The sequence below is a fragment of the Tripterygium wilfordii genome, chromosome 20 (assembly GCF_013401445.1).
Source record: "Tripterygium wilfordii isolate XIE 37 chromosome 20, ASM1340144v1, whole genome shotgun sequence".
Taxonomy (NCBI): domain Eukaryota; kingdom Viridiplantae; phylum Streptophyta; class Magnoliopsida; order Celastrales; family Celastraceae; genus Tripterygium; species Tripterygium wilfordii.
In genome coordinates this window covers 3,385,908-3,500,007 of record NC_052251.1, presented here as the reverse complement: position 1 = coordinate 3,500,007, position 114,100 = coordinate 3,385,908, and the positions used below count along the sequence as shown (strand labels likewise).

The 114,100-nt window shown below is 36.3% G+C and overlaps 11 protein-coding genes and 1 long non-coding RNA gene across 16 annotated transcripts; 3 read left to right on the top strand and 9 right to left on the bottom strand.

Annotated features, from left to right (window-relative positions):
- Positions 1 to 20,685: 20,685 nt before the first annotated feature.
- LOC119987220 (AT-hook motif nuclear-localized protein 5-like) lies at positions 20,686 to 26,760 on the top strand. 2 transcript variants are annotated; one of them, XM_038832071.1, is made up of 5 exons: positions 20,687 to 21,896; positions 22,554 to 22,621; positions 23,468 to 23,599; positions 25,639 to 25,797; positions 26,165 to 26,760. In XM_038832071.1, the coding sequence occupies exons 1-5, from the start codon at positions 21,467 to 21,469 to the stop codon at positions 26,402 to 26,404; spliced, it is 1,029 nt and encodes a 342-aa protein (XP_038687999.1). In that variant the 5' UTR covers positions 20,687 to 21,466; the 3' UTR covers positions 26,405 to 26,760. The 2 variants fall into 2 exon arrangements, with proteins under 2 accessions (XP_038688000.1, XP_038687999.1); XM_038832072.1 differs by lacking the exon at positions 23,468 to 23,599 and having other exon boundaries at positions 20,686 to 21,896.
- Positions 26,761 to 27,403: 643 nt separating this feature from the next.
- LOC119987221 (probable glutathione peroxidase 8) lies at positions 27,404 to 30,232 on the bottom strand. The gene is made up of 6 exons (XM_038832073.1): positions 30,080 to 30,232; positions 29,147 to 29,223; positions 28,969 to 29,030; positions 28,347 to 28,465; positions 27,831 to 27,998; positions 27,404 to 27,698 (listed from the first exon to the last, which is right to left on the bottom strand). The coding sequence occupies exons 1-6, from the start codon at positions 30,131 to 30,133 to the stop codon at positions 27,666 to 27,668; spliced, it is 513 nt and encodes a 170-aa protein (XP_038688001.1). The 5' UTR covers positions 30,134 to 30,232; the 3' UTR covers positions 27,404 to 27,665.
- A 10,467-nt stretch (positions 30,233 to 40,699) lies between these two features.
- Positions 40,700 to 43,738, bottom strand: LOC119986618 (probable phospholipid hydroperoxide glutathione peroxidase). Its single transcript, XM_038831253.1, has 6 exons — positions 43,442 to 43,738; positions 43,129 to 43,205; positions 42,669 to 42,730; positions 42,372 to 42,490; positions 40,973 to 41,140; positions 40,700 to 40,858 (listed from the first exon to the last, which is right to left on the bottom strand). The coding sequence occupies exons 1-6, from the start codon at positions 43,697 to 43,699 to the stop codon at positions 40,826 to 40,828; spliced, it is 717 nt and encodes a 238-aa protein (XP_038687181.1). The 5' UTR covers positions 43,700 to 43,738; the 3' UTR covers positions 40,700 to 40,825.
- Positions 43,739 to 47,640: 3,902 nt separating this feature from the next.
- LOC119986485 lies at positions 47,641 to 50,689 on the bottom strand. The gene is made up of 5 exons (XR_005465276.1): positions 50,329 to 50,689; positions 49,961 to 50,023; positions 49,811 to 49,876; positions 48,336 to 48,428; positions 47,641 to 47,723 (listed from the first exon to the last, which is right to left on the bottom strand). It is a non-coding gene; the product is annotated as an uncharacterized LOC119986485 (long non-coding RNA).
- A 9,250-nt stretch (positions 50,690 to 59,939) lies between these two features.
- LOC119986416 (xyloglucan-specific galacturonosyltransferase 1) lies at positions 59,940 to 61,763 on the bottom strand. The gene has a single exon (XM_038830974.1). The coding sequence runs from the start codon at positions 61,674 to 61,676 to the stop codon at positions 59,940 to 59,942; it is 1,737 nt and encodes a 578-aa protein (XP_038686902.1). The 5' UTR covers positions 61,677 to 61,763.
- A 1,632-nt stretch (positions 61,764 to 63,395) lies between these two features.
- Positions 63,396 to 66,307, bottom strand: LOC119986636 (probable phospholipid hydroperoxide glutathione peroxidase). The gene is made up of 6 exons (XM_038831277.1): positions 66,074 to 66,307; positions 65,770 to 65,846; positions 65,320 to 65,381; positions 64,875 to 64,993; positions 63,742 to 63,909; positions 63,396 to 63,621 (listed from the first exon to the last, which is right to left on the bottom strand). Exons 1-6 carry the CDS (start codon positions 66,119 to 66,121, stop codon positions 63,589 to 63,591), a joined length of 507 nt encoding a protein of 168 aa, XP_038687205.1. The 5' UTR covers positions 66,122 to 66,307; the 3' UTR covers positions 63,396 to 63,588.
- A 3,945-nt stretch (positions 66,308 to 70,252) lies between these two features.
- LOC119986862 lies at positions 70,253 to 75,096 on the top strand. Its single transcript, XM_038831555.1, has 5 exons — positions 70,253 to 70,741; positions 71,035 to 71,878; positions 71,960 to 73,773; positions 73,888 to 74,352; positions 74,482 to 75,096. Exons 1-5 carry the CDS (start codon positions 70,253 to 70,255, stop codon positions 75,094 to 75,096), a joined length of 4,227 nt encoding a protein of 1,408 aa, XP_038687483.1.
- An 8,109-nt stretch (positions 75,097 to 83,205) lies between these two features.
- Positions 83,206 to 85,192, bottom strand: LOC119986861 (ATP-dependent DNA helicase pif1-like). Its single transcript, XM_038831554.1, has 6 exons — positions 84,755 to 85,192; positions 83,787 to 84,598; positions 83,610 to 83,665; positions 83,504 to 83,526; positions 83,334 to 83,386; positions 83,206 to 83,227 (listed from the first exon to the last, which is right to left on the bottom strand). The coding sequence occupies exons 1-6, from the start codon at positions 85,190 to 85,192 to the stop codon at positions 83,206 to 83,208; spliced, it is 1,404 nt and encodes a 467-aa protein (XP_038687482.1).
- Positions 85,193 to 85,324: 132 nt separating this feature from the next.
- On the bottom strand, positions 85,325 to 87,382 carry LOC119986860. The gene is made up of 4 exons (XM_038831553.1): positions 87,310 to 87,382; positions 86,820 to 87,161; positions 85,958 to 86,673; positions 85,325 to 85,846 (listed from the first exon to the last, which is right to left on the bottom strand). Exons 1-4 carry the CDS (start codon positions 87,380 to 87,382, stop codon positions 85,325 to 85,327), a joined length of 1,653 nt encoding a protein of 550 aa, XP_038687481.1.
- An 8,981-nt stretch (positions 87,383 to 96,363) lies between these two features.
- On the bottom strand, positions 96,364 to 101,103 carry LOC119987210. Of its 4 annotated transcripts, none has more exons than XM_038832043.1 (4): positions 100,703 to 101,103; positions 100,256 to 100,309; positions 98,550 to 100,041; positions 96,364 to 97,610 (listed from the first exon to the last, which is right to left on the bottom strand). In XM_038832043.1, the coding sequence occupies exons 3-4, from the start codon at positions 99,933 to 99,935 to the stop codon at positions 96,588 to 96,590; spliced, it is 2,409 nt and encodes an 802-aa protein (XP_038687971.1). In that variant the 5' UTR covers positions 99,936 to 100,041; positions 100,256 to 100,309; positions 100,703 to 101,103; the 3' UTR covers positions 96,364 to 96,587. The 4 variants fall into 4 exon arrangements, with proteins under 4 accessions (XP_038687971.1, XP_038687972.1, XP_038687970.1 ...); XM_038832044.1 differs by having other exon boundaries at positions 100,827 to 101,103; XM_038832042.1 differs by lacking the exon at positions 100,256 to 100,309.
- Positions 101,104 to 101,240: 137 nt separating this feature from the next.
- On the top strand, positions 101,241 to 105,642 carry LOC119987366 (FT-interacting protein 3-like). The gene is made up of 2 exons (XM_038832253.1): positions 101,241 to 101,473; positions 102,930 to 105,642. The coding sequence occupies exon 2, from the start codon at positions 103,075 to 103,077 to the stop codon at positions 105,448 to 105,450; it is 2,376 nt and encodes a 791-aa protein (XP_038688181.1). The 5' UTR covers positions 101,241 to 101,473; positions 102,930 to 103,074; the 3' UTR covers positions 105,451 to 105,642.
- Positions 105,643 to 106,810: 1,168 nt separating this feature from the next.
- Positions 106,811 to 111,644, bottom strand: LOC119986736 (FT-interacting protein 3). Its single transcript, XM_038831416.1, has 2 exons — positions 111,244 to 111,644; positions 106,811 to 110,093 (listed from the first exon to the last, which is right to left on the bottom strand). The coding sequence occupies exon 2, from the start codon at positions 110,020 to 110,022 to the stop codon at positions 107,002 to 107,004; it is 3,021 nt and encodes a 1,006-aa protein (XP_038687344.1). The 5' UTR covers positions 110,023 to 110,093; positions 111,244 to 111,644; the 3' UTR covers positions 106,811 to 107,001.
- Between the last annotated feature and the right edge of the window lie 2,456 nt (positions 111,645 to 114,100).

Genomic DNA, 114,100 nt, shown 5'->3' with positions numbered 1-114,100 from the left:
AAAGATGAGTAAATTATCGTTTCCACTAGGGATGTGTTGGCAAAAGAAATCAATGTCAAACAAGCTACAATTATGTAAATTGGAGAAAATGATTAGCGATTGGTTTTTGATTTTTACTAAACTAATTAAAAAGAACAAAAACAAATCAAACACAAATATGAGATCAAGGATGGAAAGCACTAGGGTACTTAACTTCACCTCACCTATCCAATTCAATTCCCTTGATTCCTTAATCCCTAATTCATCTCTCAATAATGACAATCGATTTCCCAACCTATTCAATGTTCTATTCCTAGATACATCAAACGTATTTTCAATATAAATCCCTGTTATTCCTAACAATCGGATTAATATATCAAAAACCCATTACGAACTATGGAAATCATTTAGCGATTGCATAAGTCACAAACCTATATTCCTATGGTTCATGCATCCTATGTCATCTATGGCTTGAGGCAAACCCTAGATATCTCCTTCCGGTCTCAATCTAGGCAGCAAATCAATTGAATGATGGCCAAACACTCAAAAGCATTAATCACACCCATAGACAATCAAGAGAGAAAGAGAAATCAAGAAATAAGGAAATCAAGTTTATTGAATCTTCAAGGTTTGGTTACATTAAGACCCTAGTAGGAAATCTAGCCACTCATGGAAGCAAAATACATCATTAAACAAAGGAAATCAACCATAGAAACTAGGATAGAAAAGGAGAGAGGAAACCCCCTAGTAGATCCTCTTCTTCTCCAAGCTCCAAGGTGGCCTCCAAGCTCTCCAATGGAGGTAGCACGAAATCCAGCTCCCCAGCCTCCAATATTTTTTCCAAAACCCTATCTTATGTCCTTTTATACTTCTCCAAACTCTTATGTCGTTTCCAAAACAAGTTGGGGTCGTTTTGGCTTAGAAACACGTGAATTCGGGTCTTTTTCACGAAACTGCGCAGTGCTGTGAATTGTACTCCGATCGATCGGGAATAGTCCGATCGATCGGAAATACAATCTGTCTCGATGATATTTTTAGATGTTTTGGCAGGTCCGATCGATCGGGAATATGGCCGATCGATCGGAAATCAGTACTAGGCTCCAAATCTTCATTTTGCACTCTTTTCCTCCCTTTCTTGCCTTGACTCCTATAATATGCAAATATAGCTTTCTTAGGCAATATTAACTCTTAATCAACTCAAAATGCAATGAACTTATGTGTAAAGGATGCACAAATGTATGTATATATTTGACACATCAAGTAGCTCAAACTCTAATCCACAATGGATTACAGAATCTAGTAATCCCAAACTTAAAGGGAAAACAATTCATTTTCCGATGGCTTTTGTTGGACTTCACTCTTCTACGGGCATGCAGGGTCATCTTAAATTTCACATCAACAGTGCAATGACTGGCCATTTTGCTATCCTCAGTGTTAATCGATTTCAAGGTTTGGATATGTCTTTGATTAGCAGATCCAAGGAATTGGCATCCACGGATGCCCGTCGTCCTGGCCTACCTTACTTGTGTAATGCACCACATCATAATGAGGATGACTTCATCCCACAACCTTTAATTGCCGAGAATATTGGGAACAAATTTATTAGATGGGGGACATCTTTGAACCCCAGAAGAGAGATTTCATATCTTAATGGATTTTGGGAGTGGTCTAGACGGGTTGCTGGACTCCTTAAGGATAGAGGCTTGGAGGATTTATCATTAGCAGTCGAAGCAGCAACAATGGAATATCATCGCCCCCTTCAGCATATCGGACTTTATGTGAGGTATGGTGCCCTGAAACCAATACCTTTGTGACAAGGCATGGAGAAATTGGCGTTTCTCTTTGGAAAATGCGAGATATTTCTGGATTGTCTATACTTGGTGATTATTATGAAGAGGTCATTTCGAGTTTTAGGCAACTCACTTATGGAAAATCTCTTCCGGATTCTTGTCTTCATCTCTTTAAGGCTTTTCAGCATATAGCCGGAGAAAATGATATTGATCGAATCAAGCATGCAGACTGGATCAATGTTTGGCTTAATAGGGTTTCCCGAAAACCCAATCCTCGAGGAGACTCAAAATATAAGAAATTATCAAACTTGGGAAAGTATGAATTTCTAAAAAGTGGAACAACAACAAAAGTGTGGAGGTCCATAGTCATTCCGAACCAAAGTGTGTCTTTTGAAAACGTCAGAGATCTAAAATATTTACAGGAGTTAGATCTTGAATTATCTACCACCAAGATTAATGAGTTGGAGATAGCTGTATATCTCTCTATTTGGCTTTGTCGATTTGTTCTCCCATGAGGCGATGACCACTTAAGACCTGCAACTTTTAAGGTTGCTTCCCGGATGACTGCGGGTATAAGATCCAATTTGGTTCCACCTATTTTAGCGAGTATTTATAAAGGTCTTACACAAACCTTTTCTTCTGATAGAAAAGATCTTGGAAGAATTACTCAATCATTTCTAGGGCATTTTCTTTATGGCTGGGTAGCATTGCATTTCCCTCGCGGTATATTTGATATCATTGACACATCTTTTGGGTGTCCTACACTTAAAAGATATTCTGAAGTTTTAAATGTCTATCAGTTTTGGGAGCCTAACATGATAGACTGCAGGAAACTTCTTCGTGGAGACATGGACTCAAAAAACTTTAAGTGCGTTGCGAGTCAGCCTCCGAAACAAGTTGGTGACCAAACAGATGTTGGAGACCTGTCAGAAGAGATTCAAGAATTTATGATGAGTATTCGACCTGGCTATTTACCATGTCGTCAGGGGTCGTCGTACACCTTGGAAGCGTATAGTCCACACCGGTTTTCGAGACAGCATGGATTCAAACAAATCAATTCTGGGTCTCCGAATATACATTCTTTTGAATTGAATCCGAATACTCTTTACAGTTGTTGGTTATCTCTGACGAGGGTAGGGAGTAAGGCGAAATTTCATATTCTGGGGCCTTGTACTAATATATGCGATCAAATTGATCGAAAGTATGAGAATTGGTGGGACACCACAGTGGCTCCCATATTGCTTAGCGTTTCTACTACTGTTTTGGAGAGTAGTGAATGTGTTGATTTTAAACTTGTTGAGAATATTGCATCTACACTTTCTCGGAGGAAAAGAAAAGCTAGAGAGGATGACTCCATCCCATTGCCATCGAAAGAGAAACCTCCCATTGTGGATTTAGACATTCCAGAGGAACGTGCTTTAAAGAAATCTAAAGCTGGACCTTCAACGGCCAAGACAAAGAAAACTTCAGTTGATTAAATAGTGCCAAAGGTAAACTCTACAATTGTTGTAGTTGCACTTGAAGGAGCACATACTGACTTTGAGTCTACCTTTGACTCTAACGACATACCACTAGTTAGGAGACCTACTCGTTTATGTTTCAGAAAACAAATTGATATCAAAACTAATACCAAGGACATCCATGCGGAAGCAAAGAGTGATATGAATCTCTCTCCATGTTCTTGGAATAAAGGTATTCCTTTATTTTCTTTATCTTGTTATCTATTATTTGCCCATTTATTGTTTGAAAATAAACTCTCTTTTTTTTGTAGATTTTTTTTATTTGGATTTAACTGAGCTTGGAAATAAAAAACAAAGTATTTTTTTTAATTTGGATTTAACTAAACTTGGAAATAAAAGACAAAGTCTTTTTTTTTTAATTTGGATTTAACTGAACTTGGAAATAAAAACAAAGTTTTTTTTTTTATTTGGACTTAACTCAACTTGGAAATAAAAGACAAAACCTTTTTTTTATTTGGATTTAACTGAATTTGGAAATAAAAGACAAGGTCTTTTATTTTTATTTGGATTTGACTAAAATTGGAAATAAAAGACAAAGTCTTTTTTTTTATTTGGATTTGACTGAACTTGGAAATTCCCAAGCTGCCTACATACTCCTTTTGAGGAGATCAAGTCAAACGTAGTTCCATGCAAATTTTTTTTTTAACTATAATTTTTGCCTAGACCGCCCTTTCGGGTTTTCAATCTAGCGAGGTTTTTTTTTTTTCAATACCATTCATAATTTATACTCATATGGGCAAGGAGTATTACAATTTAATTTTAAGCGTAAAAACGCTTCAAAAATTTTCTATTGATAGGTCCGATCCATAGACAATCTTATAAGCACCATTTGTGTAGACTTTCATGACTACATACGGTCCCCAGTTCGTCGAGTGATCACAATCGGTCTCCTTATAGCTAAGACCAAGTCTCCTATTTGAAATGATCGAGGACGTACCTTTTTATTGAAAGCTCTGGACATACGAGTTGATAACATTCTAGTCGCTTTTGAGCTTCCAACCTTCTTTCGTCTAAGGACTCAAGTTCTTTCCAACCTTAATTGAGCACTTTGCTCTGTTATAAGGCCTTCTTGGATAGCAATCTTGAGAGACGGAATTTGACATTCCAATAGTACTACTGCTTCAATGCCATAAACCAAAGAATATGGTGTGGCTTGTGTTGGTGTTCGATTAGTTATTCGGTAGGCCCACAAAGCTTCTCCTACCCTTTCATGCCAATCCCTCTTTGACTTGGAGACAACTGTCTTTAGCAAAGTGCAGAGAGTTTTGTTAAAGGCTTCTGTAAGTCCATTTGCCGCTGCATTGTACATGGAGGAATTATGTTGGACAAAATGAAACTTTTGACAAATTTTGTCCATTAGACTGTTATAGAATGGTTTCCCATTATCAGTAATGATATATCGAGGAACTCCGTATCTATAAATGATTTGACCTTGGATGAAATTGACAACGGTCTCTTTTTTAACTTCTTTTAATGGAAGTACTTCCGCCCATCTTGAGAAATAATATGTGGCTGCCAAGATATACAAATGGCCAACAGACAATTTTGGAGTTATGGGTCCTACAACATCCAAACCCCAGGCATCAAAAGGCAATGAAGCAACAGTCGAGTGTAAGGGTTCCGGTGGTTGGTGTATAAAGTTCGTATGAACTTGACAAGCTTCATATCTTTTAGCATGTTCCATGGAATCTTTCACCATGGTTGACCAATAATATCCCATCCTTTTTATTCGAAAGTGAAGTTTTGGTCCAGACTGATGAGCACCACATATCCTGGAGTGGGGCTCTTCCAGTACTTGATCCACTTCTTCTTTACTTAGGCAACGAAGAAACAAGCCATCAAAAGAACGCCGATAAAGCGTATCTTTATAGTAGATAAATCTAGAGGCACATCGCCGAATTTCAGTTTTATGGCGATGATTATTTGGTACTTTCCATATTTAAGAAAGTCAATGATTGATTGTCTCCAATCCTCATTTTCAGTTGTATCAATTGAGATACTATTAACTTCTGTTTCATCTTCAAGTGTCCATAATCAAATTATCCATTTTTTAGAAATGGACATAACCGCGATATCCTTATCAGAGTTAGCCAATACAATAGCTAAGTTAGCCAATGCATCTGCTTGTCGATTTTCATCCTTGGGACATGAATAATATTAACTATGTCAAATTTTTTCAAGAGCTTTGCCGCATGCTTTTGGTGAGGAATTAAATTGATCTTTCGGACTTCATATTTTGATAAAATCTGATTAATAACCAACTTAGAATCTCCAAAAACTTCAAGCTGTCCGAACTGCATCTCTAAAGCCATTTCCAAGCCAATTATCAGGGCTTGGTATTCCGCCATAATGTTGGAACACATCTTCATCAATGTGAAAGAGAAAGACATGACTTCATTTTGAGGGGTAACAAAAACTACCCCAGCTCATGCACCATATTTTCGTGCAGCACCATCAAAGAACAATCTCCATGATGGTATTACATCAGTGAAAAAGACTTATTTACCCGGAAACTCTTTTGGAAGCTCCCACTCTGCTAGGATCGGATGGTCCGCTAGGAAATCTGCTAAAGCTTGTCCCTTTATAGCCTTTTGAGGTACAAAAGTAATATCAAATTCCGATAGAAGAAGTGCCCACTTTGTTAATCTTTTAGATAAGACTGGTCTTGACATGATGAATTTAAGTGGATCCGCCTTTGAGATCAAATGAATAACATGTGCCAGCATATAATGTCTTAGCTTCTTTGTTGCGAAGACTAATGCTAGGCACACTTTTTCAATTGGCGAATAATTTAACTTTGCGCCTACCAATGTACGACTCACGTAGTATGAGGCGCTTTATTTCCTCTCGTCATTCACTTGTCCAGGAAGTGCTCATAATGATCGCTCTTGGGCAGCAATGTATAGGATTAATGGCTTGCCTGGAATTGGTGCCTTTAGTACAGACGGATGTAGGAGGTACTCCTTGATACTATTAAAGGCATTCCGAAAAGTATCGTCCCATTTAAAAGAAGTCTCATTTTTCATCTACTTATTGAATGGGTGGCATCGTCCAGCAAGGTTTGAAATAAACCTTCTCGTGAGCTTCCCTTGCAAGCTTTTTAGCTCATGTAAGTTAGTCGTATCTGGCATTTTTAAAATGACATCGATTTTTGTTCAATCGATTTCAATACCTCGATGCCTTACGATGAAGCCAAGAAATTTTCCTGAAGTGACACCAAATGCACACTTGAGAGGATTCATCTTTAATTGAAATCGACGAAGTCTTTCAAAGATAACCCGTAAATCATCTAAATGATCTTTTCGATTTATTGTCTTTGCGACTAAGTCATCCACATAACATTCTACCATTTTATGGAACATATCATCAAAGATCTTCTACATGGCACGTTGATACGTGGCTCCGGCATTCTTCAATCTGAAAGGCATAACTTTGTAACAATATATTCCTTTTGGAGTACGGAATGCAGTGAATTCCTCATCCTTTGGGTTCATCCGAATTTGGTTGTATCCAGAAGAGTCATCCATGAAGGATAACACTTCGTGTCCAGTAGTTGCATCCACCATTAGCTCCGTGATGGGCAATGAAAAATCATCCTTTGGACATGCTTTATTTAAATCTCGGAAGTCAACACAGGCCCGTAGTTGCTCATTTTTCTTCATCACTGGGACAATATTGGCAATCCATGTCGGGTATTTAACTTCTCGAATGAATCCAGCTTCAATAAGTTTATTGACTTCATTCTCAATTTTCGGGACTAATTCCGATCGGAATCGTCTTTGAGCTTGTTTTATGGGGTGTACTCCATGTTTGACAGACAAGTGATAGACAACAATCTTTGAATCTAGTCCTGACATTTCTTTGTAAGTCCATGCAAACACATCCATATATTCTTGTAAAAGCTAGATGTATGTTGTTTCTTCTTCTGGACTTAGAAGTGCGTTTATAAATGTTGGCCTTGGATCAGCTTCAGTTCCTAGATTGATCTCCTTGAGATCATCAACCGTAGCTTGCCCCCCATCTTCAAAGGTAGATGGTGCTGATATAGGTTCTTCATCAGAAGATGATTCAAAATTGAATTCCTTCTCAACCACTTCCTCAATTGTGACGTGGTTGACAAAAACAATCACCTTGTTTTTACCTTTACCTTTAGCTAGAGCATTACATCTACGACGTCTTTGTCTCCTTCGTTTTTTCAGATCCTCTTTCTGGACTTTTTGCCCAAGCCTAAAAAATACATAGAATTTTTGTACAGATTCTATTTGGTTTGATGTTGACGGATTATCACCCATCCGTTCAAATATTGAAATTCGAGTAATTTGTTCTTGTATTTGGCTCCAACCAAGTGGTTCTACGGGTTTTTCATCATTATACTCAAAAATCTGTATCATGATTGGATTGGCCGATGCTTTCTTTGCTCTAATTCGGATAGGGTGTGAGTCGCGAGACTCATGTCTCAATCCGTGTTTTGGTTGCGAAATAGATATTCTTTGTTTATTTATCACCGGAGCTTTTCCACTAGAAAGAACGGAATCAAGGTCACCAAGTTCGCGAGGCTTCCCTTTTCCGTATCCAACATTCTCTATGAGCTTCTTTACACACAGATCAAACCACAATTTGAATGGTCTCCCAGAGCTTTAGGAAGCTCAGCTTTCTTGACATTTTCTTGTGTAGAATTAAAGTTCACAACTTTCCCAATAGAAGGAATCGAAAGGATTAGGTCTTCCTTGAGAATGTCAATATCACTCTTAGACAACTCAATTTTTGATGATTCCTTCACAAAGGTTCTCGATAAGATGTTCTCAATTGAGTAATCTTTTACGTCATTTTTTAATTCTGAAATCAACATTGGAAGGGCTTCTTAGGGCATATCTTCTTTTTGGTAAAATTTTGCAACCGCAAAATGAGATTCTTCGCTTGTGAACGGTTTTGATTCGGCTACAATGCATTGGTGCCATGTTAAGGGAATAACTCCATTCTCATGTAACCAGACACGTCCCAAGAGTAATTCATATGACGTCTTGGAGTCAATTACATGAAATAAAGCTGTTGATATCAAGTCATTCATCTCAATCTTTAACCGGACTATGCCAATGGCATGTTGTCCTTTTTGATTGAAACCTTGGATTGTAAGTTTGCTTTTAGAAAGCTCATTCACCGAGATTCCAATCTTTCTCATTGTGTGAGTCGACATAATATTTACAGCAGATCCACAGTCAATAAGGATTCGAGATGTTGTGTGTTCTCGAATAAGTCCACTAACATAAAGTGGCGTGTTATGAAGTCTCCTCCCAAGTTGTAAGTCATTGCCCGTAAAAGCAATTGTTGTCATACAATCAACGGGACTAACTTTTCTTATTTGGGAAAATATTTTCCCTTTGTATTCTTCCGAATTGAGCAGTGTTTGAACTGACGCCAAATGAGTATCTATTGGGAGTTCAAAGATGTTTATGTCAGAGGGAATTTCTTGGAGTGAAGTAACAACTCCTTTCTTCTTAATGCTTAAGGCTTCCCTCTTAGAACCATCTCTTTCTTCATGTGACTCTTTAGAGTCTATTGCATTGATCACATATGATGTCATATGTTCATCTAGAAAGTAATCTTTTGGAAAGCATTCCTTAATAGTTACTTCTTTTCGGGGAGTTGAATGAGTGCTTTCATTCTCAACATCAACATGTGTCTTTCTTCGATTTCTTCTTAATCAATTCTTAGGCCAAGATTTCTTATTTTCTCTCCTTCCAAACTCTTTATTCGGTAAAGGTATTGGACTTAGAAGAGACCGGATTGGTGATAGGCATTGTCTTTTACTTTTCACCTCTATCCAACCTTCATCTTTACTTTCAGAGAATGAATCATACATTTCTAATGACGAATCCCACACATCCAAATCATCTGTCATAATTTCATATAACGTTGGCCTATTTAGAGCTTGTGGTCTTGGCATTTCGGGATATGCATAGACAGTGATAGCTTCTCCATCTACAATGAACTGGACTCTTACAGCTCCTTCAGAAAGCTCAATAGTCAGTTCTATATTTGATAATTCCTCGTTAGTTAGGGACGAGGGCATTGTTTGAGCTTCCATTGATATTGGAATGGGATCAAATGAGCCAAAAGCCACTATTCCACAATTAACTTCAGCGTTGTCAGTAAGATCGAGATTGATCTTGTTTCCCTATTCAACCGCATGATTATGTCCTTCAAGATAAAACATTTCTCAATCAGATGACTAATGATCCGATGATACTTGCAGTACTTAGGATTATCATTTTGGCCAATTTCTTAGGGTCGTTTCGAAGTGGGAAGCTCTATGAGCTTCTGCTCAAGTAATTGGTCTAGAATTCTAGACACTTCGGAATCCGCAAATGGGTATTCCTTCTCTTGCATTTGTTTCAAGGTTGGTCACTCCTTGATTTGAGTTTGATCCTTACGAGTCTTGGACTTGAATTTAGATTTAGATTTTTGTGTAGAAATCTTAATTGGGTTAGTAGTAACAGCCATGGATTCTTTAGTCCGTGAAGGCTTTGAATCTTTCTTTACCTCTTTCTTTAATTCTCTTTTTTCACGAGGGTCACTTGGCAAATAGCTTCCATGCCTTGCTATTTGGATTTCCAAGTCATGGGCTCGGGTTGCAAGTTCCTAGAAGGAATGAGACATATTAGCTTGAAGATTGTATAGTAACCCCAATGCATCCTTTGAACACCCATTTCGATGGAGGAACTTTCACTTATATGTTTCTTGTAATTTAGGACAAGGTTTCTCCAGCGTTCAATATACTCGACCACAGTTTCTTCTTTATTCTGCTTCATTCTTGCGAGTTTTGGGAGGCTAATTGTCCGTCAAGTGCTATAAAAGCAAGTTAGAAACTCACGCTCAACTTGATCCCAACCTTCAATGAAGCCAGCTGGAAGGTCGGTACACCATTCAAATGCGGCTCCTTTTAGAGAGCACATGAATTGTTTCACCATGGAATCACCAAATGTACCCGCATTATTGCAAGTTTTGATGAAATGAGCAACATGTTACTTTGGGTTGCCCTTCCCATCAAATTGTTGGAACTTAGGGGGCTGATAACCTCATGGCATGCAGATTTCATCAATCCGACGACTATATGGTTTTGCGTACACTAGAGATGATTGTGGGGCTCCGCCATACTAAGCTCGGATGGTATCAACAATCATGTTTTGGAGTTGATTAACAGAGAGTAAAGCAACAGATAAGTTGGTGGAATCGCGGAGAGCATTTTGTGCTGTCATGCGATCTTGCTCTTCTTGCTTTTGTTGAGCTTTAAGAGAATTTGAAATTTCTGGAGCTTTACCTTCTCGTGAAACAAAGGTTTCATGGCTCGGTTCCGTAATTGGTCTTAAGGAATCTAATCGGTTTATGAGTGCAACAATTTGTTTGTCCTTCTTTTCTTAGGACTTTGTCAATTGATCAATGGTGACATTCATTTGTTTCACCTGATCTTCGGAACTTGTTGCCTCTGTCATCATGACCGGTACATGAATCTTTGATTTCGATGTTGGGATGTAATTATCCCACTTCTGTGATGTAGATTCCTCATATGAGGGGTTGGAATATACATATTCCGTTCCTTTCGACTTGGGAGATTTGGGTTTGGATTCAATCTCCGAAGGAAAGGTGTAATCACCCCACTTCCGTGATGTCAACTTCACAGAATGAGATTTGCACTCGGATTCATCACCCGAGGAGCTGGAATATACGTATTCTGCCTCTTTTGTTTCAGCTTTGATTTGAAGGAATTTAGACTCGGATTCATCACCCGAGAAGCTAGAATATACATATTCCGCCTCTTTTGTTTCAGCTTTGATTTGAAGGGATTTGGACTCGAATTCATCACCCGAGAAGCTGGAATATGCATATTCCTCCTCTTTTGATTTATGGGATTTGGATTTGGATTTGGATTTGGATTTAGATTTAGATTTACTCACATGAGACTTTTTTTGACCCTTTTTTGAGAATTTCTTAAGAGGAGAAATCAATTGTGATTCTCCGGCTTTAACTCGCATATGAGTTGCGTGAGAGACGTCATCAGTGACATCAATCTCCTTCGAAGGAATTGTGGATTCCATAGTTTTGACTTAGACTGAATTTAATAAATTCAACCGAAAGATGAGAGGAGAAAAGTGTCCCACTGAGGGTACCAGAAATTTGTACACAACAAATTTCTCGGTGTAAATTAAAATACACTTAGAAGTTGATACAAATTATAAATATGTAAATCAAAGTGGACTTGATCTCTTCTCTTGACGTATTCCACCCGAATACGGAATCCTCTGATTTTTAGTTGAACACTTCAAACAAATTCTACGAATTTGTAATAAACTCCAATTGGATTTAATTGCTGGACTTGAATTTGAGACTTGAAGAACTTAGACTTTTCACTTCTGGGACTTGACTTGGACTTGAGACTTGAAGGAATTCTAAGAATTCCGGATTTAGAGAACTTTTCATTTTTCACTTCCGGGACTTGACTTTGACTTGAGACTTGAAGGAATTATAAGAATTCTGGATTTAGAGAACTTGAGCTTGAAGGAAATTTGAGAGTCTTTAGATAGTTTCTCTCTTTTCCTCCTTTTTTTTCTTCCTCCTCCAAATGAGCTTGGTATTTATAGGCAAAGGGAGAAGTGAAATTTACTTGATATACCCTTGGTATTGACCCTTGACATTAAGGGTCTTGTAGAAAAATCACTTAATCAAAGATTATCTCTTTGATTTTATTTTATTTGAATTTATCGTTGATTTAATCCACTTAACTAACTTAATTTGATTTGGGCTTCATAAATTATTTTAATTTAGAGCCCACTATTTTTATTTAATTGGGTTGTAATTTTTTATGTCTACAGCACTGTAAGGAAAAAAAGAAAAAAAAAGATAAATACCAGTTACTCTTCCAGGGCATTAGATGGCTCCTCCCCCACTGTCATCTTACGAATACCTATTAATCACAAAGAATTGAGAATAAATCAAATACAAATCAAATTGAAAATACATTCGCTTCAGATTGACCATGATTATCAGCCATTGATAACCTGAGGATGAGTTAAAGTACAATCAAATGCAAACATTAAACCCAAAATGTGTAGATTGCATTAAGATGGATCTATAACAAATAGAGGATGAAAGAGAATATTCCAATCCTTAACTTCGAACTAAGCCAATATGACCTTGAATAATGTGGTTTGCAGTTGTTTTCACCTCTGTCATTCATTTAAGCCCAACGGGAGGATGTTGTGATGAAGCTCAAAGTTTAGGCACTAAAAATAAAATTGCGTGTTTTTTTCCTTCAATTATGATTTGAATGGGAATCTGTACATTATATTAAACTTTGAGCAAGAAAAGATGGTGTTACCTCGAGTACTCTTGAGCTAGATGAAGATCCCTATGTTCTATTACTATACGACTAGCAAGCAAGACATCCAGCGGACCAGTGGTGAAGCAGAAGGAAGAAGAAGAACTGAAGACTGAATAGTGAAGATAGGGGTGGCTGCGTTGCCTATGCCTATCATTTGATTCATTTGGATGTTGCCCTAGATCTGGGCCATTGATCTTTTTAGATCAATGGCCCAGAATTATAGTACATAAATATATTTTAATAAATAATAATAACATATTAATAAATAATCTGATCTTTTAATCATTTTATTATTTATTACCTAATCAATAATAAATAATAGCATATCCTACATCATGATCTTTTAATCATTTATTATATATTTATATTATGTGGAATGTGTTACTAATATAGCATATAATATGATTTATAATGTTAGCGTTTAGGATTTATAATTTTAGGGTTTAAATTTATAACTATATTATAGTTAATAGGTTTAGGGTTTACAGTCATAAGGTAATCTAGGGTTTAGTATTCCCATTTAAAAAAAATAAAAGGTTTAAGGTTTTATAATGTTAGAGTTTAGGGTTTATATTATTAGAGTATAATTTTATAGGTTTAGTGTTTTATCGGTTAGGGTTTAAGTTTATAACATGACTATAGTTATATAGTTAATAGGATTTAGGGTTTACATTCATAAGGTTTTATAGGGTTTAGGGTTCCCATTTAAAAAAAACAAAAGGTTTAAGGTTTTATATTGTTGGGACCTTTAACCTTAGGATTTAGGGTTTAATGGTTTATAGCAGTGTTGTCAGACCCGGCCCGACCCACCGATCAGACCGGTTAAACCAACATTTTCAAGGAATGTCAGGCCGGTTACTATGTTAGCTCGAGCAAGCAATAAACCCGCCACGACTCGCCTAAACCCGCGGGTAATCGTCAAACCCGTGACCCTTACAACCCGTGGTTTACTAAATGAAGATTTTTTATTTTTATTTCTTAAAATCTAACAAATTCATATAGGGTTACGCTCGTGAACTCACAAAGACACAAACAAACACGTTACTCCCTCTGAACTTTGAAGTCTCAAGTGAACTGAAGTTCTCACGAAGACTCACCTCGCGATGGCTCGATCTCTCTCACTGTGAGTTTCTTCTCTCTCCCTCACCTCTATCGAGTACCGGACTACCGACTCTAATCTCTCTTCTATTTTCATTCTGCAGATGATGACCTAGAATTTGGGGACAAGGTCAAAACTCAAAACTTCAATTCCAGGCTTTCAGGTTAGTTGATTTTCTTTCTTTCCATGGTTCTTCACGTATTTTGCACTTCATTTTCATCTCTAAGACTGAATTTTTTTATGTGCCTTTTTGCCTGTGAACTCTCTGAATTTCTGAGTCTCTAAATTTGTATGCAATAAGTTTCTTTAATTTTTATTTCATTTTTACATGTTCGGTTTGAATTGAGTATTTCAATTTGTTCTTTTGGTTCGAATTTTCTTTATCAATAAAGACTAAAGAGACTTTGATTGATCAATATTAATGTCGTTGCTGAATTGATTCATATGGGTTTGACTTTGGTATTATAGCCTATAGGAGTTTCCCAAAGAAAAATATTAATCAAATTTTGTCCTTTCTTCCCTTTAAAATTTGAAAATGTTGAAAAAAAAAGTGTAAACTTATTCATAACTCAATTGAGATCAGTTTCGAGACTAAGAATCTGATGTTGTGATTACTTCATTAGTTCATTCAATTTTTTTCATATCTGATGTTTGGTTTAATTTGAACTTGCAAAAGGATGCCTTGCGTCAAATGGTGACATGTAGTAAATGGATGCAATCAACATAATCAATAGATAGTAAAGGGAAGAAATTTACTAACCTTGTATTGGATTCATCATTTTGGAAAGAAAGTGCCACCATTGTTTACATAACCAAGCCTCTAGTTCATGTGTTGAGGTTGGTTGATAGTGAAAATAGGCTGGCTATGGGTTATATGTATGCTGTAATTTGGAAAGCAAGAGGTGAAATTTTAAAGAGATTTGAAAGGAGGAAGAGAAGGGTTGCACCTTACATAAGGATCATTGATAGTCGGAGGGTTATGGAGTTTGTGTTTGAACTTATGAGATTTGATTAATGATTATGGACTATGGAGTTTAAATTTGTATTTGGATCTTGGATTTTTAAGTTTAGGTTATGGGGTTTATGTTTGTATTGGGAATTTGTGATGTTTGGATTACAAAGTTTATGTTTGTAGTTGAGATATTAATTTTTTGGGATGTCATATTTGATTAATCATATATTATTATATTTTTTATTTTCATAGTATTATGAATTAATAAATTAATTAAAAGAAACGTGCGGTTCAACCCTTAACTTTTCTGACTAACCGGTTGAACCCTCAAAATTTATTTTCACGATGCGCGGGTCGAGTCTGATAACATTGGTTTATAGTATTTGTTTTGTCATATTATTAATTTCATTATCATATTTAATCATGATAAATATAAATATATAATATATTGAAGGTGTTACATTGTTACATTACATGGTAAGTTACTAAGTTGGTACTTGGTACATGAATTAATGCTTATTAATTGATGTATATTATATTTATTTTGAATTTTTGATATAAGTATTAATAGATTTTTTTAGAAGAATATAAGTATTAAATTATTAATATGTGGAAAATTAATAACATAATTATATATTTATAAGAATAATCATATTATATATATGTACACATATTATTATATATATTATATATTTATATAATATGCTATATTTTCGGTTCGGTTAATTTGGCTAATTTTTTATGTTAATCGAACCATTAACCGAAAACCAAAACACGAACAAACCTTTAACTGAACTGCCTTATTGGTTAACATTAACCGGTAAATTCGGTTTAACGGTCGGTCGGTCTGGTTCGATTAATTGATTAAAATCGAATTGTGCACAACCCTAATTCTTGCTCCAAATCTTGGCTTCAATTCTCTATCAAAATTCATGTTAAATCATGATTTTTTTTAAAATGACATTAAAGTTTAGGAGTTAGGGGTTAGGAATTAATGTTTAGGGTTTAGAATTTGGGGTTTAATTTTTAGTTTTTAGGGTTTAGAGTATAGGATTTAGGGTTTATAATTTAGAATATAATATTATAATTTTTTTTTCAAAATCTATTATATTCTAACATCAAAAACATCAAAATATTCAATCACACATTTTAATTCACGATTTAACATGTGTTTTGGTAGAGAATTGGAATAAAAAATTGGAGAAAGAATTGGAGCTCACCTATCCTGAAAAAAGGGACCCAAACGGAATCTATATGCCATTTTAGGTCCTAGTGGATGGATTTAAATTCGTTATAATTTTACAATACTTGGTTTTTTGACAAGTGACTTGAAGTCATTGGTTCTCTCAGTACATATTCGCAAGGTACTTCTCAATCTAAAAGTTACCAAAAAAAAAAGGACAAGTAACGAAAAGGCCCCTCTACTTACGAAAAAGGGTCAACCAGGCCCCTCTACTTTTTTTCGTGCCAACGAAGCCCCTATACTATGAAAAATGGACCACGTTAGCCCTTCGAGCTAATTTTCCGTCAAATGATGCTGATGTGGATTTCATTATCTGACATGGATTTGTTATAAATTGAAATGAAAAATACGTGTAAATTGTAACAAATACCGAAAAGGGTTGTTTATTCATTTGAGCTAAACCCTAAAATTTATCCTCTTCCCTTTTTCTTTCACATCTGTGAACATCGTCCTCTCCTCCAGCCCCCCTCCCATTGCAGATCTTCTCCATATTTTTCAGGTATGTATTCATCTTTGTAATGCCATTTATTTCGGTTTGGGTTCGAATATGATGTTGGGTTTCAATGTATGGGTTCCGATTTTGGCTTGTAGTTCATGGTTAGGGATTTCGATTTGGCTTAGATTTCAATTAATGGGTTTCGAACTAGGGTTTATAGTGTTCGAATTTGGGTTTAGGTACGTGGGTTCAGTCACTGGTTTCAATTTTTGGATGTTAGGTTGTTTTTGATGTTGGGTTCAATTTCGTCCTGTGTTTCTTTCAGGTTTCATCTATCTATATTGTTGTTTATTCCATTGAAATGGTCAATCGAAAAAGTAGAGCAGTGAGAAGACATTTTTCAGTGATGAGGTTAGCCTGATTTTGGTTTAAGTTTGCACATGATATTGAGCTGTTTTGACCACTCTCCTATTATTGTTACAGGGAACATCTAGTGGGTATAGCAGTGATGACAATGAACAAGCAGAGGAAGAGGAAGAATTCCTCCCTGAAGATAATTCTTCAGAGGATGATGAAGAAGTTATTGCAGCGAGAGAGAAGGTGAAAAACTATGGTAGAGGTTGGAAATCTGTGGCTCTACTGCGGGAAAGTGATAATGATGATGATGGCGTAGGTGCAAATGAGTCTGAAAGTGATGTTGGCAGTGTTGAAGTTAATGTTGGGGATGCTGAAATGGATGTTTCAGATGCTGATAGTGAGTCAGATGGTCCTAACAATGAGTACTTAGAGTCTTTCGATCCTGGTAGCTATAGAGATAGCACTGATGAAGACCCAGACTTGAGAGATGATGCAATTAGAAAGAAGAGCAGATTCAATGGTGAGAGGTCTAAAGACTACATCAATCTCTGGTATAAGACTACAACTTATTTGAGGGCATATTCAAGACCATTAGAGCCAATTAGGGGGGAGAACATGTGGCCTAGAAAAATTAATTCCTCCAAAATTAAGGAAAATGCCTGGGAGACTGAAGAAAAAGAGGAGAAGAGAACTTCATGAAAATATTGTGAAAACCAAGTTAAGCAGAGAAGGGAGGACCATGACTTGCCATGTGTGCAAACGAAAGGGTCATAATACGAGAAACAAGTCTTGTCCTGGTAGGCGTCGTGCAAGTAGCCAAGTCAGTGATCTTACAATGGCACATACAACAAGTCAGGGTGAATTTGACACAGTTGCAGCTCATACAAATGCTATTGGCAGAACCATTGCGCCTATAGAATTTCTTAGTAATTCAGTAGTAGCAACAAATGTAAGTGCAATAAGTGGTCCATGTCAAAGAAGTGAAGGACAATCTAGCAACTCTATGGCAGCAAAAAAGGCTACATATATTAGTCCTTTTCACAAAGACTGTAGGCCTAAAATCAAGCCAAGGAAGAGAACTTTGCTGTCTGGACTAGGCCTTTATATCAATCTTGACACAGCTCGATCAATTCTCAATGTAAGTATTCAACCATCAACTAACCTTAATTCTTCATTATGCTGTTGTTAAACATTGCATTGTGAATAAAATGAAGTAACACATATTTCTTGTCTATTTTGTAGCTGGAACTTCCATGTCCAGGGTGATCGATCGTGGAAGTCAGAATTCTAAAATGAAGAGGAATGCATCGAAGCCTGACTCGTAGATGTTATGTCTAGTGTTTGTTGTTGCCTCTATCATATTATGCTTGCTATTGGTTCTTGAGTTTGTATTAAAATTGTTCTGGATTTGTATTGGATTATGTTTAAGTTCATGGATTATGACTCCGTTTGGTGCACAATTTTGTCAGTAGCATATATTGTAGCATATATTGCAGATAATAAATGGTTGTAATAAATGGTAGTATAAAAGGTTATTGAAATGTTGTTAGGTGTTTGGTTACACTTTTGCTCAAACAATATAAAGTCTTTATATTGTTGTGTAAATTACATAAAGGGCCATAACTTATTTCAACCTATATAATAGTAATAAAATTTTTTTAAATAAATTATAACCACTGCATAATTTAAATAATAATAACTTTTTTTCATAAATTTTTAAATAAATTTTTAAGAAAATCGCACTTGAGGGAGGAGAAGAAAATCGCACTCAATATCAGAGAGGAAAATCGAAAGGGTTGAAGTGGGTGGCATGTGATTTGTGTAATGGCAGATTGTGTAATTACTTGTGAAAATTCTGGGTATTTACTAAAGAAGTACATGAAATTGTCTCCAAATTGTACAAAAAATCACAATTCCAAAATGATAATTTATTGTGTTGAAATTGCTTGGAAATTTGAACCCAGAAATTGCTGTTTGTTTGGTCAACACTATATATGATTGAAATGCATTATATTGTCCCTCCTAATTGTGCACCAAACGGTGCCTATGTCTAGTTTGTTGTATTTTGGTTAATTGAAGCATGTTAGTTATCTAATTGGTTTTAATTTGACTTACTTGAAATACAAGCTTTTTTTTTTCTTTAACTGATTGAAATGAGGGTGTCAGTTGACCCTTTTTTTTAAACTTCAAGGTCTTACTTGACACTTTTTTTAAACTTCAAGGGCTTATTTGATCCATTTCTAAAAGTATCAAGGCTTTAAACATTGATAATTATAACTTTTCAGAATTCCATCATTCAAGTTTTGCAATTAACCATTTAAAATTTTAATGACACGTGTTAAACATTTATTGGTCGATGACACCTGAAATACACGTGTAATTCAAACAAAAATAATTAAATTCCACGTCATCCACTAACTGCAACGTCAGCATCATTTGATGGAAAATTAGCTCGAATGGCTAACGTGGTCAAAAAATACATGTGTCTAAGAGCTTTTATGACAAGAAATTTGGGTGGCTTGGTCAGTCAATCTTGGCTGATTAAAGTTAAGAATCTATTGGGTGGGAACACATATGCAGAGTGTATCTATACATTCAATTGTTGCAGATCAACCCAACGTTGAAGATAGACAATCTTTTATCTTTAAAATGCACCTAGGTCAATTTCAGCCTGTGTTTTTTTTCTTTTTGCTTAAATCAACTGTGGTTGGAGAATGCAGAGATATCTGAAACTCAGTTTAGCATGTGACCTATTACCGAGTCAAAAGACCGCCCTCTTTACAAAATGCTTTTGTGTTTTATACCTTTGGGTTGTTGATTGGATATGATTGTGTTTATAGAAGAGTTCATGTGATATTGTTTTTGTTAGTATGCTTCTCAATCTCATGTGCTTCATGTTTTGTACAAAAGAAACAGTATGTAATTTTTTATTATTGTAAATATAGTTGCATATTTAGAAAGTATTTAAATCAACAAATATATTCTTTATTTAATCGATGAACATACATTTGTGTAATATGAGAAAATTTTATTCATTATTTTTACCAACCTTGATTCGGAACGAAGACAATGTTAAAGGAGTGAAAAAACAAAACCTAACCGGCTCCCTTTCTAAAGTTTTCTCTTAACCAAAGTTTCTTTCGTAGTACAGATCGAAGGAGAAGGAGACTATCATCTCCTCCTCATCCGTACACCTTTTATAGAATGTCTTTTTAGTTTTGCTGTTTGTTGTGGGTTCGTAGATCTCGTCTATAGTCCCCATTCTGTTCAATAAGGAATGCATAAGACTTCTTCACCACATCGTCTCATATGGAGATGAAATATGATTCTTTTCATCCAAGTGTCATAGATTCTTCACAATACCAGGTCTATTGTTTTAGTGATACATATTTGGTGCATAGTGATGAGGATCCTAGATCTGGTGGAAATATATCTTTCTTGATGAAGGGGAGTCAAGAATCTTGATCCAATACATGTGTTTTGTTTTTTGTTTTCGTTAGTCTGTCTAGGTTTATAATTCCTCTGCTAATGTTTATAATTCTTATGCTGTTAATGTGACATTAGATGTGACGTTTGTTATTATCAAATGAAATTGTTGGAATTTTAATCTTATAAAAAAATAAAAAAACAAACAAACAAGCTTATTTCATTGTTTATGCAAATAATTCTTTATCTATTAACACCAAAATAGACCACTAAAATCCAAGGCAACAAAAAGTAGAATCAACACACTTATTAATTATTATGGATAGAGAGGAAAAAAAAGACAAGAAAGAAAAGAGACTTACTGGTTCACTGCCCTAGGACATGCCATTAAATAAAGGGCATGAAACTATGAGAGTATACTTGTGCTGGCCCCACACGAACTCTGTCACTGTCTCTCTGTGGTTGAATTTTCTTACACAATTTGCTTACTTTCTTTGCACACCCGGCATGACAGTCCAAATTGTAAATGTGGTCTTGAATCCAGTATTCTCTTTACACACCCACTTTCTCTCTCTTTTTCTTTTACCAGCTACTGCATTTTGATTTCGAAAAACCCTAGATTTCAAATCTTGGGTTTTGTTGTTTGTCAGAGTAAGGTGAGAGAACCTGTGAGGTTATTGAGCTTTTTGGGTGGTCTAGCTTTCTTAGCTTCCGATTCTACTGCACATTTCCAGTTCAAAAAATTGAGCTGAGCTTTGGGTTTGTTGGGAGGAAATTAGTTGTTACTGACATCATTTTGTCTGTTAAGTTTGGGTGTTTGAATCACAATATTTCATGCTCTCTTTGTTATTCATTCTGAGAGATATCTCCGGGAAATCGTCTTAAAGTTTCCATCTTTTCGTGTTTTCAAGGGCTCTACAAGTTTTTACGCCCACGGCGCTCGCTTTTTCTCGAGTTTTCGAAGTTTGGATTGGGACTGGATACTCAAATTTCTTGTCATTACTGCAACAATTTCATCGGAAGAGAAAAAAACCCTCTTAAGTCTCTTTTGGCTGGAATTCCTTTTGTAGTGTGGGTGGTGATTTGGAGTATGTAGTTCAGTTCAGAATTTGGGTTTAAAGGGGAGTTTCAGGACACCATCTTTAGTCGCCTAAGTTAATGAGCTTCTATTGTTATCTTGCGTTTTGTTCAGTTCCATATTCGGTTTAGAGGGTTGCCAACCCTGTTTTCACCACCAAATAAAGACAGAAATTGGTCTTGACCTGGTGCCATTTCTCTTAGTAAATGCATGGATGGGAGAGAAGGCATGGCATTGTCTGGTGGATCGTCTTCATATTACATTCATAGAGGAGGGATACGTGGGTCAGGGTCCGGATCACAAGCTGGTGAATTGCATCTTGCTTCTGGATTCAGATCCTTTTCAAATCCTAACCTGCAGCCTCAGTCCAATGCCCAGCCTGGCACTGCATTTTCCATAGAGCCCTCTCCACAAGCCAATTTTGGTCATAATATAAATGTTGGGTTGCCACAGGCCGACCCACCGGTGAAGAAGAAGCGGGGAAGGCCCCGTAAATATGCCCCGGATGGGCAAGTTTCATTGGGTCTTTTGCCCCTCCCGGTTAGGCCTAAGCCATCTTCTGGGTCAGACCCTATGACCCCTAAAAGATGTAGGGGGCGACCTCCTGGGACTGGGAGGAAGCAGCAGTTGTCACTACTTGGTGAGTGCTCTACTGCAGTTTTGATTTGTAGTTTTTGATGATTCATGATGTTGAGGTTGGTTTTTTGCTGTATCAGATGTCACCTAATAAGAGACTTGGTTAGTGGGTTGGTTGTCAGTTTAATAGGCATAAGTCGGAACACATATTTATTTGATTTGGACCAGCAAACATTCGTCATCATAACTTTGTAGTCTTCAGTAATTTATCAATGTTGGCCTAAGTTCCAAATGATGTTCATTTTTCATCTGTTTTCTCTCTTGCTCATCTATTTTTATACTTAAAATTTAGATTTTGCTCAGTGACGTCAACTTGTGCCTTCTGAATCTTTCAATGTTCTGATTAGGAAAAAAAACTCTGACATTAAACACCTTCAAAAATGCTACAATAGAATAAAAAAATAACATAATCAACTTGAAAAGGTATCCGGGCACCTAATTCTATAGTCCAAGGGCCATAACTTATTTGATTGACTTGATTTCATGTTTCAAAAACTTATCTCTTGTAAGTCTCTGCTCTGATATGGTTTAAGTACCTTGAAAGTGAAGTGGGATTGGGATTACGATATTGTTCTGAAGTAGCTTAAATCTGGTTACTTAATTTGTTTGTTGTAGCTTTGACCAATGGATTTATTTTCAAGGGGTTCATTTTCTTGCATAGGTGAGTGGATGAACAGTTCAGCTGGTCTAGCTTTTGCACCACATGTAGCCACGATCGCAGTTGGAGAGGTATGCCATAAGCTTTCTACTCTACAGTTTCACCTTCATTTTCATATGCTGCTGTAACCAGTTAAGTTCTTGAAGTTGGTTTTGTTGTATTGTCCCATTTACCATGCCTTTCTATATGGCGCTAAAGCCATTAAAAATGCAAAATGAAATAAAAGGCTTCTTTCTGTGGAATATGATTTAGCAGCCATTCAATGGTTTCTTTCTTGAAGTTTGTAGAAGCTAAGTTTAACATTAATAGAGCCATATTGTGTGACTTATTGCAGTGGAAATAGAATTAATTTTGCATGAGTACGAGTTACATGCCCTTCTTGATTAAATTTAGGATTCCTTTTTACATTTTTAAAAGTTTGTGATATATCTAAATCCATTTGTCTGAAGAACATGTGACTTAGTGATAAAGTTGAAGATGTGCAACCTAGGTCATAGGTTCAATTTTTGGAAATTGTCTATCCACATATTATGTGAGATAAGATCTACATACATCTTGTTTGTCCCCCACCCCGCCTACTGCGCGATCCTTGTGCGTGAGAGTTGTTTACATTTTTTCCTTGTGTTTGGCTTTTGTGTGTGTAAGAGCTCATGCCATGCGCTTGTGCATGTGGTGGTCATTGGAACCTTCTGGACTTGCACATTTGTATTACCCAGCGGTCCCAGCCCAGTTGTTCTCTTTTCTATATAGTGGTGACTGATTGATAAGAGCTCAGGTTTGAACTTACCTGAATTCAACTTGAAGCTTAATTAGATAGTATGATGTACAAAGACTATATTAATAAGCGAATGTTACTTTTCACTTAATGTTTTGTCGCAAGAAGCCAAGAAATAATAGTGTTGCACTTTTCCTTCCAGGACATTGTTACGAAAATACTATCATTTGCCCAGCAAAGGCCAAGGGCTGTGTGCATTCTTTCTGGCACAGGCACAGTTTCTACAATAACACTGCATCAGCCAGTATCTTCAAAGCCCTCTGTCACATATGAGGTTGAATAAGTCAAACAGTTGTTCTTGACATCTTGGTTTCCATTGTCGCTATGAAAATCAGTGACCTTTTTTTCCCTCTTTTCTTGATAATATTTTGAAAATGAGATTTGAAAGCCACGATTCTATTTTTTGCAAAGATATAACTTGTGTAAAGCTGTATGAAGCCTCGACAATAGATTGTGCTTTTCTTTTTTAGTATATTTTAGATTATGACATTGACTTGGTACGATTTGATCATTTGACGAACAGTATTGGTGCTTTATTTCTTGAACTGGAGCACATCTGTCTCATGATTGTTTCTGGGTGGTCTCTATTGAAACAATTTGTTCTTATATTGGATGACAAAAACATGGTGTGCCTAATTGTAGTATAATTAGATTACTTTCTAATTCTAGCTGGAGTATTTTTGATGTTCCTTTATAAAGGCATGAATAGTATTGTTAGAAACAACTTTTTCCATTGAATAAACTTTAGTTTACTCTGTGCTTTCTGCTGGATTCCAGATAGGTGGATTTCGAGTTTTCAAGAGCTAATGTGGTTTAGTTGTGGTTCTTCACGCTTCCATCCCACATCATCTAGTTTGGGTGAATTATATGTGCATATATATGGTACTTTCTCCTCTCTCTAATAGGTCTTTGAGGAATGTATGAGCCACTATAATCCAAATTTAAGATAGTATCAGGGGGGGGGCCTAGCTATGTGTTCTTGGACGGCTTTACCTCCACCCGTTTCTTGGGCCATGGTTTACCAGCTTGTTGCACTTGTTGAGCCTTTGGATTGTCCAGCCACAAGTGAGGGGAGTGTTGAGAGATAAATGTCCCACATCGTCTAGTTTGGGTGAATTGTATGTGCATATACGTGGCACCCTCTGCTCTCTCTAATAGGTCCTTTTAGGAAGAGTGTATAGGCCACTATAAACCAAATTTAAGAGTTAATGAATGCACTCGGTGCACAACAAACGGTCCTGCAGTCTGAAATTGAAGTTTGTAAAAGTGTTGACTTGCTTATTTCCTCAGAGTTGCTCTAGTAGATGATTTCTTTTGCAGTGGTCCCTGGTGAAGCTCTTTTAGGAAGTTAATCAAACAGCAAGTATACATTGTTCTTAATGAATGAAAGAAGGGGTATAACTATATCATTTTTGTCAGTTTTTGTTTGAGCTTGCCCTAAAATATTAGAGCAATCTTGTGCTTGAGGCCCTATCCCTCCTGACCGCTTCCTTAAGCTCTCAAATTTCTGTTTGAGCTGATGCCATTTTTTGAGCTATTTTGCAGATGAAGTGTGGCTGGTATCTTTTGTTTCATTAAAGATTTAAAGGTCGTTCTCTTTAGCATGGCTAAATATATGATTTTGTGTGCGCGCGCGTGTGCGCTTTTGTGTTGGAGACTGTTTAAGCATGGAAAGTTCTATACACGAGATTGGTGCATTCTTCATAATTTATTTTTTTGGGATTTGGATTTGGTTGGTTCTTTGAGCTGCTTATCCAATACTACCAAGAGCTTATACTTTAGATACAAACACACCACCTTTCATTTGTTAAATTTTGGCATGCTATGCATTTTAAGTGTGTCCTTTTTGGACATTCATGTCTTTAAGTAGGCTTATCAACCATCCTTTCTTTAACATGGAGATCTCACTCATTGGTATGCTGATTTCATTATGACATTCGCAGACAATTGGGTGATGATATGTTTTTTCTTTGAGGTGCTACCTAGTGTTAAGTCATGCCCATGTTGCCTGATTTTTTGAAGTTTCTCGTATTTTAGAATTATTTCCTGTTATCACAATGGTGCCTTTGGTTTGGTTTAATCTTAATGTCCTTGAGTTTGACAGTTTGGATCCTCTGTGATTATAACTTTTGCTAACAGTCGGTGCATAGTTGAAAGTTGAATTTTGTATCCAAATGAATGTCAATTTTTAGATTGTTCTAAGAATTTCTTATGATTTTTTTCTTCTCATTTTTTTGGGTTAATTATCAGTTTTACTATTTAAACAAGTTTTAATATTTTAAGAGAAAACTCATGTTTATTTAATTCGTGCAGGGTCGTTTTCAAATATTATGCTTGTCAGGTTCCTACTTGGTCGCTGAAGATGGTGGTCCTCGCAGTCGAACTGGTGGCATGAGCGCCTCTCTTTCTAGTCCTGATGGTCATGTCATTGGTGGTGCGGTTGCGACGCTTATCGCAGCAACTCCAGTTCAGGTAATATTTGGATTGATCTGGATCTCCATAAATCTTCAAATTTTCACCTTTTGTCAAGTGTCATACTTCTGTTACATCATATTCTAGCTGCCGCTTTTTTTTCATGCACAATCAGATTTATTTGGTATTGACATTGATGTGCTCAAGGCCTTTGGAGTCGATCAAATGTCATGAACTTTCACTCTATTTCTTTTTTGCATGCGGAAATTGTTCCGTGGAAGTTATTATGTCTGATGATGTCCACTTGGGTGTAGTGTCCTTTTTAGTAAGGTGCATTATTATGCATTTTCAATGCATGTGTGTTTATGCATGGGCTTGTGCGTGAATTGCGAAGCAACTATATTATAATGTTTCTTCCCTGTTGTAGGTGGTGTTGTGCAGTTTTGTATACGGTGGTTCCAAGTCCAAGGATAAACATGTGGATGCTCCCAAAGATGAGGGGGAGTCGGCCCATCGACCTGATGATAATTCGGTCACCCCAAAATCATCTGTACCAACTAGCATACCATCTCAAAATTATAACCCCTCTCCAGTGAACACTTGGCCTAATTTGCGGCCAGTCGATCATAGAAATCCTCATGCTGATATCGACTTGACCCGTGGATGACTTTTCTGCAACAAGACACATGGTAGGTTTGTATATAGGTGGTGTTGTAAATGCATTGAATTTGTGGGAAAATTAAGAACTTTTAGTTCCTTGTCTGCCCATTTAGGGGGCTAATGAGCTTGCGCTAACATAGTTTTACTATGTGGAAGTCTTCAAATTGGGGTTCTAAGTTAACAGTGAAGGTCTATGGAGAGGCTCTGTGCGGTATGTAGGTCTGTAATACATTTGTTTGTAGCTACAACTAGTCAACATATATGCGGTACGATGATCTGCAACACGATCAATGTTGTTTTTTATGACGAGGAACCATGGAATTCCGGATACTTGGATCGTCCCTCTCCCCAAGTACCTAATATCTCCCCAAGTACCTAATATTCGCAGGGTGTTAATGATGATAGTTGCTGCTTAATCGATTGGTGTATGGTATTTGTCCACATTGTAAAACCTAAATCCCTAAATAGCTTACAGTTTCAGATACTAAGCGTTGAGCAAAAGACTCGTATATTATTATTTATTGTGATTGCTATGGGCAGTAATTTAAAAACAGCATGTGATTACCTTTTGATTGGGAACTTGTTGGAGCTAGTGTCCCTGAACATTCCTATACAAAAATCATGCTTATTGTTGGGTGGAGTTTTTATATATTGCCAATAAGAGTGAAACAAGGCAATGGAAGATCAAATATTGTATAAAGCTAGAAGAAACAGAATATAAAATCTGTCTACAATAGGTATTTAGTTGGATCTGGTGAAGCTCCATGCTGTTAGTAATTCCAGTTTGTGCCCCTCAATAAATTAACCATGCATGGTTTCTATGGTAAGACCAGATGAGGACCCTTGATATAGAAATCATTGCAGCGGCCATCACAATTGTTCAGTCAGTTGAACAAATTCAAAAAATTGTGTGGACCCCCTACAAATAAACTAACGTCCGATTAAAATTATGTGAAAATTACAGTAACTTCTATTGCAGGAGTCTTTAACCCTCGGCACGGAGTAGTGACAAGTAATAATGTCACTGGATGGATTAATTTTCAAGGTTGCCAATTATACAAAATAGAACTTATCTTTCATATTTTGTAATTTATAAGGGTGTCCCGGACTCGTTAGGCTGATACATCACAAAAACTGTTAAGAGGAGCAAAGATAAAGTGGTTTTAAGTTGTACAAGGACACTGACAAGCCTGCAATGACAACAATCATGCAATAGCCAACAGCTTCTTTATGTCACACTGCAATGACAGCCTTCATCTCTGCAACAATCATGCAACAGCCAACAGCTTCTTTATGTCATACTGCAATGACAACAATCATACAACTAGTCAAGTGATAAGATTCCTGGCTAAAAAGCAATTGAAAACCAGCATATATAGCATGAAGGGAATATAAAGATCAGGATGTAAATAAATGCCAAGACAGTTTCAGACCTCGAGGCTCAAAGGAGATGTGGTGGGGTAATAGCGATCGACAACTTGTCCATTTCTATCAACCAAAAACTTGGCAAAATTCCACTGAATGTCATCCCCTAAGATTCCCCATTTGGCTGACTTCAAGAATTTGTACAATGGAGCAGAGTTGTTACCATTTACTTCGGTCTGATACAAGAACGGTTGGTTAAGCTGGTTAAAATGCAATCCACCAACAGTTTCGCATTGGACTAGCAAATAAAGTTTCAGCTACTAAAAGGAAACCAGCCAATCTCTTTCTCTCTCTCTCTCTCTTAATATGTTTCTCTAAATACGATTTCAGACTGGTAATAGTGTTGATAGAAAATTTGCAATTGACTATAAAGGTATCTAACACAAACAAATAAAGATGTTTCTCTTTCACAATATTCATTCACTGAATTTCTACAGCATAAATGAAGAAAGAAGTTGAACTTAAGGAAAACACGAGCTTGGAACAGCAGAATCAAGCATAAATACAATGCTCCTTGGACATACCTTGCCAAATACAGGGAACTCTGATTTGAAGCGAGTGCAGACAAACTCTACAATCTGATCATTACTTCCGGGTTCTTCCTCACCAAACTGATTGCATGGAAATGCAAGTATCTCTAAGCCTACAGTGGGAAAAACAAAACAAGAGTTTAAAAATAAGAACTGTATGAATAAATGTAAAAGGAACGCAGTCACCTTTTTTAAACAAAGAAAGGCAAACAAAAGAGACATGAAAAGTATAGGAACACAATCAATGACTGCATACAATCACAAACATATGTAACAGTATCACTCACATATTCGGAAAACATCAATTCGTGCAAGTAACCTGATAGACCCATTAGTCAGTTGTATAAGAGGAGGGGTAAGAAAAAAGGTGCGACACGTGGTTGATTATCAGTGGTCCACTTGTAACATTTATCACAGTCTTGTTCAGTCATGTAATTTCAGTTATATTCCAGGAATATCTATCAATCTGCTTCTATTACGTCCCTGTGGTATTCTATATTTGGGTGTGATATTATCATAACCCTTGATTAGGATTTATGTAAACAAGCTCTACAGCTAAAATGCTAAATAGAGCATTCTATGTTTCGAAAAACAGTGATAAAGAACAAAAGTGGACCTTGATCTTTGTACTTCTCATATAATTGATTCAGCTCTGCGTAATTTGAATTGGTCATCCCACTGCACATTAACCATGAAAAGTAATTTTAAAAGAAAAACAAATAAGAAGAAGGGAAAGAAGCTATGACCCAAGTTTAGCGGCATAATCCCCAAATTTAGAAATGAAAAGAGAATACCATTTTGAGGCAACATTTACTATCAGAAGTACTTTCCCCCTGTAAGTGCTAAGATTAACATCATTTCCTGCGGCATCCTGGAGGTGGAAGGAAAGGATTTAATCATATAAAATCCTAAAAAAGAACACCTTAGATAAGGGGAAAAAAAACATTTCCCAACTAGAAAGCATCAATGATTGCCACATAATGGAGGAAAAGATAATCATTAAAGAACAGCCTCTGATGGTGAAACCTTAACTCACACATTGCTACACAATGTTCAGTACTGAACAGACGAGTAACAACTTCCATCTTCTTCATCTAGTTTTCACTGAATACCATATCAAACACCTTCAATAGCATATTTATGCAATTGGAATGGATGCCACTGTTTCAAGTTATTCTCCATACATAAAACTATTTCCCAATCACCTAAATCCCAATCGATCCAATGAATTTAAGTTAGTCCTCCACGTTTTCACTCCTGATCCTCCAGCTTTGATCATCTAATGCTTGGGAGTTGGATCAGAGGGGTTTGTGGGTTTATTGATAAAACCACCGAATCCCCACTAAAGAGGAACAACAATGACCGAACTGAACATATTTGTTAAACACCCAGCACGCAATTGAACGCAGCAAGCCCAAAGCATTATACCCAGAAATTCCTTGTGCAGTAAAAGATTTAAAATATTCCCTCAACTATTTTGCTGAAAGTGTCTCCCCTTGGCAAATGAACTCATAGAACCATATCTATATGAACGGGTAGAATTAATGTTTCGAAAGACTTCTGAAATGAACAGACGGTCACATACTATTGGAGAAAAGACACCAAACACATCCTTTGCTTCGCTAAGCGTTTGTCTGGCATACCCTTAAAATTAGTTTCGGGGGGTGGGGGGGAAGATTAAAGCTTTGCATGACCATGTAGAAAATAATTAAGGAAGATTAACAAACCTTGACAGTGAAGTCGTAGATGGAAGTTGCGTTCTCTGTTCTTGGACTTGCCATTGCCGTCTTTGACGTTCGCAAGAAGTAAGAACACGGAAGGAAAAAATAAAACAAAAGTCAAATAGACTTGGCTCAACTCTTGGGCGAAAAAAAAGGCTGCGTGTTGGACGCTGGTTCGTGGTGACAACTATTTAAATATCTGTTTGGTAATGGGGATTAAAATGTTCAGAAATTTCCAAACGGTTACCACTTTTGAAATTTTTGAACCCTTTTCAGTCCAAAAACTTCATTCATATAAGGTATCACTAGTATGTTAATTACTTTATTACCTTTGTCTTCTTCATCACATAACAACTACACTTCTATTCTCTTTCTCCCTCCTCTCTCTTTATTGTTGTCTGTTGGTATCCAACCTAGAGGCTCACATCAACACATACATACTCCGACCTTTCACCACCACCAACGGCCATCCATTTGGCTCGAAAACGATTGGAAAGTCGCTACCACCGCAAGACAAAAGCCTCAGATTCGGCCTATTTTTGCGACAGTTGGCTACACCACCGGATATGGTTGTTTAAATACAGTAACATTGATCTGCCAATCTGTGGGTGTTTGTTACCCGCTGTAGACCTGTGGAGTCAGACTCGTCCGATAGTTGTCTGGCGGTGTCTATTGTAATATAATATCGTCCAGGTGTGCTTGGCAATGATCGTTTTCGTATATGTGTTTTCTTTGTTTTTACTTGTTTTTAGTTATCTTGGTTGTAATCCATCTTTATGGTGGCCCAAGTGTCTACGTAACTCAATTATCCAACTTGTTGGGTAACTTAATACAATAAGGTTCATGACATTTTCAAAAAAAAGGACAACCAAACAAAATTGTATGAATGAGGACACAAGCTCATTAAATTACCTATATGCTCCTTTTCATTTAATAAAATTACGAGAGTCCTAATGTACCTTTTTCTGCTTTCTTTTCGTACATTATCTCCATATACACGTTCGCGCATGACATTATCAGTTTTGACCTTTTCTTTTCTTAAACGAAACTACAAACTATTTCTTTCAAAATACATGACGGATTTTGAAAAAAATAATTTTAAATCAATGTTAAAAGCTCTTTCAAACAAAACCAATTGTCGATATATTATGAATTGAAAAATCTCACAGATAAATTTCAATATATACATAATGCATATCAATTTAGTATAGATAAACCTCAATATATACTAAACATAACAAAACACAACAGATAATGCAAATAAACTGATGCGGATAAATTCGAATATATAATAACCATAACAATATCACAATAGATAATGCAGATAAATTCAGCTCAATGACATTTGTGGCTCTACTATTCATGATCGATGGGACTTTAGCCCACCAAGAATTAATGGATAAGGCCGAACCATGTGTTAGCAAGATGATGATAATATTTGTTGTTTCGTGTTTACGTTTTTATTGTATAGATTGTTCACATAAGCAGCCTCTGCCAAGGTAGAGTTAGCTTGACAAGTTCTACCACTACCTCACATTCCTTTTAATCCTATTAGCATGCAAATTGATTCCCTCGAGTGCCCCATATGTATTGATTGCTGACACACACAACATAGGGCAACCCCTGTATTTATGTTGTTTAGTGTTTTTTATTGTGTTGTTGTAATTTGGTTGTTATTTAATTATTTGTGATTAGTCAATAGGTTGATGCCTAATTTTAATATTAATTTTTGTCAAAGGTAGTCGATAGTAGTTGTGGTCCTACTCTTCAGCATGATCGATGGTACTTTAGTCGGGGACGAATTAATCGATGAGGTCAAACTAGTTAACAAGATGTTGGACGTGATACTGGGTGTTTCGTCTGGACTTATATTTTCATTAGGCTTTGTGTGTCATATGTATTGGTTGTCGAATTAATCGATGAGGGATACTAGGTGTTTCGTATGGACATATATTATTTATTAAACTTTGCATGTTATATATATTGGTTGTCGACTCACAGGACACATGCAACTCATGTATTTATGTTGTTTAATGTTTATTATTTGTGTTGTTGCAATTTGATTGTTATTTTATTATTTTGTGATTATGATGGTTCGTGACTTGACGCAAAATAAAATGAAAAAATAATCAAATTCTAACAATATAAATATACCAACCACATTTTTAATGTCATGTACACTGAGTTAGAGATATTGAATCCTAATAACACAAAAAATGAGGAACACAAATGTCATAAAAGTAGAATCTGTCTTTTTTTTTTGGTATATAGATTGAGCTCTCTGTGTCAAACCACAAACTATCCTAATCACAAAATAATAAAACAAATTACGATAACACAAACAATAAATATTAAACAACATAAATACTAGGCTCTCTCTTGTAAGTTATAATTCTGACATGCATGTCGTTTGATGCATTTCAATGCTCCATCTACCTCGTTAATTATATAGAGGGAAAGGAGTTATAGGATCTTCATTGTGGTCATGTGTTTCACTATAACTGCATGGTTTGGTGGCTGATTAGCGGGGCGGAATGCCCCACGTGTCGCGCTAGTACGACTTCAGCATATTCCGTAGGTTTAGGTTTATTAGAATTGGCGCGTAAAAGTTTAAGTTTTAAAAAGATCTATGTCTGTTAAACAAGATAAGTACAAGACTGTTGATGGCACTAACCAAGACCAAGAAAATGGTGATCACAATTGTTCTGTTATGTAGTTATTATAATCTCTTTTATTTGTTGTAACTGATAGATAAACACTTGTATATATCATGTGTAACAAGTGCATTTATCTCTTGTAACAAATCATATTATTTATTGAGATAGAAACAATTGGTTTTGCTAATCTACCAAAACCTATTCGTTCAATACATCTTTCATGGTGTCGAAGCTTTGTGGCTAACGCCTAAAAGATCCTGATCGTCTATGGCAACGACTTCATCTTCCGCACCTTCTTTCACTCAACCAAATGTTAATAATTTGGTGTCTGACAAGTTGGATGACACAAATTATCTGAGTTGGATTTCTCAGTTCACTCTGATGCTTCGGAGTTATGATCTCTTGAGTTTTGTGGATGGTACAGAACCAAGCCCAAATAAGCTTTTGTCTGATACTTCTGGCAAATCAACTGAAGCAATAAATCCTTCTTATTCGTTATGGCAAAAGAAGGATCAATTCGTATTAGGTTGGATTAACTCCACCCTTGATAAGAAAATTCTACCTATTGTTTATGGTCTTAATACTGCAAAACTGGTATGGCAAGCTCTAGCCAACCGCTTCGCTTCTCACAGGGGCGAAGCTAGAGCTTAGCATGAGGGGGTCGTAGTGGTAGACGTAGAATTTTATATTAGGGTGGATAAAGCTAGCGGGGTCCGGGGGCAACGCCCTCAGAATTTTTTTTAGGTTATCTATTAATTATACATTTTAAAGTATAAAAACTGATACTAAAAATAAAAAATTATAAAATATGATAAATAATATTTGTCACATGCCTTCTTGTTTCAACCATGAACATGAATTTTTATAATAGGAGGGGTCTAAACTGAAAATTTAGGGGGTCTTTCATGTAAATTAGTATAAAATTACTTATTAAAAACATTTGAGGGGGTCCGCTACATGGTGGCTTCGCCCCTGGCTTCTCAGTCTCCATCTCGAGTCAATCAATTGAAACGTCAACTTTAGAGCTTGCAACATGGTGGAAAGAGTTGTTTAGAGTTTCTTCAGATGGTCAAGCAAGTTGCTGATCAATTGGCTACTATTGGAAAATGTGTACCAGATGAGGACTTGATTTCACATGTCATGGGGGGCTTAATGTCCCATATACTCCGTTTATCACTTCATGCTCCTTCGCACTTCGAGATAAGTCTATTTCATTTGATGATTTCCAATCTGAATTGTTGACTTTTGATGGATTTTTAGACAATCAGCAGCGCAATCTCAATTTTGAACAACAAACTTTTGCTATGGTTGCCAATAAACTAGCTAACAATGGCAAGAGGTAGAATAGAAATTGGCAACAATGACAACTCTCATTCAATCCAAAGTCAAAACAGAATCCTCCTCAACAAGCTAATAGTGCAGCACATGCTCCTCCGCCAAACACGGACCCAAACTTTGATCCTTATGCCTGTCAAATTTGCAAGAAAAGGAATCATACAACCTTGGATTGTTTCCATCGTTATGACTATAATTATCAAGGCCGCCATCCTCCACAACAATTAGCGGCGATGGTAGCCCAGACAAACGCAATACATGGTGACAATACTTGGTGTGCTGATAGTAGAGCTAATGAACATATCACTTTAGATCTCACCAACTTAACTCTCACAGAGTCCTACAATGGAAGTGACACGGTAGCCGTTGGTAATGGTAATGGATTTTTGATCCCTCACTCTTTGCTCTCCTAAATCTAAATTTCATCTTAGCCAATTCCTTCATTGTCCTAGTGCAGCAGCAAATCTTCTTTCCATTAACATATTTTGTTTTTGATTGTTTTTTTATCTTTACTAAATCACATTTTTTCATCAAGGACAACCTCACAGGACGCACCTTGCTGGAGGGAAGGAGTGAAGGAGGTCTCTATCCAATCCATGTGAACAAGCAGTCATTAAATAAATATCGTGCAAGTGTTGCTTTATTAGGTGTTCGTACTTCTATGGATGTATGGCATGCTCGATTAGGGCATCCGTCTTCACATGTTACCACGTGCATTGTCTAAACTTTTAATTTACCTGTTGATGGGTCTGTTAGACTTTCTAGTGTGTGTCAACCATGTTTCATGGGAAAAACAAAACAATTGTCTTTTTCTTATTCTCATCGTGTCTCATCTAGTCCTTTGGAATTAGTTCATTCAGATGTCTGGGTCTCTCATGTACCTTCAATTAGAGGTCATCGATATTATGTCTTATTTATTGATGATTTTTCTAGACTTACATGGTTGTACCCTTTCTCAAATAAATCTGATGTTTTTTCTTGTTTCGTTCAATTTAAATCATTGGCTGAAAATATTTTTTCATGCACAATTAAACAGCTTCAGTAGGATAATGGTGGAGAATATATTTCCAATCATTTTCAATCATTTCTGATGAAAAATGGCATTCACCAATGTCTCACATGTCCCTATACCTCACAGCAAAACGGTGTCGCTGAGAAAAAGCATCGACACATCATGGAAATTGGCCTTTCACTTCTCGCACAATCTCACCACCAAAATTTTGGGTTGATGCGTTTATGACTGCCATTTACTTGATTAATCGTTTGCCCTCTCTTGTTTTGGAAAATATATCTCCCTACACTAAGTTGTTTAATCGACCACCAGATTATCAATTTTTGTGGTCTTTTGACTGTGCTTGTTATCCTTTGCTTAGACCATATGCTTCTAATAAACTTGCCTTTCGAAGTAAACAATTTATTTTCCTTGCATATTCTCCCAATCCTCATGGATACAGGTGTTATGATCCTACCTCAAAGAAAATTTTTATCTCTCGGAATGTTCTCTTTGATGAGCACTTGTTCCCGGCTAAGATGTGGACCTCTTCCTCTCCTTCATCCAGTCAAGACGCATCTCCTACAGGTAAGTGTCCTAACTCTTCCTCACTTCTTTCTCTTCCAGTTATGGACACTCCTTCAACCACTCCATCTCATCCAGTCATTGACACCCACATAACCACTTCACTACAGGAACTATCTGTTGGACCAAGACTTAGTGTCTAGTCAACATTGTGTTTTTGATGATTGTGTATGATTGTATACTAAAATGTGTGTGAGCATGCTTGACTTAAACATATCCTAAAATGCTAGAAAACATGCTTAAATGGTTATTTGGTTAATTGTTTAATATCTTAATTGTGCATGTACACTTAAATGAAGGCTTATGCATATCTCTATGTGAATTTGATATCTATATATTTTTGAGATAGTGCTGGAAATTTAGTTTTGAAAACAAACATACATGGACTAAATTAGGGCATTAATCTTCTAAAAAGATCATAATTTATCTTAACCAACTTAGATCCAAATGACTTGAAACTTGAACCACATGCACATGAAGGTCTAATATATGTTCTAGGACTATAATCATGATAAATTAAGTGCATCACATATATATTTGGTCATATGCTTAAATTTCGCCAAAACTAGGTTTTACCTAATTTTGTGCATATGTGTTCTTTGTGAACATGGTGAACCAAATGAACTCCGATTTAAATGAAATTTCGTGTGCATCTTAGTTTCATCACTAAGAACATATTTGACTTAGTAAAGTTCAAGAGAAAAGGTCATTTACACTGAGTTTTCAAAATGACATTGAATTTACACTTAGAATTTATCGGTTTCACTATTGGCGACTTATTTGCTTGGTTGAGTGACCAAACGATTTCCGATTGTTATGAATTTTATATGGACATTATAATATATATAAAATGATTTATCATGCAGTAATATGAATTTTCTGGGTTGTTTTTCTAATGTAATTAACCTATGCGCTCTATATGAAGCTCTTTGAGCTTACATGCAATTGGGGAGTTCTACCTCCTATTTCTTTGTAGGTTAATTATCATGAGGATGTCATATCACTCAGAATTCAGTTATGCTCAAGTGAATTGAAGTCCGGTTTTCGAGTATGAGCTTGGATCTCTAGAAAACCAAGAAAAACCTATGTTCATCAACCTTCCACTAAGGCATTTTGATTGATGATTGGAACTAGCCTTAGGGCTGTATAATATGGATATATTGGTGCTGCCAAATTCAGAGTTTGAAGTCAAGATTGGAGAGACATGTTTGGTCACGTGAAGGATCTCTTGTCTTCATCAAACAAGATCTTGCACATGCTTCCTTTATTGAGGTCAATGACCAGATTTTTGTGAGAAGACAATTGATGAAGCTAAAGGACAAATGCAATGGTTGAAATTTGTAAGAGATGAGAAAGTATATTTTGCAACTATACAAGACTTAGATTATGAAGATATTCTTGAAGACTACAAGCTCCAACGGTACACTAATCTATGACCGAGATTGAATTGTTTTGAATTATGAATGGATCATATTACAACAAGACTTGAAGGGTTAAGATGATCATTTAAAGGTGAATCCAATGGTTGTGCATAAAACAACATTCTTGCTTGCAATTTTTGACTTAAAAGAATATCTTACTTGATTTTTGGAGTCAAAGATGGCTGCAAGTTGCTACACATTTAAAAGGAAATTGTTGGAGATACCAATGCCAAGATTTGGTGTAAGTTTGATCAAATGGTCAAAGATGACAAAATTGTTGGAGATACCAAGGTCAAGATTTGGTGCAAGTTTGATCAAATTGTCAAAAATGGCTGCAAGTGCACATGACAACTCAAATCTTGGAAAGCTAGACTTGGAAAATAATGCAAGTGCAACGGCTACATATTGTAAGGTCAAGATTTAATGATCTATCCATTAAATGGCCAAGATTTGCACATGTAATTGAAGGTCGAGATTTGAAGATGGAAAAAGATCCAATGGTGGAAATCACAAGAACTTGGTAAATTATAAAGAGGGGTTCTTCCTCATTCCAACTTGGAGAAGCCAAAATTACATTGAAGAAATTCTTGTTCTCAAAGCTTTCAAGCTAGTTTGTGCCATTGAATCCAAGCTTCTACCCAAGTCACTCAAAAGGCTTCCTCACTATCTTGCTTTTGCAAAGAGGGAGTGCTTCTCATTTGGCTTCTTATTTTCAAATTCGAAAATCCTCATTATTCTTCATTTTCTATCAAACCCGTGAGGTGATATTGTGATTCTTGAGTGTTCCTCAACCCCATTTGCTTAGTGCAAACCTTGAGTGAACCATTTATACCGAACACTTGTAAAAGTCCCTTCATTGGGCAAAAACCTTGTTGAGGTTGAGTTTAAGGGAGTGCTTGAAACCCTTGGTTGTAAAGTTTGAAGATTATCTTGAAATCTTCAGTTTTAAGGGTGACCAAAAAACCCTTGTGAGTTTTGTGGAGCTCTTGAGAAAACCACATCCTTAGTGGAAGTTGGAAAATCCTAGGTTGGTGAACCTAGGTAGTAGATGTAGGAGAAGAGTCTCCGAACTACTATAAATTGCTGTGTGGACTTTCTTGATTGCATTGCTTGCTTGTTGATTGATTAAGTGTTTTGATTGCAGAATTTTCTGAACCACTAGTCTGTCTGTGCACTGTTCACATAGCTAAACTTTGAATTTTAATCTGAATTTTTGATATAGTATTCATTAGGGTGTTGTGATACTGCATACCAAATTTCATTGAATTCTGACTTGATTTGCTAGGTGAAATTTGAGTTGTAAAATCTGTGCGCAGTGTGTTGTTTAAAAAATTTGTTTTTGAATTCCTTGATTATTTGATAATTGATCATTCACCATATTGTATCACATCTTGCATTAAAATGAATATTGATTAAGATAATCATTAGAGTCCAAATTTGTGTGCTAATTGTTAATTGACATTGATTTCTTTTTAAATTATAAAAAGAGATTCCTATCGGAATTTAGGGACACAATTCACCCCCCCTCTTGTGTTAAGTACGATCCATCACTATCCAATACACCAACCCCGATTGACGTGGAACAAACAATTTCTACTCCTACACCTACAAGTCCCATCCTTGAATCAACCCCAATTGATGTGGCACAACCAATTCCTCCGAGTCCCATCGTTGAATCTACTTTGCCGACTTCAAGCACCACCTTATCTAACTCTTTACCTTTGTCACCTTCCTCACAAACATTCCCTCCTTCAACCAACCAAATTGTGTCTCCCGGTCCTCAGCAAAATCGAATGGTAACCCGTTCACAAGCTGAGTCTTTAAAACCCAAATCATTTCCTGATTTTACATTATTTTATGCCTCTAAACATCCACTTGAACCTACTAGCTACTCCCATGCTATTGTGTCACAGGATTGGCAAAAGGCAATGCAAGACGAATTTGATGCCTTGATTCGTAATAACACATGGTCCTTGGTGCCACGACCATTGGATCATAATGTTATTAAAAACAAATGGGTCTACAAGATTAAACAAAAAGCTGACGGAACCATTGATCGGTTTAAAGCAAGACTCGTTGCAAAGGGATATGAATAACGTGATGGGGTGGACTTTTTTGAAACTTTCAGCCCTGTCGTCAAACCGGCTACAGTTAGGGTGGTTTTGGCCATAGCCATGTATTTTGGGTGGTCCATCAAGCAATTGGATGTGTCTAATGCTTTCCTACATGGCACGCTACAAGAGGAGGTTTACATTGAACAACCCCGAGGTTTTACTAATCCTAAATTACCACTCATGTGTGTCGTCTTCATAAGGCTCTTTATGGTCTCAAACAGGCGCCTAGAGCATGGTTTATGCGCCTATCTCAATGCTTACTTGAATTTGGGTTTAGAGGATCTCAAGTTGACACCTCTCTGTTCACCTATACATTCAATAGAGTCCATGTCTTTATTCTCGTATATGTAGACGACTTACTAATCACTGGCTCTTATGGTGCTATTCTCGAATCTTTAATTGCGAAACTTCGTTCAGAATTTGCATTAAAAGAACTTGGTGAACTTGGGTACTTTCTTGGCGTAGAGGTTTCACGAGATACAAAAGGCTTGCACCTTCGACAAAGCAAGTATATTATTGATATGCTTCATCGAGCTCGAATGATTGGTGCCAAACCTCATCCAGCACCATGTATCTCAGGTTCAAAGTTATCTTCTCTTGGTGAACCCTTGCAAGACATCACTGAGTATAGACAGTTAGTGGGGCACTTCAATATTGCACACTAACAAGACCTGAGATTGCCTACTCGGTGAATCAATTATGCCAACACTTACATGCACCTATGACCACCCATTGGCAATCTGCTAAGCGAATCCTTCGCTATCTAAAGGGTACAGTTGAGCATGGTCTCTATTTCACACGTGGCTCACTGAATTTACATGCCTTTTGTGACTCAGATTGGGCTGGAGATCCGGATGATAGGGAAATCCACATGATGTTAATTATGGTGTCTATCTTGGTCCTTGCCTAGTATCATGGTGTGCCAAAAAGCAATCAGTAGTCTCAAGGTCTAGCACAAAGGCTGAATATCGCGCCCTTGCAATGGTGATCGCTGAACTTTATTGGGTTCGTATGTTGCTTAAAGATCTCAATGTTCCATTATTAAGTCCTCCTGTGGTATGGTGTGACAACCAAAATGCAATATCTCTTACCAAGAATCCCATTTTCCATGCTAGGACCAAGCACATAGAGGTGGATTTTCATTTTATTCGTGAGAAGGTGCTGAATAAAGATGTGTGTGTGAAGTATGTACCATTAGTTGATCAAGTAGCAGATTAATTGTAGACATTTTGGGGTCCAAAGCATTTTCCTTTTATTAATAATTTGTAAATGATAAGGGTTTGGCAGAAAAATCGTCAGAGAATTCGAAAGTGATATATCAAAGAACTCATCGAATAATTTTATGTCCTCAACAAGGAACAAGAACAAAATTTGCAGAGCTCCAGCTACATAATTTTCTTAATTAACAGAGACAAAAATGGAGGGGCAAGCAACATCCTTTATAGTTTATAGACAATTCCTTTCCAAATAGCCACAATCTGATTATTCAAACTCTGATACATACATTACAGGCACACAAGGGCTGCAGTAAACATTATTATAAGTAGCATAATCATGCCCATAACCTTAAACAAAGACCTAGTCACAGTACTTATTCATATTGGATATTCCCACTTATTCCCCAGCACCTAACCAAGTAACACGAGCCCTCAAGCAATCCCCAGTAATTTCTTCACATCCTTCTGCAGAAAATAAAGAGCAAATGACAAGGGTTATGTTTATGTCTTTTCAATCACAAAACTTCAAAACCCCTACTGCAGCTTTGAACAAAGGTTTAGCATAAACAGAGAAGTTACCTCGATGCTCAGAGGGGAAGTAGTCGGCGCATATCGGTCGACAACATGGCCATCTTTATCGACAAGGAACTTGGCAAAATTCCACTTAATACCATCCCCCAAAAGTTCCCCTTTACTCGACTTCAAGAACTTGTAAATTGGAGCAGCATTCGCACCATTCACATCAACCTTTGCCAAAACATATAAAAAGAAGCTTTTTCAATGACCAATTCCAAATTTGGGTGGAACAGAAAAATCCAAGTGATATCTTACATTATTCATCTGTCAAATTCCATACTAAGGAAAACAGACTGAAGTTGGGAGACAAGGTAACTAACAAATTAATTTTAACCCAAAAAATTAGTGTTTTAATCATAGGCTACCAATACTATTGTTCTATGATCTTTTACCCCACCAAGTAGCTAAATTGTGCTTTACTTCATAACTCATTGTCCCTTAAATCAAATTATAATTTTTTGTGATATGTGGGGTTGATGCTTTTAGAGAGTTGAACAATATGATACCAATAACTTGAAGCCAGTGGATTTACAAGTAACACAGTAAACATGATCATTTATCCATTAAACACTAATGGTGAAGACATCCTCTACCCAGATGTAGCCTACGCTAGCCTCAATCAGGTAGCTAAAGGCAAGGAAATCATTTTTTTTTTTGAAAAGAAAATTTTTATTAACGGCACCGAGGGGTGCAACCCAAAGCAAGGCAGAACTACAAATCAAGAGCTAAGACACAAAAATATTGGAACAAGTTCCGCTCAACCAAAGCTCAAGAACAGAAAGCCAACCATTCAAAAAGACCCCAAACGAGCATTCTTTGTCCTGAAAAATCCTAGAATTATGCTCTTTCCAGATTAGCCAATATGTGGTTTGAAGAATTGTAGTAAAAAAATTGTGCTTGGCTTTGTTGGATGCCAGAAAGTGCCAAGCCTCAACCTCGAAAGGCAAGGAACTCTCCACAATTTTAAGTTATTCCGAGGCCAAAGACTCCAAATGTTGTTAGGTGTTAACTATGAAAATGCTTAAAGATAGTGAAAGTAGTTCCAGGTATTGGTTGTTTCCTCTATCATATACATATTTCGGGTCTACATCCTATCTCATATTTCCACTGGAACACCCATTTGTGGCTTATGCTAAATGCTTTATGCATTTTTTCCCCTAAGCAAATGCTTTATGCCATTAAATGAATGAAGATGGAACAAATTTCTAGAAGCCTGAGACTAGTCAAAGTTAATTGCAGAAAAAAGTAGTTGAAAGGAAAGAAATATTTTTTCCTTATCATGTCTTCGTTCAGGCATGAATTTTTTTTTTTTTTAAATTGGAATTTGGACGTTGAAGCAAGTATTAGTTTGAAAGGAAAGCTCTTTATTATACTTAATAGAGGCAAGCAGTGTAAATCTTACCTTATCAAAAATGGGATACTCGGCCTTAAAGCGAGTGCAAGCAAACTCCACAATTTGTTCATTGGTCCCTGGTTCCTGAGATCCAAATTGATTACATGGGAATGCTAGAATCTCCAATCCTTCAAAAAATGCAATAACAAGTGATAAGGAACAGGAAAATGATCAATCTGATGCTGATGCCTGAATATATGTTTTAGCATTTTGCTTTCACTGCTATTCCACAATAAACATGCGCACATAAGTTCATGAATAGATACCATGAAGCAATATAAAAAGAAAATCTAGTTAAAAGCCAACCTTGATCTTTGTACTTCTCGTACAACTGAGCCAACTCAGTATAGTTGGAATTGGTCAAGCCACTGCACAGATTGACAAGAAAAAACATTATGTCAAACTCAAAAACACATGTTGTCACTGGAGAACCCTAAAAGGCTAAAACATGTTAAAGTTAATTCCTCATCACCCTCGTTTTGAAAATGAAATATGTTTTATATCAAAATTAACACTAACAGAAACTTGACATCTTGTGAGGGGAGTTTTTGGGATCATGCACTCACACCCAAGGAATTGTCCGCTTTGGGCCATGGGCTCTCATGGATTTATTTCAGGCGGATGCCCGTCTCCCTCACTCGATTCCATGAAGTGATTTCATGGAAGTGGCGGAGTGAGTACCCAACTTACCAACTATACTCCCTTTACAACATCATATTCCCATAAATGAAAGGAAGAATATTTAAGAAAATGAGGAGAAATGTACCATTGCGAGGCAACGTTAACAATCAAGAGGACTTTCCCTTTATACTTGCTGAGATCAACATCATTTCCCCTGGCATCCTGAAAGCAAGAGCAAAAGAACATACATCAAATTCCCATTTTGTGCAAGGCGAAAATAAAATCCTGAGATGATGCAAATCAAGTAGTCTAACCAAATCATTGAAAATTTAAAAGGAAAAAAAGGCTAAATTACAACAAAAGTGAAACAAGTGGAGTATGATGCAGATACCTAAAACTCCTGCTTGATTCTAGGAGTGGAATTCAATCCAAAAAAAAAACACGTCGAAGAAACAAACCTTGACGGTGAAATCGTGGACTGATTGGGCACTGGATTGACTTGCCATTGTACGATCGGATCTCAAAGCAAACAACACAGGCCTCGAAACCCCTGCTTTGAAGAATAGAGAGAACGAAGAAACTGAAGGGTCACTCGAAGAACGCAAAAGGGTATGCTTGGGACTGGACGGCAATCGTTTGGCGAAGAGAAGAGGAGCTGATTTTGATGCGATGGTGAGGTTTCTTGTGAAGATTAGGCGACCTGAAGAACAAATCATCAGAATAGATCAATAGACGAATGATGGTCTAATTTTATAGTCTGGTAGGTTAGCGGGCAGTATTCGGCTGTATATAAACCGTCTAGATGCTATCGTTACACGTGGAGGTTTTGTGATATGCCACGTGGAAGAAAGTTGGCCATGTGTCGGTCTAAGATTTCAGATGGCTGGACGGTGAGGATGGTTTCATCATTGATGACGCCAGTGAGTGTGAATCGGAAATTAGGCTCTGAAACTTATGGGAAACTAATTTTGAACCCACGCTTCGCGAGGTATATAATCCTATGTTTATTAAACCTTCACCTTGGAATAATGCATTGTCAAATCAAGGCTATTGCATTACACTTTTAAACTAGTTGCATGCCCGCGCTTCCCGCGGCACATATTTTGATTGGAAAATAGAGATGTGTGGAAGTTTTTCGATACTTTGTTAACATGAAGAGCAGTAGAGCTTTAATTGTAGAAAATAGAGATGATTGTGAGATGAAGATAAAATATGTACAATACTTTTTTAATTTGCGAAGAAGAAATTTTTCTAATAGGGTGTAAGAAATTTGATGCATAAGGAATAAGTATGCTAAGAGTTTATCAATTTTTATTTGCGTCGCTAGTATCGACAAAGTGTTATAGGTCAGCAAAGACATGTTTATGAGACAATATTGTATGGTTAGTACAACAATCTCTACAAAGTGACATTTAATATCGAGAAGTACAATGTAGCATAAGTAGTATTTTTGAAATGATATTTTTGGAATAAAATTCTTAATATTTTTAGAATAAGATTTTTTAATTTATATTTTTGAAATGTTATGTATGACTGGTAGATTTGTGCCTATAATCACTTTGACCTTCAACAACTCATTGAATTCTACCGTGCTTTCCTATCACCACTTACATGTTCCAATATCAAATGGGCTGAATTTACTTACACATTAGAACAATATAGCATGAAAAAAGCCTCTCATGTTGTGTATGTTGCAATCCAAACAGACTACTAAACCTGACCAAACTCTAAACATACACAATACATCAACTAAATACTACAAAAACACACAAAATACATCAAAAACACACAAAAATTCCCACAAAATGATGGTAATCAATGCCAAAAACACACAAAATATTTTCAAACTAAATACTACAAATGAATTTCATTAATTGAGTAATATCAAAAGACTCTCATAATTAGCAATACATGACCTTTGAGAAACCAAAACAACATCAAACCACTCCTATGAAACATTAAATTCCCATACAATTCAATATAATTTTAAAATTATTTGAATACTATTAACTGTATGAGTGTGGTTGTGGGTCCTAAAGTGTATGAATGTAGTTGTGGGTATTAAAGTTTTGCAATATATTTATGTGTGTGGTTGTGGTTCTTAAAGTTTTCTAATATATTTTAAAATTTTCTTTTGTCTATGTAGACTTTTTTGTAAAGACGTCCACATGGCACCTTGAATTAAGGAGAAGCCTTGTGGATCCTTAGTTATATATATATAAACTAGTTGCATGCCCGCGCTTCGCGCGTCACATATTTTGATTGGAAAATAGAGATGTGAGAAATTTTTTCGATACTTTTTAACATGAAGAGCAGTAGAGCTTTAATTGTAGAAAATAGAGATGATTGTGATATGAAGATAAAAAATGTACAATACCTGTTTTTTAATTTGCGAAGAAAATTTTTTTCTAATAGGGTGTAAGAAATTTGATGCATAAGGAATAAGTATGCTAAGAGTTTATCAATTTTTATTTGCGTCGCTAGTATCTACAAAGTGTTATAGGTCAGTAAAGACATGTTTATGAGACAATATTGTATGGTTAGTACAACAATCTCTACAAAGTGACATTTAATATCGAGAAGTACAATGTAGCATAAGTAGTATTTTTAAAATTATATTTTTGGAATAAAATTCTTAATATTTTTAAAATAAGATTTTTGAATTTATATTTTTGAAATGTTATGTATGATTGGTAGATTTATGCCTATAATCACTTTGACTTTCAATAACTCATTGAATTCTATCGTGTTTTCCTGTCACCACTTACATGTTCCAATACCAAATGGGCTGAATTTACTTACACATTAGAACAATATAGCATGAGAAAAGTCTCTCATGTTGTGTATGTTGCAATCCAAACAGACTACTAAACCTGACCAAACTCTAAACATGCACAATACATCAACTAAATACTACAAAAACACACAAAATGATAAAAACACACAAAAATTCCCACAAAATGATGGTAATTAATGCCAAAAAACACAGAAAATGTTTTCAAACTAAATACTACAAATGAATTTCATTAATTGAGTAATATCAAAAGACTCTCATAATTAACAATACATGACCTTTGAGAAACCAAAACAACATCAAACCACTTCTATGAAACATTAAATTCCCATACAATTCAATATAATTTTAAAATTATTTGAATACTATTAACTGTATGAGTGTGGTTGTGGGTCTTAAAGTGTATGAATGTGGTTGTGGGTATTAAAGTTTTACAACATATTTATGTGTGTGGTTGTGGGTCTTAAAGTTTTCTAATATATTTTAAAATTTTCTTTTGTCTATATAAGCTTTTTTGTAAAGACGTCCACGTGGCACCATGAATTGAGGAGAAGCCTTGTGGATCCTCAGTTATATATATATAGATTGATTGATGATTAACAAATGATCTGGATAGTAGACGATGAATTTGCCATATTTGGTCATAAGTTATGTCTAACTTTTATATTATCGCGCACTTAGTCGTGTAAATTCCAATAGATCGAATAATGACGAAATAAATATAATTATAAAATAAAGCATTACCGAATGCATTTCGTAGGAAGTTCTTGGCAACTAAGTTGTCGATCACCACTGCAAAGATATCCAATATGTAAACATTGTCTACTCCACATTCACATAATTTAAAACATCTTCCAACACAGCAATTCCATACATGGAAGAAATACATGAGCAAATCATTAGCCACCCCCTTTAGCACAATTGCAATTTTGTGTTCCAGTGCAACTAAAAGAAGAATGAGTGGAACACCAATAAACTTAACAGACATATTGAGGAGACACGAACAAATTATAGTATGTCAAATACTAAAGGCTTACATATACAAAGCAAAGTCATCTTTTGAGAACCCAATTTTTTTTTAAAAAAAGCAAATGAAATATGGTTGAGAAGTAGTGAACTGCATCCAAGATAGTAAATGAAAATTTTAGAGATGCATGTAACAGCCTCCGGCTTGAGAAAAAGAGCCATTGATATAATGTCACGCTTATGGAGATTAATTTTTGTTGATTTTGGTCCAATAGTGTTGAGTCACTTCCTGTGAATGCAGTGTAGTTGTATCAAACATCAAACAAATTTGGAACATTTTAATCTCACATAAAAGAAACCAATAGTTCAAATTTATGGTACACCCAACTAAACCATCAATGATAAATCAGCCACAGTCTAAGACACTGGGTGTATTCCATCAACAAAACCATCAATGATATGAAGCCTTTAAAGGCTCCTCTGAACCATAACATAAAAGGATTTTCCAAGAGGTTTTACCTCTGGGTATCTGTAATATGTTAGTTTGGGAATAGTGACAAAGTACCAGACCCAAGTTCCCTTGAGGTAACCACATGCACTTTAAGTATTGTACTAAATTCATTTTATTTGCACTGTTTTTGTCAGACCTCTCAAGCCATTTAAATATAATGCAAAATCTTAACTACGTACAGAATAATTTGGCTGGAAAATATAGTTAGTAATTGAATAAGCTAATCAGAATATGTCAAAGAAGTCATATGACTGAAGAGAATGAGATTTGATAAAGTATTGAACAGCAAATAGTGAGAGCCAATAGCACAAATGTCACCTTCAAATTTTGCCTTTGTTAGAAAGAACCCTTATGCCCGCCTCCAATGTTTCAACTGAGCTTTTGCAGAAGGATAGTGCAAGAATCTTAGAAGCATGTCTTTCTCTATACTTTACAAAACCATATCCAACACTCTGGTCATATCTTTGATCTGCATGGGGTTAAAAGTACAGTAAGAGACACATAAATAAAACAAAACATGAATTTTAAGACTCACCCCTCAGAAAAATAAATTACAGAAGAAAGAGACGGTGATAAAATCACTGTAGAAAATACCAGAGAAGTTGCAAATAAACATAATAAAAGGGGAAAAGGGGTATGCTGTGATCGGCAGAAATTAGCATCTTCCAATACGTAAGCTAAGATGCAAGAAAGCTTGGAAACAAACATAACCTAGCAACTTTAATGTAAAATACCCCACTTTCAATTAATTGGCAAACTAAATCTTCAACTCAATCATCAAAACAGCAAATGTAAATCTCCCTAATTGAGCAAGTGCCAAACCTTTACTTGATGATAACATCAAGTACATTGACAATCAAAATAAAAGAGCAAATCAAGACTCAGTTTTACCAAGTTTAATGGTGTTTAGAAACACAACAAAGAAAAGAGAAAACTAAAAGGACAACACAACATAATACCAACAACAAAGGTAAACAGAAAGTTATATAGACCTTGGGTGATCTAAGGTTCAACCCCATCCCAAGCTCACCCATAATTTTTTTTAACAATATAAAGATGTGTTTAAGAGGTAATTCTGTACCGAATAGAGCTCCTGCAACACGAACACTTCATGTTGTAGAGATCAGCTCTGATCGCCCACCTGTCATCCTGTCACCTTCTTCTCCACATTCACCTAAAATTCACACATTTCAGGTGTGTTAATCAATTTAAATCTAATCGTCTTTTCCTTGCAGTATTTTTTTTTTACAACATTGAGTCTATTTTGACTCACCAAATTGCTTCATAAATTCTTAAGTAGCATTCTTATTCTGTTCGTCAGCTTATGTCTCTTCCAAGCATTTTCTTTAGGTGGACAATGATTGGACTTAACTGAAAAAGAAATTTTAAAACCTCAATGACCTTTTTTCACTTTTCTGGTTTCCAAATTTGTGGTCCATATGTTTCCAACAAATATAATCTCAAATTTCTATAAAAAGGCACCTATATTTCACTGGTCCATAGCTTGGATTCTAAATGACCCACGTTGGTACCATCTATCAATTTGTCATTTACAAAGCAAAAACATGATATGGGATTAGCCTCAATGAATTTAGGTTTCATGCCACTAAAACTCAAATCGCAAACAGATTGTAAAAGTAAAATATAGACAAATAGACGGAATAAAATTAAGAGGGAAAAGGAAATAAAGCAGAGAGAAAGCTCTTTGATCTGCAAAAAATATTCAACACCAGAATCTTCCATCATGTTTTCCCCAATCACAACCATAAACTCAGCAACTACATTCAATGTGTTCAATTGAGTCCAAGAAGGCGCTTGAATTGAACGAAGAATAGAATATAGAGAGGATCATGCTTGCCACTGATAAATCATTGAACTAAATAGAACTCAATAATTTAAAAGAGTCCTGCATAAGAAAGATATCTATGCATTGGAAAATCCAAGAAAATAGCCCCTCAAATAAATTTGTTTAACCAAAAACAGAAAAGGACCAACACTTTTCAAAGTATTCCTTTGTGAGACTCAAAAGACTGAATCAAAGAGTAGTAATAAAGGATATTAAAAAAAGAGAAGTTTACAAAACATCTGGAACTAATTCAGGAAAAACTACAAATGCGTATTGGTGGGGCTAAATAAAATCACTATATGAGCAAAGGCATATGCAATGATTTTATCACGCTTCACGCACGTAAGAATTTCGTTGACCATAGATGTGATGAAATGATGAAAGTATAGTTGCAAATTTTTCGTGAAATTCTGTTTTTTCATATGATCTATTGATTCACACAATCAGAATATGATGATATGTGCAACCCTATTATATGACAATATGTGTAACCCAAGCCACTGAAACAATCATCCTAATGATGGAGAAGGGCATAAATATTGAATCAAAGACTAACATGATTTAATCAAGCAAAAAAATAAATTTCAAGCGCAATTAAACAACAAAAAGTTCATAATAGCTAAAACCATTTAAGATGTCAACCATAGTCATCATACCAGTAAAAATTTGAATATGAATATAGCATAGGAAAGCATGGAGTCTGAACTTACCCTGAGATTCCCAACACAGATCTTGCTAGGTACCAGGCACCATCAAAAAGCCCAAGAAGTCCCTGCCTGGTGAATTCATGCACAAAAATTATTACCAGATGAAAAAATTGCAAAATAATGCTCCGCACATATTAAAGTTCAGGCCATTACTGCTTCCCTTTGAGGGTACACATCCTCTAATAGCTTGACACATTCTTCCAACTGAAGCAGCTCCTACATAGTTAGCAAAAATATAATAAGCTACTAACACTATAAACCACCAAGCGGATAGAAATCAGTGCATCAAATTAATCCCCAGACCTCAGTAATGGTATCATTGCTTTAACCACATAATTAAAGTATGTCATCAATATCAACTGTTTTATACACTCAGAAAACTAAGACTGGAGCATACATTTTCACAGCTAAGCTTGTAAGTACAGTTTCAAAGTTTTTAAAAATATCCTAATTTTTGTCTGAAGAACCAAATCCTAGACCAAGCCAAACATCCGCAGCAAATCGAAGACCACGCGAGATACCTGATGCGAATCGGCTAGCAAAACCCGTAGCTTCGAAACAAAAAGGCCCGTTGCAAAATCAAGCTGCTTCATAAAGGATGGAAGTAAAACAAAGAGGTAAGAGGAAAACGAAAATCAGGAAAAATTCGCATTTTAAAATACAACCTCCTGTGGGAATTTGATCGCAAGATGTGAGAATGAGAGAGAAGAGAAACTGAGAGAAGAAATCTAAGGTTCTGTGAACCCAGAGGAAATACACGTAGCTACCGCGTGGAAGAGAAAATTAATGGGCTAATTTTTGGCTTTCCCAGTTCTCCAAGAACAACTGCCGTGAATCGTGAGAGATGCATGAACGGGACATACGAAGAGGCGTGCAAGAGAACATACGATGAATGAGGTGAATATGAGAGAAGGCACTGGAGGAGCGCGAGAGATGAGAACCGAAGAGGCAAATCAAAGCATTTAAAAGTCCGCAGTTACTTTCATTTAATTAAAAGCAAAGCAAATTTCATTTAACCAAAAACAATTTCCAAGTGGCAACAGTATGTTGCTCATAGAAGCTGACGTGAACAGCTCCAAAAACACTTCAAGACTCCGTAATTATATATGTATAGATGTTAAACATCTATATAATCTTTTTCAATGAATATCCATAGTGCAGGTGTAAGGGCATCGCCCTGTCAATTAGATATAAATTTCTTTAAAAAAATTTCTCTCCCATCCACTTTATTTTGAATGACACAAATACTCATATCTTCATCCTGTTGGAAAAAATGATGGTCAACCATAGTTTGATCATTATTAATTGAAAGTTCAATAATAATTATTGAATAAAATTTATGGGCAATTGATCCTTGCTATAAGGACAATTAATGTGACCAAATCATTTTTTCGTTGAATGTAAAAAGACTCCAAAGTGACCATGATGAACATGGTGAACATAGTGCAATAAGTGTGTATGAAAATCTCACATTGGAAAAATATCATGTAGATGTGTAGTTTATAAGCTCAAGTGTTGTAGTAAGACTTTGGGCTCAAGGGCACCCAAACTTTTGTAGGAGTAAGAGGCTCCACATTATGAGCGTGGACTAAAACACACACGCCTATCGGCTGATCGGGCGAGCGTGTGGGCCAGACCCATACGCAGACTCGGACTTGGACTTACTTGGCCCAACAATTTCTTATATTTTTACACTTTGTTACAAGCCTATAAAAGAGAGGCCAAATACATTGAATATGGACTTGTTAGGCCCAAAATTGCTGCCATGACTTGGTCAAGTCTGGTTGCACCATTTTTGCCTTAAAATCAGTGATTGTTCACTGATTTTTCTGGGTTTTGGTTGCTGGGCTCTCCTATATAAGGAGAGCTTGGCGGCAGCTTTCATAAGAGAAAAAATTTTCCTTCTCTGTCTGATTGGACCTCTATTTTGAGGTTCTAATGTCCTTTAATTAGGATGTTCTAGCACTTAGTTAATGTATTTGATTGCATTTTAGCTTAATTTTACACTTATAAATGTTTCCCCTTGGTTTTGTAGGAATCGGACCTTGTTCGGGCAAGTTGGAGCACTTTTTGGGCACTTTTTGCTGTGAGGTGTCGGGACTTAGATTATGAAGATATTCTTGAAGACTACAAGCTCCAACGGTACACTAATCTATGGCCAAGATTGAATTGTTTTGAATTATGAATGGATTAGATTACAACAAGACTTGAAGGGTTAAGATGATCATTTAAAGGTGAATCCAATGGTTGTGCATAAGACAACATTCTTGCTTGCAATTTTTGACTTAAAAGAAGATCTTACTTGATTTTTGGAGTCAAAGATGGCTGCAAGTTGCTACACGTTTAAAAGGAAATTGTTGGAGATACCAATGCCAAGATTTGGTGCAAGTTTGATCAAATGGTCAAAGATGACAAAATTGTTGGAGATACCAAAGTCAAGATTTGGTGCAAGTTTAATCAAATGGTCAAAGATGGCTGCAAGTGCACATGACAACTCAAATCTTGCAAAGCTAGACTTGGAAAATAATGCAAGTGCAACGGCTACATATTGCAAGGTTGAGATTTAATGATCTATTCATTCAATGGCCAAGATTTGCACATGTAATTGAAGGTCGAGATTTGAAGATGGAAAAAGATCCAATGGTGGAAATCACAAGAGCTTGGAATCAGACCTTGTTCGGGCAAGTTGGAGCACTTTTCGGACACTTTCTTCACAAATTGAGACAGGCTCACAAAGTTGGAGGCATGAAGCGTCCGGACAACCGTCCGGACACCTACGGCGAATCTGCAATTTTCTGCACCGAAATTTCAAGGGCATTTGGGGTAAATCATGTATGTAACCAATGGGAAACGATTTTATAAGGGTAGTTAGGTATTTTCTATTGTAAAAAGAGAAGAAAACCCTAAGATTTGGTTGGCTTCCATATAATTCATTCACTTCTCCAACATGAAGCGACCATAGGAATATTGTTTTTTTCTCTCTATTTCTCTCTCTAAGTTTTTCTTGGTTTCTTGTGATTTCGTGTGTAGACATTGATTTTCATCTATAAAATTGATGTTTATGTCCATTATGATGAGTGGCTAAGTTCTCTTTCTAGTTTCTAGTCCCAAACGGTGGGTGCTCGGTTTCGATTACTTAAGGTATGCTCAAAGAATCGTAGCTTCGATTTCTCTCTTTTAATTTCGTGATAGTTGTGTGATTGGATCTATGGGAATGACATATTTGCTTGTATTCTTGGATTGTCTAGTCTAGGGATTGCATCTAATGCGTTCGATTGAGAATTGTTAAACCCATTGCATGATTTCCTTAATTAATTGAGTTTTTCATTGCATAACTATTAGTTATGTGTATTGATGATGGGGTTTTGGGTTAAATTAGGAATGTGCATGGGAGAGTTATGGTTAATTGATCTTTGAGTGTGAAACTAGGGTGTTAGCCAAGCCAAGCCCCAAGGGGGAATATTAATTCATAATATTAGGTGTTTATCCCTTTGCGTTCATCGTAGATTAAGAGACCCGATGGCCTACATGTATGAATTGAAGTCTTATAACCCAATTCTCTTTGCATATGCATGATTGATAGTATCACACAATGCATTGTGTATGGTTGTGTGTGTTTGCAATGATACCTTGAGTATGAGAACCGAGTAGTCACCGGGACGGATTAGAGACTAGGTTTTTAATTAATTGTTTTAAATCCAATTTGTGCTTACTTTGATTACAAAATCGCTCATGCTACCGAGTCATTCGGCCCATTTCTTTTACTTGCTTTAATTTGATATTCATTGTGTTTATTAGTGTTAGCTAGTCATTTGCATATCATTCACTTCAAATTTGCATTGCTTCCTCGTGGATCGATACCGGACTCATCGGTTTATTACTTGACGATACCCTACACTTGGGGTAAGTACACACACACACTTTGGTGTCGGTCACTGTCTCCGTGTTTACTATACACGAAATTCATCTTCTCTGTCTCTGTTACTCTGCCAAATTTTCATCTACTCTGAGAGTGAAATTCCTGTTTGGTTCGATTGTGACCACTTGTATTGTTGTGTTGCCTACTCGTGATTGGGGCGTTGTATCTTGGGAAGAGTCTGTCCAAAGATCTTAGCAGGTTGGGACATTTTTCTTTAAGGAGATTCGCGAAAGGCGTACCTCGCTCACACAATTCCTATCCAGCTGTTTACGGTTTTGGTATTTTAATTTAAGCGTCAGTTATTGAGTTCATATATGTTATTGTGTTGTGCATGCAATCTGCTATGTTACTGTTTTTGTTAATGTTATTGTTTTATTTGTGTAGCTTAGTCATTGTTTATGCAATATAAATATTAATAAATTGGTTTATTGCATGCTATATGTCCAACACACCCATCCTCTCATTCTCTCTCCACATCTCCCCTCATCGTTTCTCTCTCCACTCACCCTCCTCGACCGGGTTGTCTCCGACGCCGTCGCAGCTATTGCTCATGCAGTTGCTAACGCTACTAATCAGAAGCATGGCACCCTGCGTGTCAAAGCCCGAATATCGTGTGCTTTTCGTTCTCTCTCATCTGGCTTCTCAGGTGCTTTTGGAAAACTCCTCCTAAGCTTCACTCTCTCTCAAATCTCTCTCTCACACTTTTCTTCCTTGAATCATAACAATAATGGATTTCATGTTCTCGTCTTCTTATGTCAACGATTCCTTAGCTCAAAATGGGTTAATCGGATCAATTATGCTTTCTTCTATTAGTTGTGACACGTTTTATCCAAGCTTGGGTTCAAATCAATAGAAAAGAGATCATGACATGGATCATGCTCCATTTGTATAAGAGTTATTGACATGGGTCTATGTTGGGCTCTCATGTTTTATTTATGTTTATCTTTGGTGGGCAAAATAATGTAACAAAAGACTTAAATATAATGTAACAAAAGACTTAAATAATGTAACAGACATCTGTGTGTGATAAAACACAATGTAGTAAGAGGCTTAAAAAGTGTAATAAAGACTTAAACAATGTGACAAGAAGTTGAGACAATGTAATAATAGGCTGAAACAATGTAATAAAGGTATGTTGAAATTGTGTATTTATGACTCCAAACATTGTAATTCTTGGAATTAGTGTACAGGTTGTTTTACAAGCAAATGGAATAACATCTTTAGTGTCTGCTATATTGTCTTTGCGTGGAAAATTTAGATTTATTAGCTATGGTAGGTACTCGACATGATTAGAGAACATCATAAGTTTCAATTATTGTTGTTTGATTATTGTAGTGGACTGGATAACTACGTAATAACATGCATAAGTGATAAAAAAACTGGGCGATTGTTCAATTTTTATTCACACTATATTTGACATTTTTTTATGATTGTTCGTTGTGAAAATATGAACTTCGTTGATGATTTTCTTCAGTGTAACGTGTAGTTTTAAGACAATATAATGTGTAGTTATAAATTTCTTCAGTGTAATTGGACTACAAACAATGTAATTACATATATATTGCCAAGAGCATCAAAACATAAACGAAAATGTTTGTTTTGTAATTAAAAGTTATCCAGTGCAATTGGACTTACACACAATGTAATTACATATATATTACCAAGTGCATCAAAAGAGAAAATAAATTGGATTCACATTGATATTTGTTTGTTTTGAACTCAGTCTTTTTGATGATTCCATTGATTTTATATAATTTTGAGAAAATAATTTTTAATTACGACGTTAGAGCAATATATTGTGAACTGTGTAAGTATGATCACAATAATGTAATGGAAAACATCAATGTGTAATTACATATTGGAATAATGTCATTATTCACTTGTTTTGAAATTAAAAGTTATCAATGTAATTACGCATTGAAATAATATCATTATTTACTTCGAATAGAGATTTGAACATCGAGAGAAAGATGAGAGCACCTAAACCAGCTCTGACGCAAAAAACCACAACATCAAAGACTCCAAACATCAAAGCCACAACATGAAAGACCCCAAACAACCAAACCCAAAACAAGGAAGATCCGAAACAAACAAACCCACAACATGGAAGATCTGAAACAAACAAACCCATAACCAGCCAAGAAAGAACAGCAATGACCCACCAACCCAAACAAACCAATCTGTGAAGATATGACTGTCTCATGTTACACATGCCCTAATTACATTGTTTCAGTTGATAATTACACAGTATATGGCCTTGATTACATTGTTTAGGGTGATAATTACACAGTGTCTAACCTCCAATCTACAAACCGATTTTCAAATTTCATTTTCAAATTTCAAAATCAAATCAGAACAAAACAAAATATGAAACTAATTAATAAAATTAGAAAAACCACAAATCACCAAAGCCACAACATGGAAGACCCCAAACAAACAAACCCACAACATGGAAGACCCAAAATAGAACAAATCTCAAACCTCACATCAAATACCACTTTTACTTACAAAATCGTTACATAAAACACAGATCCATGGATTCCATATCATTTATGGTCGGAAACCGTTCAAATCACCGTCGAAAATGAAATATTGGTTGACCGTCGCCGTCGAAAATGGGTATCAAGTTCTCTCATTTTCTCTGAGCTTCTCGAATCTTCTACTTGTTTGAGATAGTCTCTCTTCGTTTTCTCTAGGAGGAAGAGAGAGTGAGGGAGAAAGTGAGAGTTTTGGAAAGTGGAGAGGGTTGCTCATCTTTTTTAGTCTAGGTTTTAATTTTTTGAAATTCAAAAAATTGTCATGTCACTAGGCTTGTGTGTCATGCCATATTTGTTTATGTAAACTTAGGAATGTTTGGCTATGTACATTTATCACTACCGAAAACATATTATGGTTTTATTTTCGGTAGTACTAGTCATACATAGCCAAACATCCCTAACTATCCCTAATACACCTGTCATTCCACATCAGTCACATGACATGACAGTTTCAAAACTAAATAATATTTTGAAATTCAAAATTTTTTCTCTCATAAATCTAATACTTATCTACAACCCCTCTTTCTCTTTAACCATTCTCCATCTAAAATCTCTCTCTCCTCCAACCACTCTGCAACCTCTCTCTCTCACCACTTTTCACCTGCAATCTCTCTCCCTCTCCAATCACTCGCCATCTGCAACCTCTCTCTCTTCATCTTTTGCAAATGACGTCGTAGATCCGGTGATGAGGAAGATGACGACACTAATATTAGATAGTGATGAGGAAGCCGTCGAGAAGCACTAGTAGATGTTGGTGGTAGTCTCGAAGATTTGCAAAGGTGAGACCTGTTAATGCAAGGGAAGAGAGTGAAGAGCCTACTTCCCATCAAATTTCAAAAAAAATTTGATTTTGTTTAGTATTATCACCGAGAAGAGTGAAAACCTTGTTTTTGTAGAGGGAGAAATATGCAACACGCCACTTTTTCTAATTTTATTAATTAGTTTCATATTTTGTTTTGTCTTGATTTGCTTTTGGAAATTTGAAAATCAGTTTGTAGATTGAAGGTTAGTACACTGATAACTTTTAATTACAAAACAAGTGAATAATTATATTATTCCAATGCGTAATTACACATTGATATTTTCAATTACATTATTGTGGTCATACTTACACAGTTCACAATATATTACTCTAACGTCGTAATTAAAAATTATTTTCTCAAAATTATATAACAATTTATGGAATCATCAAAAATACTGAGTTCAAAACATACAAATATCAATGTGAATCCAATTTGTTTTCTTTTGTTGATGCATTGGCAATATATATGTAATTACATTGTTTGCAAGTCCAATTACACTGGATAAATTTATAATTTTTGAATATACTGTCTTAATTAATTATATATCATAAATAGTTTGGATGATTAGAAAACAACAGTGGATAAATTACATTATTTCAATTCAGAATTACACATTGATAATTTTCAATCACATTATTGTGGTCATACTGGCACATTGATTTATGCGTTGGCATAGCTCTCATAGAGGAGAGAAAAAAAATGCACATTTGAGTTGAGAAATTACACTGGATAAATTTATAATTTTTTTATTATACTGTCTTAATTATATCTCATAAACAGTATGGATGATTACAAAACAACAGTTGATAAATTACATTTATTCAATTCAGGATTACACATTGATAATTTTTAATTACATTATTATGGTCATATTGACACATTGATTTATGCATTGACATGTCTGTCATGGAGGAGACAGAAAAAGATACATTTGAGTTGAAGATAAGTAGGACATAGAAAAAAAAAGTAAATTTGAGTTGAGAAAAATATGAGAGAGAAAAGCAAATATGACATAAAGATAATCATGAGAGAGAAAAAGTAAATCAAATTAAGTTGAAGTTTTGAAACACGTCAGAGAGATCATGAGAGAGAAGCGGGAGAAATAAGCTGAAAACATAGCTCATTTCTGACAATTTATCTAACTGGCATCTGACTTGTACTGCCAGCTAGATTATGGAGCTCTATGGACAAGGTTATCTATGTAAGTTTAACATTTTCGTTTTCCTTTAAAATGAAAATTGAACTTTGCAATTAGTGACTTAGATCATCCACAATGGGCTTGGTATGGAGCACTTCAAAACTATCTTTTTGGATAAGTATAGCACTAGTAGCTCACAATGGGAACAAAATGACACTTGAAAACATGTAGCAATTTTATCTATACTTCATATTTGGAGGGGCTCTAATGTGATGAATAATAATTTTTGTAAAACCCACCCAACCAATTTATTGATGCCACATCATCCCTTACATCACTTTTGTTTTTGTTTCTCTCTCTCTTGTGGGACCCACTGAAACAATTTTGTTTTTGTTTTTCTCTCTTGCAGGACCTATTGACATTTGGAGTGGTTGCTCAAGAGTACCCATTGTGGGTATATTGGAGTATAGCACTTCATGGTGACAAATATTGAGGGATTTAGAGTGAGCCACCACTATGGATGCTCTTAGGTTTTTCCAAATTTTCTATATTTATATTTTTTATAAACATTGAATATAAGTTTAAGAGCATGTCCAATCCTCTATCCTACTTTGAATGCACAATTTCTCCTATTTTAAGTAAAAATTTATTTTAAGGGCAAAATGATACTTTTCGTTCCTTCAATTATTGGTCGGGTTTCATTTTTGTCCCTTAACTTTTTTTCTCCCTTTTTCGTTCCCCAACTATGGGAAAGTAACTCGTTTGTCCCTCGAATAAATTCGACGACGAAAAAATCCAACGTAACATCCTACTGTTTATCATATCAGATTTCTTTAGCGTGCCACATAGGTGTCACGCAAGCATTTCCTGACCCTAATCTCACTTGAAAGATGAAAATGATACTTTCTAATAGTTGAGGGATGAAAATGGGAGAAAAAAAAGTTTAGGGACGAAAATGAAACTCGTCCCATAATTGAGGGACGAAAAGTATATTTTTACCGTATTTTAAGTTACCAATCACATATCTCATTTCGACATCACATCAAATATTTTAATATTTTTCAATATAATTATATTTAACTATCTTCAACTTTAACCTATTATTTCAAAGAAGTGAGAGAAATAATGAACAAAAAATTATTAAAGTTGATTTGGATAACATGATCCATGCCTCCAATTTAAGTTACCAAAAAGTAAAATTGAAAAATATATAAGATTTAGATAACCCGTTTGAAGCTATCAAAATAAAAAAAGGATTACTTAAAATAAGTAACCGTTGGATATGTTCTAATAATCCAGTTTTTTAAAGTAGTTTAATAACTTTTAAGATACTAATGTGAAAAGTTAAATTTGTGTTCTAAAATATTAATGTGAGGAGTTCAACTTGGATTCTTTTCTTTTGAACGATTCATCCTCCTCTCCGAACTCAATTATAAATGATAATAAAATCATTAAAAATTCATCAACTTCTGTGGTTTCTAGAACATCTTAATGAATGAAATGTGAAAATGGATTTGGTAGTTTAACAATTAAGTCATTCCGATTCAATTCCGATCAATTTGATGTTAAAAGTTGTTGAATTCTTACAAATTTATCGAAATTTAAAATAAAAATAAAAATAAAAATAAAATGTCATGTTGAATTCTATATTTTGTAACAACCGAGTGCCTCCCACAAGTTGGGAAAATCTCTTTGTATCCTAAACAAAAGAAACATGTCAAACCCATCTACAAATTCAATCCAATCTGTTCACCCTTTCAACCAGATTATTCATGGTGATGGAAAATGCATCCTGAAATTTCTCAAGCTGAGAACTTGAATCAGCATAAACCAACCCAGGCAGCAGTTCATAGACTATGTATCTCCTCATGTCATCTCTCTCCCTCTTAGATATCTTCATTAACCTCTCCATCACATTCACCTTCATTTCTCTTACCTCCTCCTGGTCTGTAAACACTGAGTACTTACTATGATCCTCTGGTAAGTGCCATGGATACTGATAGTACGCTGTGAAAGGATCGAAAAGTACTGGAATGCAACCGGCTATTAGTGAATCAAATACTGATTTTCTTGTTGGACTATCTCCAGGAGGTTGTAAGCAGAATTCTGATTCCATGAATAGCGAGATAACGGACTGGGGTTGATCACACCCACCTGAATTACAATTCAGAAACTGGCATGTAGATGAAGTGTTTGTTGAAATGCACTGATTGATTAATATAGACCTTATGTTCTCTGCTGCATTTGGTCTGGCTGCCCCTGCAAAACTCGCGAGGTGGTTACGATTTGCGCTAATGATTTTCATTTGCCATGCAAGAATGTCATCATCTGAATGTGGGTGAAAGAAGGTTGGATGTGGGATTCCAATGTCGTTAACATGCCACGGTTGTCGTTCGATCAAAAGCTTCACTGGGTTCTGCATTTGATCAAGCTCAAGCAATCTAGTCCCCCATAAATCCTCACTCGTCCTTCTGAAATCCCATGAAATTTTACCCAACACAAAGACATGATCCTTACCTGAATTTTGAATCCATGCCTTTTTGGGACCAAGCCACTTCATGAGGTCAAGTGCTAAAGTGTCCTTGACATCACTAGAGACATTCTTGAAGTGCCATCTCAGGATGTCTAATCCGCCATAATACGGAACATAGAAGAGCTTGGCTTGGTTTTCATTGTAAACCCTGCAAGGATGCTTCAAAACCCTTGAGTGAAATATCAACTCCAATGAGTACTGGTGTGTGTAGTACCAGCTTTTGCCAAGCTTCTCTATGGGCTCACCCAGCGCTTCATTCTTGAAATGTGTACAAAAATTTGTCCATGGCATCATATCACCACATTGACCTACCAAGTCCTTGTTGAACTTTGATGGCAAATTATAAACATATATCCCTCTCCCGTCACACGTAGCAGGATTCGTTGTCGATAACCATGACCGATGCAGTTGTAATTGCTCCTCCACAGCCTTCTTTGAATTGACAATCTCATCGCTATGCCCTTTAACATCAACAATGTTCTCAATGTTTTGAACGACATTGACATCAAGTTTTGTGGAGGCAATAGGACTAGTTGAGCTATTGGCATTGTTGCTGTTGTCCTCCACTAGTACAGAATCGACACTCTGATCAGGTGAGGCAGTAGTAGGAGCAACAGAATCGACACTCTGATCGGGCGAGGCAGTAGTAGGAACAGTAGAGCTATTGTTGATTTCTGGGATTGGAATCACAAAGTTTGGATGGGTACCTGCAGAGAGGCAATAAAGATCGTTGAGTTTGCGCGAGGAGACGCAGACATGTACAATGTTGCCAGAGATGATGGTGGCGGAGGATGACCATAACAAGAGAAGAATCAAAAGCAGAATTGCTAAAGGGATTTGGTACAAAATTTTCAACAAGAATGGAAAAACGAGGCAAAGTCCTGTTCCATTAACTTTTTTGGGCTGTTTAGACTTCTTCCTGGACAAGGAGATTGCCATTTTTGCTAAGATTGTTTGTCCAAAAGCTTTGCTTGGTGAATGTTTCTCTAATAGAGGAGGGGTTGCATCTTCTGTTACCAAGCATGGGTTGACTCTGTGAACATGAAGGCACGTATTGCATTTGTTTCATCAACTATGTGCTCTATAATTTGTTTGCACGTCCCCGTAGATTATGTATATACAGTGTATAATCTATACAAAAGTTGTGTATATATATATATATATTAATTTATTTCTATTCCATCATTTTTTTATAAAATTGCGGAATTAATAAGCACATAGGTCAATGAATTTGTATCAGTGGTCAACTAAAACTTCAATAGTTCAATAATATAACACTGGTATATCTATAGTACTACTTAACCGGAGCGGATCCAGGATTAGAATCGTGGGGGGTCAAATAAATAGTGGAAAATTTTATAAGGTTATTTATATGTTGTTTGTCAAAAATAAAAAAATAATCCAAAATGAAATGTTCCATTATAAAAACCACATCCATAAATTCTTCGATGATTACAATTGTAATCTAAAAATTCTCATGTTTTGTTAATGTTGCATACTGACTTCTTTATGAATTTGATCAAACGTTTCTTTCTTAATATATGTAACTAGACAATCATTGAGTTAAAACTAGTTTTATGAGTCTTTACATGCAAGCGGGGTATCGCGGAGAAGATGGAAGTGATCGAAGAGATAACAAAGAATGAACGAGATTTTGTTTTATATAATTTTTTAAACAGAAAATCATAGCAATTTTTGTTTCCCTCTAAGAGCATCTCCAATGCTAGTAACATAATCAAGTAATCAAAACACCCGTTTGATTATTGCTAAAATGCTTTTATATCTCATTTGATTTCTCAATAAAGTTACCTACTCTAAACCATGTAACAAAATGAGTAATCATTTCTCAAATACATTTAAATTAACCCATTCAAAATTTGAAACCATGTATCCTACCATTTTGCATCTTCTACTTTTCTCTCTCCTTTGGATCAATTTTAAAATCCAAGAAAGTGAATCATCATTTTTGCATCTCCCGTTGAATGCTTGATTTGGTTCAAATGGAGATGCAAAATGGCAATTAGGCATTTGGGAGATGCTCTAACACCCGTATTATTTTTGACCGCATAGTTCTAGATATATTTACTGTAAGGCTCAATTCATCCACAAATCCACTTGATTAAATGGGGACATGTACTTACAATGTGTCAGAATTATTAGTTTGATTGACCTAATCCACAAGGTTGGTGACACATTTCCACAATGGGAGGATAAGCGAACTAGAACGTTCGGTGACGAAATTCAAACGCGACAATCTTTCGATGATAACAAGTTCTATCAATCGTAATTTTTTTTTCCCATGACGAAAGGTTATATTTATTCCAAAATATTAATAAGGTAATTTTAGAAGATTCTGTACTTCATATAAAATTTTAAATTGCTTAGACATTATGAAATAAGAGAGAATGGTAACGACCGTCTTTTTCAAATGCAGAAGTGGCTTTCTGTGTTTCTGTTCTAATTCCCAAGTAGCTTTTCCAGAGAAAAGTTCCCAAGTGGCTTTATTGAATATTTGATGGTGGAGACGAGAAAGAAAAAAAATTTCTCTCACCCCAAGCACATATTCAGTTATTCCACATTTCAGGGATTGCAGGGGATGGTGAGGTTCGAGTGATTAGAGCAATGCATTGCCAGAAGTTAGAAGATAAAGAGGGAGAATAGAGATTGTGAATGCCATTCGTGCTTTGCAAACTACATAAGAACTAAGAAAACGCCACACCAAATGACTGGAACTTGATTATTAAACAAATCACATCACATAGTTCCACAGAGAGGGCATATAGACTCGCATATCTCAAACGCTCAAGTTCCACAAGACCCAGATCAAGCTCAAGCTTTCATGTCTCATTGCTCAGGCAACAGCCAACAGCTTGTTTATGTCATGCTGCGAAAAAAGTTGTTAAGGATAGCTAAATAATGAGCTTCTGAGAAGAAACCAATTGAAAGACGCTATAGGATATATAAATAAGAGCAAAGATAAACGAAAATGCAAAGAAGATGTCACCTCAAGGCTTAGAGGAGAAGCAGTAGGGTAATAGCGACCAACAACTTTTCCGTTTTTATCAACCAAAAACTTGGCGAAGTTCCACTGAATATCATCCTTAAAGATCCCATAATTGCCTGACTTCAAGAATTTGTACAATGGAGATGAATTTTCACCATTTACTTCAATCTACCACAAACAACCTCACATGAAAAGAAATCCAACCTTTTTTAGATGTCAAAAAGAAAGGCCGAAGCTCAATAACATACATCTGTATCATAGTTTCTCGACTGTTAACACCAAGAGGAATCAACAGAATGCTATGAATTCACTAAAATCGAATTGAAATATTTAAGGTTTCAGTCTATGAAAGTTATAGTTGCTGTAGTATCTGTTGCCTTATGCGCAAACAATTAGCAATCAGTGGGATACTGATTATCTTCCTTTTTTTTCCCCCGTTAATGAAGTATATATTCTAAATTAGTAAATTCTTTTTTGAGGGAGGTGGACACTTGGACCTTGCACTTGTGCTGAAGTAAGGGGTTGACTACCAGTACTAGGCCACAAGCTCCTTCTTTTACTACTAATTTGATTTTACTTGAAAGTTCAAAATGTTCCTTCCACCAGATTATTAACATATTTTATTGTCTAGAACCAGTCACTAGTATGCTGAGGTGATGTATTACCAAATGATAAACATGTAACTAAGTAAACAAAACCATGCATCGATGCCAATTATATAAATGGTTAAATCATTCCACAAGTAAGATCCTAGGCCTAGCACATGGAAAAATAAAGCTCCATTGCCAAGCGCAGAGCAGAGTGAAAGCATACTCCTGCAATCAGTTTGCTCCTACCTGATCATGACTTCCAAACTGTAAGCTGTTTAAGATAAAGGGTGAGGAGTACCTATCCATCCACAACTCTCCACCTCCCAAAAAAGAGCAGATATACAGCCTTATCTTGGTAGAGGTAGAGGCTGTTTCCATGGTTTGAACCTATAACCCTAGTTTGTGATGACTGATGAAGTAACTTTACTACAAGGCCAAGGATTATCCACGCAATTCATTCCAAATATAGGGGAAATTTTTTTCAATGAAAACAATTTCTTCATTAAATCAGAAAGTAGAGAAATCAGTACAGTTAGGCCCTACCTTGTCAAAAATGGGAAACTCAGCCTTAAAGCGAGTGCAAGCAAACTCTACAATCTGCTCATTGCTCCCTGGCTCCTGAGCTCCAAACTGATTGCATGGGAATGCTAGAATTTCCAAGCCTTCAAAAATCAAAAAGTAAGCAACAGCGACAAGAAACAGAAGGAATCATCAAACCACAGTTTTTCAAATAACTCGTAATCGTATACATCCTACTATGTTCATTTCCCCTTACACTGCACTAAGAACAGACCAATAAAGTAACCCAGTTACGTTAAAAATATTAGCAGCATACAATATTCAAAAATACGCTCAGAGGCACATGAAGTTCTATAGAAATAGGACATACGAACACTCAAGCTGTCAAAGTAAAGCTAATCTAGCATATCCTTCACATATATGATAATACACACAAAAAAGCAGCCAAGAATTTGTACTTCAGGCAAACCTTGATCCTTATACTTCTCATACAACTGACTCAGCTCTGTGTAATTCGAATTGGTTAAGCCACTGCACAAAAAGGAATTTTTATAAAAAATAGGTGAAAGTAAAAAAAAAAACACATACTATTGGTGGCAAAGGGTCATCAAACAATTGGAAGACAGGCATTCACCATTCCTTGTTTTGGGCACGGAATCTGTTTTACATTAAAATTAACTATTAGCAAATGTTGACATCATTATCTCATATTCTCATGTCTATTTTTCTATCAGAAACCCCAAACAACACATACAAACAATTGGAGTATGTTTAAATGATTAAATTCACCTCCACCCATCAGCCTAGCCTTTTGGATTAAATGAAAATTTGAAAGACACCCCCCAAAAGTGCACAGGAATAGAAGGCATGCAAAAAGAAAATTAATCACTGAGAAAATCAGTGAAAAGCAAAACCATACCATTCAGATGCAACATTAACAATCAACAGGACTTTCCCCTTGAACTTGCTGAGATCAACATCACTTCCCTTGGCATCCTGCAATTAAAAATCAAATGCTCCATTTATCAAAGGCAAAAAATTACCCACAAAGAACTAACTTTTTTCCTGAAAATTACCCACAAAGAACTATTTCTTTTTCAAAAAAACGCTTAGAGTCCGTAAATTCTAAACAAGAAAAAAAAAAGTGACAACAAATTGGGCATTTGTACGATCAACAACTGAAACCCTTATACTTGGATTCTACGAGTAAAATTAGGGGAAACCTTAACGATTAAGTCGTGGACTGATCCAGTTGCAGGCTGACCTGCCATTGTCGTATGATACGATCTCAAATCACAAAACACAGTCCTTGGAAGTGTTAACTCTTTGATCGACCAATAAATAGAAGAAACTATCTAGAGATTGAAAACATGATAATACTTCCAAAATGCATCCCGAGAATCTTTTGCCGGCTGGATTCGCACCTCATTAGCTTAACCGTTGGCCTTCTGGTGAAGACGTTCACGAACCAAGCCCAGTGGGCTTTATTGAATCTGGCTTGTTAAAACTCCAAACTTCATTTGACCAAACTTCATAGTTAACTTGGATTGTTTAAGATTCAATTATTTCTTTTTATTTCTTTTGTGGAATAATATGAGTTTAATTGCTCTCACAATTACAAAAGCACAAAATGGACCAAAATGATAAGCACACTAGTTGCATGCCCGAGCTTCGTGCGGCACATAATTAACTTGGTAAATTAAGTTGTGTGTCAATTTGTTATTACTTTGTTAACAAGATGATTAGCAGAGCTTGAATTGTAGAAAGAGAGATTATTGTGAGATAAAAGAACAAATAACTATAATACATTTTCTCAATATGCTAAGACATTAGAAGTACTTTAAATTACACCCGTAATAAAAATCAAATATATTTTGTGAATCCATAAAATGATGTAATAAACAACGGAGATATTATTGAATAAACATAAGAAAATAAGAGTAGATGAAACCAATTAAAGATTGTCTAAATCACGTATGTAAGCAAACCTAAATGAATTAAGGCAGAGTGTAATTTTTTGGAAGTTAAGGTCTGCAATCATTACATTGGCTCATGCTTGAAAGATTTATCAAAGTTTTGTTCGACATTTAGCAGGTAAATGTGGTTATTATTATTATTTTTTATTAATTTGCCAACTTCTAAGATAATGTAAATACTAATTGTAGACACAAAAAATTTGCAGCCCAATTAAATAAAATAGTGGGCTCTAAATTAAAATAATTTATGAAGCCCAAAATATTGTTAAATGGATAAAATCTAAGATAAATACAAATCAAATCAAATTCAAATAAAATAAAAATAAAATTAAAGGGATAATCATTGATTAAGTGATTTCTCTACAATACCCTTAATGTCAAGGGTTAAGGCCAAGGGTACATAAGTAAATTCCACTTCTCCCTTTGCCTATAAATACCAAGCTCATTTGGAAAAAAAAAAAAAGAAGAGGAGTAGAGAGAAACTATCTAAAGACTCTCTCAAATTTCTTCTCTAAATCCGGAATTCTTAGAATTCCTTCAAGTCTCAAATCCAAGTCAAGTCTCGGAAGTGAAAAGTCCAAGTTCTTTAAATCCGGAATTCTTAGAATTCCTTCAAGTCTCAAGTCTAAGTCAAGTCTCGGAAGTGAAATTCAAGTTCTCTAAATCCAGAATTCTTAGAATTCCATCAAGTCTCAAGTCCGACAATCAAATCCTAAATTCAAGTCCAACACTCAAATCCAACTGGATTTTATTACAAATTAGTAGAATTTGTTTGAAGCACTCAACTAAAATCAGAGGATTCCGTATTCGTGTGGAATACGTCAAAAGAAGAGATCAAATCCACTTTGATTTAAATATTTGTAATTTGTATCAAATTCTAAGTGTATTTAATTTATACTGAGGAATTTGGTGCGTACAAATTTCTGGCACGCTCGGTGGGACACTCTTCTTCTCTCATCTTTCAGTTGAATTTATTAAATTCATCAAACTATGGAATCCATGATTCCTTCAAAAGAGATTGACGTCACTGATGACGTCTCTCACGCAACTCGTACGCGAGTTAAAGCTGGAGAATCACAATTGATTTCTCCTCTTAAGTAATTCTCAAAAAAGGGTCAAAAGAAGTCTCATGTGAGTAAATCCAAATCCAAATCCAAATCCCATAAATCAAAAGAGGCGGAATATGTATATTCCAGCTTCTCATGTGAGTAAATCCAAATCCAAATCCCATATATCAAAAGAGACGGAATATGTATATTCCAGCTCCTCAGATGATGAATCCGAGTCTAAATCTCATTCCGTGAAGTTGGCATCACGAAAGTGGGGTGATTACACCTCTCCTTCGGAGGCTGAATCCGAATCTAAATCTCCTAAGTCAAAAGGAATGGAATATGTATATTCCAACCCCTCATATGAGGAATCCGCATCACGGAAGTGGGATAATTACATCCCAATGTTGGAATCAGAGATTCCTGTACCGGTTATGATGACCGAGGCAACAAGTTCCGAAGATCAGGTGAAACAAATGAATGTCACCATTGATCAATTGACAAAGTCCTTAGAAGAGAAGGACAAACAAATTGCTGCACTCATAAACCGATTGGGTTCCCTAGGACCAATCATAGAACTGAGCCGTGAAACCTTTGTTTCACGAGAAGGTAAAGCTCCAGAAAGTTCAAATTCTCTTAAAGCTCAACAAAAGCAAGAAGAGCAAGATCGCTTGACAGCACAAAATGCTCTCCGTGATTCTACCAACTTATCTGTTGCTTCACTCTTTGTGAATCAACTCCAAAACGTGATTGTAGACACCATTCGAGCTCAGTATGGTGGAGCCCCACAATCATCTCTAGTGTATGCAAAGCCATATAGTCGCCGGATTGATGAAATCTGTATGCCATGGGGTTATCAACCCCCTAAGTTCCAACAATTTGATGGGAAAGGCAACCCAAAGCAACATGTTGCTCATTTCATCGAAACCTGCAATAATGCGGGTACATTTGGTGATTCCATGGTAAAACAATTCGTGCGTTCCCTAAAAGGAGCTGCATTTGAATGGTATACTGACTTTCCAGCTGGCTTCATTGAAGGTTGGGATCAACTTGAGCGCGAGTTTCTAACTCGCTTTTATAGCACCCGACGGACAGTTAGCCTCTTGGAACTCGCAAGAATAAGGCAGAATAAAGAAGAAGCTGTGGTCGAGTATATTGAATGCTGGAGGAACCTTGTGCTAAATTGCAAGGATCGTATAAGCGAAAGTTCTTCCATCGATATGTGTGTTCAAGGAATGCATTGGGGGTTACTTTACAATCTTCAAGCTAATATGCCACATTCCTTTGATGAACTTGCAACCCGAGCTCATGACTTGGAAATCCAAATAGCAAGGCATGGAAGCCATTTGCCAAGTGACCCTCGAGAACTAAAGAAAGAAGTGAAAAAGGATTCAAAGCCTTCACGGACTAAAGAATCCATGGCTGTTACTACTTATCCAGTTAAGATTTCTACACAGAAATCTAAATCTAAATTCGAGTCAAAGACTCGTAAGGATCAAACTCAAATCAAGGAGCGACCAACCTTGAAACAAATGCAAGAGAAGGAATACCCATTTGCAGATTCCGAGGTGTCTGGAATTCTAGACCAATTACTTGAACAAAAGCTCATAGAGCTTCCTACTCCGAAGCGGCCGGAAGAAATTGGCCAAACTGATAATCCTAAGTACTGCAAGTATCATCGGATCATTAGTCATCCGATTGAGAAATATTTTGTCTTCAAAGACATAATCATGCGGTTGAATAGGGAAAACAAGATCGATCTCGATCTTATTGATAATGTTGAAGTTAATTGCGGAATGGTGGCTTTTGGGTCATTTGATCCCATTCCAATATCAATGGAATCTCAAACGATGCCCTCGTCCCTAACTAACGAGGAATCATCAAATATAGAACTGACTGTTGAGCTTCCTGAAGGAGCTGTAAGAGTCCAGTTCATTGTAGATGGAGAATGCCGAGGCCACAAGCTCCAAATAGGCCAACGTTATATGAAATCATGACGGATGATCTGAATGTGTGGAATTCGTCATCAGAAATGTATGATTCATCTTCTGAAAGTGAAGATGAAGGTTGGATAGAGGTGAAAAGTAAAAGACAATACCCATCACCAATCCGGCCTCTTCCAAGTCCAATACCTATTCTGGATAAAGAGTTCGGAATGAGACAAAATAAGAAATCTCGGCCTAAGAATCGATTAAGAAGAAATCGAAGAAAGACACATGTTGATGTTGAGACTGAGAACACTCATTCGACGCCCCGAAAGGAAGTAACTCTTAAAGAATACTTTCCGAAAGATTACTTTCTAGATGAACATATGACATCATATGTGATTAGTGCAATAGACTCTAAAGAGTCAAATGAAGAAAGAGATGGTTCTAAGATGGAAGCCTCAAGCATTGAGAAGAAAGGAGTTGTTACTTCACTCCAAGAAATTCCCTCTGACATGAACATCTCAGAAGTCCTTGAACTCCCAATAGATACTCGGTTGGCGCTAGTTCAAACACTGCTCAATCCGGAAGAATACAAAGGGAAAATATTTTCCCAAATAAGAAAAGTTAGTCCTGGTGATTGTATGGCAACAATTACCTTTACGGACGATGACTTACAGCTTGGGACGAGACTTCATAACAGGCCACGTTATGTTAGTGGCATTATTCGAGAATACAAGATATCTCGAATCCTCATTGATTGTGGATCTGTTGTAAATATTATGCCGATTCATACAATGAGAAAGATTGGAATCTCAGTGAATGAGCTTTCTAAAAGCAAACTCACAATCCAAGGTTTCAATCAAAAAGGACAATGTGCCATTGGCACAATCCGATTAAAGATTGAGATGAATGATTTGATATCATCAGCTTTATTTCATGTAATCGACTCCAAAACATCCTATGAATTACTTCTAGGACGTGTATGGTTACATGAGAATGGAGCAATTCCTTCAACATGGCACCAATGCTTCAAGTACAGTCGAGATGGCAAGGAAAATGCATTGTAGCCGAATCAAAGCCATTCGCAAGTGAAGAATCTCATTTTGCGGATGCAAAATTTTACCAAAAGGAAGATATGCCCCAAGAAGCCCTTCCAGTGTTGATTCCGGAATCAAAAAATGACGTAAAAGATGACTCAATTGAGGACATCTTATCAAGAACCTTTGTAAAGGAATCATCAAAAATTGAGTTGTCAAAGAGAGATGTTGACATTCTCAAGGAAGACCTAATCCTTCCGATTCCTTCTATTGGGAAAATTGTGGACTTAAATTCTATACAAGAAAATGCCGAGGAAGCTGAGCTTCCTAAAACTTTGGGAAACCACTCAAATGGGTGGTTTGATCCACGTGTAAAGAAGCTCATGGAGAACGCTGGATACGAAAAAGGGAAGCCATGCAAACTTGGCGACCTTGATTCCGTTCTGTCTAGTGGAAAAGCTCCGGTGATAAATAAACAAGGAATATCTATTCCACAACCAAAACACGGATTGGGACATGAATCTCGTGACTCACACCCTATCCGAATTAGAGCAAAGAAAGCATCGGCCAATCCAATCATGATACAGATTTTTGAGTATAATGATGACAAGCCCGTAGAGCCTCTTGCTCAGAGCCAAATACAAAAGCAAAATACTCGAATTTCAGTATTTCAACGGATTGGTGATAATCCGTCAACATCAAACCAAATGGAGTCTGTACAAAAAGTCTCTGTATTTTCTAGGCTTGGGCCAAAAGTCCAGAAAGAGGATCCGAAGAAACGAAGGAGACAAAGACGTCGTAGACGTAATGCTCTAGCTAAAGATAAAGGTAAAAACAAGGTGATTGTTTCTGTCAATCACGTCACAATTGAGGAAGTGACTGAAAAAGAATTCAGTTCCGAATCATCTTCTGATGAAGAACCCATATCGGCACCATCTACCTTAGAAGATGGGGGGCAAGCTACGGTTGATGAACTCAAGGAGATCAATCTAGGAACTAAAGCTGATCCAATGCCAACATTTGTAAGCGCACTTCTAAGTCCAGAAGAAGAAACAAAATACATCCAACTTTTGCAAGAATATATGGATGTCTTTGCATGGACTTACAAAGAAATGCCAGGACTAGATCCAAAGATTTTTGTCCATCACTTGTCTATCAAACATGGAGTACGTCCCATAAAACAAGCTCAAAGACGATTCCGACCGGAATTAGTTCCGAAAATTGAAAATGAAGTCAATAAACTTATTGAAGCTGGATTCATTCGAGAAGTTAAATACCCGACATGGATTGCCAATATTGTCCCAGTGATGAAGAAAAATGGGCAATTACGGGTCTGTGTTGACTTCCGAGATTTAAATAAAGCATGTCCAAAGGATGATTTTCCATTGCCCATCACGGAGCTAATGGTTGATGCAACTACCGGACACGAAGTGTTATCCTTCATGGATGGTTCGTCTGGATACAATCAAATTCGGATGAACCCAAAGGATGAGGAATTCACTGCATTCAGTACTCCAAAAGGAATATATTGTTACAAAGTTATGCCTTTTGGATTGAAGAATGCCGGAGCCACATATCAACGTGCCATGCAGAAGATCTTTGATGATATATTGCATAAAAAGGTGGAATGTTATGTGGACGACTTAGTCGTAAAGACCAAAAACCGAAAAAATCATTTAGATGATTTACGGGTTATCTTTGAAAGACTTCGTCGATTTCAATTAAAGATGAATCCTCTCAAGTGCGCCTTTGGTGTCACTTCTGGAAAATTTCTTGGCCTCATCGTAAGGCATCGAGGTATTGAAATTGATCGAACAAAAATCGATGCCATTTTAAAAATGCCAGAACCGACTAACTTACACGAGCTAAAAAGCTTGCAAGGGAAGCTCGCGTATATTAGAAGGTTTATTTCAAGCCTTGCTGGACGATGCCACCCATTCAATAAGTTGATGAAAAAAGACACTTCTTTTAAATGGGATGATACTTGTCGGAATGCCTTTAATAATATCAAAGAGTACCTCCTACATCCGCCTGTATTAATGGCACCAATTCTAGGTAGACCATTAATCCTATACATTACTGCCCAAGAGCGATCATTAGGAGCACTGCTTGGACAAGTGGATGACGAGGGGAAGGAAAGCGCATCATACTACGTGAGTCGTACGTTGGTAGGCGCAGAGCTAAATTATTCACCAATTGAAAAAGTGTGCCTAGCATTAGTCTTTGCAACAAAAAAGCTAAGACATTATATGCTTGCACATGTTATTCATTTGATCTCAAAGGCGGATCCACTTAAATTCATCATGTCAAGACCAGTCTTATCTGGAAGATTAGCAAAGTGGGCACTTCTTCTATCAGAGTTTGATATTACTTTTGTACCTCAAAAGGCTATAAAAGGACAAGCTTTAGCGGATTTCCTAACGGACCATCCGATTCCAGTAGAGTGGGAGCTTCCAGAAGAATTCCCGGATGAAGAAGTCTTTTTCACTGATGTAATACCATCATGGAAATTATTCTTTGATGGTGCTGCACGAAAATATGGTGCAGGAGCTGGGGTAGTTTTCGTTACCCCTCAAAATGAAGTCATGCCTTTCTCCTTCACATTGATGGAGATGTGTTCCAACAATGTGGCGGAATACCAAGCCTTAATAATTGGCTTGGAAATGGCTTTAGAGATGCAGCTCGGACAACTCGAAATTTTCGGAGATTCTAAGTTGGTTATTAATCAACTTTTATCAAAATATGAAGTCCGGAAGATCAATTTAATTCCTTACCAGAAGCATGCGGCAAAGCTCTTGAAAAAATTTGACATGGTTAATATTATTCATGTCCCAAGGAATGAAAATCGACAAGCAGATGCATTGGCTAACTTAGCTATTGTATTGGCTAACTCCGATAAAGATATCGCGATTATGTCCATTTCTCAAAAATGGGTAATTCCATCATGGACACCTGAAGATGAAACAGAAGTTCATAATATCTCAGTTGATACAACTGAAAATGAGGATTGGAGGCAACCAATCATTGACTTTCTTAAATATGGAAAGTTACCAAGTGATCATCGCCATAAAACGGAAATTCGGCGACGTGCCTCTAGATTCATATACTACAAAGATACGCTTTATCGGCGTTCTTTTGATGGTGTATTTCTTCGATGCCTAAGCAAAGAAGAAGCGAATCAAGTATTGGAAGAAGCTCATTCCGGGATATGTGGTGCTCATCAGTCCGGACCAAAACTTCACTTTCGGATAAAAAGGATGGGATATTATTGGTCAACCATGGTGAAAGATTCCATGGAATATGCTAAAAGATGTGAAGCTTGTCAAGTTCATGCGAACTTTATACACCAACCACCGGAACCCTTACATCCGACTGTTGCTTCATGGCCTTTTGATGCCTGGGGTTTGGATGTTGTAGGACCCATAACTCCAAAATCGTCTGCTGGCCATTTGTATATCTTGGCAGCTACAGATTATTTCTCAAGATGGGCGGAAGCACTTCCATTAAAAGAAGTTAAAAAAGAGACCGTTGTCAATTTCATCCAAGGTCAAATCATTTATAGATATGGAGTTCCCCGATATATCATTACTGATAATGGGAAACCATTCTATAACAATCTAATGGACAAACTTTGTCAAAAGTTTCATTTTGTCCAACACAATTCCTCCATGTACAACGCAGCAGCTAATGGACTTGCAGAAGCCTTTAACAAAACTCTCTGCACTTTGCTAAAGAAAGTTGTCTCCAAGTCAAAGAGGGATTGGCATGAAAGGGTAGGAGAAGCTTTGTGGGCCTACCGAATAACTTATCGAACACCAACACAAGCCACACCATATTCTTTGGTTTATGGCGTTGAAGCAGTAATACCACTGGAATGTCAAATTCCGTCTCTCAGGATTGCTATCCAAGAAGGCCTTACTACAGAGCAAAATGCTCAATTGAGGTTGGAAGAACTTGAGTCCTTAGACGAAAGAAGATTGGAAGCTCAAAAGCGACTGGAATGCTATCAAGCTCGTATGTCCAGAGCTTTCAATAAAAAAGTACGTCCTCGATCATTTCAAATAGGAGACTTGGTCTTAGCTATAAGGAGGCCGATTGTGATCACTCGACGGACTGGGGGCAAGTTCCTACCCAAATGGGATGGACCATATGTAGTCACGGAAGTCTACACAAATGGTGCTTATAAAATTATCGACAAGGACGGTCTACGGATCGGACCTATCAATGGAAAATTCTTGAAGCGTTTTTACGCTTAGAATCAAATTGTAATACTCCTTGCCCATATGAGTATAAACTATGAATGGCATCAAAAAAAAAAAAAAAACTCGCTAGATTGAAAACCCGAAAGGGCGGTCTAGGCAAAAATAAGAGTTAAAAAAAAAAAATATTTCCTTGGAACTACGTTTGACTTGATCTCCTCAAAAGGAGTACGTAGGCAGCTTGGGAATTTCCAAGTTCAGTCAAATCAAATCAAATAAAAAAAAAAGACCTTGTCTTTTATTTCCAAATTCAGTCAAATCAAATAAAAAAAAGACTTTGTCTTTTATTTCCAAGATCAGTTAAAAAAAAAGACTTTGTCTTTTATTTCCAAGTTCAGTTAAATCCAAATAAAAAAAAAGACCTTGTCTTTTATTTCCAATCCAACTAAAAATAGAAGACTTTGTCTTCTATTTTCAAGTTCAGTCAAATTCAATAAAAAAAAATTTCTTTGTATTATCATTTCGAAAGGACAAAATCGAAGCATGTAAATATACATTCATGTTATGATTTAAGGTTCCTTTCTTTAATGAGAATACCTTCGTTTAATGCTTATATGTGCATACTTGATGGTGTGCCAAGTTATAGCATTAAAAAAAAAAAACAAATGAATTCATTGATATGAATGTTCATTACGTAAAAAAAAAAAAGTTAACCAAAATGACAAAGAACATGAATAAATAAATAAAGAAGTCTAATTCTTCTTGATCCAATTTGCTAGCCCACGGAATCCATCTTCCAAAGTTGCCTTCCGTCTAGCAATCGACTCAACTGTAGTGGCATCCTTAACTTGGAGCTTCTCTAGCTTTGAATGTGATTCCTTCAATTGATTAAGGTCATCATTTTCCTTTTTCATTTTCTCATCAATGGAGTCAAGTTTGGAGGACAAAGCATTATTTGCTTCTCTAGACGAGAAATCTCAAGTCTAACTTCCTTTTGTTCTGCTTCTATCTTGCAACGTTCCTTAGTAAAGTCTGGAACAATAAGCATACGAGCATAAATAAGATCTCCCAAAGAGAAATGCCAATTTCTCCATGCCTCGTCACAAAGGTATTGGTTTCAGGACACCATACCTCACATAAAGCCCGATATGCTGAAGGGGGACGATGATATTCCATCGTTGCTGCTTCGACTGCTAATGATAAATCCTCCAAGCCTCTATCCTTAAGGAGTCCAGCAACCCGTCTGTACCACTCCCAAAATCCATTAAGATATGAAATCTCTCCTCTGGGGTTCAAAGATGTCCCCCATCTAATAAATTTGTTCCCAATATTCTCGACAATCAAAGGCTGTGGGATGAAGTCATCCTCATTATGATGTGGTGCAATACACAAGTAAGGTAGGCCAGGACGACGGGCATCCGTGGATGCCAATTCCTTGGATTTGCTAATTAAAGACATATCCAAACCTTGAAATCGATTGACGTCGGGATAGCAAAACTACCAGTCATTGCACTATTGACGTGAAATTTAAGATGACTCTGCATGTCTGTAGAAGAGTGAAGTCCAACAAAAGCCATCGGAAAACGAATTGTTTTCCCTTTAAATTTGGGATTACTAGATTCTGTAATCCATTGTGGATTAGAGTTTGAGCTACCCTCAGAATCCGTCTTTGGGGCTGAACACGGTTTGCGGGAGGCCATATCTAAATTTAAAAAAAAAAAAAAATCAGCTTCCAAAGGGAAAAAAAAAGAAAAAGAAATTTCAGCTGCCGAAGAAAGAATACATATACAGGTGTGTATATATGTATATGTATAGTTATGGTGCAGCCATGCAACATCACAACCACGAAAGTCAAATTTGGTTGTTTTTAAAGCAAAACATTTATATATATATATGGGATGCAACAAGGAAACAAAGGTGTTGTGTAAAAAAAAAAAAAAAAAAAAAAAAAAAAAAGTGAAGAAAGCCATCTCACCTTTTATGCGTGGTGTGGAGTATACAAACTCTATGGCATAGTTGGCTTTATATAAGACTAAATCTCCTATATCAAGTGAGATTAGTTATAAGTTATCAAATACAAATCAAATTGTGATTATATAAAACAAATTTTATTAGATAATTCAAGACTTAAATTATCTAGTCTTTGATAACTTAAGTCTTGAGGGGGCATTTGTAGACACAAAAAATTTGCAGCCCAATTAAATAAAATAGTGGGCTCTAAATTAAAATAATTTATGAAGCCCAAAATATTGTTAAATGGATAAAATCTAAGATAAATACAAATCAAATCAAATTCAAATAAAATAAAAATAAAATTAAAGGGATAATCATTGATTAAGTGATTTCTCTACAATACCCTTAATGTCAAGGGTTAAGGCCAAGGGTACATAAGTAAATTCCACTTCTCCCTTTGCCTATAAATACCAAGCTCATTTGGAAAAAAAAAAAAAAGAAGAGGAGTAGAGAGAAACTATCTAAAGACTCTCTCAAATTTCTTCTCTAAATCCGAAATTCTTAGAATTCCTTCAAGTCTCAAATTCAAGTCAAGTCTCGGAAGTGAAAAGTTCAAGTTCTTTAAATCCGGAATTCTTAGAATTCCTTCAAGTCTCAAGTCTAAGTCAAGTCTCGGAAGTGAAATTCAAGTTCTCTAAATCCAGAATTCTTAGAATTCCATCAAGTCTCAAGTCCGACAATCAAATCCTAAATTCAAGTCCAACACTCAAATCCAACTGGATTTTATTACAAATTCGTAGAATTTTTTTGAAGCACTCAACTAAAATCAGAGGATTCCGTATTCGTGTGGAATACGTCAAAAGAAGAGATCAAATCCACTTTGATTTAAATATTTGTAATTTGTATCAAATTCTAAGTGTATTTAATTTATACTGAGGAATTTGGTGCGTACACTAATTTTACAGTTAAAATAAACAATGGTGCAGTTTGTACGTTTCTATATCCATTGTGCACTTAAGACATGTGAATCTTTTCTCTCCATCCCCAACTATTGTTTGACGATTGCGATCCCAATGGTAGGGTCCTGTGATGTTACAGTAGGTTGTCATGGGTATCTTCTCAAATGTATCCCCCCTAAGAATTAACCGTAAATTTGACCTGTACTTGCGAATTGTCCTTTTATCATCCATGAGGCCAAAGAACAAATTCCTGAACATATCATACCCGACGTGTGCATGCATACTTACCAGTGCTATTGCCAGAACATATATGCAAAATTTTCTACCGCCCACTGCAGCACTTCTTAGCAAGTCTATTCTGGTGAAATGCATAACTCTGTTGAAGAAAAAGTGTGTTCCCAAAAGGATTTTGGCGTCAACATTTTTCACAGATATCATATAATTTAGGAAGTCCTCTACCGTGTTGTCCATATAGGGTACCAACTTTTCATCCGCCATACATCAACTTCGCGAGCTATCTCTGGTTGCATCACTATCCTTCGAAATCTATGACAACTATTATCAATGATTTCTATGTAATTGTCAACATGAATAATAGTAATCCAAAACAATTTTTGTCTTCATGGTTTAATGGAAAATTTTCAATGACAATGGAAATATATAAATATTTTTAAATTACCTCTCTCTTAGGGATGCAAACGTAACAGGATCATCGACAGTTCTTTGAAGTATATTACCAACCAACTCATCTGGAAGTGCTGTGAAATGGTTCATGACAGGTTGTCTTCCTTTATTCTTTGTTCATCCTTGTTTCAGTATTTTGAGAAACAGAGACGCTTGGAAAATAACAAATGGAACCATGCAAGTTAATGAATCGTCACATATGCAGGTAATAAGAGAAGGCATAATTCGACCGGTAAATGGGGATGAATTTGCCATGGCAGCAATTACCGTATTTAAGATAGGTCATCTATCATTAAATTACACCCATAATACAAATCTAATAAATTTTGTGAAACCATAAAATTATGTAATAAACAATTGAGATATTATAGAACAAACATAAGAAAAATAAGAATAGATGAAACCAAGTAAAGACTGTAATTTTAATTACGGATGAAAGCAAACCTACAATATTTAAGGTAGTTTGACATTTTTTTGAGCTTGGAAACTATTGAGAAAGAAATATTTAAACTAATAGAAGTGGCATTTTTTTCTTATTGTTTTTTTTTTAAAATATCTAATCATCATCCACCTCACTTTCTTCCCCATTTGCATGATTATCAACTAAGTTGTCATCCTCTATGAATTCATCTTCAATTGGGTCTTCTTCATTGTATGTGTTTTCTTCTTCGGTGTCTTCCAGTTGTTCCTCCAGAAATTGAATCACTACAAGAAATTCAAGGAAAAATATTTGTTGGAAAATCGGTAGGAAAAATTTACTTTCCAACCCATATTTCGGTTGCCAAATATAAGATTTTTTAAAAATTTTTGAAAAATACTTCCAACCGAATATTCTGTGAGAATATATTATATTGTTTTTTTTATTTATTTATAACATTCAGATTATTTTCCAACCGATAATTGTGGTTGGAAAATCAATTTAACTATTTTTATAAGTAACGTATTGAAAATTAATTTACCAACCGATTTTATTTTCCAACGGAATGCAACATTTTTTCAACGACAATATCGGTTGGAAATTACCGACCGATTAAAAAAATGGTTGGAACATAATATCGGTTGGAAAATAGAACTTCCAACTAATTTTTGCCAGATTTCCAAACGATGTAGCGGTTGGTAAATCGCTAATTTCTTGTAGTGAATGTAGGATTGTGCCTCATTGATGTTTACTATCATCATTTGGTTTTGTTGTTGCAAGCCATCAATTTGCTGCTCTAGTTGAGCGTTTGTTTGCCCCAATTGGGTATTCATTTTTTGTTGCAATGAATTTTCTTTTTGTAGTTCCTCTACTTCTCTTGTTAGTCTTCGCTCAGTCTCCTTTAATTGGTAGATACGACCTTTTAGTCTCATTTCATCCACAGTCTTTTGCTTCATTTGTTTTTCGAGTCTGACCGTCTTGCTCCAACTGAGATCTTCTATTACGACATTCGCATGTCGCTTGATTTCCTCGATTATAAGTTGTGCAGCATGATTGTAATACTCATTTGTCTCTGGAAGCTTCTTTACAACTACGTTGATGGCGTGCGTAGGTGTGGCGCTTTCGTTCCTTTTGGTCACTATCCACAACTCTAAATCTCCTGTTGGGTCAGTGGAGTCATGATGGTAAATTGGATCTTCGTAACCCAGCTCTTTAACCATTTCATCTAGAATCCTCCTCGGATTTAGAACGACTCATTTTCCGTCCATTTAATAGTTTGTTTTCAATCTGCATTGGATTTTTTGTTATAAGTACTAATTGGATGCAACGAATTATAGTCCTTCTCATAAGTTGGATAGTTTATAACCTAACATTGAATAGTTCGACAATATTTTTGTAGCTAATTTGTGGAAGTAACGCATCCGTAAATTAGAATAGTTTTGGTAGCCATCATGCATATGCACAAACTAATAATGCACTGACGTTTCTAATAAAGGTACATAGTAAGAGCAAATAATGTTGATAACATCTTTTTCAATCTTGTTTTTGGCAAAATATAAATTAAACTCTAAAAGAGTTAAATAGAATTGCAAATGTAAATGTGAATATCCAAAAAAAAAAAAACTTTACCTAGAGGTTCTCTCAATGAGCAATGCTATGCAAAACAATCATGTAACTTGCGTAGGTCATACAAAAGAATACAAACCAAATCCTTCTCTAACAACCACATAAAGACATTTGATAGTCATCTTAAAGTAAATTTGGATCCACACAAATTAGGTAAATAATTCATACATTTTAAAGTAAATTTGGATCCACATTTTATGTTAATTCATACATGACTGCAAAATTATGATGCAAGTATCATTGGTACATAGTGTTTTAATGAAATTTAAAGTAAGGACAGTTTCAGAATTGTAGCAAATAAAAATGGTTTAGGGTAGTTGTTTACCGATTACAGGCCGCCAGAGATCTTTCAGCTCCTACACGACACCTATATGTATGCATAATCCACGAATGACTTCCTTTTTTGGTCCATCTCTTCCTCAGTCAGTAGCACTTTATATCATATTGAGTCACTATACATTCAATGTAATTCTATCGTTACATAACCAAAATTTAACATGGATGTTTAAAGCACAATTAAAAGGATGATGCATATTCTCTTTTAAACAGTTGCATTGCATACGATATCATCTATGACATAGGCAATGATGATTAGTTCATAATAAGCCAATATGAGCACAAAAATATTATTTGTGAACCAAGAGTACGGACTGAATTTGCCGGAGAAACAAAGGCGCTTGGACAATAACGAATGAAACCATGCAAGTTAATGAAAAAGTATTTCATTGCTCTCTTTGGTACATGAATCGACACATAGGCAGGGAATAAAAGAATGCATAAACCGACGGGTAAATAGGGATGAATTTTACGCGGCAACAATTACCGTAATTAAGATAGTTCCTCTATCATTATTTTTTTCCTCAGACTAAAATCAACATGGCACAACTACACTAATTGAAGGATAATCATATTAGAGAATGATATGTATTATTTTGCGATTTGTCACAAACATATTGTTTTTAGTTTTTATGTCAATGGTTTTCAAGCATGAACCAAGAGATATTTAACTTTATTCCATTTATATTGTCCAGGTCATTTCATAAGTTATGGTGGATAAAATTGATTGCAAAATGAATGTCGATTCCAATATTGTTTGGGTTAAAGGTTTCGAAGATGATGATCTAAGTGACTATATATGTACAAGCATAATTTTTAAAGGAATAATGTTCATGAACTCATCCACATTTCAGCATCAATATGAAACTTCAAAATCACAAAGCTAACCAATAATTTAGTGATATAATCACAATAATCCACATTTCTTCAATGTCAAAAATATCAAGAACATAGACCTGCACAGCTTGGCTGCATGATAGAACTAATACTAACTAATAAGTAAATGGTGCTATTATTTCAATATAGAAATTAAGGATCATAGCTATTGGTTCTGTGATAGGATTAAAGAGTCACAAAAGAGCCAAGTATGGCTATAAGTCCTACTCTGCATATTCTCAGTATAACCTTCTATGTAATATATTAGACTGTATCAAAACTTACCCAATAATATCTGATGGCACACAACTCTTAAGTTATCAATATATCATCATTTCAACACAATCTCAATTTAGATGAACTTTCATATGCGTGAAATGTTCTGACCTATGACATTAGTAACAAAGCAAGAATATGCTTTTAATGATTGAGAAATACAAAATGATGACACAAAAGTCTTACTGTGACAAAAATAAATTGGAAATTTTATCAGAAACCTTTGTTTCCAATTGATATAATTAATTGGGAAGTTATAATAAACTACAATGTCTAGTGGATCTCCAAAGCATCATCAATTAGAAAACCAGAGGGAGTGTATCAGTTGGATCCTGGGAGTGAGTGGCCTATGCTTAGTGTTTTATGTATTCGGAGCTTGGCAAGGCAGTGCTGCACCTACCAAGCCATCTGAGGTCTACAATAGAATAGGTTGTCAGCTTGGACTGTCCACAAATGAGGATCAATCCTCATCATCATCGTCGTCACCTCCAATTGAATTGGACTTTGAAAGCCATCATAGGGTGTAGATCAATAGAACCAGTGAAGCACAGAAGTTCTCACCATGTGATATTACACTATTATTATATATAAAAAGTTATAGAAAGTTACTTGATTCTCATCTTCAATAAAGAAAAGTTTAGTAAGGATAGGTCATAACTTCAAACTTACTATATAAAGATGGGATGTCATAAATATGCAATGAACAGAATATCTAATAGAATTTCATCCACAACTAAAAGAGGGAAAAGAACAACAGTTGACAATTGACAACTGTTGTTAAGAGAATCATCACCATTTTTTATTCATGACAGAGACAAAATTTGAGATTTTTCTTCTTGAGATCAGTTGGTGGGTTAAGAGAATCAATACTGTTTTGGGGAACCTAAGAAATAAAAATTCTCAAAAATGATAAGCAATCAAAGTTAGTTGTTTCAAATAAATATAACACATGACCATATTAGAGTGAAGAGACATCCATCAATAAATTATGAAGTACCACAATAACATATCAAATGATGCTAAACCAATGCCCAAAGTTTAAAGAAGTTTCCAAGCATATCTGAAAATGAAGAGTATGTATAAATGAAAAGCTATAATTAAGGCTTACAACAGACCTACCTTGACAACTAATGCCATATTCTATATAAATTGATGTTAACAATGACCTGACATATAAATTGATGTAAGGAGTTTCAGAGTTAGCATTAAGGATGACAACCTACGAATATTTTTAAAGTAATAAAGGGGGAAGAAGACATAAGAATAGTATTCTTTTATAATCTGTACTTCAAATTATAGCAAACTTTGATGTACTGTGTTTAAAGAAAGTGAATACTATATATGCAACTCTAATGGAACCTACATAAAGGAAAGGGAGGTTAAAGACCATGTTGGAAAATGGTAAATAAACGAAGGTTTGAGAACGTTAACCACTTGAATACCTTCAAAATTAGGATTATGACTATTAAGCAGAAGCCTGCAGCAATACCTTGGGTCCCTGACAGTTAAAACCAAAAAAGGAAGATTAAAAAATTTCATTATGTCCATACCACACATTTTTAGTTTCGATATGAGACGTATAAATTCATTTTTAAATACAACTCCTAATAGAATATTACCTTTTAATTGAAAATCTCTTTAAACACAACATTTTCAATAAGTTTTGAGATGGGGAATCCTTATCGTCTTGCAATATCTTAAGTCCTTTTCTGTTTGTAACCCTTGAAACAGCCACATATAATTGCCCATGCGTGAACACTTGTCTTGAAAGAAAGATTCCCACACTCTTTAGAGTCTGGCCTTGACTTTTGTTGATAGTTATCGCAAAACATACATCAATTGGGAATTGTCTCCTTTTAATTGTGAAAGGCATCTTTGTGTCTGAGGATGATAAAACAATTCTTGGAATAAAGACTCTTTCACCTATATTTGTTCTAGTAATTATTTCTGCCTGAACAAACCACTTGCCAAGTTGAGTGATGATAAGTCTTGTCCCGTTGCACAGACCCTTGCTCTGATTTATGTTACGAAGCAACATTATTGGCAGGCCAACCTTCAAAGTTATTTGATGCTTGGGACTTCCAGATATCTTCAAACTGTTGAAGAATCTAGTTGGATATAAAATATCTAAGTTGTTCATATATGATGTTTGGCTACAAATACTATCTGAACTCCTGTAAATTGCCTCTTCTGACTGAATCTTTTGCACAATGAACTGGTTAATAGTATCTACAACCTCATTTGTTGGGGCAAGTATAGCTCGTTCCTCTAAGTAAATAGGATCATTGTAGTTTTTTTCTAATTCAAAATATAAACTATCAACAATAGTTTGTAAAGCATTGGTCCCTGGTTTAAGCAGGATATCATTGGGTATTTCTATCCATTCATTGTCATCATCACGGTTAACTATACCATCTCCAATTTGTATTATCTAGTTAGCAAAATTGTGGATTTCATTTTTAGAAACTTCAGAAGAGGCAGCTTGCAGCCTCATATTTGTTGTAAGAGTCAACACTTCAATTTGATCCCATAGAGATGATCGTTTTATCGAAGCATTGATTATATCCTCTCTTCTTCCTTTAAGTACGACTGGAAGTATCTGTCTAAAATCTCCTCCCAGAACTGTTGTCAAACCTCCAAATGGCTTGTTGGCACTGTTGTCAAAGGTGTTACGTAGTATATCTCTTAATGTTTTGTCTAGGCTTTCAAAACAATATTTGCTGGCCATTGGCGCTTCATCCCAAATAATTAAACTTGTTTTGCAAATTAGTCTTGCTAATTGTGTACCTTGTTTGATATCATGCGTCGATTCCTCTGTAGGCTCAATTGGAATGCGGAATCGGGAGTGTGTCGTTCTTCCTCCGGGGAGCAACAATGCAGCAATACTAGACGAAGCAACAACAATAACAAATTTTCCTTCGGATCTAATCTTTGAAACTATTGTCTTCCACAAGTAAGTTTTGCCTGTGCCTCCGTATCCGCTCAAAAAGAATGTCTTTCCTGTTTTATTATTAACAGAATCCATGATAGCATTATATGTTGTTGTTTGTTCTTCACTCAAACATGAATATCATTCAGCAAATTTTTTACCCATTAAATCCATGTCATAATTCAGTTCCTCAAACATAAATCTGTTACCTAAATCGTTGGTTGCAGATCATTCAGGAATTGGCATGCCATCAAAGTCGCATAGAGACTTCCCATTTTTCCTCAAATTTTGATCCACCTCATGTAGAGCATAATTATGAATTTGCATCTCACTAAGTTGTTGTTCTAGAAAATTCAATGCTTCTCGTTTGTTGTATAAAATCCCATCAGTTAGAAGTTCTAAATGCTTATTCCACAATGCAAGTGGATCTGACACCTCACAAAACAACAGCAAAGTTGCAAAAAATTGGCGCAATTGTTCTCCAGTAGCCCATATCGCAACTTCTTCTAAGCATTCTGACCATTCTTTGTCATCTTCAAGTAACCCCAATGCATAGCAAGCCTCTTTGAAAGTATCAAACACCACACCATTAACAGTTCTTATATCCTCAAATGATGTTGGTCCTTTCACAACATTTAACAACATTCTTAAGTAATATCGTTCTCCACTTGTTGGGTGTGCGTAGTAAATACGACCAATGCACTTGCCTGCTCTCCTTTTCTTCCATTGAAGTTCTGCTTTGTGCCAGACCTATGTTGTAGGAAACTCCAAATAACTCAATCCATGGGCTTTATGATTTTTTTGATTGCAAGCCATCCATTCAGTAAAAATTGTTTTCCTTGTCCTATCATTATTCATTACATCTTCTAATACATAATCGTCTTGGAAGATAATACTCTGCTGATTGGGCAAGTGAAAACTTAGTCTCTCAACTCCTGGTTCTCTATAGTTAATATTGAATTGGAAGATCCTCCAACACGCCTCAGTAGCAGAGATGTAACGACAATCTACGTATTGTTTAACTTCATCAACATTACTAGAATTCGTCAGCTTTCGACCATCAATCTCATTTGGGCCAAGATGTAATACATCAATTGCTCTGTCTGGTTGTTTGGTAACATACTTGAAGAAATATTTTATAGACCTCGAATGATTGCATAATTCAACATTCAAATGAGCTTGATATTTTACCAACAAATCCCTATTATACGGAACCACATACCAGTTGTCTAGAGGAACTTCCTTTTTGATGACAAATGCCTTTGTCTTCCTTCTCCAGTATATAGGAAATCCATCCCCATCAATGGTTGTTTCATTATTAAATTTTTTAGGAAAATGTTTCGTGATCCTATTGTCGACCATGCATGGTGATTTGTTGTTTACAACTCCACAAGGACCGTGAATCATATAGTTTTGAACTGCCATATATCCTTTATAGTCACATTCTTTATTCGAAATTTCTGCTGATATAATCCTGTCAATTTGTGTAGCAGTGGGGCTCTTATCATCAAGGTGTAAAAATACCGAAATATAAGCATGCGGCAACCCTCGTTTCTGGAACTCTATTGTGTATAAAACTACATGAAATCCACACCGAAATAAACACAAAATCAATGATGTAATATGCACGATTCCTTTATTTTTTTGGAGAATGAGCAATTATATATAAGTTGGTGATTTATTATAAACCATTTAGCATTAATTTTAAAAGGTGGAGACTTACTTGCAATTGTACGGCCGAAATGTTTATTCTTCTTGATATCATTCATCAGTTCATTGAGTTTTATATGAAAGACTTGATCAACTATGTCTGGTCTCATAGAAGGATCGGATTGATGAATGGTACCTAACATGTGTTGTATTTCTGGCCACTTTGGGTTGCATGTAAAAGTAATAAAGAGATCAGGATAACCAGCCCATCGGCATATAGCCACTGCATCTTGATAATTCTGTATCCTGTACCTGGGACTCCCATTATGCGAAGAAGGTAATAATGTCTGTTTCCCTATCTCCTCAGCTATAGCATCACCACTCGTAATAGCGTCATGCAAACCTGAATCTATACCTATATATAAAGCAGAGGCTCTAACAACTGTTTATGTTATCTTGACACCTGGATTGTTATTCTTCTTAGTTGATGCCCACGTGGCCTTTTCACAGCTTATTATCTCTGAATCAAGCACATGCCATAAACCAAGCAAAACACTAAATACCAAAAAATGTAACTTCTTCTACCTGTCGTCGTTGGTTCACTGATTCTCTCTCTACGTTATTTTTCTCAAACATGGCGTCCGACAATTTTACCAATAAGGACGCCGTCTTCAAAAAGCTTAAAGCCAATGATAGGAACTGTCGTTGTCTTCGATTTTGGTATAGATGGCTGGCGTGCTCCTATATTTGATGGGGGATGGAGTCTTCGATTTGCTGTGGGTGTTTGGCCTGATTCATAACTTGGTTGCGATCAGTCGGCTCAGGTTAGTGGCAATCGTAATATTTTGTTTGTCTTTGTCCGCTTCCTCGATGAATTGATGTCTTCAAAAAGCTTAAAGCCAATGACAGGAACTATCGTCATCTTCGATTTTGGTACAGATGGCTGCCGTGATCCTCAATTTGGTAAGGGATGGAGTCTTCGATTTGCGCTTAAAGCCAATGATAGGAACTGCTGTCGTCTTCGATTTTGGTACATATAGACAAGCTGAATATATTGATGTAATATTAAGGCAAAGGAAATGTCCTTGGTGCATTTTTTCATTCTTTGTTTGAGTTCCTTACTCTTTCCATTGTTTTGTTTATTTTTAGGGTATTATGGTTTTGATAGATTTCAAATTTTTGTGTGCTGTCACTGTCATTGTTTCTAAGCCATCTTTGTACTAAAGTTCTGACTTTGTTATCTGCTGGAAATAAATATGGCGCTCTTTCAGTTTGATGGTGGTCAAGGGAGCACTTATATCAGCTGCTATGCCTGGAAACCAACCACAAGTTCAGAATATTATATGTGAAGATGAGATTGTGTTTCGTAATGAGTATTTATCTTGAATTTTGTAAGGTGTGGCTATCGAGAGAGGTAACAAAGATTAAGTCGCTGATAGTCATATTAGGAGCAAAGTTTGACGGATTGAAATTTGGGCAACCTAAATTTGTAGCAGCTGATGCATTTGTGTTCCCCTCTCTTATTCATAGGTAACTTGAAGAAGTCTTAGGAAAATTGTATAGTTTGTCATTCATATGCCATATAGCCTAGCATCAAAGTTTCATTATGTTATTATTAATGTCTGAAGCATTTGGGATACTACTAAAAAATTATTAGTCAAAACTACCTGAAATTTTATTCCTCACTCCCATTGGGTATAACATTTTGATTTCAAAATCCTTTATAACAGAAAATGCGATGAATGTTTAAGAGCACATCTCACTTTCCACATTCTTGCAATGACAGGAACTGTCGAGGTTACTGATTTTATGAAGCAATAGATTACTGCTTCATTGGAATCATTCGAAGAGTTTAATCACGGCATGCTTAAATAATATTTGATTAGTATCTACTTTACTTATTTTAATTGTATCTTATTATCAATATGGAATCAGTCAATACATTTAATGATATTGTTTTGAAAAATTTGCAAATTATAGTTGAGTTCCTGATGTGATTCTCTTAACAAATTTTTACTCATTAGGTACAATTGCGTAGTTCTGAGTTATTTTTGTTGTAGGAGAAGAAAGATTACATGTACTGTTTCGAGCCTTTCGGCCACGAATCTGAAAAACTTCCCCTAAAAGTACTTAGAATGCAATATGGGAAAGTGAATATGTGTTCTATACCGTTTGGACTTTGGAGTTCTAAAAGTAAGTATTGACTTTCCTCCACCGAAATTTGAATTGATTATCGAATTTATTTGTTAATTCATCTTTAACATGTATACCATATTACCATCATTTTTTAAAGGTTAACACAATTCTTGGTTCTTATTTTAATTGTCTGTTGTTATCAATATGGAATCAGTCAATACATTTAATGATATTGTTTTGGAAAATTTGCAAATTATAGTTGAGTTCCTGATGTGATTCTCTTAATAGATTTTTACTCATTAGGTACAATTGCATAGTTTCTGAGTTATTTTTGTTGCAGGAGAAGAAAGATTACATGTACTGTCTCGAGCCTTTCGGCCACAAAGCTGAAAAACTTCTCCTAAAAGTACTCAGAATGCAATATGTGAAAGTGAATATTAACAGTGCCATAGTTTTGTACGATCAGCCCCCTGATTTTTTCCATCCTACTTCGCTTGAAGAAAAGCATAAGGTAAACCAATATTATTGTCTCCTATTTCTTAGTTCTGATACTTGAACGTGGACAAGAATAGTAAAATGAGGATCAATTTGTAACTGTTTTTCATATTAGAGAAACATCTCAGTGCCTCATGTTCATGATTGTGTTAGCGATGGTAATACTATTAATTAAATAGATTTGTAGTTTCTCTTTGGTTACAATTCATTTTGATCTTTCTGATAGTATGTTGTGCATTCGCTGCCCTTCTCCCGACCTCTTTCACCCAACAGGAACCATTGGATTGGACAACCATCTTTTTGATGAAACTTTATTTACCACCCAAGTTGGCGCAGATGTTCAATTAAAGCCAAATAGGCCATCGCTTATTGTTAGCAGTGCAAGCTGGTGAATTTCATCTGTTTATTGATTTGCTTTTCTTTAATAATGAATGCTTACATAACTCCGACCGGCCAATGCAAATTTAAATCTGGCTTTTCCACAAGGAGTTGACTTGCTTGATGGTTGTTCAATGCCAACTCCTTTCAGCAGGATATTTTCCCTTCTTGGCCGAGTTGAGTTGTTCTTTAGTTTTGAACGATGTCTCTCCTTCTTTCTCAGCGAATGCATGGCCCATTCTCTTTTCATATATCAAATTATGGGGGATCTATGGATGAATGTGTATGGCATTGTGGTTTAACCCTGTGCTCAGTACGATGAGATAGTCCCTATTAAAATACCTGAAGTTTGTTTAATCCTAGGATTTTTTCTACATCATGCCCTAACTATGTAGCTTGGGTCATATATGAGAAAGTGGGGTCATCATTCAGCTTTTACGGCACCAATAGAACTTATACATATTAATTTATCTGATCACAATTGAAGGGGCCGTAGAAGGTGTTAGAGTAAGGGATCTGGCACTCTGGCAGGTACGATGTATCAATAGAAGAATATGGGACAATTACTTTTGCTTGAAGAGGCGGTGGAACCCTAATACCTTTATCTGTAATGTTTGATGTGTGTATTTTCTATCATTTACAACATGTAAATTGGGTTTTGATAATATTAATTTCTTGATGTAACTTTTAGCCTATTGTGGCATTATGGTGTTCACCTTTGACAATTTTTAAATACGAAATACAAATAGAGGCATAGATACTGTTACATGAATTTCTTGGATTTTAAAAAAATCTTGGAGAGCTAGGTTAGATGTAGGTTTCAATTTGCATTGCAATGCAGTAATCTGAGCAATTGTCATTTCAATTCAGTGTGCAAAGCAATCGTTTTTTTATGATATTGCCAGGAAATGAAAAAAAAAATCCGATGAGCTACGAGTGTAGAATATCAAAAATCAATGATGTGGATGATATGGATTGGACAAACATTCAGAGATATAAAGATGTGAATTAGTATGATACTATTTTCAATAAATAATTATTAAAAATCAATCGACGATCACAATAATTATTTTTACCATATCACAACGTGTGAAACTTTAACAAAGAAATTAAATGAAAAAATTAAATATAAAATATAACATCCAAAATTTAACGAACAAAACTAAAAAAAATCATACCCGCGCTTCGCACGGGATTCTGACTAGTATAACTCAGATCGAAAAGTATCTTGGTGTGTCCTGATAAATCTCAATCTATGCTCCTCTATGCAAATATAGGCATCGACAACATATTGTAAGAACAATTTTTCCCCATTCAATAAGGTGTGAGCTTCCATTTTCCGCTGGTGTATTTGACAAGCGTAAAATTCCCTCATGGTCACAAAGCTTCTCTTTAAATTTTCAGATCCAACAATTTGCTTATATTTGATATTATCTCTGTATCCATCTTCACCATAAGGAAATATCAATGGATATTGCAGTGACATAAAACTTGGATGCATCTTTGTAATTCGTCGCAATCCCTTTTCTTGATGGTGTACAACAACATCCCTATACGGATTCTCTGGACTAAAATCCCCAACAACCAGCCCAGCCACTTCTGAACATGATGGGAGGTTATATTCTCTTCCTTCATGTGTCCGTGAACTATACAAACATAGTTTTACATCGTGGAACTCACCATCTTTAAACCTGTCTCTAGCCATCCGGAAGGATTTAGCTAAAACGTTATAATCATCAAGCATCGCTACAAGAGAGTCCATCAAATCCAAATCAAATCCATGTTGTCTACTTCCATTCTAAACTGGATCGATGCGATTAAGGAGAATTTTTCCTACAAAATAGGAAGAACATTCATGAGTAAGTTGCATTTATTTACTACTACCTTAATGAGCAGTATTAAATCTTACTTGTCGTCCTTTCAAATTGGACCATCAAATAGGTGATGACACCAAACAAAATTGTTTGCAGGGCTACATATGGAATTTGCACAAGACCCTGTCCACAAAACAATTGAAATATTAATCAATATTCTTTCCAAAAGAAATGTCACTGGTCAAATTCCTTTAGTAATATGAGACTTACCTTAGCAACCCCATAGGCGAGGGGGGAACACATTCCAGCTGCTTTTTCTTTGTAAAATAAAGTCCTCTCACTTGAAACAACTGACTGTACTGAGGAAGCATGATTTACCGCAAGAATCGAGCATGCTAAAGAGAGTAAGGGGCCTAACAATGACTAATGTCTGGATATCATTGTGGTGATGTATCCACCAAGCCAAGACAGGATTTGTTTTGAAATGGTACTTTGGAGAGGCCCGCCTTTGAATCGCTTGTCTGGTATGGAGCCTCTCATAATAATCTTGCAAAAATCTCCATATAGAATTATACTCGACAGGTTAGAGTGGTTTACCACATCCAAAAAAACATGTACATGGTAAAAAGATATTTGCTTCTAAACATAATTATTCAAAAACTCTAAATGTGACTTGAACAGCTTAGAAAGCTTGTGCAAATACAATGGATTAACAAAAAAGTCAGGACGAATGCTTTTCCATCTTTTCTCTTGTATTAAAACCTTTGCAAGGAAGTTTTCCTAGCTATTGGCAGTGGATGTAGGTAATTTAAGTAGACTTACGCAAATGTTTTCTTAATTAACACCATAAGTTGTAGGACTCCATTTATATTTCCATTCAATTGTTGGATTACAATTGCATATCATTTATAACAACAAAATTGGATAGTTCATTCCAACTTTCCTGTCATTTGAAATCATGAGATTTCTCCTGGATGCAAATAGTGAACAACATTTAATGTTAAACTTTCCAACCTCACGAGTTGCTTGTAAAAATTCAAAGGGTTAAAGCTTCTGGTAAGCAAATTATTTATTACACTTTCACAAAATCTAAACGTAAGTCTGTATAAGTGGAGATCAGTAATATTTCATTATTTCATTAAGATCAATATACCTATAACGAAATCACATACTCGACAACCTTTTATAACCAAAATATGGAGAAACTATCCCAAATAAAAAAAGCCATTCAGTCTTAGAAATGCAACTCAAACAAAAGATCCATTCGGTCTTAGAACTGCAGTTAATCAGAACCAAGCTTTGTTTTCTTTTTACCCTTTTTTTGTAGGGAAGGGGCACAATGTTTCTCATTCTTCTTCAGTGGATTAGGTACACCATCAATCCCGGAACCTTTGGTACTGATTTCAATCTCATGCTCAGCTTTATTCATGTCTCCTTTTGTAACATCAACAAAGCTGCTTTCATTTCCTTCAATATTTTCTTTGGTTTTTGACAATTCCAGGTACTACAAAAAAAAAATTGAGTTTAATCCGTCAATGCATAAAAAAATTGTAGTGTAATCAGTTAAATGTTTTTAAAATTTTATTATCGTCAAGTTTACATTTTCTTCAGGAACCTTTGCAGGTACCAACCCAACATCAACTACAGAACTCTTGCTAGCCTGCATGGAAAATAATGGAACTTCATGATAAATCAGAAAAGTATTTGTGATATAAATTTTATTAATTTATTCGATTGGTATTTAAATTATATTCACATTAATAAAACAATTGCAGTTACCTCATGTGGATCTTCTTCCTTGATTTTGGCAGAGCACAAATTTTCAGATCCTACAATGTTATCTTTGTTTATATCGAAGATTTTCGAAATTGTGTAATCTTCTTTCCCGTATATTAAGTTGAAATCATTTACTTTCAGTTGGAACACAAAAGATCGGCCACGAAGGTTATCAAACTGATTGGGTAGATTGCGTGTAGAACCACCATAATGGCTGATCAGCTGGGATGATGTAATTCCTATTAATTGTAAAACCTCACGATCGAACAAAGTAAGTGTTGTTTTGCCAGTATCATCCTTTACCAGTAATATCACTTTATAATCGTAAAAGAAATTCCATATCTTTAAGGCTTTTTTTGGCAATAGAATATAAGAAAAGAAGTTGATTGAAAATGCACAGTCAAACGCGTACCTCGTATTAGGAAACACCGAGTCACGGCTACATGAATCACAGCGGTAGACACTGCCAGACTTCTCCAACTTTCTCTTAACAATTTTTGCAAGAGAAATAATACCAACCCAGTTTATTTTGAACCTCTTGAATTTCCGCAAGAAGAGTCACCATGACCACATTATTTTTTATTTTTGGAGGCTGCATAGATATCAAATCTGAAATTTTTTTACTATTCGCTATCATCTACTCATGAGTTTTCAATTTAGGAGGCAACTTTCCTGCAATCATTGTGACACCATTCGAGCTAAACTCGTAGCTGCATAACCAAATTCTTTCTCATTGGAAATTTTGAGTTGTACACCGCAGAATATAAAAACCATTTTCAAGTTACAGTTGTAGTTAATTTACCTTTGAATAATCTCATTGTTCTTTGGTATATCTAGGTTGATATAAATTTTGGTAGCCCCGGTAGATGATAGACAATGTTGACCTGCATAATAAAAATTAAAAACATATTCCACCATTTAAGCTATATCTCGCTAATTTTTTAACACAGTATTAAGGAATACCGTAAAATGTCTTAACAATTGTAGACGTCACAACAACAACATATGGCTGCTCTTTAGCCTCCTTGATCAGGCTCATAAAGGTATGAGCTTTGTCTTCCCACAAAGTAACCTTCATTTGAAAATTTCTGCATAGTAACATGATAAATATCAGGAAGGTATCTTTTAAAGTCATCTTAACTGATTTGCATATGATGTTCAACCTAGTAAAAAGGATTTTCCCTTTTAAGAATGTTGATTCTCATGTCCAACATATTTCAAATGAAAAGAAATTAAAATGCATCTACCCCTCAAGTCGAAGCTCTATATCCATCTTGTCCACCATAGAACCATGCGCCAAAGTGGGTTCAATATTTCCCACACCAATCAGCAGACCAATAACATCTACATTAATTCAACAAATTCATGTCAATGGTAGTTTGTAAAAAGAAACATTACTCATGAAGTTAAAATTCAAAAATACCTGAAAGAAAAACATGGTTGTTAAGGAGTTTGATTAATTCTTGATGACCTTGAAAACTGAACTTGTAATAGTCAATAGAAACAACAGCATCTTCAAAAATTTCTACCAATTTAGTGTTTGACAGGAATATGTTGGTGTATTCTTCATCAACTGGTTTGTACTTCTCTTTGCTCTCAATGACTTTGAAATGTGTGATTTTGTATATTTTTCCCTCTTCTAATTTATCCTGGAAGTGTTCTGCTTGTCGTTTCCAAATGATGGAATGGATTTGTGTCCCTTGTTGCAATGTAAAAAGCATTGCACAAAATCTCACCTCACGATCAAACAAAATCATATTGAGACTGCTGGAATAGACCAATCAATTTTGAGCAACAAAACTTATAGTTTCACCCGTCTTGCTATTCCGCGATTCCCAAAGTCGGATTATTCTCACAACAACATCACAGTCCATTTGGGTTGGGTTGACATTTTTAAGCAGCCCATTTTCCATTTTCACAAAAAAAAAACTTTTACGTTAGCGTCACAGAAGGAATTTTGTTTATGTTGTGTGGCATGGATTTGGATCCACTATTTATAGCACAATTTGTGAGGAAAAGAATTAATTCGCATGTAAGAACCCAAGTGTTGTTCAACGCACAAAAATTTATGATGTAATCATATCTCTTGAATAGGTTAATGACCATTAGAGCTCACTTGAACTGTTAAACAAATCAATATTAATGCTGTTATTATTACATACAACCTACTGAAATCATATCTCTTAAATAGGTTAAGAACCCCACTACTGAAGCTCACTTGGATCAAATTAAACACCATAAGCACCCCAAGCACAAAGAATGATATCCACAAAGCATCAATAGATGTATAGAAAGGAAGCAAATAATTATAGAAAAGAGATAATAAACTAATTATGTTACCTGTGGTAAAGTTAAATGGGGAACCAACCATGGAAACTCCATCAGAGATCCCCAGCGTCGTCCTTGGCGTGCAAGGGGAATCCCTCCGAGAAAAGCAATTTGTTAATTTGAGACGTTCCAGGTAATGGGTCGACAAAGAAATTGTAGGAACGGCCATGAACTCAATCAAGATCCCAATCCTTGGAATTTAGAGAACTGAATGATAATGGATGATAATAAGGATGGGATGAATCGGTTAGGGTGTTTGAATGAGAAGGGAATGATAATGGATAATAAAGGGGAGAGAGTGAGGAGTGAAATTGAAAGAATGGCCATGAACTAAATCAATATCCAAAACACTGGAATTCAAAGAAGGGACGCTGGAATTCAAAGAAGGGGGATGATAATGGATAATAAAGGGAAGAGAGAAGTCCGTTTGATTATATCATATTTTTGAATTTTATTTTATTTTTTCGCTGGATTTTTCGTTGGATAATATACTACATAGCTCCGTAATTTGCACAGAAGCGAACTCGAGCACTCCATTTTATATAATAGAATATGATATACAAATAATCATGTAAAAGTCCATACAAAAACACAATTAAATCTATATAATATTTGACTTTTCACATTGTGAAATTGCTCTCGCAATTGCAAAGGCACAAAATCAACCAAAATGATAGGGACACATCCAAATAATCATGCAAAAGTCCATACAAAACACAATTAAATCTATATATAATATTTGACATATCACAAGGTCCCCAAAAAATTGGGGGATGTTACATTTTGATTGCTAATACAAGATATAAAACAGAATTATGCCCAACCATTTGTGAAACAAGGAAACAAAAGAAAAGCACACTAGATAAAATACCAATCTGCAAGCCCCACTTGCCAATAGTCCATTAAAGAAAACCTCATAACAGATCCTCACCTGCTTTCTTCCACTTTAGTTTCGTGGCATGAAAAACACATTCTTTCATCAAGCTTGATCTTGCAGACTTAGCGGAAATTTCATTTTGTATTTTCAATTCAGTCGCCTCTACTTCTGCCTTCTTCGCCGCAACTTTTGCTTCCAACTCCTTCAACTCCCAAGAGAGCTCATCATGTTCGAGCTTGAGTTTGTTTTCGTTGTCGCGATCAAATGCTATGACTTGCAGTCCGTAGTATGCTCGCGTTATTTTATTGAAATGATCAATAGCAAACTGAATATCGAACTCAGCTAACCTCACAAGATTAAGGGACTGCCACCAGAAGTGGAGTGATCTTTTGTTGACCTCCTTAACCCTAGTGTTGGAGATGTTCTTCACTATGACACAAAATAGGATCAAGAAAAGAATCTTTACTTGCGGACGCAACCTGGATTTCGCGGTGAAGTCCTTGTACTTGGATAACAAGGTCTTTAGGATAGGAGCCACATCCTGGGTGACCATGAGTTCGCCAATCTTGATAATCTTTGACCTTGATTTCCATGAATCCACAATCATTCTCAAAATCTCCGGATCCTGAGCATCAAGAGTCTTCATAAACTGCATAAGATCCTCATCCGAATATGATACCGTTTTGGAAATGCTTTCTCCATCTTCGTCTTCATCCTCAGATGTTGATTCTTCTTCTACATCATAACCGTTCTCTTTTCCTTGAGGATTTTCACGAGAGGAAGTTGGTTTAACAATACCAGCAGCACTGAAAACATTCAATACTTCCTTACGTTCTTCGTCAGTGAAAGAATCGTGTAAATCAATCAAATTCAAATCAAGTTCATCCTCTATTGTTTTTGTATCCTGGAGTGTGGCATCGTTCCCTGTTTCAGTTGCTTCGTTTTCCTTTTGCTCAATCCCATTCTGTATCAAGAGCTCGCTAATCACTCTACCACCTATCTCACTATTCGGAACCTTCAGCTTCACACTTCCACGCTCTCCTTTTAGTGATAGTAGGACCTGACAAAGGATTAAAAAAAAAAAAAACCTTACATTATCTGAACTTTTAAGTATAGCTAAGATGCAAATAGGATACTAATCATCTAGATTGAATGTTTAGTCTTGCTTATTCCTCAATCTAGCATTGATAGAGGCCTCATTGAGTAGTAAACATATAAAGGCAATAAGAACAAAATTTCATATACAATTGACAACCCTACATAGTTGTATGATAATCTTATTGCCGAACATTGTTCGGCAATCCAATGATAGAGTTGTAGAGGTCACAGGTTCAAATCCTGGAAACAACCTCTCCACATATTATTTGGGGTAAGGTTGCATACATATTGCCTGTCCTCGATCCTGCTCACTGTGGAGTCTTGGGCTCAGAAGTTGTTTACTTGACTCTACAATTGAAAACCCTACATATTTGTATGATAATCTTTATCCAAATATTTATAAAAAAAAATATTTGCTTATTTCTAATACTCCTCATGTCAGTTACCAAGCAGATGGACATGATCTACTCTGTCATGTGTCAACAAAACATCTAAACCTAAGAAACAAAGGGCATTAGTTCAATCTGTTGGACCATGAAAATCATTTCTTTTCTATGAGTAAATTTTAGATATAACCAAATGAAAATATTGAACACAAAAGTAATGAAACATCAATTTTATAAATGTTCAAAGTGTCGATGTAGTCTAAAATAAATTAGAGATTATTATAAATATAAATGTATATGAATGACTGGAATTTAATAAGATGGCTCAATGTCATTAAATTAAGACTATTGTGTTATAAGGAACATATATTCTTTATCATACTCTATACTTCATGGAATAAATCCTTACTTTATGATGGCATGAAAGCTGAACATAACTTATACGTGGGAAAGACTCACGCATATATGTATATGTAATAGTGAGACACTATATAAGAAGTGACAGTGGTACAAACCTCATTTATAACGCACTTCAGTTCAACAATATGACCGCACGTCTCGCAAAAGTACACACATTCGTCAGGGTCTCTATTCTGCTCGCAGGCATCACAGTAAACCTCACTTTCGTCTTCACATCCATCGTCAACTATAGGATCTGCTAATGTTAGTGGATCTTGATGACATTCATGTATAATGGTATGTGGTAATGGACCACATAAAAAGTGAAGATTGTAATCACACACTACACACCGAAAGATGCTTTCCCCAAATTGACAAGGGCTATTACACCTTTTGCAATTGGGTTCTATGCCGAAATTCTCGAATAGATAGAGAAGATGCTCATGAGTGTCAATTTTTATGTAGGGCGTCAGTGATGCACAATGAACATCAAGGATGAAGTCACAAAACTTGCTAGTGCACTTGTAGGCAGGAGAATTCTCACAAGTGTTATTACAAGCATGACATATAAACCTTGTAACAAGTTGCAACTGAGTGAGAGTGTGGAAGGGATGAAAGGGATGTTGACCATAAAAACTTTCATTCAACTCGGCGCAAGATTGGTCAAGATAGAAGAGGCAACGCTGGCATTCATATGTTTGGCTCAAGCATTGTCGATTGCATTGATAGCATTTGATGTTGTCACCGATATCCTTCTCACATAGCGTCAAAGGATGCCCGTGCAGTCGATGTTGAATCTGCTCGCATCCTTCAGGTTTTACAGTGGCCATTAAAGCACATTCAGAATCGATGTTGAAAGCACAATCGCGACACTGAAAGCTGAATCCGCGGTGTTCTTGATTGCAAGCATCACACAAATGCCACTGTATAAAATTCTTTCGTAGCTTGAGAGTGTGTGGATGAAAGTAGTGGTTCATCTCTTGAATTTCCGCACAAGATTTATGAAGGAAAAAGCGGCAGAGACTGCATTCTTGTGTAGGGCCTGAACATTGTCTATTGCATAAAGAGCAGTACACTTCACCATCGTCCTTATCGCAAAGTGTCAGTGGGTGGCGATGATGGGGATAATGTATTTGCTCAAAATCTTCAAATGTTTTGGTTGAAATATTCATAGCACAATCAACGTCCAGCTTATACTTGCATGGGACACACTGGTAGCTGAATCCATAACGTCTTTGATGACAAGCAACACACTCAAACTCAGCAAGTTCATCCAACTGGCAAAACAACTTGAGAGGGTGGACATGAAAGCTGTAGTTAAATTCTCGTGGCAAGTCAGCACAATCATCGTGGATAAAGTAATTACAGTTGATACAACCATACACTTGACCTGACGAGAGGCTCTTTCCACAACAAGAAAATAGCTTGTCACTCAAAGAATGATCAATCTTTGCCCTGAATGTCAGTGGATGATGGTGATCACAACTGCCTTGATTCTCCATTGCTGTTGCGTCTAGTATTGCTCCGAATAATTTATTTATTTACTTGGCAGTGTTGAACAGTGTTTAATGAAAGTATGCTATCGACAAATTGAAGCCAGAATCCTCTCTGCAAGAAAGGTAGCACAAAGGGAACAAACAAAAGTCTTTGAGTAAATTTAACAAGTACGTAGAGGGCAACTGAGTTAAAATAGACAAAAGAAAGAGAAGGCATTCTCTCATTGAAATAGCAAGTATTAGAATGTCACAAATTTAGACCCACAACTCATAAAACTAACTGACATACGGCAACAGATTATTCTACTGAAGAAACAACAACTTACATTCTAGAGAACTTTCAGCACCAAGAGTAACTGGAATTTGACAAATAGATCAAACTAAAATGTGAAAAGGTAACAGGAGATTAGTACACACATTTGAAATGTGTTAAAATATGTGGACTAAAAATCACACCAACACTGCCGTTGCGCAAATGACCGTTGTATATCTAATATCTATATATATGTTGCAGTGGCTATTGTAAGACTAACTTTTGAATTAAATGAAAACCAAGAGCTTCTGCTCCTTATTAATCTCTTCTTACTGCCATCACCAGTAAACAATAATCAAGTTATTTCAAAATGTGGGAGAGATTTGACTTGTTCTGAGTAGAAAACCTTAATGTAATGCACATGGGCGTCAAATTTTCTACTGCTGCCATTCGATTTCTATTTCGAACTAAACAGATAGTGAAATAAACTTGCAAGTTACATCATAAATCAAGGGTTTACCTTAATTCAGTTAATCCCCAAACCTGGTTAGAGTAGATGGTCACTCTCCACCCACCTCCATCATGAACTTACTTTAGGGCTCATAACTACCTTTTATACAAAGTAAAGCTTTCTGAAAACTCACCTTGATTTCAATCAGATGATTAAATCTTGCACAACCCAATTGCACTATCAGCCTGTTGGCTCAAGAACCTGTATTGAGGGACTGCCAGGAATTAGGGAGAGAAGGGTAAGAGGGACAGAGAAATTATGGGCACTAGATCATCAGATCCTGATCCTGTCTTCGACTTTTGTACGATTTGTTAATATGAAGAAAAAAAATCGCCATTATTGATCAGTAGGATCAACCACTCTCTCGAGTCTTGAGCATCTTGACATTAAAATATATGGTCAAGTTGCAGTCTTTTGTTGACCTTCAGTCTTCCTTTTATATTTGTCATGACAGAGAAATTAATATGCTCAAGTTGCCTCTAAAAAATTACTGCAATTACCATATCAGCCCCACCGACCGATTTAGTGAGCTGACTGCTGAGAACTGAGCAGTGAGCGGCCTTGACTAAAAAGGGCAATGCCGGAATTGGGAAAGACTGATGGAGAGGACCATGTGCTTTGTAAATGGGTGCAGCTTGCACAGTAGTAGAGTCAATGGGAGATGATGAGATGGGAAGGAAGAAAGCTTAACCCTCACTGTGAAGAAAGAAAGATGGCGTTCACTAATTGAGCTTGAGAATAAAGAGGAAACGCAGTTTTCTTCCCTGCAATTTCAGCCAGGTAACCTTTGTCATTCCTTTTTAAAAAGATTGAACTGATTGAGGCTAAAGTAAAACCCATTTATGATATGCTTCTTGAATAGTCAAGGGCGAATTCTGAACTTTATCTATTTAAGTTTAAGCTATTTGTGAAAAGAATTATAGAAATGGGTATATATCCATCAATTGGTAAACCTTAAGACTTATGAACCCACATTTAGTGGGGGGGTTAAGCCCCAGGATGGACATAATATTTTCATGAGATAAAAGTGAAGTTTAAATAGCTTGTGAATTTGAGAGATGGGCTCATGGAATCTGTATCATGTTTTGGTTATATATGCTTTTGTTTTGATAAGGAAGCAAATTAGCAGTAAAAATGTTCCTGAATCGCCCTGTAAATTGTTTGCTACTGAACCTGATAAGGATCTAAAAGTTGTAGACTACTGACAAGTGTCACCCTCTAGTACAATCTACAGAGACTAATTCTCAGTGAACTAGATGATTCTCCTTTTATTTTTTGCTTCTCTAAAGATTCACTTGGACTTGGAGGTTGCTTATTGTTGATATGGATGATCTCTTTTTAAACTTCTGCTTAGTTGTGACCGACTCAAGTACTTTTTTTCACTGGATCAACGCTGTTGGACTCATACGTCTGAATGTATTTAACCAAAAGTTGAGCATAACTAACATGTTGCATTTTCCTTCTAATGAGTGCCGAGGGCATCGTTATAGATCCATTAGAGTATACCAAGGGTGATGAAGACTGTCTCACCAGATTTTTTAAATACAATAAATAATCTAAGATGAATTTTCAAGTTTCCAAGACACATTTATGTCACTGAGCCAATTGCCTTAAATTATCTTTAATTACAGGAAAGTTGCTTTTCTTTGTTGGAACATATATTTAATTTGTTCCCCCACCTAAAAGCCAGGTGATCTTTTGAGTTTCACCAGTCTGTTGAGGGAATCTTTCCAGCCTGAGTTACATATCAGATTTGTAGCCATAGAGTCATGTTGTTCTAATGAATACTAGACAATCCATTAAATTCTAATTCTCGTTCTTGTTTTTGTACGACCTTTTGTCACAAAGGAAATTGATGGAGTGTAGGATGGTGGGAAAGAGCGATTGAGTAATATTATGTCTATATTAGTGCTCTAGTTATGAACAACATCAAATTACATATCTTCACTAGTCTTAAATCACTGATAAGGCTTTTTATTTTGTCGTTAATATTTGGCTGTCTTTCACCTTACTGCTTGATATTGTTGTATGCTTACGAGTAAAATTGCATCAAATGTGGTATTTCATTCATTGTAGTACATTTTTCTTGTCATTCCAGGTAGTAAATTTAACGTTATTGGATGTTTTGTATGGATGAGATATTTCCTCTATCAGCTTATCATTATTGCATTGCCACATCTTTTTCATTATTTATTCATAACAATGATGTATGACACTTCTAGTTCTCTCTCTGCAGGTGCCTGTAACAATCTTTAGATCCTTTGTTTGTACCCTATTCTGGTGCTGTATTTTCGTCTCATCCGTTAGAAAAAGGTGGCCATTTTTCACGTGTTAGAGGAGAACTTTGTCTAAAATTTTATGTTACTGATGATCGAGCTGTAATGTCTCCTATGCAAATACCTACAGTAGAAAGCTCCCCCATTAAGGAGCCCAACTCGAATCAAGCACAGGCCCAAACAACTCTGCATTCAGCTACAAAAACTTCTTCGGATGATGAAAGTGTCACCCAGGGTGGTGCAAAGACCTATAATCTTGTGGAACGGATATATTTTCTCTATGTAAGAGTTGTCAAGGCTCGTGATCTTCCGATGATAAATTTTATTGGGAGTATTGATCCATTTGTTGAGGTGAACATTGGAAAGTACAGAGGATTTACGGAGCACTTAGAGAATAAACTAGATCCTGAATGGAACCAAGTGTTTGCCTTTTCGAGGGAACGGATGCAAGCTTTTGAACTAGATGTGGTGATCAAGCACAAGGATCTGGTTAAAGATGATTTGGTTGGCAATGTCAGGTTTGACATTAATGAGGTTCCTTTGATACTATCTCCAGAAATTTCTCTGGCTCCAGAGTGGTACCAACTTGAGGATAAGAATGGGGATAAGATAAAAGGTGAGTTGATGCTTGCAGTTTGGATTGGCACACAAGCAGATAAGGCTTTTCCTGATGCATGGCATGCAGATGCTGCAACACCTTTTGGTTGTACCCCTTTTGTCGCAAGAGCGGTTTGTTCAAAAGTCTATCATGCACCAAGACTGTGGTATTTGCGTGTTAATGTTATTGAGGGACAAGATTTGTTCCCCACAAAGGAGGATCAGTTACCAAATATCTTTGTTAAAATAAAATTAGAAAACTCAGTTTTGAGGACAAGGAAATGCCAAGTTCGAACTTCTAACCCCATCTGGAATGAAGATCTATTATTTGTTGCTGCTGAACCCTTTGAAGATCATCTGGTCCTTTCAGTTGAGGATAATGTGGCTTCAGGGAAAGATGAGATAATTGGGAGGGTCATAATACCATTGAATTCTGTGGAGATGCGTGCTGACTATCGAAATATTAATTCCTGTTGGTACAAGCTTGAAAGGCCCGTTTCTGTGAATGGAGATCAGTTGAAGAAAGAGAAGTTCTTTAGTCGCATACATCTTCGAGTCTGTCTAGAGGGAGGATACCATGTCCTTGATGAGTCGCCTTATTACAGCAGTGATCTCCGTCCCCCTGCAAGACAACTTTGGCAGCCATCCATTGGCTTCTTGGAACTTGGCATACTAAATGCTGAAGGGCTAGTTCCCATGAAAACACGGGATGGGAGGGGCACGTCCGACACATACTGTGTGGCAAAATATGGTCACAAATGGGTTCGGACACGCACTATTGCTGGCAACCTGTGTCCTATTTTCAACGAACAGTACACTTGGGAAGTTTATGACATGGCCACAGTCCTCACTGTCGGTGTGTTTGAGAACAACCAGCTGCTTGAGGGGAAAAATAATACTAAGGATCATAAGATTGGGAAAGTTCGAATTCGACTCTCTACACTCGAAGCTGGCAGAGTTTATAGACACTCGTATCCCTTGCTGGTTATCCATTCTACTGGAGTTAAAAAGATGGGGGAACTGCATCTGGCTATTCGAGTTCCGTGTACGAGTTTTGTGAACATGCTCTATCAATACTCCAGACCACTGTTGCCGAAAATGCATTACAAGAGACCCTTGACTGTGATGCAACAGGATACGCTGCGCAACCAAGCTCTCAGCACGGTGGCAATGCGATTAGCTCAAGCAGAGCCACCACTCCGGAAGGAAGTTGTGGAGAACATGTGCTCGATAGAATCACATTATTGGAGCATGCGCAGAAGCAAGGCAAATTTTTTCAGGCTAATGTCAGTTTTCTCAGGATTAATTGCTGTTGGAAAGTGGTTCGAGTATGTTTGCAAGTGGAGAAATCCAATTACCACAGTGCTTATTCATGTCCTCTATCTTATGTTAGCTTGCTTTCCAGCACTGATCTTGCCCGCGCTTTTCCTTTACATTTTTCTAAAAGGGATATGGAACTACCGCTTTCGGCCGAGGTATCCTCTCCCCATGAACACAAGGATTTCATATGCTGAGTCAGCAGATCCTGACGAACTGGATGAAGAATTTGACACATTCCCGACTAGCCGAAGTTCAGATCTGGTTAGAATGAGGTACGATAGGCTTCGAAGTGTTGCTGGTAGGATTCAAACTGTTGTTGGTGACTTTGCGACACAAGGGGAGAGATTCCAAGCACTGTTAAGCTGGCGAGATCCACGAGCCACTGCCATCTTTGTTGTATTTTCCCTTACTGTGACACTCGTGTTCTCACTAGTAAAACTACAGGTGATAGCTGCTTTGGCAGGGTTTTATGTGATGAGGCATCCAATATTCCGCGATAGTCTGCCATCGATTCCCCTTAATTTTTTCCGCCGCATTCCTACTAGAGCAGATAGTTTGCTGTAAGCTAGAAGTGATCAAAGTTTGTAATTGCTTGCTCCCAGCTTCTTCTTTTTTTTGTGATTACCCCTTTTCTTTCCTTCCTCTTGTATCTGTTATCAAGCTGTTACTGAACTTTATGGTATATAAGCTGTATGTGTTGTATTTGTATTTGTCCTTAATGAGAATAATTAAGTAATGATTGTGATTTAATATTAATATGCCCACCCCACTCCAATCCAATCCAATCCTATTCACATTTGAGTTGAGACCATATGTCTTTCATTTCTAACTAAATAATGCTCTACCATCATGTGAAACACTCGTATTACAGCCTCTGGTATATGTCAACATACGACCTTTTGAGTTCACAACTTTTTGAGTTACACGAAAAGGGAAACGACTACATATACATACATACATACATATATATATATATATATATATATAGCCATATGATCAAGTGTATATATATAATGGTATCTTCTTTTTATGTAAAGTGAGTAAGCAATATATGAGGAATCCTGTGTCTATCTTACTGACTTGAATAACTCTCATTCCAAGCGACAAAAACTGACTTAAAGGCTTGTTGGAAACAAGACTGTGAGGTCTTTTCCACTCCGAAAACAACTATTCTATAACTATAACTATAACTATCACTATATATATATACACATACAGTGTATGGCAATACTATAATGTAGGTTAAAGTGGATGAAATCCTAAAATGAAATGTTGAGTTAAAACTTAAAAGTCAAAACAGAAAAAGGAGGAATTTGAGAATATCTGGCCAGTATGCCAAGCCTTTAAAAAGCCGCAAGTATATATTGGGGACTTTATGCAGAACCCCACTTTTCTTCCACTGAAACAAAGAGAATGCATCAGAATTTTAATCTAGTGCACGTAGTAGTGCTTCTGTCAGAATCACACTCATGCACTCTTTTTTTCTTTTTCTTTTTTCATTTCTAATAAATGCCTAATAAAATTGGAGTTTCATAAGAAATGAGACGTGGAATGCATCAAAATCTTATTTGGTGTTTGTATGTCCTTGCAAAATGGTCGACTGCTACTCTTTGTTCATTCATAGTAAAACACAACTGGGAGCTTGAGAAGTTTTTGGTGTTCTTCTTAGCAAATGCATCAAGGCCCGTGCGTAGATATGATATATCTGCAGTCCACACTGCCTTATTTATTCTATTTTAGTTGGATAACATACTGTCGAGCTTGGATTAAATGCAACTACATTGTTCAGTGTTGTATGATAACTGATATCAATTGGATCTTCAATAAGACTGAGCTCTATTTAAGAAATCCAAAATGCATGATTCGCCTTTTTGGTTTCATCATGCATAAAATCTGGCTGTGTACCCAGCTGATTGCAAGACAATCAAAAATTTCCAGATCAATCATTGTTCAATCATAAGCTATCTCACATTATCCTTGAAACATAAAGGGAGATAATAAAGTCGACATATTTTGCATGGGATCTACAAAACATGGAAGGAAGGAAATAAAAACAACTTGGATAAAGCAATTACAAATTTAGATAACCAGCTAGAAACATTTAAGGCTTTCACCTCATAACATACTATCGGTCCTCGAAGGAAGTCGACGGAAAAAGTTAATGGGCGCGGATGGAAGTCTGAGACGAAATCTTGGATGCCTCATCATGTAGAACCCAGCCAATGCAGCTATCACCTGAAATGGTGTGACAAACAACACAAGTGCAGCAACTAGACAAAATAGAATAAATAAGGCAGTGGCTCGAGGGTCTCTCCAGTTTAACAGTGCCTGGAATCGCTCCCCTTGTGTTGCAATGTCGCCAACAACAGTTTGAATCCTACCAGCCACACTTCGAAGCCTATCGTACCTCATTCTAACAAGATCTGGACTTCCGCTGGTAGGGAAAGTGTCAAATTCTTCGTCCAGTTCGTCAGGATGCACTGCCTCAGCTTGTGAAAGCTTTGTGTTCATGTGGGGCGGATACCTTGGCCGATACCGATAGTTCCATATACCTATTAGGAACATGTATAGAAAAAGTGTGGGCAATATCAGTTCTGGGAAGCAAGCAAGCATAAGATAGAGCACATGAACTAGGACTGTCGTAATAGGATTTCTCCACATGCAAATATCCCCAAACCACTTTCCGGCAGAAAATAATCCTGAGAAAACTGTCATCAGCCGGAAAAAATTTGCCTTGCTTCTGCGCAAGCTCCAAAGATGTGAGTCTACGTCAGACATGTACTCAACAACTTCCTTCCGAAGTGGTGGCTCTGCTCGACCTAATCGCATTGCCACTATGTTGACGGCTTGATGGCGTAGCATGTCTAGTTGCATCACAGAAAAGGGTCTTACATAATGCATTTTTGGCAACAGTGGTCGTGAGTATTGATAAAGCATGTTCACAAAATTCGTACATGAAAATCGAATTGCCAAATGCAGTTCTCCCATCTTTTTAACACCGGTAGGATGAAGAACTAGCAAGGGATATGAGTGTGTATACACTCTACCAGCTTCAAGTGTAGAGATGCGAATCCGAACTTTTCCAACCTTCAGGTCCTTCTCTCCATTCGATCCCTTCTCTCCAATCTGGCTGTTGTCAAATACACCAACAGTTAGGACGGTAGCTGGATCAAAAACCTCCCAAGTATACTGTTCATTGTACTTTGGAGTCAGGTTATCAACAATAGTGCGTGTCCGAACCCATTTGTGACCATATTTCGCTACACAGTATGTATCTGATGTTCCCTTCCCCTCCCGTGTTTTCATAGGATGGAGACCCACGGCATTTAATATACCAAGTTCCAAGACTCCAATTGGTGGCCTCCAGAGTTGTTTTGCAGTGGGGCGAAGATCACTGCTGTAATGAGTCGACTCATCAAGGACATGGTATCCTCCATCCAGACAGACTCGAAGATGGATACGGCTGGAAAACTTATCTTTCTTCAGCTGATCTACATCCACAACAACAGGTTTTTCCAGGTTAAACCAACGAGAATAAATCATTCGATCATCAGCACGCTTCTCTACGGAGTTCAATGGTATTATGACCCTCCCAATTATCTCATCTTTCCCGGGAGCCATACGATCCTCAACTGAAAGGACCAGATGATCTTCGAAAGGTTCAGCTGCAACAAATAATAGATCCTCATTCCAGAGGGCATTAAAAGTCCGAGCTTGGCATGTCCTTGTTTTCAAAACTTGATTTCCTAACTGTACTTTGACATAAACATCTGGGAAACGATTCTTCTCTGAGGAGAACAAGTCTTGTGCCTCAACAACATTAACACGGACATACCAGAGCCTAGGTGCATGATAGACTTTTGAGCGTAGCACTGTGAAGATAGCAGAGGTAACATCAACGGGTGTTGCTGCATCAGAATGCCAAGCATCAGAAAAAGCCTCATCTGCTTGAGTGCCAATCCAAACTGCAAGCATCAATTCTCCCTTAATCTTCTCACCTTTCTTATCCTGAAGTCTGTACCACTCTGGAGCCAAAGGACTATCTGGGGGAACTCGTAGTGGAACCTCATTGATGTCGAACCTGACAATGCCGACAAAATCATCTTTTAGTAGATCCTTATCCTTGATGACGACTTCTAGTACAGAAGCTTGCATCCGTTCCCTTGAAAATGCAAACACTTGGTTCCACTCTGGATTTTGCTTCTTCTCAAAGTGCTTTGTAATACCTTTGTAGTTTCCGATTTTCACTTCAACAAATGGATCGAGACTCCCGGTAAGATCCATGACAGGAAGTTCACGAGCCTTGACAACTCTTACATAGAGAAAATACATACGTTCAACGAGATCATAGGTGCTTGCTGTCTTGTCCGCCTTAATAACACGACCACCAACAACCCTTCCACCACCGAGAAAAGGGCTCGTCTCTTTAAGTGCATAATCAATGGGCTGAGATGATGAAAGAGAGTGCATAGTAACTAACTTTGGAGGCTGTGGTTCAGATTTCATCTCATCAGCAATATACTTTGGTACATGATGGGTAGCTGCATGAGCAGAAGAATGATGCTGATGTTGGTGGTGATTTGGATTGGGAAGATGATGAAAAGTATGCCTTGCCTCAACTTTACCACCAGAAAAATTTTGTGCAGCTGCATGCAGAACCGTTTGTGCCTGAGTTGACCTTGGCTCTTCATTTGGTGACATTTCCATAGCAGGCAGTGGCCTAAAAGATTTTATGGTTGGATCATCAGTAACATATATCTTTAAACCAACTTCTCCTCTCACACGGGAGAAAATTCCACGCTTTTCTAAGGGGTAATGCAAAACCACCGAATCAGGATAGGGAACAAATGAAGTCCCCGTGAGAGAAATCTTTCCGAGAAAAGCCCTGGAATTGGTAGCTCTGAGGTTGTTGTAGACATACACATCGAGGGTGAGATAATGAAGGTTTGAAGGGTCAGATATAGTGAAGTAAAAGGTTTCGTTCCAAACTGGGTTAAGATCTTTTTCTTTGATTGTGGTACGGAACTTCTGACCATCAAAATAGAGCTCCACATAGGCACTAGATGAACCTTGCCCATCTTTAGGCAAAAGATTGTGTGCACTGATGACTTCTACTCCTAGCTTGAGGTTGCTCATGGTAATATGCAGGAATGTGAAACTTGAAGCAAATAATAAGTATCAACAACTTCAAAGATAATTACAGGTACCTGCAGATCGAGGAGGCAAATGACAATCAATTAACACCAAACCGAATGTTAGAAAGACAAATGTCATTGAACAATCCAGACTAATTTGGTATGAGACAATTAACATGAAATAAAAAGTAGAGTTACTACGAATCTAAAGATCAAAGAAAATAACCGGAAAAAAGAAGGAATAATGAGCTCCATAAAATCCATAAAGCCGACATAAACAAGACGATAAAAAAACCCAATGAATCACCCTTCTCATGAAATCAAAACTTGCAGAGTATGCCATTAGAGCCTGATTACATATATAAGCAAATGAAAACAAACTATATTTCAAGGGTTAGCACCGAAAATCAGCTAGTCCTCATGCAAAGCAGTTGAAAAGTAACATATATGAAACTCCAATGATGAAATGTTGATCAGAAAGCAACTCAGCATCTAAATACAGTAAAATTATGAAAAAGAGCATGAATAAAAGGAGGATTTCTCAAACAGCAAGTCAGTTACCTTTCCCAATAGCCAGAACAAGAAGAATACAAATCAAATACCACTGAACCAGACTCAAGAAGATTCACTCTTTTAGATGTCTTGTCTTCCCTCTTTTATATATCATTACTGTTTGTAGTAAATCTCACACAAAGCCATTAAGGGCACAGTGTTAACGTACAATGCTGAAGTGAAACCTTGAAAACCAAGAAGTCCTATTCCCTAGTGTGATGACTTTGAGAAACAAAACAAGTCAACACTTTATTATCAGACATGTGCAACAAGATTCCATCCATGTTATGACCTAAATACATTTAAACAAAAACTACAGATCCTTGAAGCACGCTCTAGACACATGGTCCTTTCTACACGTCTTTCCACTGCATATTCAACACCACAAGAGTACAACTGTACCCAGAGCCTCCAAACTTTCTCCTTTGAGATCTGTTTGGTTTCAAAGAAAAGAGAAAGGAAAAGCAAAAAGTACATATCAGATTCTCTACGAAATCACAAAAGTTTCAGTAGGATAAAACAAAATCCAACGCTTTTTTCCTTAACTTTATCGGCAACCAAACAACCAAACAGGGCTCAAATGTAATGAGGGAAAAAAAAACCTGTCAAATTCATCCTCATCTTGCACATCATTACAGAAATTAGAGCAAAAACAAAAGGCAGAGATTACCTGTTCTGCCCCGAAATCTTCAAGTTGTAGCCATGAAGAACTCCATTAAAAACGCCCCATCTACCCATAACAACCAAGCCTCCGTGTAATGTAGTACTGTGCATTTATGGTTGAAGAGTAATGGCATATGACCATGGCAGGCAGGTACGGGCACGAGTAACGATGAGCGAGATATTTTAGAAAAAGAAGAAGATGCAGCCAAAAATGGAGGAGCTGTTAACTACAATGCTTCGGTTGTGATTACAGAGATGATAATGAGACCACTGTCTTCTCCAGCTCTGAGAGCAAAATCAGGTCCTTCTTCAGCTTCCTCTTATGGAGAGAAAATGATGCAGTGAGGGGGACCTCATCTCACGTGATCACCACTCCAAGTGTGATCCTCTCCAAACTGTGTCTATTGTTGTGTGTGCCACATCAATATCTTGTCTCCCTAAGACAAACCCCCCATTGATTCAGTAATTCTTAAAGAGCAATTGTAATGATGATATTTTTCAATTCTTCTTCACTTGAATTAAATGTAGTTTATACTTTTATTTAATATATATTTTTCAATAAATTGTAACGGTTGGCTTGAATTAATTGCACCGGTAAATGTGACAAGCAAGAACATGCGTTTACACCCCATCCAACTAAAATTAAATAATTGGAGACGTATTAGGTGGTCGGGTTAGCTCTCAGATGTGACTATTCGGTTGTCCTTAACTTCATAAGAGAAAACATGACCTATAGGGCCCTGGGTATATTTTTTGTAACCTCTCCGACGCTCAAGTCAAATCAAGAGTTTTTTAGTTGGAGTGCTTGGTGTTCGGAGCTCTCTCTCAAGTCTAACAGTCAAGATTGCAGGGTTCAAAATCATTTACCTAGCACTTGAGGGCCCTTTTTATAGGAGTTGGAGAGTTCTAATTTTGGTAGAAGTAAAGCTCTTCCTTCCTAATCTGTAGGCGGATTTTGAGAAGGCTAGACGGATGAATCTCATCCCAATTCCTTTCTTAATTGGAGTCAGTCTCCTTTAGGACTCTCGGTTTCCCTTAGTGTTGGATCACTTGAGATTTTCAAGGTGATGCTGCTTGATTTAGTATTGAGATGTATTCTCGGCTCAACCACACAACTCAGATGTCTTTTGTTCGGCTTATCACCTTGGCTCTGCCTCGATCGACAACTCGGGGAGAGTCTGAACTTGGTAACTCAATCAATGTATCATATCGGTGATAACACATATTTATACACATTTTTGCATCTCTTATTCATATACTTTGCACTAGTTTCCTTTGTGAAATTGGTTGTTTTGATGTGTTTTGTGTAAGTTTTGAAGAAATACGTCCCTAAAGGTGATTGAGAGCTAAAAAGGCAAAAATATGGTGAAAATGAGAAAAGATGAATATGTTCATAATTTTGAAGCCAAGTCAAGTTCTTAAACAGATTTGTCAACTTCACGGAATAAACTGGACGTGCTCAGGAAGAACTGGATAACGAGTGATAACCATTGGAAAGATCTAGAAGTCTACTTTTCATATAATTTTACGGTTTGTGATTTGGAGCTTTCTAGAGGAAGTTGCATCAGTTTTAGCATCAGTGGTTCAGTGCACAAATTATATGCGAATTTAGAATATTTGATACCTCAAGTTACTATTCTTGGTACTCAAGACATGGAATAAATCTTGGGAGATTATGGGGCACTCAAATCTTGTGTTAGAAGTCAATGACAACTCTCTCAATCAGTTTAAGTTCAGTTTCCATAAAGAGAACTGTATTGAAAGTCAAGTTCTATCAATTAGGAGAAACACTTCCTTATGATAATTGGACTTAATTCCTATATTGTCTCAAGAGTCTCAGTCGGTGGTGCCCTATTGTTGAACTATAAAAGGGATGTAAAAGTCATCAAAGAAGACACGAACGAACGGATAGCACGAAGAGAAGGTGAAACCAGCAGCAAGCAAGCCAAGATATACTATTTGGTTTTTTATTTCTTTTATATATTTTAGTCTTCAAAACAGATGATGTGTGGCTAATTTTCCTTTAGTTAAGGGGTTGGTTGAAGCCCAAACATGATTGTACTGATGCTTCATTATTCTTTAATCTTATTTCTTGAGATCGAATGAAAATCTTTTCACTAGATTACTTGTTGATGAAATCCGAGATATGTTTCTTTGAGTGCACGCTTAGATGCATGTTTTAGGATTCTAATGCTAGGATGATATGATTGATCATCCTTATCTTCATAAAGTCTGAAGTAGCCAATGAATAAGATAACTCATATTCATGTGAATTGATTTCTAAATGACTTAAGATGCATGCCACGTCTTATGAATTTAGTAATGTTTGCCTTCTTTGTGCTTAATGATTCTTGAGTGTTGAATCTATGAACATGTCATTCTAGATTGCATCTTAAGAACTAAGTTAAGGAGTACATGTCATGCACTTGACATACCAATTAAGAGAGAGCAATAAGATAAAATCAACATACCATTGTTTTATCTTAAACATCGTCATTCGTGAATTAAGAAATACAAATGAAGGTTGCAGCAGTACATGATTGTTAGTGGTGGATAGCTTTCCCTTGACTCTTTCTCTTATAAGAATCAAAAACGTTTTCTACTCCATACCAATTATTCTTAGTTAACTGTTTAGCTCGAGTCACAATTAGATTTGATTTGCAATTATATTCCAATCCTCTGCGGGAGATGCCCTTGCTTCTCACTATACTCAACAACCTTTTTCTTAAGTTGCAAGGATTAAATTGAGTTATTTTTTCTGTACCTATATTGGTGTTCGAAAATAGCTGAACACTCAACCTCTTCATACCATGTGTTCTACCCTCATGCCATGTGTCATCATTCTAGTGCATGGTGATTTTAGT

What these genes read in the sequence shown, in the direction of transcription:
- LOC119986636 (XM_038831277.1), bottom strand. Translation starts at nt 66,121, where the DNA reads ATGGCAGGTCAGCCTGCAACTGGATCAGTCCACGACTTAATCGTTAAG. An exon ending in GTTAATGTTGCATCTGAATG is followed by an intron (nt 65,382 to 65,769) that starts GTATGGTTTTGC and finishes CTTTTTGTGCAG; the next exon opens with TGGCTTAACCAATTCGAATT. An exon ending in CTTCTCCTCTAAGCCTTGAG is followed by an intron (nt 63,622 to 63,741) that starts GTGACATCTTCT and finishes CTTTTTTCGCAG; the next exon opens with CATGACATAAACAAGCTGTT.
- LOC119986618 (XM_038831253.1), bottom strand. Translation starts at nt 43,699, where the DNA reads ATGATTTGTTCTTCAGGTCGCCTAATCTTCACAAGAAACCTCACCATC. An exon ending in GTTAACGTTGCCTCGCAATG is followed by an intron (nt 42,731 to 43,128) that starts GTACATTTCTCC and finishes CAATCTGTGCAG; the next exon opens with TGGCTTGACCAATTCCAACT. An exon ending in CGAGAAGTACAAAGATCAAG is followed by an intron (nt 42,491 to 42,668) that starts GTTGGCTTTTAA and finishes CATTTTTTGAAG; the next exon opens with GATTGGAGATTCTAGCATTC.
- LOC119987366 (XM_038832253.1), top strand. Translation starts at nt 103,075, where the DNA reads ATGTCTCCTATGCAAATACCTACAGTAGAAAGCTCCCCCATTAAGGAG.
- LOC119987220 (XM_038832071.1), top strand. Translation starts at nt 21,467, where the DNA reads ATGGATGGGAGAGAAGGCATGGCATTGTCTGGTGGATCGTCTTCATAT. An exon ending in AGCCCTCTGTCACATATGAG is followed by an intron (nt 23,600 to 25,638) that starts GTTGAATAAGTC and finishes TAATTCGTGCAG; the next exon opens with GGTCGTTTTCAAATATTATG. An exon ending in TCGCAGCAACTCCAGTTCAG is followed by an intron (nt 25,798 to 26,164) that starts GTAATATTTGGA and finishes TCCCTGTTGTAG; the next exon opens with GTGGTGTTGTGCAGTTTTGT.
- LOC119986736 (XM_038831416.1), bottom strand. Translation starts at nt 110,022, where the DNA reads ATGAGCAACCTCAAGCTAGGAGTAGAAGTCATCAGTGCACACAATCTT.
- LOC119986860 (XM_038831553.1), bottom strand. Translation starts at nt 87,382, where the DNA reads ATGTTTGAGAAAAATAACGTAGAGAGAGAATCAGTGAACCAACGACGA. An exon ending in AGAAGAAGTTACATTTTTTG is followed by an intron (nt 87,162 to 87,309) that starts GTATTTAGTGTT and finishes CTTTATATATAG; the next exon opens with GTATAGATTCAGGTTTGCAT. An exon ending in ACGATTATGTATTAGAAGAT is followed by an intron (nt 85,847 to 85,957) that starts GTAATGAATAAT and finishes CCTACAACATAG; the next exon opens with GTCTGGCACAAAGCAGAACT.
- LOC119987221 (XM_038832073.1), bottom strand. Translation starts at nt 30,133, where the DNA reads ATGGCAAGTCCAAGAACAGAGAACGCAACTTCCATCTACGACTTCACT. An exon ending in AGTTCCCTGTATTTGGCAAG is followed by an intron (nt 27,999 to 28,346) that starts GTATGTCCAAGG and finishes TTCTTGTATCAG; the next exon opens with ACCGAAGTAAATGGTAACAA. An exon ending in CATCTCCTTTGAGCCTCGAG is followed by an intron (nt 27,699 to 27,830) that starts GTCTGAAACTGT and finishes TTGTCATTGCAG; the next exon opens with TATGACATAAAGAAGCTGTT.
- LOC119987210 (XM_038832043.1), bottom strand. Translation starts at nt 99,935, where the DNA reads ATGGAGAATCAAGGCAGTTGTGATCACCATCATCCACTGACATTCAGG. An exon ending in TGAAGTGCGTTATAAATGAG is followed by an intron (nt 97,611 to 98,549) that starts GTTTGTACCACT and finishes ATCCTTTGTCAG; the next exon opens with GTCCTACTATCACTAAAAGG.
- LOC119986861 (XM_038831554.1), bottom strand. Translation starts at nt 85,192, where the DNA reads ATGGATTCTGTTAATAATAAAACAGGAAAGACATTCTTTTTGAGCGGA. An exon ending in TTAGACAGATACTTCCAGTC is followed by an intron (nt 84,599 to 84,754) that starts GTACTTAAAGGA and finishes TTTGCTAACTAG; the next exon opens with ATAATACAAATTGGAGATGG. An exon ending in AAGAGATTTTCAATTAAAAG is followed by an intron (nt 83,666 to 83,786) that starts GTAATATTCTAT and finishes TTTAACTGTCAG; the next exon opens with GGACCCAAGGTATTGCTGCA.
- LOC119986416 (XM_038830974.1), bottom strand. Translation starts at nt 61,676, where the DNA reads ATGGCAATCTCCTTGTCCAGGAAGAAGTCTAAACAGCCCAAAAAAGTT.
- LOC119986862 (XM_038831555.1), top strand. Translation starts at nt 70,253, where the DNA reads ATGGAAGCCTCAAGCATTGAGAAGAAAGGAGTTGTTACTTCACTCCAA. An exon ending in ATTTGTAAGCGCACTTCTAA is followed by an intron (nt 71,879 to 71,959) that starts GTCCAGAAGAAG and finishes AAGAAATGCCAG; the next exon opens with GACTAGATCCAAAGATTTTT. An exon ending in AAGCACTTCCATTAAAAGAA is followed by an intron (nt 74,353 to 74,481) that starts GTTAAAAAAGAG and finishes CTTTGTCAAAAG; the next exon opens with TTTCATTTTGTCCAACACAA.